The 141,992-nt window shown below is 49.3% G+C and overlaps 4 protein-coding genes across 11 annotated transcripts; 1 reads left to right on the top strand and 3 right to left on the bottom strand.

Moving 5' to 3' along the window:
• Nucleotides 1-68,410: 68,410 nt before the first annotated feature.
• On the bottom strand, nt 68,411-80,189 carry CRYGS (crystallin gamma S). Of its 2 annotated transcripts, XM_007052621.4 has the most exons (4): nt 80,054-80,189; nt 76,200-76,921; nt 73,097-73,339; nt 68,411-68,774 (listed from the first exon to the last, which is right to left on the bottom strand). In XM_007052621.4, the coding sequence occupies exons 2-4, from the start codon at nt 76,218-76,220 to the stop codon at nt 68,502-68,504; spliced, it is 537 nt and encodes a 178-aa protein (XP_007052683.2). In that variant the 5' UTR covers nt 76,221-76,921; nt 80,054-80,189; the 3' UTR covers nt 68,411-68,501. The 2 variants fall into 2 exon arrangements, with proteins under 2 accessions (XP_007052683.2, XP_043377889.1); XM_043521954.1 differs by lacking the exons at nt 68,411-68,774; nt 76,200-76,921 and adding an exon at nt 69,822-72,022 and having other exon boundaries at nt 80,054-80,186.
• TBCCD1 (TBCC domain containing 1) lies at nt 69,822-101,625 on the bottom strand. 7 transcript variants are annotated; one of them, XR_006283595.1, is made up of 9 exons: nt 100,121-100,530; nt 97,684-97,839; nt 95,572-95,938; nt 94,149-94,335; nt 93,494-93,991; nt 89,755-89,915; nt 80,054-80,294; nt 73,097-73,339; nt 69,822-72,022 (listed from the first exon to the last, which is right to left on the bottom strand). XR_006283595.1 is itself a non-coding variant. In XM_027822600.3 (8 exons), exons 1-7 carry the CDS (start codon nt 101,220-101,222, stop codon nt 89,786-89,788), a joined length of 1,776 nt encoding a protein of 591 aa, XP_027678401.1. In that variant the 5' UTR covers nt 101,223-101,625; the 3' UTR covers nt 79,679-80,294; nt 89,755-89,785. The 7 variants fall into 7 exon arrangements, 6 of the variants coding, with proteins under 6 accessions (XP_027678401.1, XP_027678358.1, XP_027678308.1 ...); XM_027822600.3 differs by lacking the exons at nt 69,822-72,022; nt 73,097-73,339 and adding an exon at nt 101,175-101,625 and having other exon boundaries at nt 79,679-80,294; nt 100,121-100,510; XM_027822557.3 differs by lacking the exons at nt 69,822-72,022; nt 73,097-73,339 and adding an exon at nt 101,149-101,537 and having other exon boundaries at nt 79,679-80,294; nt 100,121-100,510.
• Nucleotides 101,626-101,791: 166 nt separating this feature from the next.
• On the top strand, nt 101,792-121,177 carry DNAJB11 (DnaJ heat shock protein family (Hsp40) member B11). Its single transcript, XM_037909003.2, has 10 exons — nt 101,792-102,095; nt 103,254-103,410; nt 108,842-108,939; nt 110,283-110,415; nt 112,144-112,286; nt 112,854-112,936; nt 114,795-114,852; nt 116,417-116,528; nt 116,926-117,085; nt 120,801-121,177. Exons 1-10 carry the CDS (start codon nt 102,028-102,030, stop codon nt 120,863-120,865), a joined length of 1,077 nt encoding a protein of 358 aa, XP_037764931.1. The 5' UTR covers nt 101,792-102,027; the 3' UTR covers nt 120,866-121,177.
• Nucleotides 121,178-133,051: 11,874 nt separating this feature from the next.
• On the bottom strand, nt 133,052-138,162 carry PROCR (protein C receptor). Its single transcript, XM_027822376.3, has 4 exons — nt 137,929-138,162; nt 137,010-137,249; nt 134,812-135,093; nt 133,052-134,525 (listed from the first exon to the last, which is right to left on the bottom strand). The coding sequence occupies exons 1-4, from the start codon at nt 137,981-137,983 to the stop codon at nt 134,413-134,415; spliced, it is 690 nt and encodes a 229-aa protein (XP_027678177.1). The 5' UTR covers nt 137,984-138,162; the 3' UTR covers nt 133,052-134,412.
• Nucleotides 138,163-141,992: the final 3,830 nt, after the last annotated feature.

Genomic DNA, 141,992 nt, shown 5'->3' with positions numbered 1-141,992 from the left:
GGAGCACAGGGATATAGGCAGCTGCTGGCCACTCTGCAAATGCAGCAGCAGCCCCTAGCGGGCAGCAGGGAGATTGTAGTAACTCTGGATCCGTTTCCAGCTGCTTATGCTTTGGCAAAGCAGCATGTGGAAATAGGGTTGCTTGCACCCATCCCAGTGGAGTTCTTATTGGGGATTGCATTCCACGAACAGGATAAATGGAGGGTACAAATGCAAAAACATGGATGCCTGGGCTTCACTGGGTGTTTTCAGTTTACTCCTGGTGGTAGCGCAAGATCGTTGCTGTTTATATTATGGGGAGCTGAGACAAAAGTTTACTCCTTATTATTCTGTACCAGTGAAATCGCTCATCTAGTGGCTGCAAGTTGAAGCTTGACAACTTCAAACTGGAAATAAGGTGCAAATTTTAAACACTGAGGATGGAACAACTTTTCCAAAAATGTGATGGATTTCCCAGTGCCTGAAGTCTTTAAATCCAGACTAGATTTTGTTACAGCTCAAGGCCACTGCACCTATATTCTCCCATCCATGGTCCAGACAGGCCACCCATTCTAGGCTCCCGGCTCCCCAGCTGTCACCTCTTTGGAGCAGAGACCTGCGTCTCCCTCCCTCCTGACCAGGGTTTTTCCAGACTGTACAGTTCCCTGCCAACTCTGAGTTCCCCAGCACATCAGACTGCCTAAGCTGGCCTGCTTTGCTTCCTCCTCAGAGGTGATACACAGCCTAACTGCCCACGCTGAGAAGTCATGGCACAACTCTTTCTAGGCAAGCCCATTGGTTCTTAAGGTGAGAGCTTTACAGAGAAAACATATTAAAAATAATAAAAGATCCTACATGCGTGCTAAGATGCTTCCCACGGATCACCTGTCCCAACCCATCTCCACGAGGACTCTGGTTGGTGTCAGTCCTTCCAACCCTTCCCAGGAAGGATTGGGCCGCCCTTGGACAGAACAGTCTGTCTGTTTACTGGGTCAGAAAGCCAGCCCTGAGTCAGTTTAAACTCAGGCTGTTTATCCAAAAGTCCTTGCTGTGTTTGATGATGGCTAGAGAATCCAGCTTGAACCAGTATATGTGAGCCTTCCCAGGAGATGGTGCCTCTTTGGAGGGGATACAACTTGAATGAATTTGCCCCACTGTTCTTAGCTCCTGGCCTGGGTGTGTGGCGGTAACCCTCCCCCATGGAATTACATACAATCCCTGGCCCACATCCCCAATACATAAATTTAATACAGTAAGAGCTTCCAAAGACATTGCAGGAAATTGCCATATCTATCACAGATGTCTTTGTACAAGAAACGCTGCTGCGATGGAGGAGGTCAGACTTGATGATCCTAGTGGTCCCGACTGGCTTAAATCTATGAATCAGAGACTGGGAATCCATGAAAACTGGGGTTTGTCTGATACAGCCTTGCTGGAAATGATTCAGAATTCCTTTCTGAGGATAATTTTGGGAGTGTGGTGTGTAATGGCATCCTCTCTGATTAGCTCAAAGTGTGGGGAATTAGAGGGTGAAAGAGCAATTAGGGTTGTTAATTATCTGAAGACATTGAACAGCATGTCCAGTGCCCGCTTACCTTTTAAATGGCTGTGAAAGGCAGCTCATAGCAGGGTAAACACTAACACTGTGGATCTTAAACCTGGGCTGGACTGTTCTCAATCAGAGCCCGGATCCTTCCCTTGATCAGACATCGCTGGGAGCAGAAGCAAGCCCTGCCAGGCCTGTCTATCCTGGGCTGCTCTCTGCGTATCCTCCGTGTTGTTACGTCCAAACGTTCTTCCTCTAGGAGTACGGTTCAATGAAGAATTCTTTCAGTCAGCCCCAGTTGTGGGTTCCTCCAGCTGCCCAATAGCATGCCTGCCATGGCGGATGCTCTGGCTTCAGTCTCAGCCCATGTCCCAGATATTTCCATCTTCTTTTCTGGATCACATCGAAGAGAAGGGGCTGTGGCACTCTCTGGTGAATCTCAGCACTTATTGTCTGTTCGTTCTATTTGATACCTAGCAGTTTCCAGAGGGGGTTGCTTTGGATGGCATTGAGATGCCCATCTGCACCTGTGCTGGGTTTCCAGCTTTCACATCCAGATGTGGAAGTTGACTTTGTTTGAACCTGTTGTAATGAATCATGGGATTATTAACGCATGCTTAAGATCGCTTAACCTGGGCCTCTGCCCTCCTCAGAATCTAGAGGGTTTCTCTCTGGTGCTTTATTTAACTGTAAAATGGGACTTAGGCCCCTATCTCACTGGTATCTCCAGCTGTACGTTAAGGCTGGCATCAGTTAGAATGCCATGTCAGTCTCAACAGGCTGCAGTGGGCACCGGGTCAAGGCTAGAGGGACTCCTTAATGGACCTGATGCTTCAAGAGGTTTAAGGGCCTGATCTGGTCTGTAGCATCCTCAACCCCCCACCTTGTGCTGTTGGGTTTGAAAGCTGCTCAGCAGGGCCATCCAGGTGGCCTCCCATGATAAATAGGAAGCCCTGCTCTTCACATGCAAGTTCAGGGGCTGGCCCTGCATCACTCACTCTTGCCCAGTGAGTTTCCAGGATTACTTACATGACCGACTGCTACCGCGGGTGGCCAGATCAGGCCCCCAGTAGACATACTGGAAAATGTTTATCAGAACTCACAGCCTCAGCCCTCGGCCTTTGCACGCAGCCAACAACCCCTACCCAGCTGTTTGGTCCAGGCAGGGATGGGGTAGCGTATCCAATACCCCACCAGCTCTGTGACCAAGGGCTAAGGAGTAGAAGGAGCACACCATGAGTTGCAAGGCGGGAGTATGGTGACATGTAACAGGTTGGCGCAGCATATTCCCCTCCCCACCACTCTCCACACACAAACAGGAGCTCCAAGAAATTGTGCCTTACAGGAGGGGGTTTTCTGAGGCACCGTGCCTTCCTGGGATGGTGCAGTTATGTGATTCATCAAGGGTGACAAGATAGCAAGTGTGAAAAATCGGGATGGGGATTGGGGTGGGGGGTAACAGGCACCTATATAAGAAAAAGCCCCAAATACTGGGACTGTCCCGATCGAATCGGGACATCTGGTCACCCTAGACTCATCATACTGAGGGCCAAGCCACTAGCCCTGGAGCAGCTCTTCTAATTGCAGCAGCTGATCTAGTAGCCCTCAGGAGTCCAGTGCTGCCTGGCCCTTGGCTGTGTGTGTGCGTGCCTTCACCCCTTGCGGGTACGCTCCAGTGAGCAGGCAAAGCTACACGGGGCTGCGCTCTCCCTACCAGCAGCCCCATGGGGAGGCAAGAGTACTGGCCCCACAGCAAATCCCTCGGGATGCTGGGGAAGCTGTGAGGGACATTCTGGGGCTCTGGCGCTGCTCCGGGCAGTGTGAAGCTGCCATGCCCTCTACGCTGAGCTCTGAGCTACTCTTCTTCCTGGGACTCCCTGCTTCTATCGGGGGAGGGGAGCAGTTTGCACAGTCCTTTATGGGATGCCGCATGCCTGAGCAGCCAGCTGTGGGGAAGCCACAGCGCAACCCACCCCTGCCCAGCTGCTCCCAGGGCACAACCCCTGCTCTCCCTCGAGTACCCAGCGCCAAGCAGCTGGCCCGTTTTCTCTCCTACCATGTGTTTTGCTTCATACACCAACTTGCTCACAGTGCAAGCTGGTGCTCCGTGGGGAGAATTTCTGTCATAACGGACACGCCTGGGCAGCCAGTACACAAGACTCACCATGCCACACCTTAGCGCTTGCTATCAGTGAATATTCCAGCACACAGCGAATTATCTAACTGCAGTAGCTGAAAGAACAATCTGAACCCCATAGCAATCTGAACCCTGTATGGTCCCCTGGGCAGGCTATTCCCACACATTGGAGCGGAGACTTCTCTTTGTATTATGCGGGGTGGGTCAGCAAACCCCCTCCCCCGCCAGCCCACCATGCATTGCTTGGCCCCCAGAATGCCCTGATCCATGGAGGTTTGTGCATGAATCAGAGGCCAGCTCAGAAGCCTTGAGCAATTTGCATGGACCTTGGGTGACCTGTTTCTGAATTGCTTCCCAGGCCTGTCCAGCCCTCCCCAACATCCACGGCTCCCGGCGATTCCACCATCAGCTGTCACCCTTAGTAGCACACATAGGGAAACAGCTAGCAGATCAAGTTACCCTGGGTTTTGTTCTCTAGTTGCTTTATTTTTATGGTTCCCTTGAAATCGTGACAAACAGTAGCAATTATTCCAAAAATAAATAGCAAGGATTATAAAATCCTCACATACAAAGCTAGTCATCAATTAAATCAATCAATCCCTGCTATAAAAAGTCCCCAGAGAGACACCACAGAGACAGACAGATAAAAACCAGCCAAACAGCTTAGTTGGAGGGAGGAGATGTTATCCGCTAGCAGCTTGGGTTGGGATGCTTGGCATGGAAGGCGAAGGAAGCAGGGAAGTAGTGGGCCAACATGGTCAGTATTGTCAAAAGTGATTGCGCATCACTTTTGGGGGGCCCAACCTGCAAAATCCAATAAATTAAACAACATCACAACACTAGCCTGCTGTTTGCTACCATCCCATTGTTCGCTCTGCTGGTAAGTTCCACCCCTTCCCCCTCTTGCATCTATCTGATCTATCTAGCTCTTCATGGCAGGGACCATGTGCTACTCTGTGTCTGTACAGCGCCTAGCACTGCGGATCCCCGTTCCTGGCTAGCCCACAGACATTACCTTAAGAAACATGATTAATAATAATTAATAATAATAATTAAATCACGCTTGTCCCTAATGACCCCAATCAGGGAACATGGCCCCATTGTGCTAGGCACTGTACACACCCAGTGAAAGTCCCCGGCCCAAACAGTTTGCTATTTATACACTTCTAAGCTCTTCTTTAACAATTCCCATTACCTTGGCCTGTGGCCTGAATTTGAGAAGCACTGAGCAACCACAGCTCCAGTGGAAATCAATGGAGGCTGGAAGTTGCTGGAAGGGCCCATTGACTTCAATGGGAATTGGATGGAGTCCTTATTTCTCACTGCTCTTGCCGATCACCCCCTTCCATCCTACTCCCTTGGGATCAGATCCTGTCCCAGTGAACCCAATTAGAATTTCACCATTGAACTCAAAGGCTGGACCCTCAGGCCTGCCCCACCCTATTGGGTAGCTGGGGGCATGCCACGTTCTGTACGTTTCAGTCCCTGGGTGCCGTGCGGTTTGTCGCTGTGCCTGAGACACATGATCAGAGAAGTGAATCATGCACTAGGCAGAGGAGCACAGAACCTCTCAGCACAGGAATTCTCGCCCCAGCCATGTGCTTTGGATGGCAGAGGACCATTAATTGTTGAGAGAAGAACTGCGACAAGGAAACCCCTGGTGGTGTGCAGCTCTCCGCAAGAGCGAAGGTGGCTTTAGACCTTGACTTCCCCTGGTCTCAGGAGACAGGCCGTCCCCTCGGGACTCAAGCCCCAGGCAGCTGGTTCCAGCCGGCAGTGTTCCACCTCCTGACTAGACCCAGGAAAGTGAGGCACAGGCCATCCCAGAAACAAGAAATAAAGGGCCTGATTCTGCTCTGACGCTGGTGTAAATCGTCATCGTCAGCCGCTGAGACTCATTTTCTAAAACAGGGCGGGACAAACTCAGTGACCGAGGCTCTCACAGACTGGTTCTGTCATTAGGTCAGCCATTATCAGCTGCTTCCAGTGTCTCATCCTGGCTGTTAAGACAGCCGAGGAGAGTCCAGTCTCCTGTTATAACTGCTAGAAGGTAAATAACACAGGATAATAATGGCCTGGTTTGAGTACAAGTGTGGATTCTCCTTATGGCCTTAGTGCTCAGGCAAGGGCTCCTACGGGAAATCCCTATTGTGTCTCTCTAAACTCACTGAAGACTCCTGTTTTCTCCTCTACCCCATCCAAGTGTTTTCTTCCTGGGCCACTGAATCCAAACCTGCTCCATGTAACAGTGGCTTATGTTTTTCTAGGCCAAACTAACTCCTTGATCGGAACTCAGTCAGGGGCTGAGCTGTTCTCCTGGTACCACACAGACCCATTGTAATGCACCACGTTTGCACGCCAGAAAGGGACGTTTCTCTCCTGTAACCAGATGAGCAGAGAGCTTGCCCAGCTGTCTAACACCTACACATCTCTAAAGCGCCACACCAAACACTGCCAAGATTTTCAAAAGTGACTCGTGGGTCAGGTGGGAGGGGCACCACTTTTGGGTGCCCAATCAGAGACAACGTAAAGGGGCCTGATTAACAGACAGTGCTGACACCCGCTCTCTGAGAATCAGGACCCGTTAGGGTGTCTCAGTTTGAGCACCCAAAAATAGAGGCACTCACCTCCAGGAACATGTGCTGTTAAAAAGAGAGAGGGAAATATCCAGCTACTAGAATGTAAGTACATTTTAATTCTACTTTTTCTGTCAGAAGATTTTGTCAGGTGTGAGCTTGAAATAGACTCTGTTATATCCACTCCCTTACCAACATCATATCATCTCATTTACATAGCCACTCCCATACTGGTATCATAGAATACCGGGATTGGAAGGAACCTCAGGAGGTCATCTAGTCCAACCCCCTGCTCAAAGCAGGACCAATCCCCAATTTTTGCCCCAGATCCCAAATGGCCCCCTCAAGGATTGAACTCACAACCCTGGGTTTAGCAGGCCAATGCTCAAACCACTGAGCTATCCCTCGCCCCATATCAATAGATCTCATTTACATAGCCTCACCCATAGCAACATTACATCAGCTCATTTACATAAATATGCCCATCCAGCATCATCTCATTACATGGCCACATGCACACCTTTACCCAAACTCATTTACATACCTACTCCCATGCTAACTTTACACCAACTCATTTACATAGTCACACCCATGCTGGTAACTTGACACCTGATTGTACAAGGAACACTCCAACGGCAAATGAAGATCTAATTAGCTGGACAATGCATAGATACTCTAGCCTTGTCTCTGCTGAGGATTTGCCCTGGGTACAGCCATCAGTTCCCAGCTGTTTTGCAGCAGTGGAGTTCACCCCTGGTTGAAACCAGGGCAGGCTGCATTGGCGTAAATTGTATTTATAGAGGTTTAGCCTGTCTACATTGGACATTTGCACCATGTAGCTACATTGATGGTCAAAATCTGGGCAAACGAGGCCATGCTGTCTCTGACTCAGTTTCCCATGGGTGAAATGGGGCTAATATGCCTTTTTTCCACTCACCCAGTTGTCTGTGTGGTCTTTTCAGACTGTAAGCAATTTGGGGCAGGGACTGTCTCTTGCCATGTGTCTGTACAGTGCCTATCACAATGGGCCCTGGGCTCAGTTGGGGCCTCTAGGCGCTAGTGCAGTACATAATATACTCATAGACTCATAGATATTAAGGTCAGAAGGGACCATTATGATCATCTAGTCTGACCTCCTGTACAATGCAGGCCACCGAATCTCACTCACCCACTCCTGCAATAAACCTCTCACCTATGTCTGAGCTATTGAAGTCTCAAATCATGAAGTCCTACTAATCTATAAAACCCTAAGCTAGACAGACAGATAGATACATATTCCAAGACTTTCTTCCTTTTGTTTAGTCTTGATTTCCTCACCTTCCTTTTGAATGTAAAAGTAGAAGTGGGCTTGGTGTGCTAACTTTGAGCCTCTACAGTGCATCTTATCATGTCGTGCAATGGGGCCCTAAAAATGTTAATAAAAAGTTTAAAAACACCAAATCTTAAATGAGAACCCAGACTTGAAACATGGGCCTGTTTGTTTCCCTTTGCTGCTCTGCATGAATATCCCTGCTAATTTTTTTTAATGCTGCTGTAGAGTATAGAAGAATTGCTGATGACACATTTTCTTAACACACACATTACACCAAAGGAGATTATATTTTAGCCTCTTTTAGAGACTATAAAATCAGATTCAACCTAATGAAACAACAAATAAAAAGGGGTTTTCCTTTTCTTTTTCAATCTCTTGGTATTTTCCCTCTTGTGGTTTTATTATTTTTCCTCCATCTCTTTCTTATATTATCTGTGGTTCCTGCTCATTTCAACTCAACGCCTGCCCCTTGGAAAGATATTAGAAATGGAGAAGTGGGGAGGGGAATCTTCTATTCTATAAATGTATGCTATTCAAATCATCTTCTTTATTTCCTTGAAACCCATCGTTTGTATGCTGTAGGTCGCCACTTTAAAAACCCAGTTGTCTGTTCTTGAAAGGACGGCTCTACATAATGATGTCATCCATATTCAGCTGGATTCACTGCAGAGGAATGCTTACGTGTATATGGGAGAACGTGAGTTGGAGGCTCAGATGCCATTTATGACTTGCAATTTTCCCAAAAAATGTCCCTAATAAAAGAAAAATGGACTACCCTCCCCAATATCTTCTAGGGTTACAAGAATTACTGAGCTACGTTTACCTACAGAGAGCACAAACATTTCCTATAGATTCACGCCATGCTAAGTTAAAATTGTACTTTAAATATATTTAAAATATTATAAAATTATCTGGTTTTTGTGACATTTCACATTTATGCTTTGGTGAAATATAGGGCCAGATCCTCAGCTGGTATAACGTAGTGGAGCTCCATAAGAGTATAGAAATTACCATATTAGATCAGACCAAGCTCCCATTTAGCCCAGTCTCCTGTCTCTAAGAATTCCAGTCTCAGCTGACTCAGATAAAGAAGGTTCAGGAATCCCAGAGGAAGGCGGCTATGGGACCACTGGGAAAAATTTTTAAGGTCAATGGAACTATGCTGATTTACACCTGCTGATGTCATTCATTTCAAATATATTTCAAATTAGGGCCATCACATATATTTGATATATAGTGAAAGGTATATATAGGTCAAGTTTTATCATTACAAACATTTTAAGTTCTGTCGCACATATTTGCCACAACTTCACCAAAATATGTCTGCGAGATCTATTGCTTTCCAGGTGGGAAGACTTGAATCCACCTCAGAAATGTGAAGTGTTATGTGGACATGTTGTAAGAGACATCACAGCTTTCCTACACTCTCGAGTTAATGTCAGTGAAATGTGTCAGCTTCATTCCAGTTTTACTGTATTAAAAGCCTAATTGTACATGTGTTGTTCATGCAATCTCCAGTTACTTCAATGTCAATTTGATGTCTCCCTGATGTATTTATTGTACCTGGATCAATGCTCTTTCAACAACTAATTGATCTTTTATTAACATATTATAACTCACTTATTAAATCCAAATTAAAGACTTAATTGAGACACTTAATCTAGAGTGTCTCTGTATTTCATCCTCATAAGCATAATGTATCATTTAATTAATTGACAGAGCTGATAATAGCATGTCATCTGTCACCATGTTCACTGACCTGGGAGCTGGTTTTCAGCTTGAGGGTTGATATCAATATGGGGCTCACATACAAATAAATGCTACCCTGTGTGGGTGTGTTATAATACATAACATACCATGCACATTTATTAAGTTGATTTCCCACACCCTCAGCAATAAATTAACAAGCTGTTTAAATCTCAAATCAATAACAGAGCCTATTTAACGACTTCAAAGTACAAAATAGCTGAAAAACATGCCATGATAAAGAATCACAGAAAGAGATGCTTTCTACTAACACTGAATAAGGTACTTCATTAGAATAAGGAAACAGCTTCATCACTAAAGTAACTCTGTCTCTCCCTCTCTGTCACTGAAGAATTTTGTAGAGCCTTGCTTGGATCCACTCTTCTCTGACTTCCCACTGCTGATTTAAAGAAACAGCATATGAATCCTCATTATATGTTCCTCCTTTATTTGCCTATCAGGACCTGAGGCCAGACTTCTGTTTCTGTTGCTGTAACTGATGGCATATTCTTAACCATCGAGATAAGTGAATTCATGGTACTGCAGTATGTGTGAAGGATGCCAAACTGTTGCAGGAGAGAAACAAAACAATGAAGCTAGGTCTCGGAAAGTGAAAAAAGTAGTGATAGGTAAACATCAAAGGTTCTTGGCTTAGCGGAAGCTCACCTAGCCCCAGAAGTCAGAGTGAAAAACTCAGAAAATCACTCACAAAATGGACAAGGTTTTCTGACTTGATCAGTTTCATAAACATTTGGAACATAGTGTGACGTTGCACTTCATATGCTTTATGAAAATGTGCTTGGAATGTGAATATAATGTAACTGGAATATACTTTATGCAAAAGGTCTCTTGTAAGGTATCATTACAAAGCTTATAAGCTGCTGAGTGTGGTCATCATATTTGTATGTATGTATCATTCTTGTATCTAAAACTAGAAATATGAAGTTAACTCTGAGGTCCTATTGTAATTATGCAAAGTGTGGGTCATTAATGGTGGTTTAGAATCTTGATGGCACCCATTGACTAGGACAATTGGCTGTAGATGGTTTATTTACCTGCAAGCCTTTTTGTGGACATGGGGGCCAGCCTGTGGGTAATGAAGAATGTCACCTGATACTGGAATCCATCTTAAACCCGATGCTTTTCCATTTAGAAGCAGGGGTGGGAACCCAGAGAGACAAAGGATCCCTGCCTTGGGGCAAAGCTATAAAAGGGGGTAGAACAGAACAAAGGGGGCTGTGGTCATGAGAAAGCTCCTAGTTACCATCTGAGCTGGAACTAACAAGAACTGTACCAGGAGAAAGGATTGGGCCGAGACTAGGAAGCAGTCTAGTCAGTGAAAGAAGCTTATTGGAACATCTCTGAGGGTGAGATTTACCCGTATTCAGTTTCTTAATGTATTAGGCTTAGAATAGAATTGCGTGTTTTGTTTTATTTTGCTTGGTAACTTACTTTGTTCTATCTGTTATTACTTGAAACCACTGTGACAAAGTTCCTGCTCTACCTTGGTGGGTCTTGCACTTATGGGCGGATTTGCTCGCCTTGGAGCTTCACAGCAGCCCTCAGCTTGGCCGTTTTTCTGAACCCACAGTGCAGGTTGACTCCTCCTGTGTCTGACCAGGAGTTGGGAGGATTTGGGGGGAACCCGGGCCCGCCCTCTATTCCGGGTACCAGCCCAGGGCCCTGTGGAATGCAGCTGTCTAGAGTACCTGCTGGAACAGCTGTGCGACAGCTACAACTCCCTGGGCTACTTCCCCATGGCCTCCTCCCCACACCTTCTTTATCCTCACCACAGGACCTTCCTCCTGGTGTCTGATAATGCTTATACATCTCAGTCCTCCAACAGTCCGCGTTCTCACTCTCAGCTCCTAGTGCCTCTTGCTCCCAGCTCCTCACACGCACACCACAAACGGAAGTGAGCTCCTTTTTAAAACCCAGGTGCCCTGATTAGCCTTCCTTAATTGATTCTAGCAGCTTCTTGATTGGCTGCAGGTGTTCTAATCAGCCTGTCTTAATTGTCTCCAGAAGGTTCCTGATTGTTCTGGAACCTTCCCTGCTCTCTTACTCCTTCGCTTGCTACTCATCTATTTGCTTTCTATTCTCTCCTAAAGCCTCCTGGCCTGGGCTTTTCTTACTTTTTGACCCTGCTTCAGTTCCCCCCCGCGACCGGGCCAGACGCTTTTTCTTCGTTTTGGTTTTTTTTTTGCTGTTTTTCTTTGCTGCCGTTCGAGTGCTGGTCGGCTGCCAGCTCGCCTGCCAGCCCCCACCCACGCCTGTCCTTGGACGCTGCTACTGCTCCAGCTGAAACCCCTGGGGGTGGGGGGGACTGCCAACCCGCTCCCCGGAGGAGGGGAGTGGAAGCCCCCAGACTCAGCTGTTTGCTGGTTGTTTGTGGACCTGTAATTAACCGACAAGTTATTTTTTTTCTTCTTATCTACTTGGCATTTTTGGAATGCTTCACAAAGCCCGGGACAGAAGACAGCAGACAGAGGAATTGCCCAGGGAAGCTACAAATCATTGTGGAGGGGGCCGTAAGACTGAGTAACTTTTGAACTGTACTCTCGTGTGGGGGGAGTTTGACTGTGTCTTAACTGCGTTTGTAGGGGCACAGGGGATGTGGCACGGAGCTGCCCCCCGATCCATCGGTGCCCCCCCCAACACTACTACAACCGTCACGGCCCCCCCCCCCCCCCCGCCGTCCGCCCTGCTGGCAACTTGCCATCTGCCTTTGGATTCAGCTGCTTGCTCTGAATTTCGCCGTCCGGACCAGTCACAACAGCCGACCAAACGAGACTCTTTGGACAAATGCGCGTGGGTCCACGTTCCACCCCCCCGCCCCGGACTGCCCACCCCACAGTTTGCTCCTACTACCTGACCCCAACTCCTGTTTCCTCCCTGTCCAGTCCGACCCATTTGCCCCCCCCCTGCAGCCCAGCAGGAGAAGTGGTTAATCTGCTTCCCCCTCCCCCCTCCTCCTTCTGGTGCCTCCCCGTCTCTCCCTGCTCACAATGGCGGGGAATGAGAGGGGTGAGGCCCCTCTAACAACCTCAGCTGCCCCTCCCGCACCTACCCCCCTGCCCAACCCCCAAGCCTCCCCCCCCACTGCTGCCAAAACACCTGCCACCGCCCCTGCTGGGGCATCGGCAGCAGGAGGCACCGGGGTGACTACTGCCGCTGCTACGCCTACCACCACCCCCAGATTCTAGGAGAGCCTCCCCAGTTGGCCAGAAAGGCCAGGGTGTGAAGAAGGGAAAGGGCCCCGCTACAACCACCAGGCCCTCCATGGCAGGGGCTACCCCCACCACTGTGGCCTCGTCATCGACCATGGCATCTCTCCCTGCTGTTGCCTCCACCAGCTCTGCGAGCGTCCCTCCCCCGGCCCCTAGGGCGTATGCCCGGGTGGTAGCAGCCCCCCCACCGCCTGCCGCCTCATCATCTCGCCCACCCACCGCCTCCGCTACCATCAATAGCGGCCAGGGCCCTTTCCCCACCATGACAAGGAAGCACGGCGTCCGTTGCCTCCTCGTGCCCGCCTCGCCCCACGTGGAGACATATGTGCAGGCTTTGGCGAGGGTGGTAGGACCCACGGCTATTGTGGCGGCCTCCAAAATGTACGGGAAGGTCGTCTTTTTCTTAGCATCAGAGGCTGCCGCCCAGGAGGCAGTGGAGAAGGGCCTGGCGGTGGGAGGGGTGTTCGTTCCCCTGGAACCGCTAGAGGACCTGGGCGTCCGCCTAGTCCTGACCGCCGTCCCTCCTTTTCTACCCAATGCCGCCCTGTTACCTGCTCTCTCCACCCTGGGGAAACCCGTTTCTGTCATCAGCCCTCTCCCGTTGGGCTGCAAGGACCCCACCCTCCGTCAGGTCCTTTCGTTCCGCCGGCAAGTGCAGCTTCTACCGCCGCCGGCAGCGCGTGACGGAGAGGCGCTCAAGGGGTCCTTCCTAGTGCCCTACCAGGGAGCCCGCTATTGGGTCTTTTACTCCACGGGAGAGGCCCGGTGCTACCTCTGCCGATCAGCGGGGCATGTCCGAAGAGACTGCCCCTTGGCCCGGTGGGGAGGGGCACCCGAGACCCCCGAGACCCGGCAGGACATCGGCTCCGTCATTGCCGACGCCCCTGGCCGCCCGGTACCTGAAACCACCTCTCCTCCTGCTCGCGACCAAGAGACACCTCCCCTACAACGCCCAGACGAGCAAGGGAGCCCCACCCTTGCTGTTAACAATCCAGCAGAGCTGGATGCAGCAAAGATATTACTGGGCATAGGAGAGGGCCCACCCCAAGGAGAACCGCCCCCCCTCATGCTGCCTCACCGTTCCCCCCCCGAGCCCCTGAACCATCGCCTCTGCCCCCCAACATGACCCCTGCTAACCAGCCCCCAGACGATGCTATGGAGGGCTGGACCCTAGTCCAGGGAAAGCGAGGCAAGCGGAAGGCTCGAGCTCCGCTGCACCCATCCGATGCGGAGGCCCCCCAGAAGACCAGGAAGGGAGGTACTGACACTGAGCCTTCTGCTATGCCCACGAGTGAGATCCATCCACCGGTGTCGGGAGGGGAAGACAAAATAGCACTGGAAGGTAGAATCTCCCCTCCACGGGAGACCCTCCCCTCCGAGACCCCTGAGGAAGCCCCTTCTGCCCGAATATCACCCAAACCCCCCGCGAACCCCGAAGCGACCGTCGTAGCGGGCGCCAGAGGGGAGACCCCCGGGGTGGCAGAAGACGACCTCTCCTCCATGTATGAGGAGATCGAGGCCCTAGGCTTGACCCTGGTCACCCAGGGAGAGAATGATCTACTGCCGGCTGGCCTCGATCTGGGCAACCTTACTCCAGTCCCCCTTTCCCCATGCTCCCTCCCCCTAACTGCCTTCCCGGGCGGGCACCCTACAGAAGGTGGTCCACCACCTGATGCCATGGCTGCCAAATCCACCACAGAGCCTGTGCCTAGCATCACTGGGAGCCCCCTCCCTACCCCCTTAACCCTCGAATCTGTTCGGGAGGCACAACCTTTCAGCTGCTTTCCTCCCGAAGCCCAGAGCCTCGCCTCTGCCCCCGCCCCCCGCCCCCACCCCTGTCCCTGCCCAATCCACCTCCTCCTGCAATGCTATTGCCGCCCCTGGGGTTATTTCTTTCCCGTTTTTTGCGGATTCCCCCCAAGGAGCAGCCTTTGCATTTTCCTGCCGCGACCCATTAGGAGCTGCAATTTTCCCTCCGCCATCCCCTTCTACCCCAAGGCTTGAAATGGACCTAATAACTTTAGCCTGTCAGACGCCCCGTCGGTGGTCCGCACCCTGCCTGCCCGCCTCAGTGGACCACGAGGCTGCACCAAGAGCCCCACTAGGGAATAACCAGGAAATCGCAACCCCACCCCCCCATGAGCTGCGAAAAGCATTGCGGGAGTTTTTAGAAGACATCTGTGGCTCCCGCAACAGGGTACAGCTGGCTCTCCAGCTATGGGGGGACTTTGATCAACTCCTCCAGGCCACAAGGGCCCTTATAAAGGAGGGCAGAGGGAAAGGAAGGCACGGTGCTGCGGCCTACGTGTGGGCCCGCAGCTTCCGTGATGATTTACTCACTTACGGGATGGGTCACGGATTGTTGCGCGACCCGCCGGGGGCCACAAACACCCCGGCCAACAAGGAACCCCCACCCCCCCAGCCCTGCGCATGACGCCTCTCATTATCACAACTTTGAACACCAGGGGCTGCAGGATGGCTCTCCGCAGGTCCCAGGTGCTCTCTTACCTTCGGGAAGGGGGGTATTCTGTGGTTTTCCTGCAGGAGACCCATATGGATCCGACTGCCGAGGACAGCTGGCGGCTGGAGTGGAGGGACGGGGTCTACTTTAGCCACTTCATGATTCGACAAGCTGGAGTGGCGACCCTGTTCTCCCCCAATCTACGGCCCGAGGTGCTAGGGGTCACTGAGGCCATGCCGGGCCACCTGCTGCATCTCCGAGTCCGTATAGAGGGGCTTGTGGTCAATCTCGTTAACATCTATGCCCCGACAACGAGTCCGAAGCGGCCGCAATTCTATCAGCGGGTGTCCGACTTCCTCGGCACCCAAGATTCTCACGAGTGCCTAGTCCTGGGAGGGGACTTTAACACCACCCTCGAGGAACAGGACCGCTCAGGGGCCGAGCTGAGCCCGGCCGCCGCGAACATTCTCCGAGGAATAGTCGAACATCACTCCCTAGTGGACGTCTGGCGTGACCACCACCCAGATGACACTTCCACGTTCACCTTTGTCCGGGTGGAGGCCCATCGGTCACACCACTCTCAGTTGGACCGTATTTATTTATCCCGTTTCCATCTTTCACAAGCCCACTCCTCCAACGTTCGGCCAGCCCCATTTTCCGACCATCATCTAGCCACCATAACAGCCTCCCTCCGCGCAGGGAGGCTGGGGCCGGCCTATTGGCATTTTAACAACAGCCTGTTGGAGGATGAGGGCTTCGTGACATCCTTCCGGGAGTTTTGGCTGGCCTGGCGAAAGCAGCGGCGTGCCTTTCCCTCGGCACGACGATGGTGGGATCTAGGGAAGGTGCGCGCCAAGCTCTTCTGCATGACTACACTCGGGGCACGAGCTGACGGAGAAAAGCAGCGATAGAGCAGTTGGAACAGGAGGTCTTAGAGATGGAGAGGCATCTGGCCGCCAGCCCCGAGGACCCGTTCCTCTGCGGAGCGTGCCGGGAGAAGCGGGAGGAGCTCCGGGCCCTCGAGAACCATCGGGCCCGAGGTACCTTTGTTCGATCCCGCATCCGCCTCCTTCGGGAGATGGATCGCAGCTCCCATTTCTTCTACGCCCTGGAGAAAATGAGGGGGGCCAAGAAACACATCACCTGCCTTCTAGCAGAAGATGGCGCCCCCCTCACGGATCCGGTGATGTGTGGGAGGGCCCGTGACTTCTACACAAGTCTTTTCTCCCCGGATCCAACCGATCCTGGCGCTTGCGGGGTGCTCTGGGAGGAACTCCCCACGGTCAGCGTGGGCGACCGAGACTGGCTAGAGCTGCCTCTCACCCTGGCCGAGTTCTCGGAAGCCCTCCGTCGCATGCCCACCAATAAATCTCCGGGCATGGACGGGCTGACCGTGGAGTTTTACCGCGCGTTCTGGGATATCCTTGGCCCAGACCTAGTCACTGTCTGGGCTGAGTCCTTGCAGGGCGGGGTCCTCCCTTTCTCGTGCAGACGAGCGGTGCTCGCCTTGCTGCCAAAGAAGGGGGACCTCCGCGATCTACGAAACTGGCGTCCCGTCTCACTCCTTGGCACGGATTATAAAATCGTAGCGAAAGCAATCTCGCTGCGGCTAGGGTCCGTGATGGGGGACGTGATCCACCCAGACCAGACTTATACTGTCCCGGGTCGCAGCATTTTTGACAACCTCTTTCTAGTCCGAGACCTTTTGGAACTCGGGCGGAGAGACGGTCTGTCGTTCGCCCTCCTGTCTCTCGATCAGGAGAAGGCGTTCGATAGAGTAGATCATGGGTACCTCCTGGGCACTCTGCAGGCGTTTGGATTCGGACCTCAGTTTGTGAGTTTTCTCCAGGTGCTGTACGCTTCCGCGGACTGACTGGTTAGGCTCAACTGGACCCGGACCGAACCGGTCAGCTTCGGGCGAGGAGTACAGCAGAGGTGCCCCCTCTCGGGCCAGCTGTACGCTCTGGCGATCGAGCCCTTCCTCTGTCTCCTCCGCAGGAGGTTGACAGGGTTGGTGCTGCAGGAGCCGGAGCTGCGGCTGGTCCTGTCGGCATATGCCGATGACGTGCTCCTCGTGGTCCAGGATCCGGGGGACTTGGCGCGGGTGGAGGCTTGCCAGGCCATCTACTTGGCAGCCTCCTCCGCCCGAGTCAACTGGGTCAAGAGCTCTGGCTTGGCGATGGGGGACTAGCGGCAGGTGAGCTCCCTCCCACCCGCACTTCAGACCATCCGGTGGAGCGCGGGTCCACTGCTCTACCTAGGCGTTTACCTTTCTGCCACGCACCCTTCTCCGCCGGAGACCTGGCAAAATTTAGAAGGCGGGGTGACAGAGCGGCTCTGGAAATGGACGAGGCTACTCCGATGTCTCTCCCTCCGAGGGAGAGCACTGGTGCTTGACCACTAGTCCTGTCCACGCTCTGGTACCGGCTCAACACCCTGGTCCCAGCCCGTTCCTGACCAACCTCCGGACATCAATTCTAGAGTTCTTTTGATCAGGAATGCACTGGGCCCCTGTAGGGGTTCTTCATCTACCCCTGAAGGAAGGAGGGCAGGGCCTGAAGTGTCTGCACACTCAGGTCCGTGTCTTCCGCCTCCAGGCCCTGCAGAGGCTCCTTTATAGCGCAGGTAGTTTGACGTGGAGCATACTGGCGCACGCCTTCCTGCGCCGCTTCCAAGGGCTCCGATATGACTGGCAGCTCTTTTATCTCTGTCTGAGAGGTTTTCCGCGAGACCTCTTCGGGCTGCTGGTCTTCTACCAGGACCTCCTCCGGACCTGGAAACTGTTTTCAACAACCAGGTCCGTGGCGGTCACCGTGGGAGCAGATCTCCTCGCGGAGCCCCTGCTACACAACCCCCAGCTCCATGTGCAGGTGGCGGAGTCCCGCTCGGTGCGCCAGAGTTTGGTCCTGGCGGAAGTCACGAGAGTCGGAGACCTCCTGGACTACGACCGGGGAGACTGGCTGGATCCCCTGATGCTTGCTCGGCGCATGGGGCTCTCCAGACCTCATACTCCCCAGCGCGTACTTCAGGAGGTGAAGGCCGCCTTGACGCCCGCTGCTCGGACTTATCTCAACCGAGCCCTGCGCGAGGGTGCACCCCGCTCACCCTCTACCCCAGGCCCGCCGGACCTTTCAGTTGGGCCCCTACCCTGTAGATGCCAACAAACCCCTCACCCTTTCACTGCGAGACGGCTGCACGAACTGCAGCCGGTCAGCTTCCAAACCGTACCAAGGAAACATCTATATACATTCACGCTTCACACCCTTCACGCCCACACCCTGGTGTCCCACCCCGATACAAAGTGGCGGGACCTCCTGCCATCTTTGGAGGGTGAGCAGCCCCGGTGGGCCAGCCTGAATTCCACCTTGGTCCCGAGGCCGGCTGGGGACATTAGTTGGCGGCTCTTTCACGGAGCTGTGAGCACGGGCATGTTTTTGACGCGGTTCACCCCCATCCCGGATACTTGCCCTTTTTGCAACGTGAGGGAAACCCTGGCACATGTATATTTAGAGTGTGCCAGGCTGCAGCCCCTTTTCCGGCTCCTCACGAATATTTTATTACGCTTTTGGCTACACTTTTCCCCTCACCTTTTTATTTACACACTCCCCATCCATGGCCCCACGAAGTCACGGGATCTCCTGGTTAACCTTCTCCTAGCCCTAGCTAAAACAGCCATTTATAAAACCAGAGAGGGGAGGCTGGCCAATGAAGCGTCCTGCGACTGTAGGCCCGTTTTCCGATCCTCAGTGCATTCACGTATCCGGGCGGAGTTCCTCTGGGCAGCGTACACCGACTCCCTTGACACCTTCGAGGCGCGGTGGGCGCTGTCCGGGGTTCTCTGCTCGGTGACCCCGTCCGGTTCCCTCCGTCTGACCCTTTGATTGAGGGGAAGAGCGAGAGACCCCAGCCTCAGCCGTTGCCGCTGTGGATACCATCATCACTGTCACCTAGGAGGGGTCCTATCACATGTGGGTGTACGTCCCCCCCACCCCCAAACCGCCCACCCCACAGCCATGCCCATCTTGTCGGGCACTCTCAGGAGAGGAATAATCGGTGACACTGGGCGTAGCACTAGGTAACTCGAGGGGGTGGAAGACCATGAGTGTCGAGGAAGCCCCCCCGCTCTAGGCCACCAGGTAACTCAGGAGCGTGGAAGACCACGAGTGTCGAGGAAGCCCCCCAGCTCTGGGCCCAGGCTAGCCTGAATACTTCTCCCTCCTGAAGGCTGCTGTGTTATACCCTGTGTTTGTCTTTGTTTTGTTGCATAGTTTTGCTTGATCCTTTTTGGTGATTCCTTGTAAGTGTTACACAAATAAAATTCTTTTCTGCTTCAAAAAAAAATAATTACTCTCCTGTAGCCATCTGGCCCGACCCTGTCACACCACTTAAATCCTACTTTTTATTCTTAATAAAATCACTTTTGTTTATTATTAAACCCAGAGTAAGTGATTAATACCTGGGGGACCAATTCATGAGTTTACCCTGTATAAGCTTTATACAGAGTAAAACTGATTTATTTGGGGTTTGGATCCCATTGGGAGCTGGGTGTCTGGGTGCTGTAGACAGGAATACCTGCTGAGTGGTTTTCAGTTAAAGTCTGCAGCTTTGGGGGCGTGGCCCAGACCCTGGGTCTGTGTTGCAGTGGAGTAGCGTGTCTGGCTCAACAAGGCAGGGTTCTGGAGTCCCAAGCTGGCAGGGAAAATGGGCTCAGAGGTAATTTCAGCATGTCAGGTGACAGTTCCAAGGGGGTCTCTGTGATCGAACCCGTCACATATAGCATCTCTCAGCTCCAATCAGGCAACCCTAGGGCTCCCACAGAAAGCTTGGGAACCTATTTCCCGTGGCTAATACCAGCCGCAAGGACTATAGATCGATCCTCCGGTATTGGCTCACCCAGCTGGCCTGCCATCCCATCCCCTCCCACATCCTGACCTGTGTGAGGGGCATCAATGCCTCAGGAGTGTAGCCAACTCTGGGCTTTGTCAACAATCACAGTCACATCCACATCTGTTACGCCTGTAGCTTATACAGGGAAAAGTCTGTCCTGTGGCCCTGAAAAGTGGGGTTCAAACCCTGCTGCTAGCCCCTGTGGAAGTCAATAAAAAGTATACACCTAGGTATAAAGTCTACAGGGAGGACCCTGTTGGCAGTGTGCACTATATTGCAACCCAGTGTATTTAGAAGAGTATTTGGATGTTGTGCTAATATTTGTTGCATTGTTGCATTTTTATTATTTGTATCTGGTTAATGGGATCTGTCCTTTTAAGAACTAGGTGGGAGACTTTGGAAAGGAATTAAACTAAATCAAATTAAGGCCACTTTAAATCTGAATCAGTGTGTCCACACAGGGGTTTAGAGTAGCAGCTGTGTCAGTCTGTATCCGCAAAAAAAAAAGGCGTACCTGTGGCACCTTAGAGACTAACAAATTTATTTGAGCATAAGCTTTCGTGAGCTACAGCTCACTTCATCGGATGCGTTCAGTGGAAAATACAGTGTGGAGATTTATATGCACAGAGAACATGAAACAATGGGTGTTACCATACACACTGTAAAGAGAGTGATCAGGTAAGGTGAGCTATTACCAGCAGGAGAGCGGGGGAGGGGGAGATGGGGGAAGAACCTTTTGTAGTGATAATCAAGGTGGGCCATTTCCAGCAGTTGACAAGAATGTTTGAGGAACAGTGGGGGGCGGGGGGAATAAACATGGGGAAATAGTTTTACTTTGTGTAATGACCCATCCACTCCCAGTCTCTATTCAAGCCAAAGTTAATTGTATCCAGTTTGCAAATTAATTCCAATTCAGCAGTCTCTCGTTGGAGTCTGGTTTTGAAGTTTTTTTGTTGAAGAATTGCCACTTTTAGGTCTGTAATCGAGTGACCAAAGAGATTGAAGCGTTCTCCAACTGGTTTTTGAATGTTATAATTCTTGATGTCTGATTTGTGTCCATTTATTCTTTTACGTAGAGACTATCCAGTTTGGCCAATGTACATGGCAGAGGGGCATTGCTGGCACATGATGGCATATATCACATTGGTAGATGTACAGGTGAATGAGCCTCTGATAGTGTGGCTGATGTGATTAGGCCCTATGATGGTGTTCCCTGAATAGATATGTGGACACAGTTGGCAACAGGCTTTGTTGCAAGGATAGGTTCCTGGGTTAGTGGTTCTGTTGTGTGGTGTGTGGCTGCTGGTGAGTATTTGCTTCAGGTTGGGGGGCTGTCTGTAAGCAAGGACTGGCCTGTCTCCCAAGATCTGTGAGAGTGATGGGTCATCCTTCAGGATAGGTTGTAGATCCTTGATGATGCATTGGAGAGGTTTTAGTTGGGGGCTGAAGGTGACGGCTAGTGGTGTTCTGTTATTTTCTTTGTTGGGCCTGTCCTGTAGTAGGTAACTCCTGGGTACTCTTCTGGCTCTGTCAATCTGTTTCTTCACTTCAGCAGGTGGGTACTGTAGTTGTAAGAACGCTTGATAGAGATCTTGTAGGTGTTTGTCTCTGTCTGAGGGGTTGGAGCAAATGCGGTTGTATCGTAGAGCTTGACTGTAGACAATGGATCGTGTGGTGTGGTCTGGATGAAAGCTGGAGGCATGTAGGTAAATATAGCGGTCAGTAGGTTTCCGGTATAGGGTGGTGTTTATGTGATCATCGCTTATTAGTACTGTAGTGTTCAGGAAGTGGATTTCTTGTATGGACTGGTCCAGGCTGAGGTTGATGGTGGGATGAAAATTGTTGAAATCATGGTGGAATTCCTCAAGAGCTTCTTTTCCATGGGTCCAGATGATGAAGATGTCATCAATGTAGCGCAAGTAGAGTAGGGGCATTAGGGGACGAGAGCTGAGGAAGCGTTGTTCTAAGTCAGCCATAAAAATGTTGGCATACTGTGGGGCCATGCGGGTATCCATAGCAGTGCCGCTGATTTGAAAGTATACATTGTCCCCAAATGTGAAATAGTTATGGGTGAGGACAAAGTCACAAAGTTCAGCCACCAGGTTTGCCATGACATTATCGGGGATACTGTTCCTGACGGCTTGTAGTCCATCTTTGTGTGGAATGTTGGTGTAGAGGGCTTCTACATCCATAGTGGCTAGGATGGTGTTTTCAGGAAGATCACCGATTGTTAGGATATAGATATTCAGGCCTGTCTGTAAAGGCCTGTACTTTAAGAATTTAGGGGTATTCTTATTACTTGGCTAGTTCTAGAGGTATAAAAGAAAGAATCAAAATCACTGTCTGCTGGTGTAAGGGCCTTCTCTTACTGTGACAGTTTGAGGCCCTGTTCTTAGGCTAAGGCCTTTGGCTAAGCAGCAGAGGCAGCCATAAGCCAGGAAGCGAACAGTCACATCCTCACATTCCAAACTAGCCACATTGAAAGAAGGTGCTATTGGGCTGTTAGGAATACAATCCTGTCCTGAATACAATCCTGTCCTGATAATTCCTATCACCTCCAAAGAAAGGGAAGTGCCTAGAAAATGTAAAAGGAAACTTAGTTTGATAGCATCCTGTCTGGCAAGAACTCACTTATCAATAGCTGGGATGTGAAATCCTCACTTCTGTATTGTTTTCCCACTTTGCTATTGTTTGTCTGTATAATCTCTGTCTGGTCCTGTGATTGTTTCTGTCTGCTGTATAATTAATTTTGCTGGGTGTAATCTAATTAAGGTGGTGGGATATAATTGGTTAGCTAATCATGTTACAATATGTTAGGATTGGTTAGTTAAATTTCAGTAGAATGATTGGTTAAGGTATAGCTAAGAATATTACTATATAAATTAGGGGCAAACAGGAAGTAAGTTGGGATTCGAAAATAAGGAAAAAGGAACTTGTATTTAAGCTTGCTGGAAGTTCACCCCAATAAACATCGAATTGTTTGCACCTTCGGACTTCGGGTATTGTTGCTCTCTGTTCATGCGAGAAGGACCAGGGAAGTGGGAGAGTGAAGGAATAAACTCTCTAACACCGATGGATTGTCGTTTCCTCAGGAAGTCAGTGGTGTCTCGAAGATAGCTGGGAGTGCTGGTAGCGCAGGGCCTGAAGAGGGAGTCTACATAGCCAGACAATCCTGCTGTCAGGGTGCCAATGCCTGAGATGATGGGGCATCCAGGATTTCCAGGTTTATGGATCTTGGGTAGCAAATAGAATACCCCTGGTCGGGGTTCCAGGGGTGTGTCTGTACGGATTTGTTCTTGTGCTTTTTCACGGAGTTTCTTGAGCAAATGGTGTAGTTTCTTTTGGTAACTCTCAATGGGATCAGAGGGTAATGGCTTGTAGAAAGTGGTGTTGGAGAGCTGTCTAGCAGCCTCTTGTTCATATTCCGACCTATTCATGATGACAACAGCACCTCCTTTGTCAGCCTTTTTGATTATGATGTCAGAGTTGTTTCTGAGGCAGTGGATGGCATTGTGTTCTGATTATCACTACAAAAGGTTCCCCCCCCCCCCCCCCCCGCTCTCCTGCTGGTAATAGCTCACCTTACCTGATCACTCTCGTTACAGTGTGTATGGTAACACCAATTGTTTCCTGTTCTCTATGTATATAAATCTCCCCACTGTATTTTCCACTGAATGCATCCAATGAAGTGAGCTGTAGCTCATGAAAGCTTATGCTCAAATAAATTTGTTAGTCTCTAAGGTGCCACAAGTACTCCTGTTCTTTTTATAGGGGTTTAGTGGCTTCACCCCTTCCAACCTATGTCAAAATCTGAGCATCAGGCCAGCAGCCAGGGCTGTCCACCATCCAGAGCCACAAGCAAAGGTCTAATGTGGTCAGGCAGGGCATGCCTTTGTTCCCTCAGCCCCTGCGTAGCCCCCAGCCACAGTTGAGCACTGGGGCATGCCACTGTCAACCTGGCCTCACAGCTGAGTTTCACGGCTCAAGGCTCACCTCTGACTGCACCCATAAAGCCACATGCTGCGTGGACATGGCACTAAAAGGAGACTACAACCTGGGCCCGAGGCCGCTGGGCCTGGCAAAGTGAGAGGGACGACCCAGAAAAATGCCCTCCTTGGAAATATGAATGGGGCCCACCCAGCTGCAAGCACCAGCAGCCAATACAAACATGCTGTACCTCAAACTGCACCCATGGCAACCTCACCATGGGATACCCCAGCCCAGCTGCCTTGCAAGGACTCTGAGGGCCAGCTATTTTCCCGCAAGCCAGACAAGCATGGCTGAAGCAGCCTGGCTACACACCAGCCAATCAGGATCTGGGGGGCCTGACCCAAGCCAGCCAGAACCTCTGCAGAGAGCCTCAGGGAATGGATGGATGCATGGACCCAGGGGAAATCACACTGTTGCTACCGCCATCTCCAGACGACACTCAAGGAGGGGTCTGCTTATTCCAGACGGACAGGAATCTGAGAGAGGGTACAAAGCCCCAGATCCCACATAGGTGCACGAACATGCCAGAGGATTGCTCCTGCAGTGGGATAGAGCAATTGCTCCTGCCCAGCCAGCCTCTACCCTAGCTTGGGCACAGGGCTGGGCAAAAGGTGGATGAATGCATGCATCAGAGTCTGAATGCTGCTTCTGGAGCACTGTCAGCATAAGAATAAATCGTTCAGGTGCAGTAGGTTCAGGATCAGCCAGCGCTGGTCTCATCGCGGATTCTGGGAAACAGAATTAAAGGTATGTGGCTTACGGGTTTTGTCTGCTACAATGACCAATAACTGAGTGGAGAACAGTAAGAATGTGTCCATGCCAGAAGGGGAAGGAGCTTCTATTAAACCCACCATCTTTGTTCCCCTGTTTGCACACCAAGGTAACCCATTTGCAAAGGAGAGGAACCTTTCTGGTTAACTTCCAAAGCAGAGTGCAAAATGTTCCTTTTTTGGGTCGGGGGGTGCAATTACTCTCAGGCTCCCAAATTCCAGAATGCCACATTTGCTCTGTGTACTCCTGTACCCCCTCTATCTGGCAGCATTACCTGATGGAGTTGTCATAGCTTGCAACCAAAACATTTCTGTTCTTCTTGCACTACCACACAAATACTGTCTCAATAATTTCCCCAACCACCCCTAACTGAGGGGTTTGCATATTTACAGCCCCCTGATTTATACCCAGTTTGGCCGTTATACGGGGCGTTTCCTTGGATTTTGTCACACTGTCGCGAAGTGTGATTACAGACTGGCTTTGCTCAGTGCGGGTCTGTTCCCAGGCACTGGCCCTGCCAGCCAGCATGAGTTACAGGCTCAGCAGGTCCACATAGGATGTGACTGTTACAGCTCCCAGCTAGAACACCTGGCTTTGTAGCGACTCCTGCTCTCAGCTCTGGAGGTCCCTGTTTCAGTCACTGCTGTTGGATAAGGCCCCGCTGTTGAATTCCCATCTTCACCGGCCAGGGCTAGTCTAGGTTTTTTTGGACCTGCTGCTGCGCAGGGGGCTGGACTGGATGACCTCTTGAAGTCCCTTCCAGCCTGATGTGTCTACAACTCTATAAGACGGAGACAGTTCCACTTCCAAGCCCTGTTGTTCCCTATTTTGGCTGTTTGTCACCCAGTGGAGAGGTAGCCGATGAATCATAGAATCATAGAATATCAGAGTTGGAAGGGACCTCTGGAGATCATCTAGTCCAACCCCCTGCCCAGAGCAGGACCAATCCCCAACTAAATCATCCCAGCCAGGGCTTTGTCAAGCCTGACCTTAAAAACTTCTAAGGAAGGGGATTCCACCACCTCCCTAGGTAACGCATTCCAGTGTTTCACCACCCTCCTAGTGAAAAAGCTTTTCCTAATATCCAACCTAAATTTCCCCCACTGCAACTTGAGACCATTACTCCTTGTCCTGTCATCTGCTATCACTGAGAATAGTCTGGATCCATCCTCTTTGGATCCACCTTTCAGGTAGTTAAAAGCAGCTATCAAATCCCCCCTCATTCTTCTCTTCTGTAGACTAAACAATCCCAGTTCCCTCAGCCTCTCCTCATAAGTCATGTGTTCCAGACCCCTAATCATTTTTGTTGCCCTTCACTGGACTCTCTCCAATTTTTCCACATCCTTCTTGTAGTGTGGGGCCCAAAACTGGACACAGTACTCCAGATGAGGCCTCACCAATGTAGAATAGAGGAGAACGATCACGTCCCTCGATCTGCTGGCAATGCCCCTACTTATACATCCCAAAATGCCATTGGCCTTCTTGGCAACAAGGGCACACTGTTGACTCATATCCAGCTTCTCGTCCACTGTCACCCCTAGGTCCTTCTCTGCAGAACTGCTGCCTAGCCATTCGGTCCCTCGTCTGTAGCGGTGCATTGGATTCTTCCGTCCAAAGTGCAGGACTCTGCACTTGTCGTTGTTGAACCTCATCAGATTTCTTTTGGCTCAATCCTCCAATTTGTCTAGGTCCCTCTGTATCCTATCCCTACCCTCCAGCGTATCTACCACTCCTCCCAGTTTAGTGTCATCTGCAAACTTGCTGAGGGTGCAATCCACACCATCCTCCAAATCATTAATGAAGATATTGAAGAAAACCGGCCCCAGGACTGACCCTTGGGGCACTCCACTTGACACCGGCTGCCAACTAGACATGGAGCCATTGATCACTACCCGTTGAGCCCGACAATCTAGCCAACTTTCTACCCACCTTGTAGTGCATCCATCCAGCCCATATTTCTTTAACTTGCTGACAAGAATACTGTGGGAGACCGTGTCAAAAGCTTTGCTAAAGTCAAGGAATAACACATCCACTGCTTTCCCTTCATCCACAGAACCAGTTATCTCATCATAGAAGGCAATTAGATTAGTCAGGCATGACCTTCCCTTGGGTGAATCCATGCTGACTGTTCCTCATCACTTTCCTGTCGTCTAAGTGCTTCAGAATTGATTCCTTGAGGACCTGCTCCATGATTTTTCCGGGGACTGAGGTAAGGCTGACTGGCCTGTAGTTCCCAGGATCCTCCTTCTTCCCTTTTTTAAAGATTGGCACTACATTAGCCTTTTTCCAGTTTTCCGGGACTTCCCCGGATTGCCATGAGTTTTCAAAGATAATGGCCAATGGCTCTGCAATCACATCCACCAATTCCTTTAGCACTCTCAGTTGCAACGCATCCAGCCCTATGGACTTGTACACGTCCAGCTTTTCTAAATAGTCCCGAACCATTTCTCCCTTCACAGAGGGCTGGCCACCTCCTCCCCATGCTGTGCTGCCCAGTGCAGCAGTCTGGGAGCTGACCTTGTTTGTGAAGACAGAGGCAAAAAAAGCATTGAGCACATTAGCTTTTTCCACATCCTCTGTCACTAGGTTGCCTCCCTCATTCAGTAAGGGGCCCACACTTTCCTTGGCTTTCTTCTTGTTGCCAACATACCTGAAGAAACCCTTCTTGTTACTCTTAACATCACTCGCTAGCTGCAACTCCAGGTGTGATATAGCCTTCCTGATTTCACTCCTACATGCCCGAGCAATATTTTTATACTCAGCCCTGGTCATTTGTCCAATCTTCCACTTCTTGTAAGCCTCTTTTTTGTGTTTAAGATCAGCAAGGATTTCACTGTTAAGCCAAGCTGGTCGCCTGCCATATTTACTATTCTTTCTACACATGGGGATGGTTTGTCCCTGTAACCCCAATAAGGATTCTTTAAATGAAGATAAGAGCTGGACACCAAGGAGGGCGCCTCTGGGAGTACTCCCCAGCAGTCTGTCCCATGGGAGGGCAGGCGCAGTGGGGGGGTTGTTGCTTTGGCTGCAGGGGAACAGCCTGGAGGCTCTGCAGCCAGCAGGGGAACCCCTGACACTGAAGGGTCTCCAGCAGTCTTTGCTTCTGTGACCAGCACCATGGTCTGCTTCCCTCTCCCATGCCCCAGTGGGAGGGAGCCAGCCTGTTGGCTCCAGTTTCAGTCGCCCACCTTTTCTCTCCTCCTTCCACAACCTGCTGTTGTGATCCAGGTGCTTGCTCCACCCAAAGTGGCCTGACCTGGCAGCTCCTGAACCCCACTGGCCTCTTCAGCATGGCATGTGGGACGTAACATCCATCCTATGCTCACCCACCCCACAATTCACAGTCACAGGGCTCTGTCCTATGTAGCCAGGTGGTGGAGCAATGTGAGCTATTCCCAGGGTGTTTAACCGCTCCGGGTCCCAGGAGCTGGGGTAAATCTAAGCCCCCTTGCTTGGCTGCTGCCCTTCTCTTTATGGTGGTGCTGTTAAAGTGGTAGGAGATTTCACTCAGTGGCTCTGTGCATGCCACTCGCGGGCTAATTGAGGGTGTCAGTAAGCAGCTCCAGCAGCTCAGGTGTCCACAGGGCTACTGGCAGCCTGACTCTGATCTGAAAGGATGATCAGAAGGAAAGAAAAATGCAATGTACGGGCCCATCGGTGAACAGTGTGCTGTGTCCTCCATCTTGGTAACTGGGGGTGGTGATGCCGGAGACTGGACTGAGGTGGCACGTTTTAGTGGCTTTGGGTCAAAGCCGGCCAGTCAGGTCCTGACAGACAGCTTAGTGAGGCTGGTTCCTGGAACAGATTGGGTGGCCCTTGCTATCTCCAGCTTGCCATTTGCATCCCTGTTGGCCTATGCTCAGAAGACAGGCTGGGGCAGCCCCTGGCAGCAGCAATTATTCTTTGTTTCCCCAGTGCTGCCTATTACTTCTGTGCTAGCTAAAGTTCTGACCTGGGTGCCGTTCTCCCCACCCCCAGCGCCTGCATCCCCTCCCTCTCCCCCCTTGCAGTCCCACAGCAATAAAGAATTTCGTTTTAAAAATGGAAAGATTTAATTTAAAAATATAAAATGGCAAAGGGAGGGTTTTTGAAATAAAAAAAAGTAATGGCAAAAAGATGTTGGGAACAAAATGTTCGAGAGGAAAGCTGTTCCCTTGGGGTTTCTTTTCTGTAAGCTTTGCATATTACAATTTGAAATTTTTGTAAAGAGTTCCCCATTTGATATTCTCACTGGTTGCCTGAATTTAAATATCTCTCTCACCTGAGATTAATACAGGCTTCACCCTGAATTACTTCCTACCTCTGAAGTACAGCTCAACGCTCTACAAATTCACTTCTCTTTTAGAGGCATAAAAGCTTCTGAAATATATAAAATATTAAAATCGCATGTGTGCCCGCGTGGAGAGTGGGGAGAGGGGAGATTGGGTTTGGGGGATTTTTCTTTGAGATGAAAACATACTTTTCCTTAAATGCAATCACACATCTGTTAGCACAGGACAAGGAGACCCATTAAAGTCCATAGGCAGATTTCAGCCTGAAAAACTAGAATCTCATTTAAATTGTCCAGTCCAGAGGACAGAGCAGAATGCAATCCAAGGAAATTACTCTTTCTCTGGATAACAGAAAATATCAAATTTCTCAGGAGCAAAACAAAGTATCCACAGCAAATTAGGTTATAAACAAAGATAAGAATGCTAGCTCCTTATTATGCTAAATCAGCATTAGCCAAATCCACCTGCTGGGGGAAAAGCACCTTGTTTTGCATCTTAAGGACCCATTAGTTAATTGCTATTTAAACCCAGTCCTTTTTATGTAAGTCCCGTTTAACCCTTTAAAAGCCATCACATTTTTTAAAAACAAGTAATTAAGTCCACAATGACTGCTCTCCCCTTGCTCATACAGAGAGTTGAAATTGAGGCAATAGGGTTTCTTGGCATTCGGTGCAGAAGGACAGGAATAGCTGACCTCTTTCAGGATGAATGGCTTCCTTTTTTGTTTATTCTTGGGTCTGCTTTTAGCTAGAAGGAGCCACATTGCCATGAGGACTACTCTGGGCTCACTGTCAATGTTTGTTTTAATTCCATCTTGCTTACAAAGAGAATTAAGCCTCCATGAAATGTAAGTTGTTTACTTTAGACTGATAGTGCCTAAAAGACCCTGGGAGAAGCTCACAGTTATGGTGGCCATTGCACTAACACTTATAGCCCCACTCCCAGTCCTGCTTCACTTCCTGCTCCTTTCTTCTGTCTCGGGCCCCCTAGCTTTTCTTTTTCCATTTCCCCCACTTTGATCTCTGTTTACTCCTCCTATACGCACATTCTATCACTGTTCTAAGGGCTGGAGAAACAGGCCAGACCTCGAATAGACAAGATAAACAAAGGGAGGAAGCAACTTGCACAAAATCTCACATCAAGCAGGAAGAGCTAGGACTAGAACCAATGTCCTTTGGGTCCTGGGCCCTTTGTCACTAGATCACACCTTGTGTTCTTTGGAATTTGCACCAGTTCTAACCAGGGTCAGATTGAAGGAATATGGGAAATGGCATCTGTGTGTGCATATGCAGGAAAACTACATGAAATCTATGATGAAGAGGATTTCTGAATACAGTAGGCCAAAATGAGACAAACGGAGGAGGGGGTGTTAGCTGCTTGGTCTTCCATAGCAAATTCAAAAAAAGATTGCCTGATTTCAAGGTAACTCTGCAAATGGGCTCTTTTAATATCAACTTTTCCTGTATGAGAATGCTCCATCTTTTCTGGAACCAACTGCTTTTTTTCGCCTTGGTGTGTAGACTACCAGTGAGTTATTAGTACTAGCCTAAGAACTGAGTTTGAAGGAGCTCAGATCCTTCTTTGATCAAGCAATTACATTGGTTTCACGACTCAATGAAATTTCGTTCAAGTAGAGTTTATAGAAAGGTTAGGTCATCCAATCAGGGAATAGACACAATACCATGTGAATGAGCTGACCAATCACACCACTCGAACTGCAAATTCTGAAATATCAAATACTTGAATTAATACTTGTGACAGTTTGTGAAAAACTCAAAATGCTGGCATAGGTTTGTACAAACTAGTCAAGCAAATTCTGAATAAAATAGCTGTAGTGGTCACAGTCCTCTAAGGACGACTCAATTATGAAGGCTCCCAAATGGTGTTGCTCTTTAAGATGTATAGAGATTTGAAATTACAGTAGTCCTTGGATTTTACACTCATTTTACATTTAGAATGTAAGCTCCAATTTTAGCACATTTGGGCTGACTGAATTTTCTATAAGATTCTACTGATTAAAACCATAATAATTTTTGCAAAAGAAACATTTTTGAATAACTCCCTTTTTTCAGTGGATTCAGCCTGAGATTATAACCGTTCAGGGGACCTTCTAGCTACCTATCCAAAATTCCTAGAGCCAAAAATTCTCTCTCACATACATTTTCATTGCTACTTGTAGCATTGTAGTGTCTTAGTGACATTAATGGTAATTCAACCAATCATCTCTGTTCTTCTTCCGTTGAATGGTGTGCTGCAATTCTAAAGATTGAAATGTGTGAGTGGAGCAAAGGAGACCATCTACGGCTCAAGACTTTCTCATTGTTAGAGGACTTGTACCCAAACAGAACAGTGGGAATAGCAGCTTGCGCAGGGGGCTGTCAGCAGGCTTCACCCTCCTCTCGGCTTCAGCCATGTTCCAGTGATGTCCTCCTCTCAGAGACTGCAGAACGTGGAGGCTGTAGTAGTACTTCAAAGGCAGAGGCTTCCATCAACCTCACCTCCGTAAGCCCCACTGCAATGTGCCACCATGCGTACAGGGGAACTGTGAGGAGCTGGCACAGGCAGCTGGACTGTCATCCCCGAGCCCCAGGGATCCATGTCACCTTCCAGTTATCCTGTGTTCCCAGGATTCCCCTCTGCTCAGAGCGCCTACACTCTGCACTTTCCCCTGGTCCTACCAGGTCCTGCAGTCCTTCTGGGGCCATAGTACACTGCCCCCTAGCTCCTCCAGTTCCAGACCTTCATTCCAGCTCCCTCTCCTCCCAGCAGACTTTTTAAATACTTAAACTATAAAAACATCTTCATTATGAAAAGAAAGTCAATACAATTTATACTGAGAATTTGGCCTAGACAAACTAAGGTCACGCTTTAGATTAAGTTCCATTTATATATAGTTTATACAGGTTAATAGATGTTATAAGCATGTTACAGAGATGGATAGCATGTGTTATAGTTATATGCACATCAGTCAAAAGGTGTTTCAGATGGTTGTAAACCTTAACTACCAACTACCTGTTGGACTCTAGGACAACCTAGAACAATTGACTAATCATTTATGAAAACATCTATTAATAAAAGAACCCTTTTAAACCATTTAAAAATGGAACCTTAATATAAATTGTGACCCATTCAAAGATGAAAAGAACAGGCACGTAACGGTCACTTTCCCACCAGCATAGCAGAAGGCTTTTATTGACCAAGAAGGCCCAGTTCCTCAAAAGGTATTTAGGCACATTTGAGGAGCTGGGCCATAGTTCTCAGTGGTGGTGGGGAAATCAGAAATGTTGCTTTTGGGAATGGGGGGGTTTGATATGCCTAGTTTAAAAGAATTCATATAATGTACCACTTGATCTTCCATAGGATGCTACACTATACAGTAGGTAGAACCTCCACAGTGCATACAAGGGGTTAATGAAATATGCCATTCCCCTAGAGATGAATCTGTTAGGTTGAATTCATCCTTCATGTCAGTCTAATGAAATCAGTGGAGTCACATCCAGGATAATTTCTCGATTGCCTCCTAGTCTTCCAGCCTGTCCCAGCCTAGTTAGTTGGTCTAGGTTCTGGATCTCCCTGTTGCAGTGCTATTTCAGACTCACCAGGCAAGCGGAGTCATATCTCATTGTGGTTTTTATTTTTCACATGCTTTGTTGGACTCATGTGGTTGGTGGAATTAACTGGACAGTCATGTCTTGTAATATTTAGTTTATGATCAATGCAGGACTTGGTCACGGTCCTTTTCTTTTTGCAATTGTATTTTATGTGCAAAATTTTGTATATATATTTTGTTTAAAAATTATCCACTGCTGGAAAAGAAGGACTTCTGTTTAGCTTCTCAATTCTGCTAGCTGCAATAAATTTCTCTGCTAGCAATGCTTGTCTGAATCGAATATAGTTTATTTCGTTTTAAGAAGTCTCTTTTTTTTTTTTCATTTCAGGAAAATGAATGTTAGCGCCAGATAAGAAACTATAGTCTGCTTTCAAGAAGGTTACAAGAAAACTGCATCTTGCATTACTAATCCTTTATCTTTCATGTTAACAAAAAGATTACTGCCATATTTTTGAATGAAAGAAAATAAAATAGCAAATGCATCTAAAGAACTGTGTAACTTTCATGCAACACACAAATCAGTTGTTAAACGTGGAGAAAAAAAGGAGAGGAATGAAGGGAAAATTCATAATACATTTCCTTTGTAAAGTGAGCAAACCAACTTTCTGCAATAAAAGAAACTACTGCAGGACTAGAAAATGCACCCTTCATAGACTAAGAACAATTATATTTTTAACTAAAAACCCAATTCTGACTGCTTGTGAGTTCAGGATAAGACCTGACAGCAATATAGTCTTTTCTTGGGGCAAGATTTTGCACAAATCTGTATGAATATTCCAGTGGGAGATGTCAGAAGAAGCCAGGCACAATGCTGGCTACATAAAGCTAAAGCAAGTGGGCCTGATTCTCCATTGCCCTTAACCTCTGGGATCACTGATTTCAGAGAGGCTATTCCTGTACTTAAGTGCTTTGCTGGATCCTGGCCAGACTGCTTAGCACCTTGAAGGAGCAATTAGAGCAAAGGTAACAACATAAAAAGGTCTGTGTCAGATAGTGGAGTGTCATGAGCATTAAAATTAGTGCAAGACAGGAGTGTAAAATATTACAAGATGGGCTAAGGTAGGTAGAAGACGATGGTATGATGTAAACTGTACTATTTGAGAAATATATGTGATCATGTAATTAGAGTAAACCATAATCCAGACCTTAACTTGGGCATTTCCTGACTTTTATACACAATCTTAATAGTCTGTTAATGTAGTTTTTTTAATAATGAATATGTATCACCTCCAGGAACAAATGGGAATGCAACAGAAATTCCACCTCCGAAGGTCACGCAATTCAAATTCTTGCACCATAACAACATTACCCAGGGCCACATTGCGCATCCTCCATTTTGTGTATACCAGCACAGAGTGAATGGTGATGTGGTGTGTTAACATATAAATAGGGCTAGTACAGGTGTGCAACAGGGCAGAGTTACCTGATGGGTCTGAACTACTAGGTTTCTTAAAGCCACCTTTTACTCCCTGTGTTCTGAGGCAGGCAAGGACCTGGCCAGCCCCCAGCGTAAGAAGAGCTAATATACTGTGTCTCCACATCCTGTCAGCTCTGGGACTGTCCTAGCAGCATGGCAGAGCTGCAAGTGGGGGGAATTACAAGGGAAGGGAGGTATTTTCGTTCAAGACTTTCCTCCCCACATAACAAAAGGCGAAGATGTGGAGGCAGAAGGTCTGTTCCTGGTTCTGCCTCAGTCCGGCTGTTGGACCTTGAACAAGTCATAGAATCATAGAAGATTAGGGTTGGAAGAGACCACTAGAAAGTCATCTAGTCCAACCCCCTGCTCAAAGCAGGACCAACATCAACTAAATCATCCCAGCCAGGGCTTTGTCTAGCCGGGTCTTAAAAAACTCTAAGGATGGAGATTCCACCACCTCCCTAGGTAACCCATTCCAGTGCTTCACCACCCTCCTAGTGAAATACTGTTTCCTAATATCCAACCTAGACCTCCCCAACTGCAACTTGAGACCATTGCTTCTTGTTCTGTCATCTGCTACCACTGAGAACAGCTGAGCTCCATCCTCTTTGGAATCTCCCTTCAGGTAGGGGAAGGCTGCTATCAAATCTCCCCTCACTCTTCTTTTCTGCAGACTAAACAAGCCCAGTTCCCTCAGCCTCTCCTCGTAAGTCATGTGCCCCAGCCCCCTGATCATTTTTGTTGCCCTCCGCTTGATTCGCTCCAATTTGTCCACATCCTTTCTGTAGTGGGGGGCCCAAAACTAGACGCAATACTCCAGATGTGGCCTCACCAGTGCCAAATAAAGGGGAAAAATCCCTTCCCTAGATCTGCTCCTACTAATGCAGCCTAAAATGCCGTTAGCCTTCTTGACAACAAGGGCACACGGCTGACTCATATCCAGCTTCCCATCCACTGTAATCCCCAGGTCCTTTTCTGCAGAACTGCTGCTTAGCCAGTCGGTCCCCAGCCTGTAGCAGTGCATGGGATTCTTCAGTCCTAAGTGCAGGATTCTGCATTTGTCCTTGTTGAACCTCATCAGATTTCTTTTGGCCCAATCCTCCAATTCACCTCCCAGTCACCTCACCTCTGTGCCTGCATCCCCTCCTGCCCCACATACCTATAGACTGTGAGCTCTTTACAGTAGTGTAGACTGGCTCTGGTGGCTTCTGCTGTTAATTAAACCTACTGTATTCAGGAGGGAACAATTCAAGCCTTTTCCCCCTCAGGGACTCTGTGATCTCAGCCCACATGCTCTCTTTGACTGTTTGTATTATGATTGTGCCTGGGTGTCCCAGCTGAATGCAGGCCTCATTGCACTGGGAACTGTACCAGCGCCTCAAGAGACAGCTGCTTGGTGGAGGATTTGACACACAGGTAATCAAGACTGACATGGTACAGGACGCTACCACTACTTTTCCAACAACTTTCGCCGCACACAACTGAACACCTCTGAGAACAGGTGTATGTAAGCAGAAATCACCTGCCATGGCCCTGTCTCTACCTTAGGCTGACACTTGTGAGGTAGCTCTAACCAGAAATATAGATAAGGCTACATGTCTCACCAAGATCAGGCCCTCTCTCTCCCAAACAGCATGTGGCTCCGTGCTTCTTGAGGGCCACATTCTGTTTGGGATGCTCTCTCCCTGGGCTTAGCTCTTTACACATCCCTAGAAACTACAGGCATGATCCGCTGCTCTGTTTTTTCCATAAGAAAATATGCCCAACAGCTCGGGCATACACCAGTTCGTTAGGAAATCCACAACTGAATTCCCTAACCATTCCGTTCTTAAACCCCTTTGATCAAGAATTAGTTAATTACACTGAACCCCGTCTATTCCTCGTTACGAATTTTGCCATGTCCCCCAGATATACAATTGCAGGCTCTATGCATATTGTGTCCTTTGAAATGCATTTATGAGTCTTTGAAGCTCTCCCCCCTTAATGACGCATTGTTCGTTAATAAGTTGCCTGTAACGGTTCCCCATTAGGAACTAGCTGGCCGTGCCGCTCCATGGGTTGGATAAGTAATAATAATCCAAATGTAATTGATAATGTTATAGAATAAATGGGAATGTGGGCTGCATTAAGAGCACATTTCCCTTTGCTCCCTTTCGTTCCATTATTCCCCTTCCCTCCAGAGCACCCTTAATGATCTGTCTGCTTCCTTGGCGCTCACCCCCGCCCCCGTGCCCAGCAGACCGCTATCATGTGGCCGGCACTCAGTGGTTAACCAGGCCAAAGATATTTTTGTTCTTTTCCTTTTCCCCCTCAATGAGTCCCACCAGCCCCTTCATCTTCTCTGAACTGCTCCCTCCAATTTCCTGGCGTGGAGGGACCTGAAACAGAATGCAATCCCAAAGGGTACTTTGAAAGGGTCCTGTCCCCTGGTGTGGGGTCTCCATACAGAGTCCAGAACTGCATTGGCCATTTTTACTGTCCCCCGCCCTGTACACTATTGAACACTCATATTAATGTGATCCTTGGATGCATAAACAAGGGAGTCTTGAGTAGGACTAGAGAGGTTATTTTACCTCCATGTTTGGCCCTGATGCTACAATTGCTGGAGTCCTGTGTCCAGTTCTGGTGCCCACAGCTCAGGCAGGATGCTGATAGATGGGAGCGGGTCCCGAGGAGAGCTAGGAGAATGGCTACAGGATGAGAATACATGCCTTCTAGTGATAAGGCTCAAAGAGAGCAATCCATTCAGCTGAATAAAGAGCAGGTCAAGGAGTGATGTTATTATAGTCTATCAGTAGCTACATGGGGAACAAATGTTTGATAATGGGCCCTTCAAGCTAGCAGAAAAGGGTGTAAGATCCAATGGCTGAAAGGTGAAGTTAGACAGATTTGACTGGAGAAAAGGTGTACATTTTTAACGGTGACAGTAATTAACCATTGGAATAATTTACCTAGGGTCACAAGGGGCGGGGGAGGAAGATTCTCCGTCACTGGCAATTTGTAAATCCTGATCAGGTGTTTTTCTAAGAGAGCTGCTCTAGTTCAAAAGAGAAGAAAGGGGACTCACGAGGGGTCTCCGCTCACCCAGCATCCCTGGGGTGACGCTGGAGACAGCCTGCTGTGCTAGATTCGGGGTAAGAGCAGACATAGGGCCGTCTGTCACAGACATCAGGCTGTCGGGGCACACTTACAAGGCCTAAGCCAGCTTCTGGATAGAACGATCCAGCTCATGACCAGCCCGTCGGTGCGCCCCTCTTAACTCTTCTAAGGCCTGCCCAGCCTGTAGCAGGTCATGGTCCTTTTCCTGGTCATGCCCCTCCATGCGCTCCTCTAGTCCTCCCCTCCCCTGCAACCTCCTTGCCTCTGTCTGTCGTACTCCCTCCGTGCCCTCCTGCTCACTTGCACCCCATCCCATGTCCCCCTCAGGGCTTAGCCTCCACCACTCTCCAGTGGTCACCCTGCCATCACTGGATTTGCTCCTACCTGCCAGGAAGGATTTGCACTGCCTGGGAAGGGGGTGGCAATGTGTTCTCCAAGAAGGATGATGGCACACAGGCAGGAGGGCAGCCAACAGCTCCATTCCCAGGGCAGGGACTCCTGCAGATTCAGCAAGGTGGGACAGTAGCCCCAGTGTTACTGCCACTGTCCTGATGCTCTCCCTGGGCAAGGTGATTTTGGCCCTGACTCCATGGCTGGCTGAAAGACTCTGTGAGGGGGCAGGATGGTGGCTGGGGCTGGGTTCTGAGAATCCATGGCTAGGAAAGGTGCAGTGAAAGACACACAGACAGCCAGAAATTAACTGCCAGCTGCATGCACTGGGAATCCTGCACACTGGCCCCTGGCATTTGCAGTAAGCATGGCTGGGTGGGGACAGCTAAGGGGGCATTCCAGCCTCTGCGTACACATTGGGGGTGCACTGCTAGCTGTGTGCTTTGCAAAACAGGCAGATTGGTGTGTCAGTTTGTTAGTGTGTTTTGACTTACTTCCCCATCCGGCTGCTCAGCTGCACTGTGTCCAGCCCTCCTTCTGCTTGCAACGGATGGGTCTGGACACACTACTTATCTCCACGAGTATGTTCCTAAGCTACGGGTCACCGCACAGCATACCCTGCCAGTACCAGTGTACACCAACCCACCCGCCACCCAGCCTCCACGGCGACCTGGCCAAACTCCCAGTTCTTGGAAATCCATCTGACTTTAAGACATGTTGTTTTTAAGCTACAGCTAGCAGAGAGGAGCAAGAGAGAACTCCTAGGAAGTCTCCAACAGGAAGCAGCCAGTAATCGCTGTTTCCAGTAGAAAAGAAAGATGCAGTTTGTCTCTAGGTAAAGTGCACAGAGAAAAGGAGCGTCTGGAGCTGGCTGTAGGAAAGAGTAAAGAAGAGGACAAGAACCCAGAGATGGGGAGAGAGCAGGGTGGTAATGTCGACAGGGGTGGCTCTTACAGGGATGCCCTCTGGACCCAGATCCCCAGCTGCTGGAAATCTGGAGATCCATGGATTTCAGCAGAGATGGTCTCTGTGGTTTCAGTGCAGAAGTGCTGATCTCCGACTACTGGAAGTGGGCCCAGGGCTGGAGGGCCAAGTCTGACTCTGAGAACTGGATGTGGAGACGGTGGATGGGACTTTCCCTGATGTTAGTTGGCATTAAATGGGAGCAACTGTCCCCTGTACTCCCATGTCTTCATCCCTGCTCTTCCTCTGCAGTCTGTCTACACCTCCCTCATACTCCCCATGTGCCACCCCTGAGCCTCCTGCACACATGCCCTTCCACACTCTGAACTCCATCCTGGTCACATCTACCTTGTCCCCCTCAGTGCTTACCTTCTGCACCACATTCACTCCTCTCCATCCCTTCGTTGTCGTTTCTAAGGAGGTAGCAGTCTTTGATAGGAGAGCAACAGGGCAGGGGACTGTGGAATAAGGGAGCCAGTGCGGGCAACAGGGCTGAGGAGTGCAAGGGTCGAGACACCACAGAGATCTGGTCTCTAGAGAACCTGCTGCACCCATGAGGCAGGATGTCAAAGGCCCAGGACGCAGGTGGACTCATTGTAGGTCCTTAAATGTCCCACTAGCCCTTTGACTCCGCCCCCCGCTTCCCTCCCTCCCATTCAACATGTAAAGTCAGATCCATCCTCAGCCGGTGTAAGTTGATGTATCTCCTTTGACTTCAGTGGGGTCAGGCTCATCTATCTCTATGCATACTTATTAGATACAATCACTTTTACACATATTCAGTGGATGGATTCTACAACTTAATGGATTCTAAAACTACAGCATCAACTCAGGAAAGAGATCTGAGCATCTCAATGAAAACTTCTGTGTAATGCAACAAACAAAGAGAGGAGGCTGCATAAAGTATGGGCTAGACAATAGCCCTGACATTATAGAAATAATTGCTACTCCCTCGCCTGAAATACTGTCTTCAATTCTAGTTGCCTCCATCTCCAAATGGGTCTAGCAGAAAGAGCAGAGGTCCTGAAAAAGTCCAATAAAATGATCCAAGGCATGGGAAGACCCCCTTCCAGAAGAAAAGATGAAGATTAGGACCCTTCAGCTTATACAGGAGATGTATAAAATAAAGAATGGTGTAGAGAACATAACTGTTTACGCTTTCTCAGAAAACCAAAGGGAGACAATCAATTAAACTGGAAGGTGATGCCGTTGAAACTGATAAAAGGAAATAGTTCTTCCACAATGCATAGCTAACCAGAGGAACTCATTGCCACATGACATTACTGTGGCCAAGAGCTCGTTTGGATCTGACATCTATATAAATCACTGACCATTACATTAGATGAGATAAAACATTTATAAAGGATGTAAACCTTCATGCTTCAGGGCATAAATCAACTAACAACTGCCTGGACTTAGGAGAAACCTTCCCCACTGGGTCGGTTATTCTAGCATTGTCCAGTACTGGGTTTCTTTCATCTCCTTCTGAAGCATCCGGTATTAGCCACTGTCTGAGCTACGCTACTGCACTAGAGGGACCTCAGGTCTGACCCTGTCTGCAATCCCTGTGCATTTTCTGATGGAGAGTCATACAAATTGCTGTAATGAAGAACTCTGTTAGTGAAATGATGTTCCAAAAGAAAGAATGGAAAAATAAAAATTAAAAGGATATTTTGGTATAGATTCCATAGGAAATAGTGTTCTTAAAAAACAACAGACATGACTGTAATGATATAAAGTCCCCCCACCAAAAAAGGGGAAAAAATATACACACATTTAATTGCATAAAAAGCTGTATTAACTTGCACCTCTGCTGCTTGGACTTGGAGAAGGATCTGTGGGAATATCTAAGGCCTTGTCTTCTCTGGGGCTTTCAGCCACTGATTCTCTGCCATTGGTGTGGCTAAACCGGTGCTACCACCTAGTGTAGACAGGAATAGGTACCAGTAGCACTTAGCCTTGCTTGACACCAAGCCATATTGCATAAGTGCTAATCACAGCTCATGTCAGATTTACTTGTCTACTCTGGGGGTGTCTCCAGGTACAGCGAGTCCAAAGGCTGGCTGCCAGCGGCTGCAACCAGAGCATCTCCCCAGTGTGAAGCTGCTAGGCATGAGTCAGCTGTGGAGAACCTGGCAAGTGGAGAGGGTGACGCAGGCGACCGAATGCTCTGTGGAGATCTGCCACATGAGACAGGAATTCAGTTGCCAGATGTCAATGCAGCATCTCATTACCACCTACCTGCCAAACTTCACTGGAAACCCGCACTACAGTTGGTCCTCATGCCCACCCTGGCACTATCTCCACCAGCGCGCCCAAGCTTTGCCAATCCAGGCAAGAAGAGGGTTTTAAATCTAAGTGATTCAATATTATTCAAACTAATGTTTGCACAGATTTAATTATTGCCCATAAGTTAGCTTTACTGTTCTCCTAACATATGACCTGTTCTGGCTGCATCTTTGCCGGGGGAGAAGAAGGGCAGCAGTGCCACCAAGTGGAGCCCTGCTGAATAACACCCCGACATACAACTACAGCCCAGCAGGACGCAACTCGAGCAGCCAAAAAATGGTTCTTCTGTAGAGCTGCAACAAAACCAAAGTGCCTGGCTGGTCCTTCCTTCTGACTTTCCCTCACTGCTTCCTGGTTCACCCCCAACTGATTTATTACAGGATAGTTTCCCCAAGTTGCTCCATTACCTCTTCTTTTGGTAATTGCCTGATAACACCTCAGTTTTACTCCCTGTAAGGGTTAACTCTGGAGAAATATATCTCCATCATCTTCTGGGCTGGTGAGCCATTCGATGGCCCAGAGCTCGCCATGGAAAAGCAGGCAGGCAGGGGACCTGAGGAGATGAATTTAAAAGACAAATGGTGATTCACGGATCGTGCCGTGGAAATCTTCAAAAGCCAAAGGCCTTTTCGATTATTTTAAGCCATTTGAAATTCTATGCAAAGACAGAGTAAGAGCCTGCCTGGAATTTATTTGGATTCCTTGCCTGAAATTCAAACACTGATCAGTATTGAATTATGTTTGATTAAGATCCCATCAAACTCACCCCTCTCCATCTCTCCCCGCTGCAGCCCTTAGCCCCTGCATGGGGCTTAATAGGCAGCTTTATGGCCATGTGGCCACACAGCTTACAGGGAACCTGTGTGGGGACTCAGATCCGTAGCCATTGCTCACAGCCTCACACTGGGCTACAGGGAAACCCCAGAAACTGCTAGTCTCAAAAAACCCCAAGACTCATCCAACCAATTGCAGATTAACCACAGATCACACAGAAATCTTCATCTGAGTCCTGCCAGGAGATGGCCACGTGTCCATAAGAACCTGGACCCACAGATTCAGTGGCAGATAGAACAGCAATTGAAGAAGGAGGAGGACCAGGAGAGGCAGGAATGGCAATTGAAATAGGAGTTGGTGCCCAACCAACCTAGCTCCCCACTGAGTCTCATCTCTGAATGGAGCATACTACTGTGCTAGACTTTATGAAGTGGGATCTGAGCCAGTGTGACATAGGGCTACTCACAAACCCTAGTCGAATGTGGTGGCAAACGTGATAAAAGGTAGCAGGACATGTGAAATGCAGTCGCCAGGAGCAATTTCAACCTCTCGTGAGGGGTCTTCCTTTGCAAGCTTCGCTTTAAAAAACAGTAGTGAAAGAATGAATGGAACAGAAGAGGAGAGAGACTCTTCTTTCACTGCCGCACAAAAGGACAGCAAGCAAAGAGTAACTACCTGTGGAACTGCCCACTTTGTGCTACAGAAGGTGGAAAGGTTTGCTGTGGTGTATTGAAAACTGTGTTGTCACTTTAAACTTCAGGGAGGCTTCCTGGTTCTGTCTGCAGGCTGAGCGCTTTGTAGGCAATTGTGCCATAACTAGGGTTGCCAAGTCTCCAGGATTGTCCTGGAGTCTCCAGGAATGAAAGATTAATAATTAATTAAAGATTATATCATGTAATGAAACCTCCAGGAATACATCCAAGGAAAATGGGCAAGCCTTGTAATAAGGGCCTACCAGCAGTCTTCAGAGAGCCAGCCTACAGTCAGGTGGAGTGAGTGCTGCCTCTGCCTTAGGGAGCAGCCTGCTTTGTCTCCCTCTGTTTTGGGGTTCTTGTGTGTTATCATTCTGTATTCTAGAAATGAAAGTAGCATTACAGTGCAAACTTTTAGCTAGAGTATTTATGTTTTTATCTAACTCCCATGTGTACTCCAGGAAACATAACATTTACCAAAGCACAATCTTAAACCCTCTTCACCCTAATGCTCCCCCTAATTTAGCTACCTCAGCAATTCTGGGCAAGCGGCAACATTCTTGAAGGGAAAGTTGGGTTTTGCCTGCTTTTCTCTGCTTGCATGAGTCACTTCTACACCCTATTCCTGTCTTAGGTCTTTCTCTGAGTCAAAACAGTTCAAGCAAGATATGTGTTTTAATACAGTTAAATATACGTGTGTATATCTAGGAACAAAAGTATTTACAGGCTGGGGGACTATCTCGGGAAGCAGTGACTCTGGCAAAGATTTGGAGGTTGTGGTGGATTGTGACAGGGTGGCACTTACTTTAAGTGCCTCCTAGCAGCTGGGTGTGTTATTGCAATCTTTTTCCTGCTCCTGGCACCTTCTCTAGGTTGCCAGCCTGACTAGGCAAGTCTTCTGTAGCTCAGCCCTCCGGATAGGTCACTCAGTCAATATGGACCCCTGCCAGAGTAGCAAAGAGATCACCAAATTGTCTGCCCTCACTAGGGTCTTCAGCCCCAGCTCTGGGTCCTTTAAATCCAGCCCTTCTCTTGGGCTTCTAAAGGAGCCTTGTTGTCTTCTCAGGGCTAAGGCAAAGCTTTTGATATAATCTCCCACAGTATTCTTGCCAGTAAGTTAAAGAAGTATGGATTGAATGAATGAACTATAAGGCATAGGCATCAACTTCCCCTCTTTCTCGTGGTTGCTCGACCCCACATCTGCTCCTGGCCCTGCCCCCACTCCACCCCTTCCATGAGGCCCCGCTCCTGCCCCACCTCTTCCTACTCCTTCCCCGCCCCCATTCCAACCCCTTCCCCAAAGTTCCCACCCCAACTCCACCCCCTCCCTGCCAATATTACAACCCCTTCCCCAAATCCCTGCCCTGGCCCCGCCTCTTCCCCGCCTCCTCCCCTGAGCATGCCATGTTCCCGCTCCTCCCCCGCACCCCGGAGCATGCTAATGCTGCCAAACAGCTGTTTGGTGGCGGCTGGGCGGGAAACGCTGGGAGGTAGGTGGAGGAGCGGGGATGCGGTGCGCTCAGGGGAGAAGGAGATGGGGTAGGAGGGGAGGGGAGCTTGGCTGCCGGCGGGTGCAGAACACCCATTAATTTTTCCCTATGGGTGCTCCAGCCCCAGAGGACCCACGGAGTAGGTGCCTATGCTATAAGGTGGATAGAAAGCTGGCTAGGTCATTGGGCTCAACAGGTAGTGATCAACAGCTCGATGTCTAGTTGGCAGCTGGTATCAAGCGGAGTGCCCCAGGGGTCGGTCCTGGGGCCACCTTTGTTCAACATCTTCATTTATGATCTGGATGATGAGACGGATTGCACCCTCAGCAAATTTGTGGATGACATTAAGCTGGGGGGAACAGGTAGATAAGCTGGAGGGTAGGGATAGGATCCAGAGTGACCAAGACAAATTGGAGGATTGGACCAAAAGAAATCTGATGAGGTTCAACATGGACAACTGCAGAGTCCTGCACTTAGGAAGGAAGAATCCCATGCACTGCTACAGGCTGGGGACCGACTGGCTAAACGGCAGTCTGCAGAAATGAACCTGGGGATTACAGTGGATGAGAAGCTGGATGAGAGTCAACAGTGTGCCCTTGTTGCCAAGAAGGCTAACGTTAGATTGGGCTGCATTAATAGGATCATTGCCAACAGATTGAGGGAAGTGATTATTCCCCTCTATTCAGCACTGGTGAGGCCACACCTAGAGTATTGTGTCCAGTTTTGGTCCCCCCACTACAGAAATGATGTCGACTAATTGGAGAGAGTCCAGGGGAGGGCAACAAAAATGATTAGGGGGCTGGGGCACGTGACTTATGAGGAGAGGCTGAGAGAACTGGGATTATTTAGTCTGCAGAAGAGAAGGATGAGGGGAGATTTGATAGCAGCCTTCAACTACCTGAAGGAGGGTTCCAAAGAGGATGGAAGCTGTTCTCAGTGGTGGCAGATGACAGAACAAGAAGCAATGGTCTCAAGTTGCAGTGGGGGAGGTCTAGGTTGGATATTAGGAAACAGTATTTCACTAGGAGGGTGGTGAAGCACTGGAATGGGTTACCTAGGGAGGTGGTGGAATCTCCATCCTTAGAGGTTTTTAAGGCCCAGTTTGACAAAGCCCTGGCTGGGGTGATTTAGTTTGGGTTGGTCCTGCTGTGAGCAGGAGGTTGGACTAGTTGACCTCCTGAGGTCTCTTCCAACCCTAATCTTCTATGATTCTATGAAGAGGCAGAGAAGGGGCAGGGCCTTGGGGGAAGAGGCAGAGCAGGGGGAGCTTCCAGCGCTCCTGCTATAGTGTCCGGGTCTCAGAAATTAGAAAGTTGGCAACCCTCTTTTAGCATAATGCTCCAGCTTGCTCTGTCAGAGGTATCCAGGCAGCCATTGTGAATGTTTCAGTCCTTTAATATTTACTTTAACTGCAGTACCCCAAGGGTTCCTTAGGATCTGCATTGTGATCCAGGCAGGATCCTGCATTGATCCAGGCAGCCATTGTGAATGTTTCAGTCCTTTAATGTTTACTTTAACTGCAGTACCCCAAGGGTTCCTTAGGATCTGCCCTGGCTGTAGGAAAGAGATTCCGATTTCAGGCCATCACATTGTGAGATGTGAAGCATCTCCCTCTCTCTCTCCTTGCTAGGACTTTGTCACTTCTTAGACATAAAGCACTGGCTCAGCAATGATATGGCCCTTTTTAGCTCTTGTATACATCTAAACACATACATGGTGTAAATCTCAAGGTAATGCCGGGCACTCACAACAGCAGCTTCCCCCAGATGCCTCACCCCCAAACTGGTGCCTAACTGACTGGTTACCAGGGAAGCCAGAGTCCCCCCCAATAACTGCCACTGTCTGTGCCAGCTGAGTGGCCTGGTGCTGCAGTGGCAGGGTGAGGTCCCTGCAGAGGTACAGAAGCATCTCCTTCCTGGTTCTGGACTAAACAATCTACGCCGAACTCTCACCAAGCATGGTTCATCAGTGGATCTCACCATGCTTCGCAAAGGAGGGCAGCACCATTAGCCTCGGTTCACACGTGCACAGAAAGAGATGTGACTTGCCCAAGGTGACCCAGCAGCCTGGAGAATGATTTGGTCCCACCACCGTGGGATCCGCAGGTCTGGGCCCAACACAGTTCTCCACCTAGTGAGCCAGGTGCCGAAGTACAGCATGGATCTGGCACTCCTGGGGCTGCAAAGGCGTTCGACCATTGCAACAAGAAACCTCTCTGCTCTCAGTCTCTGGCTCCTCACTGACTATGCCAAAATACCCTCCTCTGCCCCCTGCATTAGCATCAGATGCAGCTGCTTTTCCAAAGCACCAGCAGTAACCGTGCCAACAGGGAACAAGAGTTGAACAGTCCTCCTGGCCTCCATGTTGAGCGAAGGACTGGAAAATGATGCCCATCCCATCCAGGGTTTTATGGGAATTTTGACCTCTTCTCCCAAAAGCCCCCCGGGCTCCCAGAAGGCCTTTTGAAATGTCCCCAAGACATGGCTTCAGGGAGAAGTGCCACATACCGTGGGCTAGTTACTCAGAGGGTAGTGAAATGGCAGCTGTGGCGTAAAGCACAAGTGTGGGCCTGGGACAAAAGTGCCTGGCTAGTAGTGACACACTGCACTTTTGGCACTCCCACAAGGTCCACTACCAGCATCTCAGAGCCCTCATGTAGATGAGGCAGAGCATTATCGTATAGGTTATAGAGAGCACTGCTCCTGTATGGTGTAGACAGTATTGATGGTTGGAGGTTTGCGGGTAAGGTTATTAGTTTGGGTTGGTTGGTTGTCGTTAAGTAATGTATCCGCCTCCTTTGGACTTTCAAAACATCAGGAATATCAAATCTAGTCTCCTTAGATTTTGCTGGAAGACTTGTTGGGGGCCTCAGATAAGATCTAGACAGGCCCGTCACCGCTGCATTGAAAGTACTGAATGTTTACCAAAGACTTTCTTTCTCCCATGTATTTATTAAGCACTCGAGTTAAATAGTGTAGCATTGGCGAATCTGAGTGGGGGAGGGGAGACAATACCACATTGTCTTCAATCCAAACAGCTTTTAATCCAATCCGCAAAGCTGCCAAGTTTTGCATCATTTCTGGTACTGTCTGCTTAACAACATAGGCCACAGTTCCCCAGGCCTCTGCACTGGCTCCCACTGAAAAGGGAGGCATAGTTAAGGTCCCATTCTCCATGGGACTGGCCCAAGCTGCTGGAGAGATCATCCCCTCCCTACCCCCCACCCAGTGGCCAGGACCTTCCACACCAATTGAGGCTACACAGGAACAATTAACCTGTTGACCAGTAGGGGGAGACTCTTACACATTGGAGAAAGAACTTTATCAGCCGCTTTGCATTCCCACCAAAGTGTAGGTGGATTTCATAGCAAAGCACTGAACTTCCCCTGACAAAGGCAGGGGGCAGAGAGAGAGAGAGACTCTGCCAGTTTGTCCATCCTAATACATTTTAAATGCTCAAAGAAAAGGAGTACTTGTGGCACCTTAGAGACTAACCAATTTATTTGAGCATAAGCTTTCGTGAGCTACAGCTACTACTAAATAAATTGGTTAGTCTCTAAGGTGCCACAAGTCCTCCTTTTCTTTTTGCGAATACAGACTAACACGGCTGTTACTCTGAAACCTGTTTAAATGCTCAGATTGCCTGGTGATGGATAGACAGATAGACAGATGCAAACAGCTCGATCTGGCCACATGCACTCATCATAACTGTGCCACGTGCTAAAAGAGCAGGGACACGAAGCTTGGGTCAGCGAACTGCTTGCTGCACTTGCAGTCCTGTATGCGTAAGTAGATAGTCTTTGCTCCTGTGTCTTGGGGACCCATGCAAGGAAAGGTGGGTTTCAAGAAGAAGCCCACCTGCTCACCCACCCCAGCACATTTCCACTGGGAGTCGGACATTCAAATGCCATGTTATGTGGCACCACTTAACAGCACACCACACAAAAGAAAGAGACCAAAGGGTCCATTACAGACAATGCCCCTACTTCACAACATGCATTTCCAGGTTTCAGAAGGCCAACACCTGAAAACATACCCCAGAAAAATGGGCTTTGGAGTCAATGCCTACCAAGATAGCTCTTTATTCAGTATCTGTGCTAGCAGCAAATTAGAGCTCACCCACACACACAGAGGTGCATCTGCCAGGGGAAGAATAATAAAGATATGTTTGCCTTCAGTGCCCTCTGCTTATAACTTGAAAAGTATGGGCTGATTATTCTAGAGCTCTTCCAGAGGACAAGCAGGGGGACTTTTTGCCTGGGCTTTGGAGGATAGGATTAAAATTCAATATGATCTGGACAAACTGGAGAAATGGTCTGAAGTAAATAGGATGAAATTCAATCAGGACAAATGCAAAGTACTCCATTTAGGATGGAACTGTCAGTTGCACACACACAAAATGGGAAATGACTGCCTAGGAAGGAGTACTGCGGAAAGGAATCTGGGGGGCACAGTAGATCACAAGCTAAATATGAGTCAACAATGTAACTGCTGGGAAAAAACAAACATCATTCTGGGATGTATTAGCCCAGTGTTGTAAGCAAGAGAAGAATGAGGGGGGATTTGATAGCTGCTTTCAACTACCTGAAAGGGGGGTTCCAAAGAGGATGGATCTAGACTATTCTCAGTGGTAGCAGATGACAGAACAAGCAGTAATGGTCTCAAGTTGCAGTGGGGGAGATTTAGGTTGGATATTAGGAAAAACTTTTTCATTAGGAGGGTGGTGAAACACTGGAATGCGTTACCTAGGGAGGTGGTGGAATCTCCTTCCTTAGAAGTTTTTAAGGTCAGGCTTGACAAAGCCCTGGCTGGGATGATTTAATTGGGGATCGGTCCTGCTTTGAGCAGTGGGTTGGACTGGATGACCTCCTGAGGTCCTTTCCAACTCTGATATTCTATGATTCTATGATTCTATGATATGAGAAGTAATTCTTCTGCTCTACTCCGTGCTGATTAGGTCTCAACTGTGTCCAGTTCTGGTGCCACATTTCAGGAAAGATGTGGACAGCCCAGCACCAACCAGACTTTTAATGGCCCAATCAGCAGTGCTGACCAGAGACACCAGGGTCCTTTTTCGACCAGGCATTCCAGTCGAAAATCAGACACCAGCAAACCTAATGGTCGCATCAGTAACGGGGATGAGAAACAGCTTTTTTTTAACTGTGCTGTCAGTGTGCTATAGAAGAAAGTATAACCCTGAAAATTACGAATTCTCCAGGCACCTGTTAGCCCTAATTCTTAATTTCTTGAATACTTCCAGGTCTTGAGCTTGTGCATGGCCCTGCCACCCTCCTTGCACTGAGGCCATGGGACAAATACTTGGATTTTCTCACCCACCCAATGGTGATCTGAGGAGCCCTGCTGGAGCTGGGGGCTCCCTTCACACTAGAAGATGGCGGGGAGGGGGGCGGGGGTATGGAATCCTGAAATTCTCAGCACTAGCAAAGCCCAGGAAATATGCACACTACTATCCGAAATCCTTAGCCACTGCCTCCCTAATCTACCTCTCTGCCTGACCTCTCCACATCTGTGCAGACTCGCATCTGGCAAGCATCTGCTTTCTAGGACATTTTCTCTGGCTTTTCAGTCACCTGCCTCACAACCTTCCAGTCTGTCCAAAATGCACCCCACAAGGCAAACTTACCTTCCTTCCCTGCTGCTCTGACCACATCACAACCTTTTCCAAGTCCCTTCACTAACTCTGCATCCGAATCTGCATTGACTAGCGGTATGTCTACACAGCAGAGAAAAAAAAACCCACAACAGGCCTGTGCCAACAGACTTGGGCTCGCAGGGCTCGGGCTCCAGGGCTGTTTCAGTGCTGTGTAGACTTCTGGGCTCGGGGTGGAGCCTGGGCTCTGGAATCCTAGGGGGAGCTGTGGCAAGCAACCAGAGAGCTTGCTATCTGTCTTAATCTCTTCTTAGAGTCAGTTCTCAAGGCAGTGTCTGAGTGGAGTGTCAGTGACAGGGGCATGCTGCTTGTGACCACCTCTGTTCAAGGACTGGTGGGTACAGTGACAAATATACAAGTTGCACAAAGTAAATATCCAGATTCCACATCAATGATTTCTTCTCCAACAAGACACCGACCAGCAAGGCCCCGACATCTGCAACTGCCCGGTGGAGGGAGACAATAGAACAGCAAATCTAACTATGCTATTGCTAACAGCATGCACCCTGAAAGGGTAAGGAGAAGGGAAAACGGGTTGAGAAAGGCCTCTGCTTGCTGGTGCCATGAGGGAACTGAGCGGTCCTGTCCAGCCAGGAGAAGGTTGGGGACAGACCCCTAAAAGGGAGAGTTCTGTACCTCATCGCCCTAAATAGCTGAAGTCTCAAGGAGCCTAAACAAGCCTTAGCTGTGGAAAGATTCCCCCTCCCCGGAGATTTCAGAGGAATCTAATTAATAGGGCGACCAACTCCAGGGGTCAGAGAGCTGTCCAGGGAGCAGACAATCCAACCACTCACCCCCTGGAGAGTGCCCATGTTCTGGCACTATTGGCCATGTGCTTACCTGTACCACACGGTGTAGGCCAGGCGTTCAAATCATTCTCACGAGCACTACGCTACTGACCGGTGCCATCTGGTAGCTGCCCCATTGTGCAAGCAGGCAGCTAGGACCTGATAGCCGTTTAACGGTTCTAAAGGAAAAAGAAATTGTGAATGTCCCACTGGGGCCACGAAGCAATATCTAAGAGTCCAGGCAGAAACCCAGAGCTATGATGCTCTGGCTCAGAGATAACCATGCCCCTTGCTGAGCTGCCACCAGCCATGAGAAGTAACAAATTGACAACATTCATAAGAATATTCTTCATTTCCAACCGTATCACTCATACCCTCTGGCATAAAGCGTCTGCTGTCTTATTAACGTCTTTTACAGTTTTTTAGTGCTGAATCCAAGGTGAGACGGGGAGGGGGAAGAGGAGTGAGTGGAGACCAGTTTATTTTAGGAACTGGGAGAACACAATGGCAACGATTTATTGTAGTCTCAGAAACAGGATTTCTTTGCTTCATTATTGCTGTTTGACAGCGGTAATCACAAGGGCTGATCATACCTCTATACACCAGCCCGTTTCCTCCTGCCTGGGCCCCACATGTTGCAGGGAAACCCATTCACAAGGGTTCTAACGAAAAGAGGTTGGGGAAATGTTTGGGATCAGCTGGCATTAGAATGACAGGAGCTTTTGGCCCCGAATCCCACAAGCTGCTCTGCACAGGGAGAACCCTGTGGTGACATGGAGGCCCCTGGATGTCAGTGAGGCTCTGCATGGTATAGAGTTCTGCCCACAGGGAGTAGCTTGTAGGATCGGGGTCTTCCTTACCATGAGTCCCACCACACAGGGCTTAGAGGGAGCCATAAAAACCACTACAGCTGACGTCCAAGAGTGCTTACATGCATAATAAGGTCACAGTATAAATGGGAATAGCAGGACGAACTGTGGGTCCCATGAGGAAGCTGGGACTCTCCCCAGCCCAGCTGACATTTCTAAATCTGGCAGGTCACCACTGAGATTCACAGTTGTACAGGCTAGAACCACTCCAGTGGCCTAGTTTGACTTCCTGCCGACCACAAAACTGTCCCTGGTCCAGAACTGAATACCACCCATGCTGGGACTGAGATCAATGTGTGGTTTATAGAGAAATTCCAGATTTGGGAGCAAAAAGGAACTGTTTTGTGAGACTACTTTGTTTAAACGGCAGCTCTTTGTGGCTGTTGAGATATTCAGAAGGTGATCCGTAGTCCCGGTGGAGGCAGATTAGCAGGCAGGGCAGATGAGGTGGCCAGAAGTCCAAATGCTCATTTATCCCACGGCGCTGCAGTTTGACACATAAATGCCACTTCTGTATATAACCACGAGAAGGGGAGGTGCGGGACAAGTGCTTTGTCCTGAGCCTGGGATTAGCCATCTTCTCAGTTATGCTAATTGTCCCAAATGAGAATCCATCACACTTCTACTCCACGCTCCCAACACCCTACTGTATGTACTGCCTGTGGTCCACCAAAAAAATCCACAGGGGGTTTGGAGTTTTTAAACGCATTATGATGACTATTTTTGGTATCTCACCACCTGTATATTCAGGCTCCTTTTGATACAATGAGTCCAACTGCACAGGGCTAAGCCGGAGCCATAACCATGTCTGAGAGTGATGTAAAATAGCTTTTCTCTGTTCTGAAAATGTCACAATTCTAAGGGCTGCTGTCTCCAACCTTTCAGAGCTAGAAGTAATGTTATGTGTTCCAGGGGGAGATGGGAATCTGCTCTTTATGGCAGTATAAATTTCACACACACACACACACACACATTACATTGGCCTAAGATTTAGGACAGGCAATAGTCAGTCCTGGAGCAGTGACAGGTTTCAAGGCTGGGATCTGACAATCAGGACTAGAAACGGGACCTGGGAAGGCAGGAGCCCCCAGCATCCCTTTTAATGGTAAAAACATGTTTGTAGCCCTGCTTGATTAAAAGACATCACAGTGTTCTTAGGACCATAGGAGTTGCCATAATGGACCGGACCTGAGGTTTATCTAACCCAGTCTCTCATTTCTGAGAGTGGTCAGGACCAGATTCGTCCAAGGAAGGTGTAGGAACCCTGCGATGGCAGAAATGGGACAGTCTTCCTCTCATATTAGGTCCCATCCTGATCTCGAATAGCCAGAGAGATTGACTTAAGCCATGAAGCCGAGGGTTAGGCATAGAACAGCTTGTGTACACAACAGCTATGTCAGGCCATCTGCAATGTAATTATAGTTGGTCCTTTTGGAGAACAGAGCAGTTAGGTATTAAGGTAATCTGACCTTACAGATGGAGAAATGAGAAGTACCAGTATGCTATCCCATGTGAAGGTCATAAGGGCCCATTATGACCATCCAGCCTGACTTCCTGCATAGCACACGGCAGAGAACTTCACCCAGTGGTGGCTGCAATGGCGGGAATTATTCTTCTCTGCCATGTAAATGAAGCAGTTTTAGAAAGAGGGCCAGTCTCAATTTAAGAATCCCCATCACGTCAAATGTACTGTAAAATGCCCGGCCTGGACAGAATGGCAGGATGATGGGGCAGGGCGGAATGGTTTTATTGACACTTATTTTACAAGATTTGATTGCGTGACTTTTGTCACTCATACATAGGTAATGCAATTAATCCTGATCATGCCATGAAAACCTTCCCCGCCGCCAAGCGTATGGCATATTACCGGCAAACAGACATGTACTTGACAAGTCTGTTATTGTTCTCCTAAATATCAGAGGGCCAGGTTCAGGTTGTGCTTTGGTGTGTGCTGCTGAGAAACCGGAGGTGTACAGTGTGCTGAATTGTCCAGTGGACTGACTACCTTTGCTTTCACAAAGGTTAGGCAGCTTTCAAAATAACCAATTTAGTCACTGACCAGGGCACACCTACACTGCAATGTAAGCCCAGCATTTGAACACAGGTTCAAGCCTAACCTACTTTCCATCTACACACAAATCACTCTAACCCAGGGCTTGGACCCAGTGTCCCAGGACCCCATAAGGGTCCAAGCCTGGGTCAAGCCAGGACCCAGGGTTCAAGCCCTATTGCTTTGCAGTGTAGACGCAGCCCCACTGGATTCATGCTCTGGGAGTCCACTAAAAGTATCCCACAATCCCTCAGGCCGACTTTCTTTCTCCGCTGGTTAGTCCAGTTTGGTGGTTAGTCAAGCTTTCCCATACTGCACCATGAACAAAGGGCTAGAGTGGCCACTTTTTGGGAGGGCAGTAGGAAGTCTGGGATATGTGTAGTTGGACTCAATCCCACATAATGCAGTGTAGACGCTGGAGCCCAGGGCTCAACAATTCCTATTTAGCTGAGCGATGGAAACAAAGTCTACTCTCACTTCTCAAAGTTCTCTGCCCTCCAAGGGGATACTGAGTGACAACTCACTCAGCTAATGGCACGCAAGATCAAACCATCGGAACAAGTTTCACTGGCTGATCAGTGATCCCGAAGACAAGATGTTGTTTCCTAGCAACTCCTGAGATCAACTTAACCCTTTAAGGATGTGATGGTGTAGCTGGAGATCATCAGCATCCTCGTGTGAATTTTAGCTGTGGTAATGTGCACACTGCACACACACACGCGCACGCACTGCATGGAGACTCCATGAAATGTCTCGGTTTGTTCTCGTATCAGGCTATTGCACATATGTATAGCCCGGGGGGGGGGAGGGGGCATTCCAAGGGGAAAAGAGTTGATGCCTATGACTGACATATACATGACCTAAGCCAATGAGAATTATCATTTAAGAACACACAGGAATAATAACAATTTAGACCAAACAGAGGCAGCAAAGATGTGTTATGATTTCTGCCAGGCTATCAGAACGTCTCGCATGCCCAGTGGATTAAGGATGATGGAAGAGAGAAGTGCCTCATGCCAATTAATTCCGGAAGTGTAATTAACATGTGGGCCAGTTCTGGATGATCCCAAGCTGTTAATGAACCATGGCACCACTTTAAATTTCTGCAACGCCCCACCATCTTATTATTAAAGCCAAGAGTGGGTGCTGTCAAAAATATCCCTTAAAGGGAAAAAAGGGAAAGAGAGAGAGAAACGGGGAAGGAGTCATCTCAATGAAATATGCTAGATTAGAGTTTGCAGGATAAAGATAGTAGGAGAGGGGGGAGGGTATGAAATGTGAAATGTGTGTGTGTGTGTGTGTGTGTATGCACACACATATATATATATTCTCTCTTGAAATGACCTCCTTATGCCCCATCCATCAGCCTGGGGTTGGCTTATTCTAACTAGCAGATTCCTTTCTTCTGTATAACAGGCCCGTCAGACACAATCTGCATGCCAATTATTGGAACAGACCCCCTGATACTGAAAAATGGAAATTAGCTGTCAAGCGAAGGCATCAGCAGCCCGGGTTTGGATTGCCTGCTCACTTTCTTTCCCTCAGTCTGTGGCTCATATACATATGCACTCCGTTCTGTGGGCAGCCTTGACAAGGGAGCCCCCAGTGGAAAAAGTAATCTAAAATAAAATAATAACAAAAAAAAACCTGAGCACGTTTTATTGTTCTTGGTATGAGTTGCCAACATTTGGGGCACAATGCAAAATTCAGCAGAGGGCAAGAGCTGTTCAGGGGAGGGGAAAAAAAGGCGTTCTGATAATTGCATTTTGGTGGTGGGCAGACCAAGTGCTCCAATAAAAGAAAATGTTAACGTAAGGGCAAATGGATCAGGCAAGCTAATGGTTTGCACACTGGAATCAGACTCACCACATTCCCACTCAGCCATGCGAGAATCTCAGATGGTTTGGCGTGTGGGCAGGGAGCAGCTCTTGGGTGTTACAGGGGTGGCTTGTTACAGGCTGCCACTAGCCTGTTGGAACAGATTGCCACAGACCTAGCTGCTCTGCCCCGATCAGCAGAACCATGGAGTGGCTCAAGCTGACTTGTTTGCAGTGTGGAGCAACGCCCTTGGAACGTTCTCTCTCCTGAGTGTGGGGTTCCATCTAGGGGCATTTAACATCCACATCTCTGCTCCCAGCCTCTGGGAAGGGCTCCCAAACATGGAGAAAAGACGAGACATCCCACTAGATTTGTATAAAGCCCTTCCCCCTCTCCCGCCTCCAGTTGCAGCAATCCTCCAGCACAAGAAGGCTGCCAACAGCTACCGCATTGATTCCTATCTTGGCCAGAAGGGGGTGCTCCTTCAAGTGATGGGGCATCCACCCCCCACTGGCAGAGAAGAGGTTAATAGAGCCCTAGGGAGACTGTGCAGAAAGCAGCCAATAGGAGAGGGGCTGTAAGGAGCAACCAATCAGGACCCAGCAGGCCCGTATAAAAAGAGCTGCAGGGCCAGACTCAAGTCAGTTACTGCCTGGAGCTCAAGAAGTGAGGACTGTGTCTCTAGCAGGTTAAGAGACCTGTGGCAGCTTGGACAGAGCTACTGCAGGTAGAGACCAGGGGAGCAAGAGGAGAACCTGGCTGGCTGCTGGGAATGGGTAGTTACAGGCCCTGAGGAAGGGTGAAGAAGGTGCTGGAGCCATGGGGAAGTGGCCCAGGGAGACACAGCAATGGTCAGATGAATTTTAGGTGCAGCAGGAGGCTGCTATCCACAGGGTCCCTGCGCTGGGACCTGGAGTAGTGGATGGGCCTGGATCCTCTTACACTCACCACTGGGCAAGTAGCAGGATAATTGACTACAGTCACCACTGGGGAAGTGGCAGGACTAGGAGCTAAACTCCCCTGGAAGGGGGGATACGGACAGTTACATGGTTCCTGAGGCTGTGAGAGGGGCTGCAGGTGGATGGCAGAGATGCAGTGCTGGTGTGCAAGCTGCAGACGGGGGATGTCAGTCTCTAGCTAATCCCCAGAATGAGCAGGAAGAGGCGCCACTCTGGCGGTGAGAGTGCCCGACCACTAAGCTACTGGCTCCGCTGAGGGGAAGGACACCCTCAATCTCTCCTGTTGGTGCTCATCCACTTTGCAAAGATAACTACATATTGGAGCAAGGAGTTGACACCGGTTCTCTCCCATCCCAGCTGAGTGCCCTGAAAGTTGCTCTCTCTCGTGGGCCCAGTCTCCCTCTGGCCCAACGTATAGCAGTTGTGCAGGATGTGTGCTGGGTGAGGGGAGTGGTCATCCTGAGCTTACAAGAAACTGACTTTGGCTGGCTAACAAAGTTTGGGCTCAGTGAAGGAAAAGGCCTTTGACTTGGGGTCAAGGAGCTGGTTCTTGCTCCCCCAGGTGAAAACCCTGTACTATGCATGATATGAAGATCTCTATGGCGAAGTTCGACTTGATGAGTGGCCATCATACAGGCCTAGTGGGGCTGGCAGGACGGAGCAGACCTGGCTGTTGCGATACTGAGCCAGCTTTCCAGCGCTTTGGACTGCTGAAATCCCAGCCGGCTGCACCTCGGAGTAGGCCCTGGAGGAGCCATTCTGTCAGGACCAGGGCAGACCAGAGATGCCCCTTGCCTACCTGGGCAGACTGACTGGGTCAGTGGTTAGGGCTTTTGATTGGGCGGGGGGGAGTTTGTGGTGAGACAGCATTCTGGACAGTTAGCACTTGAAACCGGTGGCAATGACCAAACCTCTCCTAGAGTAGGGTGACCAGATGTCCTGTTTTTATAGGGACAGTCCTGGTTTTGGGGACTTTTTCTTATATAGGCACCTATTAGCCCCTGTCCCATTTTTTCAGTTTTTTTTAACTTCAAGGTCTCTCTCTCAAGCTTTATTAAATTGTGACATTTAGGTTGATCAATTTCGTACCTATATAAAAAGGGTTTCCCCCACATTTCTTTTGAGTGTTCACCTTTTTCCCTAAACATAAAGAATATTCCTGTGTGCCATGTGCTCAAAAGACTTTGATGCTTGCAAGGTGTGGGGGGAAGGAACCACCGGCAGAGGTGACCAGGAAAGTTGTATTTTTATTCCCCAAAGCCAGTGAGACAGCATGAGATTAGGGCTGTCAAGTGATTTTTAAAAAAATGAATCGTGATTAATCACACTGTTAAACAATAGAATACCATTTATCTAAATGGTTTTGGATGTTTTCTACATTTCAGATATAGTTATTTCAATTACAACATAGAATACAAAGTGTACAGTGCTCACTTTATATTTTTTATTACAAGTATATGCACTGTAAAAATAGCATTTTTCAATTCATCTCATACACGTATTGTAGTGTAATCTCTTTATCATGACAATTCTTCATTTGTAAGTTCAACTATGTATTAAAAAAAACTGAATTCAAAAATAAAACAATGTTAAATTTTACAGCCTACAAGTCCACTCAGTCCTACTTCTTGTTTACCCAATTGCTCAGACAAACAAGTTTGGTTACAATTTGCAGGAGATAATGCTGCCCGCTTCTTGTTTACAATATCACAAGATATTTATGTGCCAGATGCACTAGAGATTCACGTATCCCTGCATGCTTCAACCACCACTCGAGAGGACGTGCGTCCATGCTGATAACGGGTTCTGGTCGATAACCATCCAAAATAGTATGGACCAATGCATGTTCATTCTCATCATCTGAGTCAGTCAGATGCCACAAGCAGAAGGTTGATTTTTCTTTTTTGGTGGTTTGGTAGTTTCTGCATCAGAGTGTTGCTCTAAGACTTCTGAAAGCATGCTCCATACCTTGTCCCTCTCAGATTTTGGACGGCACTTCAGACTCTTAAACCTTGGCTCGAGTGCTGTAGCTATCTCACATTGGTACCTTCTTTGCATTTTGTCAAATCTGCAGTGAAAGTGTTCTTAAAACAAACATGTGCTGGGTCATCATCCGAGACTGCTAGAACATAAACTATATGGCAGAATGCAGGTAAAACAGAGCAGGAGACATACAGTTCTCCCCCAAGGAATTTAGTCACAAATTTACTTAATGCATTATTTAACTAGCATCATCAGCATGGAAATATGTCCTCTGGAATGGTGGCCGAAGCATGAAGGGGCATACGAATGTTTAGCATATTCAGCATGTAAAGACCTTGCAATGTTGGCTACAAAAGTGCTGTGCAAATGCCTGTTCTCATTTTCAGGCACCATTGTAAACAAGAAGCGGGTAGCATTATCTCCCGTAAATATAAACAAACTTGTTTGTCTTAGCGATTGGTTGAACAAGAAGTAGGACTGAGTGGACTTGTAGGCTTTAAAGTTTTACACTGTTTTGTTTTTGAGTGCAGTTATGTAACACAACAAAAATCTACATTTGTAAGTTGCACTTTCACGATAAAGAGATTGCACTACAGTACTTGTATGAGATGAACTGAAAAATGCTATTTCTTTCGTTTGCCATTTCTACAATGCAAATATTTAATCAAAAATAATCAAAGGAAAAGCTCAGACTTGCAGATGGAAGCAGGACTGAGGAATTCTGAGGGGAGACTGGGTGAGGAAAGTGGTCAGTGGAAACCTGTGACTAAAAGAACCAGGCAAAGGAAAAGACGGGCTAGTGAAGGAGAAATAGAGCTCAAGAACAGGTTTGCAGAGTTTGAAAATGAAGAAGGGGCTCAGCAGGTAGTCACTGAAGGTGGAAGGGCAAGGAAGAAGAGCGGCTAGTCCTACAGGAAAAGGGGAAGAGTCAATGGAGACTACACCAAATATGAGCCACAGGAGGATACAGGATGGGTTGAAGATGATTACAAGGGAGAATAGGAATGGAAAGAACTTGCAGCCAAAGGGAACAGGGGATAGACTGGAGAATAGCACCGTCACCAGAAAAAGGCAGGTCTATGTGATTGGGGACTCCTTTACTGAGAAGAATAGACAGGCCTGTAACCGGAGCTGATCCAGAGAATAGAAGGGTATGCTGTCTTCCAGGTGCTAAGATACGGGATGTAGACCTGAGGTTGAAAAGGATCCTAAAGGGAGCAGGAAAGAATCCCCTAATTATCCTTCATGTGGGAACAAATGATACGGCTAGATTCTCGCTGGAAAGTATTAAGGGAGACTATGCTAGGCTGGGGAAGATGCCTAAGAAAATCGAGGCTCAGGTGATCTTTAGTGGGATTCTGCCTCTTCCTAGAGAAGGGCATAAAGGTGTGACAAGATTATGACTATCAACAGATGGCTTAGGCAGTGGTGCTATAAGGAGGGCTTTGGGATTCATGGACAGAGGACAGTTCTCTCGGGATGGACTTCATCTGAGTAGGGAAGGAAATGGACTTCTAGGATGGAGGCTAGCACAACTGATTAAGAGAGCTTTAAACTAGGAATCTGGGGGAGATGGTTGGGAGATGTCCAGGTAATCTCCACGCCGGATTTTAGCATTGAGAGGGAAGAAAACGAAGTAAGAAAGGATACTGCCGTGGATAGGAGAATGTATATAAGGAGGAAGGGCAGTGTGGATACCAGTCTATAGGTTATACTGGCTGTAGAATGACCGTGCCTAATAGGGTACAGAATGTGAGTGAGGCCAAACAGCAAAAATTAAGATGTTTGTTCACCAATGCGAGGAGCCTAGGTAACAAAATGGAGGAACTAGAGCTACTGGTGCAGGAAGTGAAACCAGATATTATAGGGATAACAGAAACATGGAGGAATAGTAGTCATGACTAGACTACAGGTATTGAAGGGTATATGCTGTTTAGGAAAGACCGAAATAAAAGTAAAGGTGGTGGAGTAGCATTGTATATCAATGATGAGGTAGAATGTAAAGAAATGAGAAGCGATGGAATGGATAAGACAGAGTCCGTCTGGGCAAAAATTACATTGGGGAAGAAAACTATTAGAGCCTCCCCTGGGATAGTGCTTGGGGTGTGCTATAGACCTCCGGGATCTAATTTGGATATGGATAGAGCCCTTTTTAATGAAGTAAATACTAATGGAAACTGCGTGATCATGGGAGACTTTAACTTCCCAGATATAGACTGGAGGACGAGTGCTAGTAATAATAATAGGGCTCAGATCTTCCTAGATGCAATAGCTGATGGATTCCTTCAGCAAGTAGTTGCTGAACCGACTAGAGGGGATGCCATTTTAGATTTGGTTTTGGTGAGTAGTGAGGACCTCATAGAAGAAATGGTTGTAGGGGATAATCTTGGTTCAAGTGATCATGAGCTAATTCAGTTCAAACTAAACGGAAGGATTAACAAAAATAAATCTGCAACTAGGGTTTTTGATTTCAAAAGCGCTGACTTTCAAAAATTAAGGAAATTAGATAGGGAAGGGGATTGGACTGAAGAACTTATGGATCTAAAGGCAGAGGAGGCCTGGGATTACTTTAAATCAAAGCTGCAGAAGCTATCGGAAGCCTGCATCCCAAGAAAGGGGAAAAAATTCATAAGCAGGAGTTGTAGACCAAGCTGGATGAGCAAGCATCTCAGAGAGGTGATTAAGAAAAAGCAGAAAGCATACAGGGAGTGGAAGATGGGAGGGATCAGCAAGGAAAGCTACCTTATTGAGGTCAGAACATGTAGGGATAAAGTGAGACAGGCTAAAAGTCAAGTAGAGTTGGACCTTGCAAAGGGAATTAAAACCAATAGTAAAAGGTTCTATAGCCATATAAATAAGAAGAAAACAAAGAAAGAAGTGGGATCGCTAAACACTGAGGATGGAGTGGAGGTCAAGGATAATCTAGGCATGACCCAATATCTAAACAAATACTTTGCCTCAGTCTTTAATAAGGCTAAAGAGGATCTTGGGGATAATGGTAGCATGACAAATGGGAATGAGGATATGGAGGTAGAAGCGAAACTCAAACAGCTTAATCGGACTAAATTGGGGGGCCCAGATAATCTTCATCCAAGAATATTAAAGGAATTGGCACAAGAAATTGTAAGCCCATTAGCAAGAATTTTTTTAATGAATCTGTAAACTATAGGGTTGTACCGTATGATTGGAGAATTGCTAACATAGTTCCTATTTTTAAGAAAGGAAAAAAAGTGATCCGGGTAATTATAGGCCTGTTAGTTTGACATCTGGAGTATGCAAGGTCTTGGAAAAAATTTTGAAGGAGAAAGTAGTTAAGGACACTGAAGTCAATGGCAAATGGGACAAAATACAACATGGTTTTACAAAAGGTAGATCGTGCCAAACCAACCTGATCTCCTTCTTTGAGAAAGTAACAGATTTTTTTAGACAAAGGAAACACAGTGGATGTAATTTACCTAGATTTCAGTAAGGCGTTTGATACCATGCCACATGGGGAATTATTAGTTAAATTGGAAAAGATGGGGATCAATATGAAAATTGAAAGGTGGATAAGGAATTGGTTAACAGGGAGACTACAGCAGGTCCTACTGAAAGGTGAACTGTCAGGCTGGAGGGAGGTTACCAGTGGAGTTCCTCAGGGATCAGTTTTGGGACCAATCTTATTTAATCTTTTTATTACTGACCTCAGCACAAAAAGTGGGAGTGTGCTAACAAAGTTTGTGGATGATACAAAGCTGGGAGGTGTTGCCAATTTAGAGAAGGACCGGGATATCATTCAGGAGGATCTGGATGACCTTGTAAACTGAAGTAATAGTAATAGGATGAAATTTAATAGTGAGAAGTGTAAGGTTATGCATTTAGGGATTAATAACAAGAATTTTAGTTATAAACTGGGGATGCATCAATTAGAAGTAACGGAGGAGGAGAAGGACCTTGAAGTATTGGTTGATCATAGGATGACTATGAGCCACCAATGTGATATTGCCGTGAAAAAAGCTAATGCGGTCTTGGGATGCATCAGGCGAGGTATTTCCAGTAGAGATAAGGAGGTTTTGGTACCGTTATACAAGGCACTGGTGAGACCTCACCTGGAATACTGTGTGCAGTTCTGGTCTCCCATGTTTAAGAAGGATGAATTCAAACTGGAACAGGTACAGAGAAGGGCTACTGGGATGATCCGAGAAATGGAAAACTTGTCATGAAAGGAGACTCAAGGAGCTTGGCTTGTTTAGCCTAACTAAAAGAAGGTTGAGGGGAGATATGATTGCTCTCTATAAATATATCAGAGGAATTATTTAAGCTCAGTACCAACGTGGACACAAGGACAAATGAATATAAACTGGTCATTGGGAAGTTTAGACTTGAAATTAGATGAAGGTTTCTAACCATCAGAGGAGTGACGTTTCGGAATAGCCTTCCAGGGGAAGCAGTGGGGGCAAAAGATCTATCTGGTTTTAAGATTAAACTCAATAAGTTTATGGAGGAGATGGTATGATAGGATAACATGATTTTGGTAATTAATTGATCTTTAAATATTCATGGTAAATAGGTGCAATGGCCTGTGATGGGATGTTAGATGGGGTGGGATCTGAGTTACTACAGAAAATTCTTTCCTTGGTATCTGGCTGGTGAATCTTGCCCATATGCTCAGGGTTTAGCTGATCACCATATTTGGGGTCAGGAAGGAATTTTCCTCCAGGGCAGATTGGAAGAGGCCCTGGAGGTTTTTCGCCTTCCTCCGTAGCATGGGGCACAAGTCACTTGCTGGAGGATTCTCTGCTCCTTGAAGTCTTTAAACCACGATTTGAGGACTTCAATAGCTCAGACATAGGTGGGAGGTTTTTCGCAGGAGTGGGTGGGTGAGATTCTGGGGACTGCATTGTGCAGGAGGTTGGACTAGATGATCATAATGGTCCCTTCTGATCTTAGTATCAATAAATATAAAGTGAGCAGTCTACTTTGTATACTGTGTTGTAATTGAAATCAATATACTTAAATGCAGAAAAACATCCAAAAATATTTAATAAATTTCAATTGGTATTCTATTGTTTAACAGTGCTATTAAAACTGTGATTAACAGCAATTATATTTTTAAATCCAATTATTATTTTTTTTAGTTAATTGCGTGAGTTAACTGCAATTAATTGACAGCCCTATGTGAGATGTTTTATTTATTTTTCAGGAAGGACCCCTACACATTTCAAACCAGCCCTTGTGACTGGCCTTAGCACCTGGCAGAAGGGTTACACTCAAATCCACCCAGCCACCTCTCAGCTCTCCTGGTTCCCAGTTCTCTTTCTGTGAAATGGGCTTAAGCGTGCTACTTTGCACTTGTTCATTTGTACATGCTCCAATGCTCTATGGAGGCGAGAATGGCTGGCTGGCCTCTTTTCAGACACAGAGTGACCGAGGCCCAGGAAGAATAAGCCACTTGCACAGAGCTAAGTGTGCCACTCCCACGTGTAGGGCTGCCAACCCGCAGGATTGTCCTGGAGTCTCCAGGAATTAAGATGAGGTCATGTGATAAAGCCTCCAGGAATATGTCCAAACAAAACTGGCAACCCTATCGATGTGCCCTGCACAGCGTTCAGCACCATCACTATGAACACTGGTCAGAGATGCTAAAAAAACAAACAAAACTACACCAAATAAGAGCCAGATCTGAGAGCTGACTGCAGGTCTGTGGGTTAGACAGCCAGTGCTTAACCTACTAGACAACACTACCTCTCAGCCAGTTCATTGAACTTTTCTTTAGTTGCTTCATATGAAAAATGTGCCTAATAATGCTCTGTTATTGATTATGGTCATTGGATTAGGCCTGCTGTTTGAAACAGGGAGGAGGATTGCCATTTTTTTTCCCCTTTTCAATTTTGAAATGGAAAATCAAAATTTTGACCAGCTCAACAACTGGTGGAAATATGAAAGGAGAGGGGGAAATCTGTGCAAACTTTGCCAAGTATTTTCTTTTTTTTCCAATTTCAAAATTTCAGTACAGATTTCTGATTCCATAATCTTTTGCCCAGCTCTATTCGAATTGTGCCCCCCAAGCATGGTAGGTGATTGACAAATCTAAAAAGATAGGTCTTTCCCTCAGTAATCTCACACTCTCATTAAGACAAAGGGGGAAAAAAGAGAGGACACACCACTTTTAAAAATATATATTTCTGTTGATTTGCAAACTCAAAAGCTCTTTGCCTGCGGTGCACACTTTAGTCTCCTGAGGTCTGAAATGCTTTAGTCAAAGTAGGTGTGTGTGCCCATCCCGCCCTGTCAATCTCCAAGGGAGGCCATGCCTCCTCATGGTCACACACTCAGAACAGTAATCTGTAAAAGGGGGAAAGTAGCTGTCTCTAGAACTCAGGCTCTCTCGGCAGGGCCAAGCATTAATCTGTCATCAGGGCCCAGGCCCTCAGGAAGGGCAGAGCCGTAAATGGTCTAGCATCCTAGCTCTGGTAGAGGGTAGACTAACGCATGCCTCCTGGCCTATGGTGAGGAAGCTGCCACCTCAGGGGTGGGGTGGGAGAGGTTAGGGGGACCCAGGCCCACCCGACTCCACCGGGTCCCAGCCCAGGGCAGAGAATTCCACCACTGAGTCAGCAGGGAATCCAGCCACAACATGCTGACCTGCATTCAGGCAGCAACACAGCCAGACTAGAGTCAGCCATCGCTGACCTACTTCCTCCCCTCCCCTGGGGGTGTACCTGAGTCCCAGGGTCATTCTCCATCTCCCTGGGGTACACTGTCAGCGGCAATCCCAGTAGCTCCTCAGCATCAGGCATGTCTGGCAGCTCTGGTGAGTCCTCACAACAGCAGAGGTCTTCTGCAGGCTCCTGCTCTAGCAGCAGGTTGGAAGCATCTGTCTCCCTCAGCAGCTCCACCTCAACTGAGCTGAAGGGCCCACCTTTTGTATTTCCGGTTCCTGTCCTGCCCTTCTGCTTTCAGCAGGGTGGACAAGGCCTTCCAGGTTCCACCCACCAGGGGGCGTCCGGCTGTTCCTACTGTCAATCTCCAAGGGAGGCCACACTCGTTGCTACAGTCAAACTCAATCATTGGGCTCAACCCAGAGTTGTTTGGGGTGGAATGCAATGGCCTCTGATGTGCAGGAGGTCAGACTAGATGATCTAATCATCCCTAAAATATCCTCAAATCTGCCTCAGTGGTCACTGTTGTGCAAGGGTGAGGGACATCAGGTTGTGGGAACGCACTGTGGGGGGGGAGCCCCAATAAAGGTATTGAAAGGTGCGATCTGTGTGCACAGGAAGCGAGCTGCACTGTGATGTGTGTGTTGAGGAGACAGCGTGTGTACAGGCCGGACCCTGCTGAATGCATGGCAATGGGATCGCACTGTGTGCATGGCAGGGCATCCTGTACCTAGAGGGTGAGCGTGCATGCAGGGGGCAGCACAGTGCTCCACTGCAGGGCCACGCTGCCTGTCTGGGCCTGCAAGCCCCGCTTGTCCTGGGGTGTTAGTGAAGAGGAAGGTGTGCCCCACACAATGCTCCCCCTCTCTGCACAAGGCAGTGCTCCACCACCACCTGCAAAGAGCCATGAGAGTGGCTGGGCAGAGAAGCCAAGGGTCCGGGGCTGCTCTAGCTGTGTTTCTTGCCCTGTGAGAGAGATTGCTGGCCCCAAGGGAAGTATGCGCACTGCCTATGCCATGGCAGTGACCCATGGAGGCCTGAGGGCAGGCAGTAGCGATGGAGGAGGGTGAAAGCAGAGTACAGGACAGGGGAGAGAATGAAAGGGGAGAAAGAGGGAGGGTTGATGGGGAAGAGTGGACTGAAGGGCTGATGGCGTGGAAGGAGAGACAACACAGGGAGAAGGGGACAGAGAAATGGAGAGAGGAGGAGAATTGAGAGTGAATAGGAACACACTGGAAAAGCTGAGTGCAAAGGAGGAAAGCAGCAAAGGACCGTGCCAGAGGGACGGGCAATGTGCCACGCTTCCCTGGGAGCGACCAGCAGGAATTGTTCAGACAGCTGGCAAGGATCAGCCCACAGAGCTCAGCAGCCACTGGGCCCTCTCTGCGTCCAGCACTCTGGGTTAAGACTAAGGGCAGTGATTGCGCGGCTTGGGCCTAGCTGGGCGGGACATGTGAGCCAGAGGAAGCCCTGTGCACTCCTGCTCCAGGATGGGGAGGAGGGGTTTTTTCCACTCCCTTGCTGTCCAGGTGGGGGAAGAGGCTGTTGCTGCTTTGGGCAGCTAATTGCTTTTCCAGCTGCAGAAGCTTCTCCTCACAGCCACCTCTCTAAACACATTGTGCCCATGACCGGGGCTGTGCCACAGGCCCCCTTCCCCAGTTGAACTTGCCCACCAGGCCCTTCCCTTACAGCAGCCCGGAAAGCAATCAGATGCTACTGCCTGCCAATAACCAGGGCATGCAGGCCCACCCCCTGCCTCCCTCTCTGTGCTGTAGCAGACCCCCTCTCCTCTGGAGCAGGACTCTTCCCCACGTGCTCCACCCCCAATTACTAATGTACTCACAGGGGGCCGTATCCTTGCAACGCCTGACAAGCATCACTTAACCTGCCTCACTGCCACGTAATAACCTCATCTATCAACCTGGACGAGACTGCAGGGCCATTGCTGGGAGGGGCTCTCTTTAAGCAGCAAATGTCATTATCCAAAGTCCCCGATCCCCTTGCTTGATATGCAAAAAACTCGCTGGCTCCCCAGAGTCCCATGTGAAGAAAATGCCCCGCAAAATGGACATTTGTCATGTTCTGCATGCCGATGCATCGCCCAGGAAATGTGAATGATTATACCAGTGGCGGTGGGCCCAGCAGAGCCAGCCTGACACCTCGTGGCACAGTGAGGAAACACACCTCTTCAGGAGAGTCCCAGACCAGGAACCAGGGCAGCTGGACCCTCTGGCTGGGGAAAACCTGCTGCATCTGAGAATGGTCCCTTGTGGGTTAGGGGGTTTATTTACCTTCCAAGAAACAGTTCACTCTTTCCCCCGTGGAGGCATTCACCGGGGTCGGCCTTACCTGCATGCCTGCTCTAGGCCAAGAATATTTCTGTGCCACCCCAAAGGGTAGAAAGACAAAATGCTGATAAGCGAATGCGAGTGGCTCCGGCCGCACAGGCTGCAATGTAAGTACATGGCCCCAGGCCTCCAGAGATGGACAGCATGCGGTCAGCTTTAACGACACGAGCAGGCCCATTTGGTCCGGGGCACCCCTGGAGATCAGAGGTAGGCGCTCCGGCAGTCGGCAGAGGCAGGGCCTTTTCTGTACGCTTACTGGGGGCGAGACTCTCTCAGTGTGCATACGTGCAGCACCCAGCAGGATGGGGCACTGATTTCCTTTAGGGCCTCTCTACGCCGTTGGAACACGAACAGTTAACCATGACCCATATGAATAATTTCCCACCACAGGCTCTGCATGGGCAGGCCCCTGCTTCCACCTGAGCTATATCCTTTTCTGCTGTCCCCCCATTTCTTCCTTCCTTCCTCTTCCCACGTCGTTCGTTTCTCTCGCCTGTTTGCTCTCTCACCTTCATCTCCCTTTTCTTCCTCTTTCCCCAACCCCACCTCTGTCTGGCTCTCCCTGGAGCCTGTCTCTCAGCTGAGTCTCCCTTCCTCCCGCCACGCAGGCACAAGGTGTCTTGGTCACAAAGAGGCTGAGCTACCAAAACTCCCTGGCTGCCCCCGCAGAAAATGGGGCGGCAGCTCTCTATCCCTTATTGGGATCCTTCCCCTCTTGCTCTCGCTTTCTCGGGTTCGTCTCGACTTCCCCCTCCTAGTTCCTCCGCACGTCTGTCCCCTGTGGGCAGCTCTCTGCTTTAGCATGGCTGGTGTTGTGATGAGGGCCCAATCCTGCTGGTGGGACGAGTGCGCAGCGCTGGAGGAGGCTGGCACGACAGGCACAAGGCCCACATGCTATCACCTTTGGTAGGTGGCCAGTCACCATTCATTCACGCAGCTAGTGCCAGTCCCCCAGTTCCATATCCCTGTGGCCAGCTGCTCCTGCCACTCACAGCCCGATCCTTGGGCTGCATGTGCCTGCCTCCAGGTGAGGGACCAACTGTAGCTGCAGCCATTGGAGCGAGTGACAGGGGCCCTCTTTGGAAGCAGGGCAGGTGACTGAGGCCAGGAACTGAATACACAGGCCCCCAAAGGCCACCCCAAGTTGCATGGCCATGGAGAATCAGGCCTGGGGCACTGGGAGCCAGGGCTCCCAGCAGGACTAGCCAGGCAGGGGCTAGCACAGGGCAGGGAGGGGAGCACTGGTGCCACAAGGAGGGGAGAGGCTGGCACAGGGTGTAGGGTTGCCAACTTTCTAACTGCACAAAACCGAACACCCTTGCGCTGCCCCGAAGCCCCTGCCCTGCCCCTTCTCTGAGGCCCCACCCTCCAGCCCCCCTCCCTCCATCGCTTGCTCTCCCCCATCCTCAATCACTTTCACTGGGCTGGGGCAGGGGGTTGGGGTGTGGGCTCTGTCTGGGGGTGTAGGCTCTGGGGTGGGGCCAAGGATGAGGGATTTGGGGTGCAGGAGGGAAAAGGCTGACACAGGTCAGGGAGGGGAGAATGGTAGCAAAGGTCTAGCCCCTAGCATGAGTGAGGGGTGGCTGCAGGGTGCAGCCAACCAGGGCCTGACCACCAGAGCCACACTGATTGGAAATAAGCAGGACAGGGAGCATTGCATCAGCCACTAGCTTTATTCACAGACTCCACTCAGTTTCCCTGGCAAAGCAGGGGTGTCAGCCCCCACCGGGGAGCTGCCCCACCCCTCACTCTACAATGCAGCGGAAGGACTGGACAGTGGGGGACACAGCCCCCCAATCAACAGGCTTGCGGTACTCCCCCTTCTCCAAGAGGTACTGCCTGCCCCAGAAGTTGGGGTGCTCATAGAATACCCAGGCCCCCTCCAGCACTTTGCAGGCATTGATTTCCCGGATGCGGAACTCGTCCAAGACCGAAGGGCAGTCCTCTGTGGATTCGTACATCTGGCCACCAAAGTCCCCTTTCTCAAAGATCTGAATACGATGCTGGCCTCCACTGGACTGAAACAGGAGACAGAGAGTCACACGTTGCTAGGCACAGCAGCACAGTTCAAGCTCATTCTCCTCTCGCTATACGCAGGGAGCATAGAAATTGCCAGGCTGAATCGGACCAGAGTCCAGCATCCTGCCTCTGGCAATTGCCAGATGCTCCAGAGAAGGGTAAAGGACTCCACAAAAGGCGGATGTAGGGTAATCTACCTCCCAGGGTTTTGTCCTAATCCCTGGTAGCTAGGGATTGATTTACACAGTAGAGCAGGAGGTTCTGTTTCCCTCCCAGAACTCCGAGTACCATCAGCTGTTATACCACAACCCCCTTGCTCATTGCGCTCCTGTGCAAGCTCCTTCTTCATGTCCCAGTGGCTTTGGATGGAGGCTGCATGATGCTGCTGGCCATGGAGACCCTGGGTTTGCATGGGACTGTGCTGTTTTATGAGCATCAAAGGTGGACAATTAAAGGGGCCTCATTATGCTTGAGAGGCAAGAAACCTCCCTTCTCCCCCTCTCCCCCCAACTTTGGGGAATGCACTGATGGGAACGTAGTGACTAGGAGAGGATAGGGGGAGGGGGAAGAGGTCGCTCCCAGGCGTATAAAAGACAGGCCCAACCAAAACAATCAACTGGCTTTCCAGTTCACCTGAGTTAGTTTATTGCTCCTCAAGGTGCCCTTGGGCTCCCCCAACCCATCTGGATTTTATTGCTGTGCCAGTACCAGCTCCTCCACTGCCCAGAGGCGTTAACACTTAAGCATGGCCCTGCAGGCTCAGAGGGTCTGATTCTCCCCTGCTTTACACCTCATGTAGTCACTGGCCCATCTGCAGACAGTGCCAGATGCTGCCATCCTGCTATGCCAGCGTTAGGATCCCTGGGTGGAAAAGACTGGATGAGGGGCCGGGCAGGGCAGACCCAGGCTCAAGGGGGCAGAGCCAGGGCACTGCTGGTAATGGATAAGAGATGCACTTTGGCTGGCACCAGCTGCACTTCAGCGTTTTAAACTGATTCCCTCTGTGGGGAGGTTGACTGATTTAACCCTTCGGGTGCTGCAGGGTGGCCCAGGGCAGTAAGGAGTCAATGAGATGGTGACAACCTGTACTCGCATTTCACGTGTACAAGGCATTATATTTGCTGAGATTTCAAGCACTGAATAGCCTTAAGCGCTACAAGAGTGTTAATTCCCAGCTTCCTGTGCAACCTGGCCCACCTCATCCCTCCCTCCCTGGTCTGTTACCAGCACCAGCCTGAATGCCACCATTTCCCATAGGGGTGATGAATTGCCTCTCCTCAGGGCAGCCTGTTCCTCTTGCCCTCCCCACCGGAAAGGAACGCTTCACTGCTGCCTTGGATGCACTGGAGTCCCATGCCCATGTGGGGAAGTTTCCCATAGCTCACACTCATCTAATGACCCCCTAGCTGAGTGCCCCCATCAGCTGGCTCTTTCAAGCACTGATCACAGTTGAAGGCAGTCACATACCGCTACGAGGCCTTGGCATTGATGAAGGCAGCACGGGAGGCCAAAGACTCTAAACCAGGTCGCAGCCGACTGGGTTAATAGTCAGAATTACAAGTTAAATACTTCCACCCAGTGTTTAATTATAGAATATCAGCAGGTCTCCACCACTGTTAAAGCAAGCGGGAAGGGGCAGCTCTTTGAGACCAGTGGTAGGGGAGGTGCTGTCCTCGGGGCCTACCCAGCTGTTCCAGAGCCCCCTAGAAGAAGGTATGCTCTGGCTAGAGAATGCTGGAGCAGCTGCTCATGCCCCAGTCCTGCCTCTGGAAGATGGAGGCATGCAGTATTTAATGGGTTAGATTTCCCTCCTCTGGCAGGGGCAATGCTCTAGGCACTAGCTGGCTGGACACTGGTTTATCATCTCTTAGTTTACAGTTATTGGTTGCTACAGGGCATCACTGTTAAGCACACTGATTGCCATGGCCCCCGCACCTGCTCCGTGACCTGCGTTTTTAGGGATGTTCTTTATTCCATACTTAATAGTTTATAGGGCAGCTGAACTACAGAGCTACAAAGCAGCATTTGATCAGATAAAAACATTTCCAACCAACACATGCAGGACGCTGCAAAGGGGTCCTCTATACCATCAGTGAAACACTGCTGAGCTGCATCCCTTTCAAAATCAGCTTTGGCCTGTACTTTTGATGCTCCTGGCTTTTATTCCCTGCCAGTGGAGAGGGTAACATGAATGCCAGCGGCAGATGAAAGCTTCCCTGCTCTTCACAGCCTAGTCATGGCAATGGGTTCCTCGTGCCAGAAGGGCAAAAAAGCCAGCCAAGCTCTGTGCTCTCCTTTGATAGCCATGGGAGCTTTCAGCATAGACTGAGGAACGGGGATGCCCTGGGAAAACTGCCTGCACTTCACTTAGGGTCCCATTTGCCTGTACTCCGGGGTAGACACCTTAATTACCCTGTCACACCCTGCCAGCCTAAGTGCCAGGCTACCCCACATTCCCTTCCTCTAAACTTCTGGAAGGGAACCAGCCTTCCCATCCACCTTGTGTCAGCTGTTTCTTTCACACCACTATTGAGCGTTCTCTGCCCCTTGCTGACTCAGCAGGTTGCCCACAAGGTGAGCTGGTGCCAGCACAAGCTGCAGGATAGAGCTCACTTCCACTCCTGTGTAAGAGTGGGTAAGCATGGATTCCTCAGTGAAGCAGGGGCACCGCCAGTATTCCAAAGGCCAGGCCCTGTGCTCTGCGAGTGCTAGCAGGAGCTACTTAAATGCTTGGATGGAGCAATTTGCAACCATGGTAGAATGAGAAATCTTAGATCCAATGTTCCTGCATTTAGTGCAGGTGCCTGAGGTGAGACTGTGCTTAAAATTCCCCTTTTGTACTCTCTAGTCTTGGGCAGTTGAGGGACTGCTCCCCATGCTCTGCTAAAGTTCCTGAGAAGCAAGAACAGCGCTCCGTGAGCTGGGGCTGTTCTTAGGAGCCATTTCCACCCATTTCATGCTCCTTTCTGCCTCCAGCATGGGGAAAAGGGGACTCTGCCCTCTACGAGTAGGGGACTCTGGCCTCTACTAAAAGTCTTGTATCAAAACGCAATTGGCTTTATTTAACATCCTCACTGTCCTTCCCAGCCCCTGCTACAGACAGCGAGCTCTATCCATGCAGGCCACACACACGTCATGAGGCAGCTGGAAGTTTGACTGAGTGAAAGGGATGGAGCCTGTGTCCAGCTGAGTCAATGGGGAAAGCAGGCAGCATGCTGTCTCGTATCTCCAAACATACTTTGAATCTCTAGGAAGAGGGGGCAAGTGGTTTTGTTTTCAATCAACTTTAACTAGGACTTTCAATCAACTTTAACTAGATGGGGTGGGGGATTTGTGCACAGGCAGGCACCTGCAAGCCCTCACCAGCAGAATGCTCCTCGGGGAACCATCCCCTTACCTACACCCCACCTGTGGGGGTGGGGGGCTGAGCTACTCCCTGCCAGCCAACTCCTCTCTCTCGTGCCAGTCGCGCTGAAACTGAACGACCAGGAGATCGGTTCTAGCAGGGAGCAGAGTGGGAAACAAGCTACAGAGGTTCAGACAAACGCAGGCTGGCACAGGCCGTACAGCGGAGATTCTCTAAAGCAACTGAGTGGGGAGCACAAATCCCAGGGATGGAAATTCCCAGGGGGCTTGTGCCCCTAACTGACATAGGTGCTTAGGGAAATGTCACCCTGTGTACACACCAGCTGCTGCAAGCTGCGTCTGCAGGGAAAAGGAGCAAGGAGAGTAGAGGAGCAAACTCAAGAAAGCAGGGTACAGAGTAACCACCTCCCCTGTATAAATTCCAAACCCCAGCTGCCTAGAAGCAAACTGCAGCAATGTTATTTCCAAACAAAATTACACCGACACCTCAATTGTTAGAGGTATCCACTGAAACTTACCTACAACCTGCCCAAAGCAAACTGCTTTTCTCACTGAAATCAGTGGGGGAGTTTCTCTTTATCTGTTGACATCAAATTTCTTTGCCCCACTTCACAGGGCCATGGGGAAGCTCAGAGCATTTCCCTCTGTTATGGATTAGACTGAGCTGCAGCAGCGTTTCGATAGAACTTCAGCTACGTACTACATGAAAACACTGCAGCTTTCCTGGGAAGGTTTTCTTACTCTCCCGGCCTTCCCAGGGTTATGGTTTGTTCACTTGCCCCTAAGATTGCAACCTTCCGATGATGCAGAAATTGTCCCATGTAACTGTTGGGATTCTGTTACCTCGTTCTCAAGTATATCTAGGAATATCCCACCCGTGTGTTATGGAGGAGGAGCAGCAGCAACACGTGTGCTTTGGGGGAGACTGGGGAGAGGAAGGGAAGGTCAGACTTACTAAGTGAATGGCTTTGCATGAGCTGAGGCGGTCATTAAGGCCCATCCAGCGCTGGTACTCGGGGTACTCGCCATGGGTCAGAACGAACATGTTCCCTGCAAAGTTAGGCCGCTCATAGACAACCCAGGCACCCCCCTCCACTCGGATGGAGTTGCAGCGGCTTAGGTAGGTGTGAAAATCAGGGCAGTCACTGTCACACTCATAGCGACGGCCCTGGAAATGCTTTTCTTCGTAGAAAGTGATCTGAAACACAAGCAAAGCAGAGAGAGGGGAGGTTCCTTCTCCCAAACAGATGGTGACGGCTCAGTCGATGGCTCTTGGGCAAAAGAAGCGAAGAGTCAGGCTGAGGGGGTGAGAACTGCAAGTGCTGTCACTGAAGCAAGCATGTGTTAGTTGAAACCGCACCATTTGAACAAGGCTGACTCCTTAGCTACTGCCTTTAACATAAAGGCGCATCATTAACCATGAGCAGTTAAAAGGGACTGCCCTGGGTAGAAATGACAAAGCTTAATATTATTAGAATGGTTTGAATGACATTCAAAGAAAAAAAGATGCAATTAAAAAAATTGGGGTGGGTGGAGAGGGAAGTATTGCTTTGGTTAAAACCGCTTGCTGTGGGCCCAATCCTGTGACGCCTCATGCCCACCAATAGTCCCTAGAAGAGCAAGTAGCCCGAGGGAAGGCTAGCTTTTGTAACAAGAACTGCAGGGTTGGCACCGCTGTTTGCAACCCAAACACCACAGTCCTGTTCTAATTTTGAAGAATGAAACAGTCTGTTTTCATTGGCCACGCTAAGGAAAATGCAAAAAGTAAACAAACCATCGAGAGGGAAAAAGCTAGTTTGGTTCACATCTCTTGTCATTTTAATTATTTCAGGGATGGTTAGTAACAGAGGTAAAGACATTTAGGCTCCAGTCCTCCAAATACTGTGCGAAAGGGCTACTCGTGTGCTTTAAAGCTAAGCACGTGCATGTTTGCATGATCGGGCCTTATCTATTAACTGCATGATTTTCCCTTTCATAGTTCTCAGAGTCTCTATGTGTAACACACAGCAGCCTGTTTCCACATCCTATGCTATAGTGCCATAACCTGGCCATTTTTTTTTTTGCCACTGAAACAAAGTTTCAAAAGTGAAATTTGTAAGATACATTTGACTTCCCTAATCAAAGTTTTGTAGTCAGAGAGAACAATTCACTGCTCCTGTTTGCAGGCTGTTTCCCATCCCTGATCACAAAGAGAACTGAGAACCCCTGAAGTTTATGTCCACAGGGCAAAGAATGGACTAACAATACAGATCAGTATGTTTAGCCTTAGTGAAAAGAGCTCATAGGAATGTGTAAGGAACACGCTCCTCCCCACGAGCCCTCTACTAAGCTCCTTCACTGCAGGTGGGCACAGATCCTTAGTTCAAGTGAGATGTCTCAGCTCTAACCAGCAGGGAAGTGGCACAGCAGGGAACTGAACTCAGGTCTCCTGAGTCCTAGGCAAGTGCCCTAACCACTGGGCCATCCTGCCTCTCAAAGGACACTATAGTCTCCTGCTCCACACAGTTTAAGTTACATTAGCAAAGCAGCGAGTGAACCTTTGTCCTTGATCTTGATCAGTTACTGTCCGCCAGCAGGCTCAGCCCCAACACCACCAGCTGTCAGACAAAGCACCTTTCCCCCTGCTTAGAAGATAGGTTCCAAAGGTGAAGTAAGTTCTACATGAGCAAATTCTTTTGCCCACCTGATACTCGGGCAGATCTCTGCCTGCCTGCAGTGCCCCATTCTTCTCATGCTGCGATGGGACTCAGAGACAGGAGCAGATGACAAGAATATTATTGCACAGCATGCCTGTGCAGTGTCATTGTGCCCGTTTTACATACGGGCACACAGAGCAATGAAGGGTCACTCCAGCGTGTCCCCCAGTGGGAGCAAGAAGTTCAGAATTTGGCTGTATGCCCAGGGTCACTCAGCGAGACAGCACCCAACTGCGAACCAGCACCCAGGCTCTCAGTCTCATGCACTTTGATCCCTAGGCAGAACGTAGGGTTGTGAGCTACATCCCTGTCTGGTTTAAACCTGCTAGGAGTCCGAAGTGTAGGGCCTGCTCCCACCCACACTGAAGTCAGTGGGAAAGCTGCTCTCAACATCCCTGGGCACAGTACTGTAGTCTGACGGTAGGTCTACCCAGCATTTTGGAGCATCAGACTTGGGCTTGCCGGGCTCACGCTAGCGCTCTAGAAATAATGGTGTAGACAGCACTTTGAAGCCGCAGCTCGGCTAGGGAAGGGTGTGGGCTTCAGAGCCCTAGTGGCTCCTTCAAAGCACTGTCTGCACAGGTATTTTTAGAGTGCTGGCACAAGCCCTGCTAGCCCAAGTCTGTCACCCTGGGCTGGGAGGCTCACTCTAAAACGCTGGGGTAAACATACCCTGAAGAAGCTCAAGTGTCTGGGCAGTGCCCTCTTTGGCAGTATTACACATTTCACACAACTGGTCTCCCCCCGCCTGTGATCAGAGTCAGGCATCAGCATCCCAGCAGCCATGCTGTACTTCCTTCTCGACAGCCTGACTATGGAGCATACACTGGTGCTGGCTGCTAGCTTTGGAACTCAGATGCTTTGCAGACACTCTGGACATCTTCCCGCAAGCTTGCCACTCTCTTCACGGCACAGCAGCCCTCCCCAGTAAGACACCGAGGAGAGCATGAGGCACTGGGGCACATTTGAAAGTCTCCCCAACAGCCACAGCATTCGCCTCCCACCTCCGCTCTCCTGATGTACTGTAGTAGAAAGAGAAATATCCAGTGTGAAGAAAAAGGGAGGAAAGACCATCTTTGTCACTCAAAATACAGCCCTGTATTTTAAATAGTCATTTTATCTCTCTGAGCGAGCTTTCGGTTTGAAAAGCTCCTGTCCCCAGTGGAAAAGCCACGTACATTTTTGAATCACTTGCTTTTTATTCATTGATCTTCTTTCAGAGAATTAACAGACTCTTCTACCACTGCGCTAAATTCTGCTCTATTACCCTAAGCTCCTGCTACATTTCTGCCATGTTTGTAAACAAGAGCAACTTCCTAAGTTGCATCTTTTCCCCTCAGAAGGATACACGAACAAACTTACCCTGGTTCCTGTTTTGGACATTTTCCGTTCTAGGCACTACACCCCAGTTGCTGCAGGAATTCCAGAAGCAACTGCAAAGGGCCAGAATCTGGGAGGCCCTTTTTATAAGGCTCCTTTTGTACCAGACATTTGCTTTGTCATGAGAATGGGATCCAAGAATTAAGTCAGTGATGCTAGGGCTAGGGATTGTTTCTAGAAAAGCAAACAGGATTAGGGAATAAAGGGAGGCTTCACTATACGCTTTATTTTTTTGCTATTGCATCATCAGGGCAGAATGGTCTGCTGAGTCAGAACACCAAAACAGTCCAAATAAGAAGCCTAGGGGGATGACACAGTTTGGCTGCTCTCTCTGCTTTGAACATTCCAATAAAAGATCACCACCGACTAGGATCCAAGGTTCCGAGGTCCTACGCCCCTCTGTAAAAAGGAACCAAGCCTTGTGAGAGGACATTTTCTAACTGTCGCAAGGTGCAGTGGGGAGATCATAAACACATGCTCAGCTGAAAGGTGGGAAGAGAGCTGGAGAGAATGGCCTCTGCTTAGAGGACACTATCTGAAAGCAAGTAACAGGATCGTCTGTGCAGCAGTGATAACACTGAACTGGGGCAGTGTGGCCTAGTGGATAGCGCATTGGACTGGGACTCATTCTATACCTGGCTCTGCCAGCAGTCTGCTGGGTGACCTTGGGCCAGTCACGTCTCTCTGTGCCTCAGTTTCTCCATCTATAAAATAGGGAAAGAAATACTGACCTGTGTAGAGTGCTTTGAGATCTAGGGATCTCTAGATAAGACCTAGGCATTATTTCCTATAGCACCCTCCATCTGAGGGGCTCAAACTGCTGCTAAGAACATTAACAGACATACCCGAAGGAGGGATTTTTATCGCCATTTTATGATGGGGAATGTGAAGCACAGAGGGATTAAGTGAGGTGTCCACAGTCCTACAGGAAGTCCATGTCAGAGTCAGGCACATCCTCCTTAGGGACACCCTTACACTGACGTGATGCACTGGGCTAGGTAAATACTTACCACAATCAGAGCGGGGCACAAAGCATGGAACACAGGGGTGCAGATGTCTGTGCCCCCAGAAGTCACTCTGTTATAACTATAAACACCTCTCCAGCTATTGCTGGCACCACTCCAAAGGCTTAGAGAGACAAAGACAGCAGATGAATTTGGCAAGCAGCGCCTGAACCATTCAGCTGTTATTTCAAGTCTGTCAGAACGGATCCATTTCATCCCTTTGATTCCACATGCTGCCGTCTAAACCAGCACACCTTTAAACCCTGCCAACTCCAGAGGCACCCTGGGGCCAATAGGTTGAACTAGATATCTGCCCAATGGCATTCCATTCTCCTTCCTGCCTAATCCTTTAAGTATCAGGGTCTGTGGCTTACACACACTGGTTTTCTGCTAGCACGTGAGGCCACTCACCACCATTAATCCAAGAGCTGTTTATGAAGATTCCAGCATCCAGCCTAGGACCCAGCTCCCACTGAAGGGAGCTACAGTGGCTCGGTATATTAATCCCAGAACTGGATTCCCTTTTGCTATCCCACGTCCCCCATTTAAATGCTGAGTAGGTGCACATCAGAGCCAACACCTCCATTTCTTCCCTGGGCCTAGGACAGACTTCCACTTGGGGAGGGGGTGGGGGGAAGGCAAGGGATGGGGGAAAGGGAGTTTGCTTGAGTAAGTTGTCCTGTGGGGGGCAAAATTGTGACATTACAAAGCTATGAAGGTCTGTTGCCAAATTAGATTTTAATCATCATCCTGCAAACGTGTAAGACAGAATCATCATCACCACTTTGGATTGGGTAGTAACCTGAGGGTGTAGCTGGGTTTGTCCCACACCTCTAAGAGCCACATCCAAGTCTTACCTTCACTTGTTACTCAGGCAAAACAAATGCCCACTGATGGCTAGGAGAGTTTTGGCTGAACACCAGAAGGCTAGATCACCAGCTGCTGTCAATCAGACATCACTCCTACACTGAAGTCAACGGAGCTATACCAATTTGCACCAGCTGAACATGTGGCCCCATTGTCTCTCCTCAGACCATACCTCAACCCCCTTCTCCCTCCCACTTACTGGCTCCAGGAGCCTTCTGGAAATGCTGACTCATGCATGCATAGTTCCAGATGTCATCGAGGCTAGCACATCAGATCCTTTTATCTTCCTTGTGCTCCACACATTTGGTTTCTCTGTTTCACATTTGCCAGTTGGTTGGTTCAGATAAACATCTCACTATGTTGCATGCAATCAATCACGCAGCAGCTTACCTTGTTTGCCTCACTAAGTGTGAGCTGCTCACTCAGACGTACCCCACAAGCCCCTGGGTCAGCTGACTCGAACGTGAGGGGCATTCGCTGAGGGGCTAAAAATTGCAGCGTAGACGTCAAGCTCAGGCTGGAGCCCAAGCCCAAATGCCAGGCTGACTCAGGCCAGCCGTGGGTTAGTTTTTATCCCCATGTGGACATACACTTGGAGACTGGTTGTCTTGAGAGCAGGAAATGAGGGTGAGACCCACTCCTGCTGATTTTCAACTGTGGGAAGCTGAAATATTGATGACAAGAAACGCTGCTCAGATCAAACTACTGTCGTGTCAGGGATGCCATGGCTGATACTATACTCACTGACCTCCAGGATTGAGATGTCTCACCCACTGTTGCTAAGGGAATTAACGTTCCCCCCCACATGAAATATGACCACGTTTATATGTCATTAGAGCACCACAGGAGCTAGAACCGTAGGTGGCTGGTGAAAATATTCTTGGTGGTGGGAAGAAATGAGTCAAAACAGTCAGATGCTGCTCTCCAGTGCATGTGTGCAGGTTGCTCTCTCCATCCCAGCCTGTGTGCAGGGGAGGGCTGGAGAGCAATAGGAGAATGAGCCCCCCTCACACGCACAGGGCTGAGCCTAGCTCTCCACTCTGGCCTGTTGACTCTCAGGATTCACAGATTTGCTGTGGCAGGCTCTTCTAAATGGGAGGGGGATGAGTGGGGGGGCTGTAACAGGAGGAGGTTTTGTGAGGCTTGAGTTTATTTGGGGCAGGAGGACAACATTGGGTGGGGGGTTATTTGGGAGCTGGATGGCTGTGTCTGGCTCCTTTCTCTGCAGCCCCTTCCCTCTTGCTCACTCCTGCCCTGCCTGGCACCAACTCCAGAGCCAGTTCTGCACCCAGGCAACAGCAGAGAGGGCCTTGCCCCCACCACACCAGCACTGGGCATGGCTGCACTCAGGAGGGACTCTGCACCACGCGGGGACCTGGCACACCCTTCTTGCTGCTGCCTCTAGCGACTCTCCTGCTTGTCCTGCTACTTGGCAGGCAGGCAGTTCCGTGCCAAGCCAGCTTGGAACTGCCAGAGGCAGAGCTTCACCCACTGAGCTGGGCTAGGGTTGCTCAGATCTAGAGGGCTGAGCCCCCTCAATCCTTGGCCACCTCATTACTGAGAAATCTTTTCGTAGGAAACATGCCTGACTTGGCTTAATATTCCATTTATTGACATTTCACAGAAGCAAGGAGGAGGCAAAGAAAAAGAACTAGGCAATTTCATGAAACTTCATCCTTTAAGTGCTAACGCCATCTCCACATAGAAAAATACCTCGAGTTCATTTTACACACTGGAGACAGGGGAAAAAAATAAATCAAACATTTGATTCTCATTTATGAAAGGGAGTAACAAGCTCTTCCCCAGACAGGTGCACACAACAGCCTCATGTCCCTGCGGCCAGTGTCATACCAAGGTGAGTGCTTTCGCAAGATACGTACATGCCCAGAATTTTAACTAGGCACCCACCCTGCCTAAGAGGCCCACAGTAAACCGCAGGCTTGTCTTTGCATCACCTTTCCTTACCACGCAATCCTTCATCTGGTTTCCTCCTGAAGCCAGCTGGAGTTGATGTATCCCAGGTCCTGGAAAGGAGCAAGGTGATGCAGTGATGTCTTGAACAGGACAAAAAAGTGTCCAGCTCATGCTGATGCGGAGGTCCAGATATCCTCATTAATTTGCAACACCATGGGAATGTCTAACCAGCATGGCCTCAAAGTATTCACTGGAAACCACCGTCAGCTTGTCACCATCCATCTTCACAACTCTGTAACAAAACACGAGTTCACTCCAACCATGCAATCACCAACAATTCAGTGACTTCCCCTCCCCAGGCCAACAGCTTGCTGGAGAAAAACCCAGAGCATGATCAGTTTCATTTAGCAAACTATTCATCACCCTTTCAAATGCGTGGTGATTGTACCCATACCATGGGCAAGTGTCTGGCTCCTTGTGCATCACCACTAAGAAATTCAAGAGATTATAAGGGAAAGAATTCTTTGAAGCATCATGGAAGTGGCCGCTAAGGGCTTGTCTACAGAGGGATTAATCTGCAGAATTAATGCACAATATGCAAGCTGCACTAATAGTGTGCACATGGGCTGGCTGCGCCTTCTTTCAGTTTGCATCTGTGTGTCCACATGGCAGGGGCTTCCTGTGCATTAAGCGCTTGGCATTCTCGGAGGGTATCCCACGGTCCTTTGCTTCAACACTAAGCAGTGTGCATGCTGGGGATGTTCTCACTGCATGCGGTGGGATGCATAGAAGGCAGCAGTGGAATTCCAGGACTTGGAGTAAATTCAAAAACATCCCATGCTTCAGCTCTCTCCAGCCCATCATTCCCCTCTTTCTGGAGAGGCGAGTGCCATTTGCAAATTGCTGTCAGCCAGCATGGACCCAGCAATGCTCCACACCACTATGCTGGCAACTGCATACAGGTACAGGCTGTTTGGAATGTAGTTCAGCTCTCGAGCTGAGTGACTTGGCTTTGTCTTTGGACTTCACCCACTGCACTACTGAGCGGATGTGGCGGCTCCAGCAGCAGCTCCTTTGGCAGCAAGTTGGGCAGTGGTGGAGGAACAATGACGAAGACAAGGATGACACAGAGCAACTGCTACTACTGGAGCTGTTCCTGGAGCAGGAACACTGTGCAACACCTTTTCAGGGCTTGGGAAACCAGTGGGGATTGGTAGGAAAGGATCATTCCATAGACCTGGGACGACCAGCAGTGATGAGAGAATTTCAGGATGGCAAGGACTATCTTTTTTGATATCTGCACTGAGCTAGCCCCAGAGCTGCAGCGGCAGCATACCAACATGTGATGCCCAAACCCATAGACATGCTGGTCGCCAATGCCATGTGCAAGCTGGTCACCTCCAAATGCTACTGGTCCATAACCAGCCAATTTTGTAGTATTCAGGAGAAAGTTGATGGCTTTTCAAAGTGTGGGGTTCCCAAATAGCACTGGGGCAACTGATGGGATCTACATGCCAACTGCTTGTCCCCCACACCATGGCTCAGAGTGTATAACCAGAGGGATATTTCTTTATGGTGTTCCAAGGGCTGGTTGATCACTGTGTCAGGTTCACAAACATAGGGTGGTCTGGAAAGTCCCACAATGCTAGGCTCTTTCAACACTCAGCTCTAATTATCTGAGTGAATAAAGGAGAATTTGCCCCCAGCATCGTTCTGGATATTAATGGTGTGGGAATTGCTCCAGTTATCATGGGAGACACTGCTGCTGCTGCCCTGGTTCATGACCTATCACCTCAGTAGCTGCAGAATGACAGCAGAGTGTGCATTTGGCCACCTGCAAGGAAGGTGGCACTGTTTGTGGAAGAGGTTAGAAGCTGGAGAGAGAAAAACCCCATGCTGCAGGTTATATTTTGCGCAATATTTGAGATAGTAAGTGAGAAAACCTTTCCAATGGGTGGGAGGCTGAGGTGCAGACACTTGCTCAGGAGTTTGAGCAGCCAGCAAAATGCCCAATGGAAAATGGAAACAGTCAGTGCAGGCTATGGCTCCTGGAGTTTCAGGCCTGAAAATGTGCAGCTATACATCCAGCTGTTATCCCAAAGGGAATGGATTGTGAGCTGTGCAGTCTCTTTGATAGGTGGTAGATGTGGCAATCCTTATTTTATCTTGTCTGTGCCTTTACCCTTTTGTAAAAACCTCTGACTTAGTCAAAATGAATGGACTGCCTGTATAAAGTGCATTGCTGACTCTTTCTGAATGGATTTTTAAACCAGCAGAAATGAAGCTTTAATTAAACAATGAAACAAAGCTTTAAAGTGACAGTGCAGTGGACGGCAGACTACAACAAGGGGTGAGTACACGCCTCGTTGTTGCCTCTTGTTCTTGGGGAGTCTGGTGTTAAGTGGCAGGGCTCGAAGTTATCAGGGGCACTGGATGGCTCAAAAGAGCTACGTTCCCAGGTGCAATTGCTCTCGCTGCCCTGAGCTTGGGTCAGGGAGGAGAGGTACCGTGACCGGTTCGTCCACTGACCTCTCCAGTAGAGTACTGTACCAGTGTTGTCGAGGCCACGCTGGAGCTATCAGAATTACCTTTGCCCCTCCCTGTGGACCTTGAGTAGGACCTTGAGCATGAGAGGGAATGGGGGAAAAGGCATAGAGCAGGCGACCTCTCCAGGATAGCAAGAATGTGTCCGTGAGGGAGCCTGGGCTGTGACCCTGGAAGAAGCAGAACAATGGGCATTTCCTGTTGCGTTGGGTGGCAAACAAGTTGACCTGGGGAAACCCCCACCTTTGGAAAATGAGGTGTATGACATCCAGCCAGATGGACCACTCATGTGTGCAGAAGGACCTGCTGAGGCAGTCCGCCAGCGTGTTCTGAATTCCAAGAGAAAGGACGCTTCCAGGTGAATGGAGTGGGTTATGCAGAACTCCCACAGCTGGAAGGCCTCCTGGCATAGGGGAGAGGAACGGGCTTCCCCTTGCTTGTTGATGTAAAACATGGTGGTAATTGCTACGCACTGGCCTTGTACTCAGGCCTGAAAGGCCTGGCAGGCTAGGTGCACCACCCTCAGCTCCTTGATGTTGCTATGTAGGGAGAGCTCGTCCTGGGACCACAGGCCCTGGGTCTGGAGGTCTCCCAGATGCACCCCCATCCCAGAGCCGACGTGTCCATGTCAAGGGACAAGGAAGGTTGAGGGTTGTGGAAGGGGATTCCTTCGCACACTGCCCAAGGGTGGAGCCACCAATGGAGGGATGTAAGGACCTGCCCTGGCACCGTGACCACTGAATTCAAGCCGTTGCGCCCCAGTTAGTAGGCCGAAGCAAGCCATGCCTGCAAAAGTCTGAGCCACAGCCTGGCGTGCTGGGTCACGTAAGTGCAGGCAGCCACGTGGCCGAGGCGACTCGGGCAACCCTTTGCTATTGTGGCTGGGAATTGCTGGAGGCTTTGAATTATGTCTGTGATGGCTCAGAATCGGGACTCCAGCAGAAGGGCCTGCGCCTGATACAAGTCTAACACTGCCCAAATGAATTCTACTCTTTGGGTCGATTCCACGGTCGACTTCCCCAAGTTGAGGAGGAGACCCTGTCGAACAAATGTGCATCTGACCAAACAGATCTGGGATTGCACCTATCCCTTGGTGCGGCCCCTGAGCAGCCAGTCATCGAGGTAGGGGTATACCTGCATCTGCTGTCGACGGAGGAAAGCAGCCACGACCAGCATGCACTTGGTGAACACTTGGGAGGCTGTTGAAAAGCCTAATGGTAGGACAGCGAATTGGTAATGTTTGCGGTTGACCACAAAGAATAGGAAGTGCCGATGTGCGGGACGAATCGCTATATGGAACTACGTGTTCTTCATGTCGACGGCTGGAGAGCGGTGCTGCGACCTGGAGCGATGCCGCAACCTGGAGCTGCGCGGGGTCGCTAAGCGGCATTGGGACCGGAACCTGTTGCATGATGGGGATCGACGTGTGGATCGGCGTCGCGAGCGGGAGCACTGACGCAACCTAGAGTGGCGCCGAGACTTTATCAGCAGTGCCAACGGCTGGAGCATCACTGGTTTGCCTTGAGACGGTGCCATACGATGTGGTACCGGAAGCTTGGAGCAAAGAGTGGGTGACCTGGGCGCTGTCATGGCAATGAGGTCCCTTGCAGCCTCAAAGGTGTCCGGGGTGGATGGCCAGCTCCACTTCCTCGATGACCTGGACCGGGGAGTCCAATGGCACTAGACTCAATGGTCCCCCTTGCGGGGCCAAAGTCGACGGTGCTGTCTCTGCAGACTTCAGCACTGGGTGCTCCTAACAAGGACGTGCCCCACTGACCGGCTCCAGAGGGGTGGACCTCTGGGACGGAGAGCTGCTCCTCCCTTGCTTCCGGTGCCGCTTCTGCACCAGAGAGTGGAAGCGATGCTGGGTCCTGCCAGTTTCAGTGCTGGGGAGCGGCAGTGCCACAGGTCTCTGCCAGAGTCCGTCCGTGGTGCTGCTTCCACCACTGCCGCCGGGCACTCCGCACCATATGAACTCAGCACCAGGTCCTGCCGCACCGGCAGAGGCTGAGGTCTAAGTGCCGCCTCCATAAGGCAAAAGTCTCACTGCTTTTTGGTTCTGGGGCGAAACCCCTTACAAATCCTGCACCAATTGGCTTGGTGAGCCTCCCCCGGACACTTTAAACAAGCGTCACGGGGGTCGCCCATTGGCATGGGCTTGCTGCAGGACTTGAACCCCTGGGACTTGGGCATGGCAGCCCTCCCAAAAAAAAGCGGTCGGGACAGAGGATAAACCCCCCAGCCCAACTGCTAACTACTAATACTAACAAACAATTAAACTAACTAATATGTATAGAGAACAAAAACAAAGCTAGGGAAATGTGGTAGAACTTGCCAGGCAAGATGCCACATTTCGAAAGACCATCACTGGCTGTAAGAAGGAACAGAGGAGGTGCCAGGTCGGCAGGGTCATATATTGAGCTCCATGAAGGCGCCGCGCCAAGGGGCTCCACAGCCAACCTGATGGGTGCTGCTAAGGGAAAAACTTTCCAACAACTGCACACACCTAATTGGAATCAATATGAGCAATCACTCAAAGAATAACATGGCTGGGTCCTGGCTGAGGGCACTGGATTGTCTGTGTGCCCACTCACAGCATGCACTGCAGCAGAGCATTCTGAGCTTGTACAACCTCCCCGAGTTGCCTCCGCATTTCTCTTTCTTCCTCCACAGTGCCTTTTGCCATAGCAATGCTGTCCCTAGCCACAGTGACACTGTTTCCAGCCACTTCAACCCTCTTGTTCAATAGCTCCCGGTCTTCTTCCCTCTCTGACATCAAATACAAATCACCAGCTCTTCACCAGTTTCTTTTTATTTGTGGGGAGGGGGTCTACAATGAAAGCTGGATATTTCATCCCAAGTTCTCTGTTTCTTCCCCACCAGCCATGGATAAAGGCCCTGTCCTTGAAGGTCTGGCCAGTGCAGGTGCCATTGCTGAGGGAGTAGTGAAAAAACCTAGCCAAGCAGATGTTAGTGGGATTCTGGACAGGCTAGGATAGCCTCTTTAATACGTCTCTCTCATTCCCACCCCACCACCCCCAAGATTCTTCTGGTCATGGTGGGCCCTCATAGCCAGCAGGCCATGTGTGCATAGGAGGGCTAGATTGGCTTGAGTTGCAGCTGTGCCTCGGAAGCTGAGGGTGGGATTGGGAATTACGTTCCCACTCTGGTTTTGCAATTTGGCTGCGCCCTGGAGTCGTTTCTATGGTGTCCAAGGAGTTAGTGGGGAGCATATGGAACGAGCGGGAGAGTAATCCGTGGCCTGACTCTCAGTGATGTTACACTGAGGCAGGTGACTAGGCGACAGAGAACGGCCTTATTCACAATGGCAAAGGCACACTAGTGACATACACTGTGAAGTTCTTCACCAAGCTGGTCCCCCAGAAGTGTGGCCAGAGTGGAGCGAATGCCAGGGCAATGACTGTGCATCTATCCCAGATAAAGTGCAGATAGGGGGTGGGGGTGGAAGTCAAGCAATTTCTCTGGTTCTACTTTATCACCCCTGCAGACATGCTGAAAGTGTAGAGAAAAACCATCAGGTTCTGTACTGACTGTCCGAAGCACGAACTGCTCCAATCCTCTCTCTACATAAGCCTGTGGAAAGACATTAAAAGCTGTATGCTATCCGTAAGGTGGACCTCTTTCCGTGTACAAATGCGTGTTTAATCATAGAATCACAGAATATCAGGGTTGGAAGGGACCTCAGGAGGTCATCTAGTCCAACCCCCTGCTCAAAGCAGGACCAATCCCCAATCAAATCATCCCAGCCAAGGCTTTGTCAAGCCTGACCTTAAAAACTTCCAAGGAAGGAGATTCTACCACCTCCCTAGGTAACGCATTCCAGTGTTTCACCACCCTCTTAGTGAAAAAGTTTTTCCTAATATCCAACCTAAACCTCCCCCACTGCAACTTGAGACCATTACTCCTTGTCCTGTCCTCTTCTACCACTGAGAATAGTCTAGAACCATCCCCTCTGGAACCACCTCTCAGGTAGTTGAAAGCAGCTATCAAATCCCCCCTCAGTCTTCTCTTCTGCAGACTAAACAATCCCAGTTTCCCTCAACCTCTCCTCATCAGTCATGTGTTCCAGACCCCTAATCATTTTTGTTGCCCTTCGCTGGACTCTCTCCAATTTATCCACATCCTTCTTGTAGTGTGGGGCCCAAAACTGGACACAGTACTCCAGATGAGGCCTCACCAATGTCGAATAGAGGGGAACGATCATGTCCCTCGATCTGCTCGCTATGCCCCTACTTATACATCCCAAAATGCCATCGGCCTTCTTGGCAACAAGGGCACACTGCTGACTCATATCCAGCTTCTCGTCCACTGTAACCCCTAGGTCCTTTTCCGCAGAACTGCTGCCTAGCCATTCGGTCCCTAGTCTGTAGCTGTGCATTGGGTTCTTCCGTCCTAAGTGCAGGACCCTGCACTTATCCTTATTGAACCGCATCAGGTTTCTTTTGGCCCAATCCTCCAATTTGTCTAGGTCCCTCTGTATCCTATCCCTGCCCTCCAGCGTATCTATCACTCCTCCCAGTTTAGTATCATCCGCAAATTTGCTGAGAGTGCAATCCACACCATCCTCCAGATCATTTATGAAGATATTGAACAAAACCGGCCCCAGGACCGACCCCTGGGGCACTCCACTTGACACCGGCTACCAACTAGACATGGAGCCATTGATCACTACCCGTTGAGCCCGACAATCTAGCCAACTTTCTACCCACCTTATAGTGCATTCATCCAGCCCATACTTCTTTAACTTGCTGACAAGAATACTGTGGGAGACCGTGTCAAAAGCTTTGCTAAAGTCAAGAAACAATACATCCACTGCTTTCCCTTCATCCACAGAATCAGTAATCTCATCACAGAAGGCTATTAGATTAGTCAGGCATGACCTACCCTTGGTGAATCCATGCTGACTGTTCCTGATCACTTTCCTCTCGTGTAAGTGCTTCAGGATTGATTCCTTGAGGACCTGCTCCATGATTTTTCCGGGGACTGAGGTGAGGCTGACTGGCCTGTGGTTCCCAGGATCCTCCTTCTTCCCTTTTTTAAAGATCGGCACTACATTAGCCTTTTTCCAGTCATCTGGGACTTCCCCCGTTCGCCACGAGTTTTCAAAGATAATGGCCAATGGCTCTGCAATCACATCCGCCAATTCCTTTAGCACTCTCGGATGCAACTCGTCCGGCCCCATGGACTTGTGCACGTCCAGCTTTTCTAAATAGTCCCTAACCACCTCTTTCTCCACAGAGGGCTGGCCATCTGCTCCCCATGTTGTGATGCCCAGCGCAGCTGTTAATACCTCAGCAGGGAGCTGTAGGAGTAGTGCTTTACAGGCATGCAATGCCCATGTCATCTGAGAATACTAACCAAACCCCTTTGCCCAGAGCCACTGTCCCAAATGGTTCACAGTTGTACAACTGAGTTTTTTCATTATTCCAATATGCTGCAGGAGGGGAACGAGGGAGTGAGAGATGGAGTAAAGACTGCAGCTGTGCCATGCTGCCAGCCACTATTTTGAGCAGATGGACAGGGGTTTTGGGGGTGAGGGGGGAGCTCGTATTTGCCAGACAGGACAGATAGGAGAAAAGAAAGAAAAGAAAAAAAAAGTTTTCACCTGAGACAGAAGCCAATTGCTCAGCTGGAGTAGACACCATTTTGAAAACGTGGGATAAGAAAGGGAGGCAGGTGCTGGAGATTTGGAAAGGCTCCCAGCTCCCACCCGCCAAAAAAGACTGTAGCCATGGGACACTTGGATCAGAAGCTAGCACAGTGGTGTCATATAACAATAATACATTGTAAAGATAGATCCTATGGAGGGCATGTAATCTGCCTCTCAGTCTCAACCTGGTTTCTGGCTCACCCACATAGCCAGAATTACGGTCCTGATTCCTGACGAGATCCTGACTTTCTGGGGAGAGCCCCTCACTGCCCTCCTCATGTTCCTCCTCCGATGACTTTTGCCACTTGTCTGTAGTCTACAGGGAGAGCATCAGGGTCCACAAGTTCCTTGGGCTTGGTAATGATGTAATTGATCAAAAGCCCATCCAGTTCCCCAAGAAATAGGCAGAATACAATTCCGCTGCTGGATCTTTCCCTGGCACCCCTGGCTTTAAGCTCAGGAAGACTTATATGTTTGCTCTTTATCCCACACTGGTCAGCATCCTGGTTATGGCCCCTCATGGACCTCTACTTAGCAATGTCCACAAAGAGATCCTTCATCTGGTGGCTGGCCACAAAAACTTGCTGCACTGATCCCCAGGTAGCGATGAGATCTGGGGCACAGCAAGGCTCCAAGTGGGTGCTCAAGGCATGTTGTAAAGGCTGCTGGTGCGTGAAGGAATGCCGATATATCTGAATCCAGGAGCAAATGGGAAAACTCTTTTCCCATGGCAATTTTTAAACAGGGAAAGGAACATCCAGTCAACTTCACCCCAGAGCAGTGGAGGGCGCACAGGTAAACAGACAGATCAATAATGGACACACGCACAGCAATGTGGGATACCAGCTGAATAACTGCCAAAGTAGCGCATGACAGCACTGCGTGCATACAACCAACTGCACTAACTCAATCGAACATAATACACTTTGAAAGAGGATTCCAGAGTTTGTGGTATAACTGCGCTCTAAGGAATTGCATCGTGAGTGCACAGGCATTTTCACACCAGTCTGACTTGAGCTACTGTGGATGAAACCCCCATGTAGACAAGCCCTCAGGTACCTGGTGAGCAGCAGGAGATGAGGGCAAGTAAGGGCATCAGAACAATTAGGCTGTTCTAACTGATTTGGTTTCAGACTATACCTGAAGCACACATCTTGTCTATGCAGACACATGCAGGCTGGTCTGTCAGAGACAGATACTATACACAGACCAGAGGCATAAGTGAAGTACTTCAACCGCATTTCAAGATTATGCTGTCAGAAACTGAAATCAGAGACCCATAAAGAGCTCTTCAGCCAGAAGGGCCATGGGGACGGAAGGAAGAATTGGAGTAAACAAGGGAGCAGATAGAAGCTCAGAGGAGGTTTTGGCTCCTAACTGAAAACCAAAGCCAGATCTCAGACTGTTGGGAGGAGGCTCACGGACACAATTTCACACTCATTGTTCCCATCTGGATACCATGTGCACACAAATGTATGTAAAGTAGTATGACAATTTCTCTATCATGTAGCAGGAGAGAAACTGTCCCAGTACTCACCCTTCCTTTCCTTCTGTTAAAGAAGAGCATCCTATCCTGCTGCTTGCTTGGAGCCTGCTGCAGGAGGCACGAGGCTGTCCAGCTGCTGACGATGTCCTGTGTGAATTAGCCATTCATAGAATTTGTTCTCCACCAGCACCTGGAACTGCTTCCTCTGATCCCTGAAACCCACCAGAACATCAGCAACATAGCAAGTGAAGTACAGTCTTGTAAGCATTCACACCACACTTCCAAACATCTCTCCTTGGGTACTCAAATGAGTAGCCTTTTCCACCCTCACTGAAAATAAGCAACAGATCTACACTTACCACGCCTAACAAAGCCATTGGATTTGTTTCCCATACTGCCCACCTGGGGAAGACTGAATTCACCTAATAAAAACTATTAGTTAGAATACCTCTGAAAGAGAGACTGCTGGCGTTGAAATAAGCCACGAAGACTTCCCCACACTGCTGTTACTGTACCTCTGACCTGTAGGACTTCTGCCCTAGGATTCTCAGAGCACAAACAGGAAATTATACCTAAGGCCATGAGTCTGTCACGAAGGTTAGGGATTCGGTGATTTTGTGTGACCTCTGCGATTTCAGCCCCACGTGGTGGAGCTCCGGTTTCCGTGATTTATTGTTCATTGCCCACATCCTGTGACTTTTACTAAAAATACCTACATCACATAAAACTTAAGTCTATACATGTCTGCCATTTGTAACCCAGGCAAAATGTAAATAGTAATCGCCAGAGAAGTGAGTGACACATTAACCCCTATGCTACTTACCCAACCCCTAACGTCAATGATATTAAATCACTCACATCTGAAGTTCTGCCTTTACTCAACAAGACACACACACACACAGGCACTGGAGGAGTCAGGATTCAAGAACAGACAGATGTAATGTAGCGCAATATAAACTCTGAACCAAAGACTGTCAGATACCAACGCTATTCTCCAATCTATGCAAGTCTTGAAATCTGCACCGAGCGCAAAGAGCACCTTGATCAAATGTAGTATTCATAACAAGGGACTCTTCATGCACTAAACAAAAGAAGAACTTGACAAATCACAGACCAATGATACCACTCAGTTTCATTGGAACCCTGGCTTCATCTAACTAAATTGAGGATTGAGACCATCCAAAATTAAACAATTCAGAGAAGCTATGGACTCTCTCCATGACTTGGCTTACTGACTCCAAATCTAGAAGCCACAGGCTGAGCCCAGAACAGGGAAACAAAAACCAGCTGAAACACAAGCTATTGTTGCTTCCTTCTTTTCTAGCCTTTAAAATTGAAGATCCAGAGTTCTACTCGCACTGTGGGTTTGTGAAGGAGGTAATAAGAACATAAGAACGGCCATACTGGGTCAGACCAAAGGTCCATCTAGCCCAATATCCTGTCTTCTGACAGTGGCCTATGCCAGGTGCCCCAGAGGGAATGAACAGAACAGGTAATCATCAAGTGATCCATCCCTTGTTGTTCATTCCCAGCTTCTTGCAAACAGAGGCTAGGGACACTTCAGAGTATGGTTTTGCATCCCTCCCCATCCTCGCTAATGGCCAGTGCTGGACCTATCCTCCTTGAACTTACCTAGTTCTTTTTTAAACCCTTTTATAGTCTTGGCCTTCACAACATCCTCTGGCAAAAAGAGTTCCACAGGTTGACTGCATGTTCTGTGAAGAAATACTTCCTTTTGTTTGTTTTAAACCTGCTGCCTACTAATTTCATTTGGTGGCCCCTAGTTCTTGCATTACGAGGAGTAAATAACACTTCCTTATTTACTTTCTCCACACCAGTCATGATTTTATAGACTTCTATCATATCCTCCCCTAGTCATCTCTTTCCCAAGCTGAAAAGTCCCAGTCTCATAATTAATCTCTCCTCATATGGAAGCTGTTCTATACCCTTAATCATTTTTGTTGTCCTTTTCTGAACCTTTTCCAAGTCCAATACATCTTTTTTGAGATGGGGCGACCACATCTGCATGCAGCATTCAAGCTGTGAGCATACCATAGATTTATATAGAGGCAATATGATATTTTTGTCTTATTATCTATCCCTTTCTTAATGATTCCCAACGTTCTGTTTGCTTTTTTGACTGCCGCTGCACATTGAGTGGATGTTTTCAGAGAACTATCCAAAATGACTCCAAGATCTTTTTCTTGAGTGGAAACAGCTAATTTAGACCTCATTTTATATGTATGGTTGAGATTATGTTTTCCAATGTGCTTTACTTTGCATTTATCAACATTGGGAGACAGTTTGTTTGCATCAAAATGATACCAAGAGTAAAATCCTGAAGACAGGACCAGCTAAATTCAGAACTGTCAATATCTGGTGTCCTGCACTCCTATCCAGCCAATTTGGCATCAAAAGAACATGTTTTAACTTATTTAAAACTTCTTAACAGCCTAGGCGCTGAAAAAGCAGTAAATTGCTAAAAGGGTAGATTACTATGCAAGATAAGCTACAAAAGCAAAGTAAGGCCTAATTAGTAGACTGGAGACTTGAGTGTGTTAATATGTTTTACCTACAGAACTACAAGCTTCTCATTTTGTGTTTGAGGAGTTAACACACACAGTACACATGTGCTTTCATTTCATAAGATCTTTGCACAATTTTTCCTGTGTTTTATGAGCTTGTAACTCCCACACACATACACACACACCAGATTTCCTTCAAACAGAATAAGGTGGCTAGAGTTTTCAATACAAAAGCAGGATACCAAATGCTGCCAACTCCTCACATCCCCAGTGCACTTATGAATAAAACACAGACTAGATCAGTGGTCACCACCCAGTCGATTGCAATTGACTAGTTGATCCTGGAGACTCTCCCAGTAGATCACGATGGCTAGAAGTCTGGTGTTGTAGTGGGGCTGCCACTGAGGCAGGCTCCCTGCCTGCCCCGGCCCCACACCACTCTAGGAAGAGGTCAGCACACCCAGGAGTCTCCGCATGCTGCTCCCACAAGCACTGCCCCCACAGCTCCCATTGGCCGGTAATGGGGCACTGTAGCCAATGGGATCTGCGGAGGAGGTGCCGGCAGAGAGGGGCAGCGTGCAGAGCCACGTGACCCTCCCTTCCCCCACATCCCGGGCCGCAGGGGCGCGTTGGCCCCTTCCGGGAGCGGCATGGGACCGTGGCAGGCAGGGAGCCTGCCTTAGCCCACTGCACCACAGACCGGGAGCTGCCCGAGGTGAGTGCCGCCTGGTGGGAGCCCACATCCCAACCCCCCTCCCAGAGCCAGCACCCCACACCCACTCCTGCCCCCCAACACTCTGCCCCAGGCCGGAGCACCCTCCTGCACCCAAACTCCCTCCCATAGCTTGAACCCCTCATCCCCTCCTGCACCCCAACCCCCTGCCCCAGGCTCAGCCTGGAGCCCCCTCCAACACTGCAAACCCCTCGGCTCCAGCCCGCACCCCCTCTCAAACCCCAACCACCCAGCTTGGTGAAAGTGAGTGAGGGTGGGAGAGAGCGAGCAATGGGTGGAGTGAGCAGGGCAAGGCTTCGGAAAAGGGGCAGGGACTCAGGGAATGGGCACGGTAGATCCTGGGTTGCCCTCACATTCAAAAAGTCATCTTGGGTATAAAAAGGTTGGAGACTGGACTAGATAAACAGACCTCATGCAAGGGCATTTTTGTTTAGTGATGTCAGGTCAAAGAGATTTGTACTTTTATGGACAAGTTGAGTTTCAGAGCATTAAATACACATTCCTCCCCTCCTGGAGGAAGCCAATTACTCACTTCGTCAGCCCTGCCTCTTTCACAGTTTTTTGCCAAACCTGTATCTTCTGCTCTCGTTGACTCAGTGCCTTCTGGTATGCATGTGGCAGCCCCCCAGGCGTTTCTGTCGTGTCTCCTTCCATCTCAAAAGGAATAACAAATGTATAAAACTCATTGGGGGGTAAGAGTCGGAAGACACTGGCATCACTGTTCTCTTTGCACACCAGCATTGGACTGTCCCAGTAGTTAGGCACTGTAGCCAGGCCCATCCGGGCCATGTGGTCCTCAAGCATTGGGTAATGGGTGTGATAAGGGGCAAAAGTTACTGCTTGGTTACCCAAAAGAATGAGAGGGTGTGTAGGCGTGAGAATGTTGAAGGTGCAGCCTGTCGTAGAAGAGATAGACAAACGGTGGCAGATGCCAATGACTTTGACATTATCACAGCTGTGGAGGTGAATGGCTGTCTGCACAGGGCCCAGGACAAAAGTGCTATTCCTGCACTTCTCAATGGTCACAGATCTGAAAGAGAGAAAGGTCACAGTAAGCCAGGATCCCCAAGAACAGGACAAGGCCATACACTGTTCAGGTGGGGTTGCCATGTCTAATGGGAACCAGGAAATACCTATGCAACCCACACAAAGAGGTTTCACTGCATTCCAGGAGAACGTAAACTCACCGTAAAGGAGAGAGCAGATATATGAAGGACTCATTGCAGCGATGGATCTTCACATGAGCACCCACCAGGGTATCCGAGCTCTTGGCCAGCGTCTGTTTGTAGACTTGGCTCATCACCACCATGCGGTGAACCTCAGGGACCATATGGGCATTGCACGCAATCTTTGCTCTCTTGGTTGTTCCTTCAACTGCAAGGCAAAAGTTACACACATTAGCACAAAAAAAGTCTGAACATATTTCCTAAGCAGGAGGACCATGACATCACATATTACCAGGCAGCCACAGAGTAAATATCCCATCAAAAAAACAAAGTCATCCTGATGCTTGGGATTTAGATTTTAACTCTCTTTGTAAAATTCCTCCTGAACATCAGGGCTCTTTCTGCCAAACTGAGATTTACAGCAGTCTGCAGATTTTCACCACTGTGCTGATGAAATAGGAGCATGTCTGTTCCAATGTATTCTTACCAAGTGGTGTGCTCCCTGTAGGTATACAGCCCTCAGGGCACTTGTTACCACAGGATGTTCTTCCATTCTTACTGATGGAATGGATTAAGACTAGTTTTCTCTCCCTCTGAAAACCTATAATTGCATGTTAAATGAGATCAGGAGTCTTCATTCTGACTCCCACAGACAGAAGTCCATAGATAGTTTAGGTACATCAACATATGCTGCGGTCACACCTCACAGCTGCAGTGCAAATACTTCCACAGACTGCCTTCTGCGACCTTGGGCAAGTCACTTAATCTACACTGTGCCTCAATTCTCATCTGTCAAATGGGAGTAATAATACTGACCCACCTCAGAGGGGTGTTTAAAGGTAAATCCATTAATGTTTGTGAGGCACTCAGATACAACAGTGACTGAGGCCATGGAAGTACCTGAACAGCTAGAGAGCCACCCCATTTATCTGTTAATCCCCACTTAGGAACAGAAAAGTAGTAACACTAGTCAGGTCTGAATTACATTGACAGAGCTATATGGAGCAGCCAATACAGCAATTCCACCTAACCCTGGGTTTAGCCTGTGCAATCAATCGTTTGCTTTCTTGGGCATTAACATTCACTATGCAGGAGAATGCACCGTCCAAACAAATGAGTCTTTAAGAATAAGAAAGCCTGCTAGCAACAGCCAATATACACCACACAGGATCTGAATATCAACTTGAAGTGGGGAAGGGGGACACATGCAAGCTAGAGAACACAGAGGGAGTAATGAGTGTTAAATAGGAGAGTTTGGAAACAGGAGGATAAGGCATTTTGCATGACCAGCTCTTTCAGCTTTGAACTCCCCCTTCTCTCCTGTAAAGAAGAGGACAGGCAAGAGAGCACCAATGCCCACAAACCAGACTCCTGATCCACCGGAACAGAGGAGAGTGGAAAGTTGATCCTAAAACTAAAGAGCAAAGCCAAGGCTTTCAAATACCTTGCTGCGCCCACGCAAGTTTCTTCCCAGACTTGAGGCAGGCAGACGTCCCAAACGGGCTCCCAGTCAGGCAGGCCCTCAGCCAGGCCTCTAGCTTGGGGAAAGAGAAGGCTTTGGAAATCTTCGAGTAGCCGTTCTTTGCATGCAAGGGCTGCCAGAGAGCAAGCTCATGAAGAGGATGGACAGTCCTGGTTTTGTTCACGGTCCCCTCAATGAGAAAGCTGAGAGCTCGAACAGCTTCAGGGGAGACCAAGCTACTGTGAGTGGAATGGGAAGAGGCCGTGAGCTGGTCCGGGTCCAGTAGCAGTTCCAGCAGATCCAACAGGTGGTTCTGCACAAACACTTGGTGGGTGTAATCATTCCAGTTCTTAGAAATCAAAACAAAAACAAACAGAGGAGCTCTTACCAGGCTGAGACACTTTCCTAATGCACTATCCATTGCATCCTGCTCAGATCCCACCCACAGCAGCTCTAAAAGGAGAAAGCAGTAGAAGCAGAATACACTCCTTCCCCCGAACCCCATTGATTCTGCGGGCCTTCTCTTACCCCCACAACAGACTCCCCCAGCAAATAAAGGACATTGGATCCACTAGCCATCTTCAGAGTGGAAGAGGTTCAGTAGTTCTACTTGCTGTGGCCATGACCAACCTCTCACTGTATTAGTTAGAGTGAGAGAAGGAAATGGATTCCCACTCCACTCTTCATGAAAAGGTTCAGCACATAGGTGCTTGGAAACGAGGGCTGGAATGAACTGTAACAAACACCTGACAGTCTAAGCCTCCATGAAGGCAATTATGGTTCCTATTGAACCTGGATGCTCAGAATAGATGCAATCAAGTACTAACTCAGGAGTTGTTGTGGGAAAAACCTCAGATAGTCCATTCTGAGGAAAAATCCCATTAAACATTCATCTCAAAGGATCATTATAGTTCAAGTGCTGACGGTCTCCATAGCAAGGGAAGACCAGAATATGAGACAGCCAATGACGAAAACTCTAACAGACATCAGCTTATGCTGGACGGGCCTCACTGGACCACACCAAAGAGGTACAGTCACCTGGAGTGCCCATTCCAGATACCTAGAAAGTTAGCGGCAAGTAGGTGCATTTCCTCAATGGTTCACAAAAGGATAACCCCAAGGAATATAATCCCCCACCCTGCAGGGGAATGAAGCTTCTGAAATAGATATGGCAGATCCATTATCTACTCATGAAGTTTCACAAGATGGGCCAGTCTAGTTTTGAACTTGAACTGCAGTTAACAAAAATCATCCACTATAGAATGATGCTGAATGCCCTGAACAGTACGTGTAAAGAGGAGCATTCAGCACAAAGCCCTGGATAAGCACTTCCCCCTCTTGTCTATTATAAGTCTTTGTGTTTAAAGTCCAATAACCCCTATTTTTAGTATCAGATGCTCTTGAGTTGCAGTTCAACAGTTCTTGTTCCATGTGACACAACAACATGCATGGTATTGAGGTCACACCCCTGACAAAATCCTGCTGACCCTGGCAACTGGCCTTTTTTCAAGGTGTGGGTCAGCTCAGTGTCTCTATTGTGCTGCTGTCAGTTTGTAATTCACTTTTGAACATGGTAGTGCAGCAGGCCTGGCTTACACTGGCTAACTTCAGATACTTAGTCAAATATAATCAAATGTAGGTGGTTAACTAATCTATTTCTCTGACTCCCAGCTTTGTGTAACTTATTCAGAAATTGCTCTAAGAATGGTTACCCTAGAAGCCTGAACATGTAATTATAGAGGAGCAGCCTCTGAAATAAATGAACATTTTCTGCTTTGTTACACTCCTCTAGTTTAAAGGGCTAAGATTTTGGGGGGAAATTTTAAAAAATATCACAGATTGAGACTGGATGTGAAAGTTCAGTTTGCTGCAAGTTTTTATGGGCAAGTTAGATTTTTCAAAATTAATGTTACAGCGACCATCTAATTCATTACTTAGCTCAATTGACTAAATGCACCGTAGGTGCATACATAAGTCGTGGGCAGGAGTTCACTTCCCCACAAAGCAGATCTGCTCCCCACCCCACTTTAAGGTGAAGGTTTTGCAGCCCCTCCCTCACAGTAACCTCTGTGGGGACAGGGTTACAAACAATACCTTATTTTGACAGGTGGATTTTCCAGTCAGGTTGGCAGACTGAGATTTGTCCCTGGGACTTGGCCACTCTTCTCCAATCAGAGATGTCCGCAAGGAAACCTTGTTTAGCTGCTGAATGTACAAGAACAGCAGGAACTGCAGAGAGTCTACTGACAGCTGGCCAAGAGGGGAACACAATATTAACACATACCAGAACATGACCAATGCATGCAATAATTCAACCAAAGAGCCTATTCTTTTAGAACGTAGACAACAGGGTATCTACAATATCATAACTGATTGTGGCTCCCTTTCACAAATAGGTATGTGGTGTTACTCTCAGCTATTAACAATCCTCAAGAAAGCTGTAGTTTACAGACACGCCCAGAAACTAGGTTTATGGGCTTGACAAGTGCTTGCTTGGTTTCTACACGGTTTCTGTTTCCTTGTTTTTAATTATACACCCCTCCTTAACCACATTACAGGAATGCAAAAAGCTCAGCCTCTCTCACTGTCTACATCACAATATTTGCCACAGCATATGCCATTGGTAACCTTGGGAAGACCTCATTCTCAAACCTTTTTTCCACTTGCCCACAATTTCCTAAAAACACTTCTCCTTGGGCTCAATATGCAGAGTTTGGGATACCATCAAACAAAAGCACTAGGCCCTCCAATGAAAAATGGCCATTATCAAGTGTCAAATTAAAAAAAAAAAAAACACAATTAAGTGTAGTCTTTAATGAGTGTTAGAATGGTTTTCAAATGGATATAGTTTTTCACCCTGTAGCTCAAATGGCTGATCTGTGTTCAAATCGTGCCCCCTAAATGCTGTACATTTCAAAGATCAGTGTGCAAAAACGTGGTTATAACAAACCTGTTTTGCAATCTTGACTACAGCAAGTGCTACCAAAGGTCCACTAGATAATAGCACATAGACTTTGTGAATGAACACAAGACCCAGAGGGCCAGTGCAAATAACGAATGGACAGCTACTCATGGGCTAGGGAGCTTGCTGTTTAAGCTCAATTGATTTCAGGACTATCACATGGATCTTTTATATGTGCACTCCTTAGCATGCCTCTTTGCACCACACACGTAATGCTGTTCTCTGACAAACTCAATTTCAGAAGACCACTGGCTTTTCCAGTACAGACCAGAGGAAGTGAGGTCAGGTTCCTCCCACAAGAACGAGCCCTGATCCAGACCCTTCCACCAGGGCCACAATCAATAAATGCTGAAAGTGTTTAAAGTTTATCAAAAAGTGTGGAAAGAGTTCTTTAACAGTGACATGCAAAGGAAAAATATTGGACTTGTGCCTCGGGGGATGGGGGGAGAGAGGGGATGGGACCTTCTTTAAAAAAGAAAAAACAGCCCAAACTTTTTGTATCCAAAGGAGGACAAAAGCTTTCTTCTGCTTTCCGCCATGCCCCATTACAAATTCAGGTCCTGTCTAGTATTACAATGATTAGAGAATAAGCAAAATGACGTTGCAAGAGGCAAGAAAAAGAGGAGTGGATTTTTAATCAGACTGTTTAAATCTCGTTTCTGGTAAGACCAACTAACACGTTAAAGGATGACTTTTCTGAATGGTCCCAGCCTTTGTGGGGGAACATACATTCTGAGACCTTTCTTTTTTTCCCCCTTTTCCCTACAAGTCAGCCAGCAAAACCAGGGGAAAAATAGCTGACAATCCTGATAAAGTGAAACAGAGAAAAAAAATGTAGATGTTCAAATCTATTTTATACATCATAAACCAGCAAAAAAGGACTAGTCTAATTTAAATTGTTTGCAGGTAACCTTTACAGAAGTCTCCTTTGTGCACATCTTCCCATGTTGTGTAGAAAAATAGTCGGGTATTAGGAACAAACCAGACTTGGGATTTCTCTGCTTTTGAGGGTTTAAGCAAGACCCTGTTATTTATTATGTCGAATGGTTTACTCTAGAAAAGTGTCTATTGGTTATACCAACCATATGCAATCTTGCTGAGCAGCATTTGTTCTGTAATCATAGAATCATAGAATATCAGGGTTGGAAGGGACCTCAGGAGGTCATCTAGTCCAACCACCTGCTCAAAGCAGGTCCTAATGCTACCTGTAATGCTACCTTGTCTTTTAAAGTGGAAAAGTAGCAATGTGGCTCTGAAGGGCAGATCTGATTACTGGTATTTACCCCAGTCAAACAGAAAACAAACAACTAACAACTTGAATGGTAGGGTGATCTGCATTCACATGCACAGTTAGCAGAATGATTAGGGCTTCACTGCCATGAAGAGTGTGAGAAAAAGGCTGCTGGAAATGTGGTTGTACAACACTTCAGATCAAAAGGCTGGACGTGATCCCAAATGACTGGGCATGAGTAGCAAAAGGACCTAATCATACAACCTTGACTGGCACAGCCCATGCTCCAATGCCTAAAACTGTTCACCAGAGAAAGATTACAACATTATATTTCATGCCTTATTCCTCTGCTTCTCTAATTCCTCTTCTGACTTGCAGCTGGATACCACCTCTGCCCATTCCAGATGTTCCTCTGGAGTCCGTTCCACTAGACTGTCAAATATCTCAAAGTAGAGCCAGGCCAAATCCTTGGCTAACTGCAGCTTCCCACAGGCAATGTGCCGCCACATAGGCCAGAAAAGGCGTGGATAACAGCCCTCGCTGGCCCGCGTCCGGACATACGTGGACATCTTCCGGAGATAGTGCATGCTGAACTTGGATGGAGGGGGGATCTGCAAAGCCCCCACAATGAAGGGTTCTGTTTTCACCCAGAGGTGCACCATAGACTGATCCATTTTAACCAGCTCTCGGAACTCCACATCTAGGGTTGAACTGCCTTCCCTGCAGATCTGACAAACAAAACAAAACACCAGACATTGATCCGAAAACACTCAGCTTCATTTGCGCCAAGGCCAGAGTGACCTCTTTGGGGCAAGGGCCAGCATTTTGCCCCTGGTTTGTACAGCACCTAGTGCAGGGGGCCTGGGCCAGGCTTGGGAGTCACAAGCCCAACCAGACCACAAACGACCAACAGCGGAACCATGCTTGGGAAAGCCTCTGCTACAAGGGGCAACCCGACATAGCACGTGTTTCATAACCCACTCCTACAGACCCAGGAGCTCCGGCCTGCTGGGGGGAGCCATGAGCGCTACAAAGGAAGGCCAGGCCGCCCCCGGCGCCCAGAGGCGGGTCTGAGGCGAGAATGAGTCCCCCGCCCCCCCGGGAAGCCGGCCCGGGTGAGAAGGCTCCCCGCGGGCAGGAAGCCCGGGCGCGGCCGGCCTGCGAGCCCCAGGAGGGGCTGCACTGGGGGCGGCAGCTGGCCGGGCGAGCTCCAGGGCCGCCTGCCCCAGGGCCGACACCAACCCCGGCCACGGCGCCCCGAGCCTGCGTTCACCTGCGCGGTCTCCTCTCCCGCCCCAGCGGCACGTAGCAACCACGCATGCGCACTGAGCTGGCGCGGCCGACACACCAGTGAGACGTTACCTACACCATCGAGCCATTGGCTAGACGTACCCCGCCCAGGCCCCTTCCGGAGCACCGGCAGGACAGGCTCCATCCCATAGACCCCTAAGCCGCACGTGCCTTCTATTCTTCCTCATGCGCTGGCCGCTGCTGCAGGCAAAGTAACGGCTCAGAGGCCCCGTACGATAAACGTCGGACCGAGCTGCAGCCGGCCTAGCCTCTCGCGCTGCTCCGCCCCCTGATTTACATATGACCGTTATCAGTGATTGGCATGACCCTAGGACCAGAGCACTGCGGGGGGAGGAAGAGAGGGCGGTTTACACAAGCTCCCCAGGACATAGCCTGCAGCATAGACTAGTCTTTTGCTAGAACTTAAGCGCCTGCGCTAGCCCTCACAGTAGCGAGGTTCTGATTGGTGCGTTTGAGGAGCGTGGAGGCGGGAGTATTGTTCGCTCCGTGATTGGCCGGGAGGCACGGGCAGCCTGTGATTGGCTATCACCCGGACAGGCACTCTCTGAGCAGTCACTTTTAGTTGGTTTCTGATAGTGATGTCACTGTCCTTCCTGGCGTTCTGATTGCACACTGGGGTAGGTGACGCAAATAGTCACGATTGGTCAGGAGGCTCACTGCTGACGTAGACTGATGTTATTGGCCAGTACGGCCGGGCGATTGTTGAAGTGTGCGACTGTGATTGGTGAGGTGTGACCAGGGCCGCGTGCTGTGCCACGGTCTGATTGGACCGCTCTCGTCGCCGGGTTCTGGTTCATATCTATGGTTACCGGTGACTGAGTCGTCGCCGCTGCGGGACCCGGCCGAAGTCCCCTGCCTCGCGCCACCCCCAGACGAAGTGAGCCGTGTCTCAGCCGCGTGCAGCCTCGGTGGGGAGCGAGGCCTCGCCGTCGTCATGACCCTCCGCTGCCTCGGCCTTCTCTGCCTGCTGCTGCTCTGCCTCCTCGGGGAGGCCAGTGCCGGGTGAGTGCGGCCGCGGGCGGGCATTCCGGGGGAGCGGGGCCTGTGGGGGCCTAGGTCCGCTCCTCGTAAGGGGGCGCGATCCCTTAGGCCGATTCCGAGCCCTCGCCTCCGGCCCTTCAGGCACCGACTAGCCCCCACCCTTTGCGGGCCTCCCCGGTCTCCGCCCACACCATCCCCCTCCTCCTCCCACTCTCGCCCCGCCCACCCCAAGCAGCGACGAACCTCCGCTAATCCCCCCTCCCCCCCCCCCCCCCCCCCCCCCGACAGCCCTTGACTATCTCGGGCCCCCATTCCTTACACCTGGCCTCTGCCCATCTCCCCCCTCCCCCAACACCGCCCCGACTATCCTGACCCCCGTTCCCTCCCCAGCCCCCACACCTGGCCCCTCCCCAGCCCCCAACTATTCTGGCCCCCTGCTCCCACACCTGTTCCCCATCCATCCCCTACACACATCCCCTGACAATCCCAGCCCCCCCGCTCCCACACCTGGCCCCTGCCTAGCCCTCCCCCCGGGTCCCTGACAATCCCGACCCCTCACCTGGCCCCTGCCCATTTCTCATACACAGCTTCCGACTATCCTGGTCCTCCCATCTTCCAAACTTGGGCCCTGCCCATCCCCCACACACAGCCCCTGAAAATCCCAGCACACCATCCATCCCCCACACACAGCCTCCAACTATCCCATTACACACGCACACCTACGCCCAGAGTCAGTGTCACCACCACACGCACACATGCTCTGTCTTTAGCCAGGTTTCAGAGTAACAGCCGTGTTAGTCTGTATTCCTAAAAAGAAAAGGAGTACTTGTGGCACCTTAGAGACTAACCAGTTTATTTGAGCATGAGCTTTCGTGAGCTACAGCTCACTTCATCGGATGCATACCATATCGTGGAAACTGCAGAAGACCTTTAGCCTTTAGCCAGTCACTGAATGTCTCTGTGCTTCAATTCCTCCTCTGTAAAAGGGTCTAATAGCACTGATTCAAACTCCCAGGTGTGCCAGGAGGATGCATTCATTATTGGTTGAGTTGTTTGGATGCTACAGCGGTGGTGGTGTTATATGAGTGACAGATGTGCTGCACATATGGAATAGTTCCATGTGGTAGAGGCCACAACTAGATGCTTATTTTGCTCTGTATTTTGCTCTGTATTTCTCAGGAGGGATTTCTATAAGATTCTGGGAGTGTCCCGCAGTGCATCAGTAAAAGACATTAAAAAGGCCTATCGGAAACTGGCTTTGCAGCTTCATCCGGACCGAAACCCTGATGATCCACGAGCACAAGAAAAGTTCCAGGATCTGGGTGCTGCCTATGAGGTCAGTGAGTTAATCAGGTATCTGCTCCCAGTACTAACACAAACATGGTTTTTCTGTATTGTTGGCATCTCTGCCCATCTCATCGTTTGCGGGAGAGTGGAACAAGTGCTCTTTCCCAGTGACATCCTTGGAGCTGGCATTCATAGAATCATAGAATATCAGGGTTGGAAGGGATCTCAGGAGGTCATCTAGTCCAACCCCCTGCTCAAAGCAGGGCCAATCCCCAATTTTTGCCCCACATCCCTAAATGGCCCCCTCAAGAATTGAACTCGCAACCCTGGGTTTAGCAGGCCAATACTCAAACCACTGAGCTATCCCTCCCCTAAATCAGGAGGAGTCAGCAATGATTACATTGCAGTATTGGTAACGAATTGTTGCAACAAAAGTGAAAAGAGAGGTTTATTGACCAGAAACTGCAGTGGAGATGATAGTGAAAAATCATAAAGAGCCTGGTGTGTGTTAACCTGATAGCTGTCGCTGAGATTTCTAGCAGTGGTCAGAGGCCAACTTTTGGATTCTAATTTTCAGAGTTAAGTTATCCTCTCTTGCATGTTGTGGGAGAGAGGGAATGTTTTCTTTGATGGAGTTTGCAAATTCCCATATGGGGATCTGGACATCTTGTTTCATTTTGCAGGAGATGCTGCAGTAGTTGACTTTCTGGGACCAAAGGCAGCTTGATTGCTGTGGATGCTCAGGATGTACGAGGACAGAGGTGGCTAAATTTTCTTTTCTAGAAAACAATAGCTTATTCTTTCAGAGCACCAAAACTTTGGTGTAAAGTTAGTTCTCTCACTGAGGAAGGGAAACTAGTGCATGAGTAATAAAATGGACATCTCGATCCATTCTTTTGGAATATTCAGACAGGATATGCTATTCTGGGATTTCATAGTTGTACCTGAAATAGATCATTTAAAATTATTTGTAGTTCCTCTGCCCTATTCCATCCCTAGCATTTGTCTCTAGGCTACTAGGATACAAGTTTGAAATTTGATTCCTGGTTGTCCTTAAGTTTGGAGCTGAAGCATGCTTCTAAGTCTTCAAACCTGCTAGTGTGTAACGGAAATTGTCAGAATATGTGACAAATGATCAAACTCTGTGATACCTGGCTTTTATCATCTGTTGCTTATGGCACAATTAATGTTTTCAGTCTTAAGCTGGTTTAAGGGCGTTCTCACTATGTGGGTTAATGTTCTCTTTAGACTTCTTAAATCAATTAAGAGATTATTTGATTGTGGTGTATATAAGTACCTAGTTAAAAACATCTTCTCTCCCTAATCTGGGAGACAAAGGTATTGACAAAATCCCCTGGCTGAAATTTAAAATTAGATTAACTCAGGTTAGACATAGAATCAAACTAATAGTGAAGGCAAGATGTTTCAATGGTTAATTATCAACAAATATGGTGCTTTCTCACTTAAAGCCTTTACATTAACTGAATGTCCTTCTAAAAATATGTTTCACTTCAGCCACAAGATATGGGCTTGATTCAGGCTTAATTACTGGCTGAAATTCTGTGGCCTGTGCTACGCAGGAGGTCAGACTAGATGACTGTAATAGTCCCTTCTGGCTTTCACATCTATTAAACCCATTTTGCAATCTGTATTTAATTCACGGAGTGAGAGAACATCCTTAAAAACTATTGTCTGTTACTTATGGTGCAACAACACAGGTATTCCTCTTTTCGGCTGTTTGTGGCCCAGGAAAAGGAATTGAAGTCAGGGGGCCCCTGCCCAGTCAACTGAAGAATTTAGTGAGCGGCTAGCTGCCTGGGCTTTTTGTGGAATGCCAGGCAGAAGGAGAGGTGAGCCCTGCCATCCCAAATGCACTTTATGCAACCCTCATATTCGTACTACCCCCCATGTTTAATATTGGACACACCTCAAATTATTGCAGGCTGGATCCTCATATCTTAGGTGACTAACCAGCTGCTCTCCTTCCTCTTCCTCCTGTGCTTTTGTGGTTGGGGCTGTTTCTCTGTCCCTTTCCATTCAAGCCTCAAGGGAGCAGAGAGAGGTCCCTGAGGAGGAACTGACAGTAATTTTCAGATAGAGGAGGAGTGAGCAGCTGTCCTGGGCCAGCACATTATTTAGGTGTAAGAATCTATTTGGTGTATGTATGTCTGTAAAACTTCTGGAGTAGATACTGTGCTGGAGAACAGATACGGATCACACTTATGCTTCTGCAGTGGTTTAATGGTGGCCCTAATGCTGTACAACTGACTAAGATCCGCCACTGTAGCCATTGCACATCTGGTGCTTTCCTCACTGTAGAAGCACTGTTGCACAGGTACATAGTCATGAGTGCATAAAAGGAGAAGATCTAACTTTCAGTTAGATAATACAGGGAAGTTTTCTACTGGTCTTGCGGAGTTTGGACCTCTTTTTAAAGCAAACTATTTGGTCACTTTGAATGGAAATTCTTAAATTATCCTGGGAAGTGGGTTTTTTCTGTGTCTCTTGCAAACAGAAAATCATGAAATTCACCACATCTTCAATGTGAAAAATATTTACCTATTTTCTTTCAAACTTAAAGTTCCAGATCTCTGAAGAATTACACACATGCTTAGCTTTACATTGATGACTAGTCCCATTTAAAATCAATGGGGCTACTAGCATGTGTAAGTCTTTGCAGGATGTGGGTCCTGACACTTTTGACGCCATTTTGTACGGTTAATTTTACTGTTTTCCCTGTATAATCAGGTTTCCATCTTTCTGTGCGTCTCAGACACAATAATAGCTTTAGAAAAATGGGAAAAGTATGATTGTAAATTCACAAAAATCAGCAGGGAGACTCAGGGGCACGTGTAGTCTTTGAAACATTAAACTCATTAATTTCTTTTTTAAGTTGACATGGTCAACTTGAAATTTAATCTCTTTAAGGCACCATGGTGGCACAACTAAATCCCATTAAGGAAACATAAAAATTCAGGTAACATCACCAATATTGACTCTTACATGTCCATTGTGATCTTAAATATTTTGCAGAACTAAAATTAGAAAATATGATATGTGCAATGCAGCAGATTTAATGTTGCTGTTGGGCTCTTTAGTTCTTGCACTTCCTGACTGTGCAGTCTTAGTATTGCATCAATGCAGTGTTTCTTGTGTGTGTTTACAAAAGGTGATGTGGGAACGTTTGAGTGGCATACAGAATTTACAAACTCACTCACATCGGACCTTGTTGTAAGTGCCTTCAACCAAGCAGTGTATACTTGTTAGCTGTGCATGTATGCACAGCCCATCTTCCCTCACTGTACATGTAGAATAAGGACCATCTGAAAATCTCCTGTTTAATTAAAACAAAATCACACAAAGCGGTAGCCCTCATTGAAAAGTATGGCCTTGCCATGTTTCATGTACCAGCCATTTTTACTATAGCGAGGTCTTAAAAAAAATAAAATTGTAGGAAAGGTGTGGTTCTTGCCTCCTCCCCCTAATTTAAAACCGTTTAACCAGTAGTATTCCAACTTTACAAAGCACTTCAGCTTTGGGAAGACCAAGCATGGAACACTCCAGTCTGGAAGGTTTCTATTTTGGAAAGTATCAGAAGGGTAGCCATGTTTGTCTGTATCCACAGAAACGATCCATCACTCTCACAGACCTTGGGAGGGAGGCCAGTCCTCACTTACAGACATCCCCCCCAACCTGAAGCAAATATTCACCAGCAACTATGCACCACAGAAACACTAACCCAGGAACCAATCCCTGTAACAAACCCCATTGTCTACTCTGTCCCCATATCTACTCTAGCGACACCATCAGAGGACCCAACCACATCAGCCACACCATTGGGCTCGTTCACCTGCTTATCAACTAATGTGATTTATGCCATCAAGTGCCAGCAATGCCCCTCTGCCATGTACATTGGCCAAACTGGACAGTCTCTATGTAAAAGAATAAATGGACACAAATCAGATATCAGGAATGGTAACATACAAAAGCCAATAGGAGAACGCTTCAATTTCCGTGGACATTCAATAACAGATTTAAAAGTAGCCATCCTTCAACAAAAAAACTTCAAAAACAGACTTCAAAGAGAAACTGCAGAGCTACAATTCATTTGCAAACTTAACACTGTTAATTTGGGCTTGAATAGGGAGTGGGAGTGGCTGGCTCACTACAAAAACAATTTTCCCTCTTTTGGTATTGACACCTCTTCATCAATTATTGGGAGTGGACCACATCCACCCTGACTGAATTGGCCTTGTCAACAATGGATCTCCACTTGTAAAGTAACTTCCTTCTCTTCACGTGCCAGTATATTTATGCCTGGATCTATAATTTTCATTCTATGCATCTGAAGAATTGGGGTTTTTTACCCACGAAAGCTTATGCCCAAATAAATCTTAGTCTTTAAGGTGCCACCAGACTCCTCGTTATTTTGGAAAGTTATGAACGTGCCCAATAGATGTAGTAAATATTTATCTGTTTAAGAGCCTAGCTATAGCTATTGCTGCTTGTAATTTTTCTAATACCAAGACAAATTAGCAAACAAAAGCTATATTTAGTGGCAGTTAAGGTTGCATCAGGATGTATGCTACCCCCTTGAAACCTGAAAAGCATGGAAATATGAAGTTAAAGGGAAATACTTGTGCCTTCCTTTTCACCTTAATATTGATTATAACACTGTCAATAACACACTCCAGTACTCCGTAAGGCTTTTGCTCCCATCTCCAACAGGTACGCAAAAGCTGTATGTATCCCAGCTTCATCAAACTCCCACTCTGATGCAAAACTTTTAACAGCCACCTCATATGCTTTTGGATCAATGGATCAGTACATCTGATTGTCACACATTCCATGCATTTGGAAAGTTATTCCACCTTAATGCGGCTGAGGTCACTGCTTTCATGTTCTCTCTTGCTCTCTTCCCTCCCCTCCCTCACCCCATGTTGTCCCGGAAGTGAGTGCCAATGTTTGTGCCATGGCAGATTTATCGTCATATTTAGTGGCTTCACATCAGTGCTCAGACTTGAGATTTTGTCTAAAGATTATAAAATGTTCTCGAGACAAATGCTCCTTCGGTATCACTGATATTGGAGCGAGGAGCAGCAGCAATGTGGTTTACAAAGAAGGGTGACACACTTCTGTGAAAGACTGCCAAAAGGGCTGTATTTTTGGACTCTTACTGTTCTACCAATTCGTTTTCCATTGGACCACCATGAAAAATTGATATAGTGTTGAATTATATTGTGTCTTGGTTTTTGCTGTTTCAATTAGATGAATGCAAAATAAAGGTTTATAGCTCTTGCTATACTGAAAACTTCTGACTTAATGGTAATTATGGAGTCATGACAATCTGTCTTGGTGCCTCCATTGTCTCTTGTTCCTCATTTCGGAATAACGGCAGGGTTCATTTCAAAAGCCTTGTCTAAATAAACTAGTTCACTTACGCACTAATGTTTACTGTCCCACATCCTCTGCCCTTCCAGGTGCTCTCAGACGAGGAGAAGAGAAAGCAGTACGACACATATGGCGAGGAGGGACTGAAGGATGGTCACCAGGGTTCCCATGGAGACATCTTCTCACAGTAAGCTTTCATCCTGGCAATCTGCTCTGCAGGCAGGGAAGAGTAATTTTGTCCATAATATAAGGACACCAATACTACTTCACAGACTCCAGCACCGACCAGATGCTTTGTTATTAGTAGCCTGGATCTTCTCATTTTTCCCTGGTCAAAAGATAAATGAATCAGCACTGACAGCTAATGACAGATGGGTAATCTGAGAGGTGTATTCAACACTCATATCCTAGCTGCTGCTTTCACACACATGCCACCCCTTCTTCCACTGAGTAATGAGCATGAAGACCATGTTTGTTCTCTCTCCCCCCACAAACCAGCATTACTCACTTGGCAGATTTGCGAGTGTGAGTGATGTATAATAGATTTGTAATTGTATTAAATATGCAGAATCTTTCTTGTATCCTCTGGCAGTTAATTACACTGGCACAGATAATGGGTGGGTTGTTTTTAAGGAAAACTGTACAGCGTCTTTTCCTGGTTTTTACTGGTTTAAATACAGCCAAATCTGACCTTCATTCACTAGCACTTCAAACAGCACCTCTGGCTTCAGGGTAAACCTGTGGATTATTCATTTCTAATAGAGATATCTTTGCTATAGTTGTCCTTTAGGGTGCCAGTATCTGCTGGTGTGGTCTGCTTGAAGGATGAGAGCAGCCCCTATTGACTAGTTTGACTGAATAAAAAGAAAGGCCATGCTTGGTTTCTGTCTCTTCCTCCACTAAACACTCTGCCTGCTAGGGCTGGATTCCCCTAAAGGCAGTTAATGCACTCTTGAAGACCCCTCAGTGTACACGCTCAAATATTGTCCTTGTCTGAACTTTGGTACTGCATAGAAGGATGTCCCAGTGGTTAGGGCTCTAGCCTAGGATTTCGTAGACCTGGGTTCAATTTCCTACTTCACCACAGGCTTCCTTTGTGAGGATGCAAGTCACTTAGCCTCTCAGTGCTTCAGTCCCTATCTGTATATGAGGTTTATAGCACTTCCTGCTTTACAGGAGATAAATATGTTAGACTGTGAAGCACTCCGATACTAGGGTTATTGGGGCCATATAAGTACCTTAGATGTGGTGCCAAAAATTTATTCCCAGCTGTGATGACTTTAAGGCAATCTCTTCTGAAATAACTGATTTCTGTTCGTTTTTGAAAGCACGCGACTTGTATTTGAGGGAATATCAGCCAATGGTCAATTTGCTTAACAGTGCATCTTATGTGGTGGTGAGAAAAGTCTTCAAGGGAGCCTATTGCTGCATTCGATCTCTGTGTTCTAACAGAGATCCTGATTGTGAAGCCACATAGCTGGAGTGAACTTAAACTTCTTCCTGAATTAATGAATGTCCATTACTCTGTAGCTTCTTTGGGGACTTTGGTTTCATGTTTGGAGGAAGTCCTCGTCAGCAAGACAGGAATATTCCACGAGGAAGTGACATCATTGTGGACCTGGAAGTTACACTGGAGGAAGTGTATTCAGGAAACTTTGTGGAAGTAAGTGTAACAGTCTATTTCTGGGGCCTCCCCGTTGAACCCTTGAGCTTGCTGGTGACTGCTGGCTTAACTGTTGGTGGAAATAGTGCATTCTTAGAAAGAAATGGAAGTGGGTTACTTCCTAACAGTGTGTCTGAGGAGGGGTGAGGTACAACACAGACATGGGTGAGAGGCAATGCTGGGATTTCTTATGCTCTGCATCCTCCTGTTGCTGCCAAGTAACCTGGTACTGTTCTTGGAACCAAAAGCACTGTGGGGAAAGGGAAGTTCCCAGGTAAGTCACTTTGAAACCCAATGGAAAACTGCAGCAAAGAGATGAAACATTAAACGAGATGTAAGCTTATTTAGTCTCTTGAAGTCAGGTCCTCTCATATCAAATCTTGCCTCTTTCAGCAAAGTAGTTGCCACAATATTAATCTAACTTAATTTTTACATGGCCAAGCATCTCTGTCACAACAGACATCTAACATTCTGTGTTTAGCAAATATACGATGCTTTCATTTAAATTTGTTCATCTCTAAGGTGCCACAAGTACTCCTTTTCTTTCATTTAACTAGTTATGTCTCTGATGCTGGCAATCCCCTGTACAGAATTAAATGCAAAAAAGCTATATTAATCGAGCATTATAGTTGAGGGTTCAAGTGTGTAAATCAGGCAACTCAAAATTATGGTTCCCAAGGTAATTAACCATTAACTTAAGGGGTTTGTGTGCCTACACTGCAGTCAGGTGTGCTTGCATCACATGTTGCAACAAGCTAGCCATTGAAGTATGCCCTGGGTGGACATGGCTATCTTCACTGCTAATGTTACTGGAGCTACCTTTGATCTACCTCGATTACACGTGCTGTGATCACACCTCCCAGCTGCAGTGCAGATATACCCAGTGTGTGTAAACAGCAATATACAATATTGTATATGAACTGTATACCTTAATATATAAAGTATGACCAAATCGTGGTAGATTTAGGAATTATAACTTAATTTCCTGAATCTCAACATTGATTAACACAGTTTTCACGTTTCATTTCCTTGGGTTCTTCAGTGTAAAAAATTATTTGTTTTCCCATCCAAATAATATGGAAATGGACACACATGCACATCAGAAGTACTTGCATCTGGACATAGAAATCCTGTTAGACCTCAAACCCAGTAAAAAACAGGTATAAGGTATGTTTTGAAATAAAGCCAGGAGCTTAGCACTGTGGCATACTGTTAAAAAGAAGAATCATCATGTACTGCACTTGCACAGCTTGCAGTCTTCAGGTGTTGTCTTCAGTGACAAGTGCCTCAGCCAGATTTAAATCAAGCTTGTTCAGAGATGTGAATATGGAAGAAAAAAAAATTCTAAATATCTTTAAAGAAAAAACTTTCTTAGTCACTGTAAAATGAATGGAATTTTAGCCAGCTTCCCAAAATAATTCATCGAAGGCATCAGATGTTTCAGTCTAATGTTACCATTTTTATTTAGAAAGGTGGATAAGCATTGGGAAGCAGGCTTAAAAGGAACATGACTATAACAGGGACACAGTGGGTTCTCAGGTAGTGAACTGAAGACTGTATTCAGGAAGGCATTTCCAAGATCAAAGGCAATTGTTTTGGGTACAGCACAGATATCATGGGGCTTGTTGTCTAGAATGTTGCTTGAAGGAACTCAGCTATTTGCAAAGCCTCGAGATCATTATACAGTGTGACTGGTTGATATGAAACTGCTGTATGTGTTTCTTGCAGGTTGTTAGGAACAAGCCAGTGGCCAGGCAGGCTCCTGGCAAACGGAAATGCAACTGCCGGCAGGAGATGAGGACCACCCAGCTAGGCCCTGGGCGTTTCCAGATGACTCAAGAAGTTGTCTGTGATGAGTGTCCCAATGTCAAGTGAGTGTTGTGTTTCTGCCCTATACTGTGATATGGATAGCTAATCACAACTGGCCACTAGATGGGGGAAGGACATGCATGTGTGACCAGTATGACCCATGTGGCGGGGTGGCTTATTGGGAAACAGCAGCTGGTTTTATCGTATACTTTGCAGTTGTGGCAGGAATGAGAAACTGGATTAGGGAGAAGGTTTTTTTAATTTGCGGTTTTTAGCTCCACTCTCCTTGACTTTACACCCATCTAAAGAGGCCATTCTGCACTGCTGTGAAAGGGGATAAAGTTGGACAGGAGTACTATTGGGATATGTGGAGGTGGGGACTGCTGAAGTAGTAGTGTACATGGGATGGTTTCAGTAGCTTAGCTCTTTGCTGTCTATGATGGTTGACCAGTGGAGAAAGAGTAAGAGACACCTTTTGCCCTCCACTCTGGGGAGTGTGTAGTAAATGATGGAAGCAGCAGGCCACTGTGGGAGTAGCCTGTGCTAGTCCAATAAAATGAATAAAACCTGTCTTCTTGCTGAGCACAGCATCCACTCTTCTTCTATTTTGTTTCTCTTTATCTCCCCAGGCTTGTGAATGAAGAGCGAACACTAGAGGTAGAGATAGAGCCAGGCGTGAGGGATGACATGGAATACCCCTTCATCGGGGAAGGTATGGCACTAGCTGCCGCCATAAAGATCAGCTTTGGTAACACTAGGATGATTATGATGAGGGCAGCATTCAGGAATCTCAGTGCTTGCTGTGGGGTATTGTTTCGAACTTGCCCCTTTTTAAGCCGTTGGTTTGTCCTATGCATTCTCTCAATCTAGAAACTGCACCCTGCAGTCAGTTTTAGTAATGCTCTGCTCAAAGAGTTCAGGCCCCTTGCTTTTTATATTAGACATCTGGAAACAGGAAGGGAAAGCATTCCTATCAGAAAGAGGACCTGTGACATATGTCTGCCATAACGCTCAGCTCTATTTGAAGTGTGTATGCAAGTCCCCTGGCCCAAGCATGCGGAGTCTTTCGCCATTATCACTTGTTCAGATCTGACAGAGTCAAAGCAGGAAGCCGAAAGGGAAAACATAGCAGAATGCTAAATCCTACATCACTGCACCCTATGCCTGAGCTCGCCCTTAACGTTCCAAGGGGGCTGAAAGGTACGTGCTTCAGAAACAGACCCAGTTTCTGCCTAGAACCTGCTTTGTCAGCAAGTCTCCATTATGCAAAAATTCTTCTTCTAGCCATTTTACAGAATTAACTAATATCATGACTTCACATCCCAATAAACCCTTGGTTGCCTTTAGGCATCAATGTGAGCTGCAGTGCTACACAGTATCTCAACTATAGCTGTATAGGTTTTGGATAATCCACGTTGTCACAGTTCATGGCAACGGCTCCTGTGCTCCTTCACTTTGGTCCCTCAACAGCACCCATTTAGAGGTTTCAAGCATCTAAAAAGTCATCTCTCTAGGGCAGAGGCCCACATCTCACTCCGTCCTGACTGAGGGATCTTCAAGGCTGCGCAGTTCCCGGTCTACACTGTGATGTCCACAGCAAGCCAGACTGCCCAAAAGACCAGCATCTGTGCTTTGCTTTCTCTCCAGAGGTTATGACTAGTCTATTCCCCACGGTTATAAGTTACCACACAGCTCTTTCTTAGCAAGCATATTTATTGTTAAGGTGAAAGTATTACAGAGAAAACATATTAAAACAATAAAAGAACCTACCCAGATGGTAAAAAGCTTACCAGGAGTCTCAATACCCACAACTAGGTTTTCTCTGTGGTTACAAGTTCATAACTCTCAGATTCAGAACCAGAACCCAGGCTGAGCAGTTCAGCTGGTTTTGTACAGTTCAGGCCTTTGATCTCATCTCTGGGAACAGGTAATCGGCAGACAATGACCTGCTCCTCAGGGCGTAGCTTCAGAAGGCTGGGTTTTCACATAGCCAGAGGGGAAGAATTTGCATCAACCTCTCCCTAGGTATTCCCCACGAAATCCACTTAATATTAATTGTCCCTCCAAATCCATTCATCTGGCACATTTTTAATATAGTCCTTTGAACTTCAAAGTCTCACATCTGTCCGCTCTCTTCTCCCATCCCCTCCATCCAGAGAGGTTACATATAATTGCAACTGACAACCACAATAATACATAAACCATTCATTTAACACAATGGACCTCAAAGATACTTAAACTTTATTCAATAAAGTATCCCAAGGATGTGGCAGGACACTGCCATATCTGTCACGCACACAGTCTGTAGGTGAGTCTTCTGCACTAATTTTATGCTCCAATGTTCATTGAGACATGACTCCAAAAGCCTGGGGTCTTCCATCTAAGAATGCTGCATGTAGGTAGGGAGTCTTTCATAAAAATGGTGTGGGTTTTTTCAGGTTAGAAGAAGAATACGAGACCAAGCCATCTAGTGAGCCGAGTCTTTCTGATGTCAGACAAGCTGGCTAATTGCTGGTGAAGGCCCAGTTTATGACTTAGTGTAACACACCATTTTGAACTTACTTCCACAGGTGAACCCCATGTAGATGGGGAGCCGGGTGACTTACGCTTCCGAATAAAAGTTCTCAAGTAAGTAACGTGCCTGGCTAACCCACTTCTCTCCTGGATACGAGACAGAAAACTTACCAGTGTCTTTTGTATCAATTTTGCAGTTCAAATGGCACCTCTGTTACCCAGCAGCAGCATCAGTGAGGCGAGAAAGCCAATCCTCTGATGGTTTTAATGGAGGGCTGGAGGCAGGACTCTGCAGAGAGTGTCATATGTTAAGGGTGTTAGAATACTTTGAGATTATTGCCAGCTGTTCAGAGGATTTTTGCTTTGTTTGGCCCAAAATCTAAGATTAGATGGTAGCTGCTGGATGAATCACATGGTATTTTGACTCTCCTCTCCACCTCTTGCCCTGTGAATGGAACAGGAAATGGAACACGTCGCTAGAACAGGAAAAAGGAAGCTCCTGGATGAGTCATGTGGGACTGCTTGACAAAGCTCTCGTGTCCCAGGTCCTTCTTTGTGCCAGCTGTCAAAGGGTACAGGGGTGCATAAGGGTTACAGGGATCCTCTCATCTGTGATCTACATAGTAGTTCACTAGAGAATGTAATGGAAGGTCTCTAATGAAAGCCTGTGTCACACTGGTCATTATAACCATTGTGAGATGTATGTATGGAAAATATGTGAGAAGTGAGGTCTGTATGTGATGGTGTGCAGTGCAGTCCAGACCAGTGAGGAGTTGTGTCACCACTTGCCCTGCAACCCTGGTTGCCTTACAATGCTTTACCACTGTAGCTTCTAGCCTGGGATGCTCACAAGCAGCTATCTGCATGCAGGTCGCATCCTGAGTTTCTATGTGCTGGACAGCCCTGGGTCAGCAGCTCTGACCCCAGCAGCCCGTCTACAGCCCCACTGTGACTTCCACCAGCCTTGGTTACACTTGCTTTCTCTGTTTTATGTTACACAGAACTGTGTTCTAAGGTGCAACACAGAACTGTTCCTTTGGGAACAGCAGGCCTGGTAAATCTGTGAGTGTCCAATGGATATGGGGCTGGAAACTGCAGGGGGACATTTGGAGGATGCAGGGGCTGGAGTGTGCCTATCACACCTCTCCACTCCTTTCAGTTCACAGGGCAAGATTCTTAGTAATGCACATCCCCTAGCACAGGAAAAGGAAGCTGAATCAGACTTATGAATGTCTTCTCCATTCTTCTGAGATTTATGTGAACTCTTCAAGCCTTTTCATAAATGGAGGGAAGCAAGTAACCTAGAGGTCCTGAATAGTTGACTTTTCAGTTCTGTGCCTGAATGGAAATATTAAAAAAAACAGTCAGTTCCTTTTGAACCGATTCTGAATTTTTCTCGCCAAAATGAAAAATTGAAAAGCTTTGTTCAGGTTGAAATGAAACATTTCAAATGTCAAATTGAAACAACATCTTTGACATTTTTATTCTCCGTTCTTTTTCAGCCAAAACTGTTCGTTGAATTCAACCTGAACTCATTCATTGGTTCAGTGCCATGAAAAATGCATATTTCTGTGACTTTACTATTTCCCAAAACAATTTCACTCAGCTCTAGTCCTGACTTTTGCAGAAGAGGTGAGGTGAGAGGTCAACGGTTCAAGTTCCTATGCTCTGTTCACAGGCACCCTGTCTTTGAAAGAAGAGGGGATGATTTGTATACAAACGTCACTATCTCGCTGGTCGAGGCACTGATAGGCTTTGAAATGGATATTGCCCATTTAGATGGGCACAAGGTGAGGCAAGAGTTTACTTTCATGTTCTCTACAAGCAAAATTATTTCAGTAATGAATTCCCTGTTCCCCACAGGGACTTGTCCACTTCTGGTTGCAGCTGTTGACCCTAGACAATCTTGTCTCATCCAGAGATTTTAAAAAGACCCATTTTGACTATCTGGAGTCTGCTCCAGAAGCTACAAGTGAGGGCACAGTCATTGGTTAGCCTCCAGGCTAGAGGGCATGTGCTGGCATATGTTGTCCTAAGCTCTGTGTCAGTGCTCTTACATGTCCTGGTACTGAATATTCCTGGCTTTGTGGCATATTCAGTATTGAGCATGCCTGTCTAATATTGCCATAAAGGAAGTTTAGGATAACCGGATACTAACACTGTTCTCAATTTTCCCTTGCTTTGTAGGTTCATGTTGCCCGGGATAAAATCACAAAACCTGGGGCCAAACTGTGGAAAAAAGGAGAAGGTCTTCCAAACTTTGATAACAATAACATCAAAGGCTCACTGATAATTACTTTTGATGTGGACTTCCCCAAAGAGCAGCTGACAGATGAACAGCGGGAAGGTTTGTGCTTTAAAAACCTACCACGTCATCTCAGAATTTTCTGAACAATGATAGAGCTTTGTCATGCGATTTAAGATAACCGCCTGTAGGGATCAGGAAGGAATTCTCTCCCCCCACCCCTGCATACAGCATAATACAGGGATGGCCAACCTGTGACTCCGGAGCCACATGCAGCTCTTCAGAGTTAATATGCAGCTCCTTGTATAGGCACCAACTCCGGGGCTGGAGCTACAGGTGCCAACTTTCCAATGGGCCAGGGGATGTTCACTGCTCAACCCCCTGGCTTTGCCCCCGCTTCCTCCCCTTCCCACTCCCCTCCCCTGAGCTTGCCATGCCCTCGCTCCTCCCCCTACCCCCCAGAGTTTCCTGCATGCCACGTAACAGCTAATCAGGAGGTGCGGGAAGGGAGGGGGAGGTGCTGATCGGTGGGGCTGCCAGTGTGTGGGAGGCACTGGGACGGGGGGAGCTGATGCGGGGGCTGCTGAAGTATTACTGTGGCTCTTTGGCAATGTACATTGGTAAATTCTGGCTCCTTTTCAGGCTCAGGTTGGCCACCCCTGGCACAATATAATTGGCTAGGTGCACTATGGGCAATTTCTTCTTTCCTCTGAAGCATCTGGTTTCAGTTGCTGTACTTGGATGCCTACCAGATTAGATTAGATTAGATTAGATTAGATTCTGATATTTGTATAGCATTGACAAATCTGAAGCTGCTTCAAAGCTCCCATCCAAAGGACAGATTGCACCCTTGTTGGAGATGGGTTAGAACTGGACCTAGCCCTGCACTGGCTTCACCCTTGTTAGAATGGTATCTCAGACTTAACAGCACAGTTTCCCAGCATCTCCCTCCACTTCTCTTTGGCGTTGGGTATTGCTCTGACGTTAAGGTGGAAGCTGCTCTGCTGCATCAGGAAATAAATGCTTTTTCCCCACCTCTTTTTACCCTAAGCACATAGGCCAAGTCTACTCAGGAATGCTGAGGAAAATCAGCTAACGCTATGAAATCGACATGCATAAATTATAACCTGTTAACCCCCACCCCTCTGATGCTCTCACACAGGAGTAAAGTGGACTTAGTTTGCTGCAACTTAATCCTCTTTAGAGGATGAATGTCTGAGCTAAATTGAGGGTGAAGATTGGCAGGCCAGGTAGCTCTCATAAAGTTGGGAGCAGGACAGAGAAGGATCATCTTTAGCCCCCACTTCTTCACAGCTTCTGAAACACTGCTAGAAGAAAGAAAAGGAGTACTTGTGGCACTTTAGAGACTAACAAATTTATTTGAGCATAAGCTTAGACTAACATGGCTGCTACTCTGAAACCTGTCATACTGCTAGAAGAATCTTCTTCTCCCCCCACCCCATCCCTGCACCTGCAGTAGGCGTTGCTCCTGTACTCCAGGCAGTAGCAGAGAGGAGTTCCTCTTCCACATATCCCTCCAGTGGGGATGATGGAAACCACATTCTGCCACTAATAGGGGAAGGAATTGGATCCTGGCATAGTTAAGTATGGATGCTCCAGGAGAGACTCTCTCTTCTCCCACTTCGAAACAGCATAGAGGGAAGCATCTGGACTACCTTTGGGCTTGCTCAGGGCCACCACACGCATTTTTCTGAAGATACTGTCTGCCAGGAGTCTCCCTCCTGGGCATCTGCCTCCTAGTGTGAGAATGGCAGAACTGCATCTCCCAGAGTTTGTAGAGTGGAAGCCAGCCCCTTAGTGGTGTCGTGTGCTACCATCAGAGTGTAGAAATGCTGCCTTGAGAACATTCCAGTCGCTTCCTTCTTGACTAGTCAGCGAGGGAGCTCCTGACAGCTGCAGCACCAGCATCCTTTCCGTCCTTTCCCTGCTCCTGTTGATTCTGTGGCTGATTTTAAAAGTGTGAGGTCTCTGCCTCATGCTCTCCATCACTTTTTTGGATGGGTGCTGCAGCTTTGGCTCTCTTCCCAGGTGTTTTTCTGTTTTCCCCAGGAGCCTTGTCTCCAGTGCATTGTTGCTTGCTCTGATCTGTGCTGGGCTTTCAGAGCCCCTCTTTCTCTTTGGCATATATGTCCTATGGAAGGCTGCCACAGAGCACTCAGTGGCACTCCTCCTGTCCTTCAGGGAGGGTGAGTGACTGTGCAGGCTGGATCTCTCTGTTCATAGGAACTCTAGGATACTTTGTTGCAGGGAACAGCGCTACCAATGTTCTGTCTCTTGGGCTGGTGTCAGTGCTTCAGGGTTGAGCAAGATACGTGGAGGTAGCTGTAGCGTAACTGCACTGGCTGGGGCTTCATGTGTTCTCAGCTGACTGAGGATGAACACCACTCTGGAGGATGTCAGAAGATCAACCCACATCTCCCCTGGGCTACTGGAGTCATTAGGGGATCGACGACATAAATTGACTGTCTGAATGGCAGCTGTGCTGCCTAAATATTCAAGAAATACTTAGTCCTGTACTTTTCTGTTTATCTAGCGAGGGGAAAAATTCCTTCCTTTTCTCATTCTTGGCCACTAGCCCTTCTGTTTGTAATGTTAAGTGCACCTTCTTTTGAGGCGTCTCATGAGCTGCTTTTGCTCCAGCAGTGAGAATCCTGCCAGAGGGCGTCCCCTAAAGATGGGAAAACTATCTCCTTATTCTGCTTCTCTGATGTCCCTTTGACCAGATTCTCTGCCACCTGCTGGCCAGAGATTACTCCCTAGAGGGTTCCTATGCTTACACCTGAGCTCTATACTTACATTGCTTCTCTTTGAATTGGCTTTATTACTCTTTTGGAGCTTTAACTCCTGTGCAGCTGAAGGAGCAGGCTGGACTGTTCAGAGGGGAGCAAGCAACGTGCAGCACTCCACAGGGTTAAAAGTCTAAGTGAAGTAGGATTTCTGCTGCTTTCATGTCAGGAAGCTGAGATGCAGGAGAGAGAGCGTCAGAGCAGCAGAACTGTACGCACTCTTTCCTATCGCCCCCGCTCCCACCCATATCTTGCAGCCTAGGTGGAGGAGATACAGGTCTGTCTGTCTTTCCCTTAATACAGTGACCCACGTAGGTGGGTTATTGTGTTGCAAGTGCTAACCAGTGTGTCTGACACCCCATGCCAGCCAATCAGCTCCCAGCCCTCACTTTCAGACAAGACGTGGATATAGATAGGACATCAGAATACAACTTCAAAATAATCCATTGAAATAGTCTTAAACATGACTTAATTAAGTGTGGTATCCATATTAATATGTAAAGAAAACAGTCTAGCATTTCACTGGGTAAGTGGATTGTTCTAGAAACACAGGAGGCCAGAGAATGTATCCTGGGCTCGACTTTTCTCCCATGCCACTGGGATCTCGGGGTGGTGTGTTAGTATGTGTGTGAGAATCTTGAGCATCTCCTCCAGCCTCTTTTGTCTCCACCCCACCCCCATCTGCTGCCTTGCTTAGTTTGTAGCAGAGGTGACTGTCTCATTGGGTCCCAGCCCTTTTGTGTTTCAGCCTATTCTGTGTTGTGGGAGGACGTGTAAGAAGGCTTTAATATAACAGCATTATCCACTTAGCGCCACCTCTCCTTGTGAGAATGGACTTGTACTGCCCTTCTGTTTAACTGTCCAGTGAGATAGTTGGACTGCCAGATGTTTGTATTCCATTGCTCAGATGTGCCAGCTGGGGTGCCCAAGTGGCTTCTGTGTCAAGTCAGATGTGTAAATATTGTCGGGGGTTTTCATGCTGTGTGGTAACTGTTCCTTTTCTATGGCAGGTCTCAAACAGCTGTTGAAACAAGGATCTGTGCAGAAGGTGTACAATGGACTGCAGGGGTACTAACACAACAAATTGGACTTGATTGCAAATGAAAAGTGAAATCAGTGATATTTATCTGCAGTCTTCTGCCCATTGTAGAACAAAAAGGAGGGAAGGTGGAGTGATGGTTCAAGCAGATTTTTGCAAATGGTGAAGGTTGTCAGATGGCTTAAGGAAAATATTTCCTTTTTCAGGGCATAACTGGTGCTGCCTATAGAGTTCCCGGTATTGGAGCAGTGAGCAAAGCCCCTAAGCAAAGAAAATGGGGGCAGGGGGGTGTTAAACTCAGTGCAAATTGGAAATTCTGGTTTTTAAATATATTTTGATGTTACTTTTCTTGACCCTCTCAATGTATTTTCCTCATTTCTCTTTGTCTCTCATGTTGATTTTCCCCTAACATTTCCTCTCATACTCAGCCATCTCAGTCCCTCCCCACAGAGCCTAATGGGCTGTATTCTTTCAGAACACACAACTCCACTGAAAGAGGTCAGTTTCTATTAGAAGTGAACTGAGTGAGGGCCTTGGGAGCAGCTACAGAGGCATCGGATGGAGTTCTGGAGGCAGTGGTGAAGATGGCCTCTTCAGTCCTCTTCTGACTCTGTTAATGCCAGAAATAGTCTCTTGCCCGCAAAATTCACACGAAGTTTCAAGCCAGAACTGAGTCTGGTCTTTGAAAATATCAGCAATCACCTTGCCCTTTCTTTGCTTTATAGAGCTCTAAAAAGATAACCCGTCTCTTCCTGTGCCCAGACTAGAACTCTGTGTTAGGAATTCTTCCCACTCCCCCATCTCCTTGCACACAAAGGCTTGGTTGGAATAGTTTGGTATCCCCTGCACTTAGTCCTCCAAGAGAACGGGTGCAACAGGGAGCACTGTAATAAAACTGCTCAAAGTTTAATGGCAATTGACTGGCTATGCATCTAAGTAGAACTGGCTCTATTGTAGCAGCAGGCACTTGGTCTCTGAAGAAGGCTCTGCCCTAATGAAAATAGGTGTGTGACCTACAAGCTGTGCTACGTCTGATCGATAATAAATGCAACAGCTCTGCAGCCTCTTAGCTGGAGAGGAGGGCTGTGCTGCTGGGCTGGGAGAGGTTTCTCAGGCCCTTTCTGGTGTCCTTTGTGAGGGAGAGTAGGCTCTGCTCACTTAGTTTGGCTGCCCATGGCGGTGTGCCATTGTGTGTTCCAGCATGCTGGGAAGCCATAGCTGAAAAAGCCTTGAAGCACATACAGATGGAGAAACTGGCTGTGTGGCACTTCATTCCATGCGGGTAAAGGGTGAGAAATGGCAGCCAGCTAATCCCACCTGTGGACAAGTGCCACCTCCTTTCCTCTGCTCTGCTGGGGGCTAGTGCTGACCCTCACAGAGCAGAATGTACATGCTCCTTTCTGCAGTGCTGCTTTCCTCTCCCCTGAAAAGCCAACACTCTCCACCCCTCTCTGCACTGTAGCCCTGTAAGAGAGACTTTGGGGCCTTTTTACTCGAGGCAGAAGAGCTGGGAGGATTCAAGTTTAGTTTTCTTAAATATATCCTGAGTAGCACAAATATAAAGCGCTTGGGAAGAGCTCAGTGCCTCTCTCACCTGGCCTACTGCTCCCCAGTCCCCTGTGGTGTTAGACAATGGCAGAGGGAAATGCTGTTTCTCCCATCTGCTGCTCTGGGATCTGTTGCAACTAGGTTTTTCCTCACCATCTTCCAATCATAGAGGCGCCTCTGTTTTTGCTCTATCTAGTGCAGCATTTCTCAAATGCGGCCATGAGAGGCTTTTTGTTTGGCCACAACTGCCTCCTGGGCGGCGATGGGGGGGAAACGGGGACAACGTATCTGCCTCTCCTCCTCCCTCCCTATCGCTCCTGGATGCGCTGCCCTGTAGTGACTCTAGAGACTGGTGCAGCACAATGTTGCAGGAGCAAGGTGAGCCCTCAGTCTACCTTAGGGTGACCAGACGTCCCGATTTTAGGGGACTTGTCCGACGTCCCGACCTTAATCAGTCGGGACACCCTTTGTCCCGATATCGGGACCGTCCGGACCGCAGCTGCGGCACTGCTCACCACTTCCTGGGGCAGCTCCTGGCACCCGCCCACCGGCAGGATTGCCGCATGCTGCAGGGCCACGGCTTGCAGGCGCCGGGAGCAGGCAGAGTGCCCTACACACACACACACACACACACACACACACACACACACACACACACACACACACACACACACACACACACACACACACACACACACACACACACACACACACACACACACACACACACACACACACACACACACACACACACACACACACACACACACACACACACACACACACACACACCCCCCGACCCTAGGAGCCAGAGGGACCTGCCAGCCAGATGCTTCCCGGGACAGGAGCTGCCCCAGGTAAGCACCGCCGGGACTCGCCCCCTGGCAGGTCCCTCTGGCTCTTGGGGGGGGCTCTCCATGATGCCAGCACCTGCAAGCCCCACTCCGTGGCTCCGGCAGCTCCCATTGGTGCTTTTCCCGGCCAATGGGAGCCTCAGAGCTCATGGTTGAGGCGGGCGCAGCACATGGAGAGTCTGGAGACTCCCCTAGCTGCTCTGACACTAGGAGCCAGAGACCTCCCAGGAGGGCTGGTGAGTGCAGCCAGGGAAGGGGCAGGGTGTGATGATGAGTGTCTGGGAGGTGTGTGGAGGGAGTTGGGCAGTGGGGGAGGTTTGTGTGTTTTGGGGTGCTGGAAAGTGGGGGAGATGTGTGTGTCTGGGCAGTGGCGGTCTGTGTGGGGCATTGTTTAGTTGTGGTGGGGCTGTGGGGAAGGGCACTGGGAGGGAGGGGAAATCTGTATTGGGAAACTAGCGAGTGGGGGGGTTCTGTGTGGGGTGCTGGGCAGCTATGGTGGGGCTGTGGGCAGGGGGGCGCTGGGCGGGGTGTGTGTGTGTGTGTGCACGGCACTGTGCATTTGTGGTGGAAGGGTTGTCGGGGGGGCCCTGGGCATACTGGATCCAGGGGGTGCTTGGCAGGGGAGCTGTGTGGCGCAGCATGGGCCCACCTGCAACAGGAAGGGGCATGCTGGTAGCACAGGGCCAGGCGGACCAATGTGCCTCTGGCTCTGGTCGGGGCTGTGCACCTGTGTCTGTCTCTTCCCGCCCCTCCCCCCCCCCCCCCCCGGCGCCACTCCCCCAATGTGTCCTGATATTTCACTCGTGCAATCTGGTCGCCCTAATCTACCTTGGAGGTGGGGGGCTTGGGCTTCAGCACTGGGGTGTTTGGGTGGCAAGCTCCACCGGCAGGACTTTGGGAGCCAGACTGTGGGACTTCGGGCACCCTCTGGCCCCTTGATCTGTCCACCGGTCCCAGGCTCCTGCCACTATGTGATGGGAGCCAGCCCTGGGTGCCGACCCCTGGTGCTGGCTGTGCAGCAGCGGGCTCCCAACACCTAACTTCTGCTACACAGCCCCTGGCTCTGACCACACAGTAGCATGCGCTGACCCCCAGCTCTGGCTGTGCAGGCTCTCCACCCCACCTCACATCGCTCTGGGCTCCCACTGCCTTCTCCCCTTCCTCCTCTCCCCCCACCCCCCTTTCAGGGCTTAAGTTGTCCTGGGGCTTGCTGAGAAAAGTAATATTAACAAACATACAAGTATCACATTTTCCAGCAGACTTACAAGCTGGCTGGGAAGCTGTAATAAGTGATATGTGTATGTTTGTTAGTATCACTTATCACAGCCTCCCAGCTAGCTACTAAGGGTATGTCTACAATACGAAATTAGGTCGAATTTATAGAAGTCAGTTTTTTAGAAATCCTTTTTAAATAGTCGATTGTGTGTGTCCCCACACAAAATGCTCTAAGTGCATTAACTCGGTGGAGTGCTTCCACAGTACCGAGGCTAGCGTCGACTTCCAGAGTGTTGCACTGTGGGTAGCTATCCCACAGTTCCCGCAGTCTCTGCTGCCCATTGGAATTCTGGGTTGAGATCCCAATGCCTGATGGGGCAAAAAACATTGTCGCGGGTGGTTCTGGGTACATGTCATCAGGCCCTCCTTCCCTCCCTCCCTCTGTGAAAGCAATGGCAGACAATTGTTTCGCGCCTTTTTTCCTGAGTTACCTGTGCAGACGCCATACCACGGCAAGCATGGAGCCCGCTCAGCTCACTGTCACCGTATGTCTCCTGGGTGCTGGTAGACACGGTACTGCATTGCTGCACAGCAGTAGCAACCCATTGCCTTGTAGCAGCAGACAGTACAATAGGACTGGTAGCCGTCATCGTCATGTCCGAGGTGCTCCTGGCTGCGTTGACCAGGAGCGCCTGGGCAGACGTGTGCAGGGGACTATATTAGGAGTGACTCGACTAGGTCACTCTCTTTAGTCCTGCAGGCAGTCCTATTGTACCATCTTTTGCGGGGCAAGCAGGAGATAAGGATGGCTAGCAGTCCTGTTGTACCATCTTCTGCTGAGCAGCCAAGAGATGTGGATGGCTTGCAGTCCTTCTGCACTGTCTGCTGCCAGCCAAAAATGTAAAAGATAGATGGAGTGGATCAAAACAAGAAATAGACCAGATTTGTTTTGTACTCATTTGCTCCCCCCTCCCTCTGTTCCTCCGTGAAGTCCTGCCTGAAATACTCCTTGATGTAAAGCCACCCCCTTTGTTGATTTTAATTCCCTGTAAGCCAACCCTGTAAGCCATGTCATCAGTTGCCCCTCCCTCCATCAGAGCAATGGCAGACAATCGTTCCGCACCTTTTTTCTGTGAGGATGCCATACCATGGCAAGCATGGAGCCTGCTCAGCTCACTTTGGCAATTAAGAGCACATTAAACACCACATGCATTATCCAGCAGTATATACAGCACCAGAACCTGGCAAAGCGATACCGGGTGAGTAGGCAACGTCCGCGCGGTGACGTGAGTGATGAGGACATGGACACAGACTTCTCTCAAAGCATGGGCCCTGCCATTGTGGGCATCATGTTGCTAATGGGGCAGGTTCATGCCGTGGAACGCCGATTCTGGGCCCGGGAAACAAGCACAGACTGGTGGGACCGCATAGTGTTGCAGGTCTGGGACGATTCCCAGTGGCTGCGAAACTTTCGCATGCATAAGGGCGCTTTCATGGAACTTTGTGACTTGCTTTTCCCTGCCCTGAAGCGCATGAATACCAAAATGAGAGCAGCCCTCACAGTTGAGAAGCGAGTGGCAATAGCCCTGTGGAAGCTTGCAATGCCAGACAGCTACAGGTCAGTCAGGAATCAATTTGGAGTGGGCAAATCTACTGTGGGGGCTCCTGTGATGCAAGTAGCCAAAGCAATCAAAGATCTGCTGATATCAAGGGTAGTGACCCTGGGAAATGTGCAGGTCATAGTGGATGGCTTTGCTGCAATGGGATTCCCTAACTGTGGTGGGGCCATAGACGGAACGCGTATCCCTATCTTGGCACCGGAGCACCAAGCCGGCGAGTACCTAAACCGCAAGGGGTACTTTTCAATGGTGCTGCAAGCACTGGTGGATCACAAGGGACGTTTCACCAACATCAACGTGGGATGGCCGGGAAAGGTACATGACGCTCGCATCTTCAGGAACTCTGGTCTGTTTCAAAAGCTGCAGGAAGGAACTTTATTCCCAGACCAGAAAATAACCGTTGGGGATGTTGAAATGCCTATCGTTATCCTTGGGGACCCAGCCTACCCCTTAATGCCATGGCTCATGAAGCTGTACACAGGCAGCCTGGACAGTAGTCAGGAGCTGTTCAACTACAGGCTGAGCAAGTGCAGATTGGTGGTAGAATGTGCATTTGGATGTTTAAAAGCGCGCTGGTGCAGTTTACTGGCTCGGTTAGACCTCAGCAAAACCAATATTCCCACTGTTATTACTGCTTGCTGTGCGCTCCACAATATCTGTGAGTAAGGGGGAGACGTTTATGGCGGGGTGGGAGGTTAAGGCAAATCGCCTGGCTGCTGGTTTCGCACAGCCAGACACCAGGGCGGTTAGAAGAGCACAGGAGGGCGCGGTGCGCATCAGAGAAGCTTTGAAAACCAGTTTCATGACTGGACAGGCACAGTGTGAAAGTTCTGTTTGTTTCTCCTTGATGAAACCCCCCGCCCTTTGGTTCACTCTACTTCCCTGTAAGCTAACCACCCTCCCCACCTCCCTTCAATCACCACTTGCAGAGGCAATAAAGTCATTGTTGCTTCACATTCATGCATTATTTATTCATTCATCACACAAATAGGGGGATAACTACTAGGGTAGCCCAGGAGGGGTGGTGGTGGAGGAGGGAAGGACAAGGCCACACAGCATTTTAAAAGTTTACAATTTTAAAACTTATTGAATGCCAGCCTTCTGTTGCTTGGGCAATCCTCTGGGGTGGAGTGGCTGGGTGGCCGGAGGCCCCCCCACTGCGTTCTTGGGTGTCTGAGTGAGGAGGCTATGGAACTTGGGGAGGAGGTTGGTTGGTTACACAGGGGCTGTAGCGGCAGTCTGTGCTTCAGCTGCCTTTCCTGCAGCTCAACCATATGCTGGAACATATTGGTTTGATCCTCCAGCAGCCTCAGCATTGAGTCCTGCCTCCTCTCATCATGCTGCCGCCACCTTTCAGCTTCAGCCCTCTCTTCAGCCCGCCACCTCTCCTCCTGGTCATTTTGTGCTTTCCTGCACTCTGACATTGTCTGCCGCCACACATTCATCTGTGCTCTGTCAGTGTGGGAGGACAGCATGAGCTCAGAGAACATTTCATCACAAGTGTGGTTTTTTTGCGTTCTAATCTTCACTAGCCTCTGGGAAGGAGAAGATCCTGTGATCCTTGAAACACATGCAGCTGGTGGAGAAAAAAAAAGGGACAGTGGTATTTAAAAAGACACATTTTCTAGAACAATGGCTACACTTTTTCACGGTAAACCTTGCTGTTAACATTACATACACAGCACATGTGCTTTCATTCCAATGTCGCATTTTGCCTCCCCCACCACGTGGCTAGCGCCTCACCCCTCCCCGTGGCTAACAGCGGGGAACATTTCTGTTCAGCTATAGGTAAACAGCCCAGCAGGAACAGGCAACTCTGAATGTCCCCTTAAGAAAAGCACCCTATTTCAACCAGGTGACCATGAATGATATCACTCTCCTGAGGATAACACAGAGAGATAAAGAATGGATGTTGTTTGAATGCCAGCAAACATACACTGCAATGCTTTGTTCTACAAAGATTCTCGAGTACGTGCTACTGGCCTGGTGTGGTAAAGTGTCCTACCATGGTGGACGGAATAAGGCTGCCCTCCCCAGAAACCTTTTGCAAAGGCTTTGGGAGTACATCCAGGAGAGCCGCAAATGCCAGGGCAAATTAATCCTTTCACATGATTGCTTTTAAACCATGTATAGTATTTTAAAAGGTACACTCACCAGAGGTCCCTTTTCTGCCTGGCGGGTCTGGGAGGCAGCCTTGGGTGGGTTCGGGGGGTACTGGCTCCAGGTCCGGGGTGAGAAACAGTTCCTGGCTGTAGGGAAAACCGGTTTCTCCGCTTGCTTGCTGTGAGCTATCTACAACTTCATCATCATCATCTTCCTCGTCCCCAAAACCTGCTTCTGTGTTGCCTCCATCTCCACTGAAGGAGTCAAACAACACGGCTGGGGTAGTGGTGGCTGAACCCCCTAAAATGGCATGCAGCTCATCATAGAAGTGGCATGTTTGGGGCTCTGACCCGGAGCGGCCGTTTGCCTCTCTGGTTTTCTGGTAAGCTTGCCTCAGCTCCTTAAGTTTCACGTGGCATTGCTTCGGGTCCCTGTTATGGCCTCTGTCCTTCATGCCCTGGGAGATTTTGACAAATGTTTTGGCATTTCGAAAACTGGAACGAGTTCTGATAGCACGGATTCCTCTCCCCATACAGCGATCAGATCCCGTACCTCCCATTTGGTCCATGCTGGAGCTCTTTTGCGATTCTGGGACTCCATCATGGTCACCTCTGCTGATGAGCTCTGGCCAGCGTGGCAAGCTGCAGGTGACCATGCAAACAGGAAATTGAAATTCAAAAGTTTGCGGGCCTTTTCCTGTCTACATGGCCAGTGCATCTGAGTTGAGAGTGCTGTCCAGAGCGGTCACAATGGAGCACTCTGGGATAGCTCCTGGAGGCCAATACCATCTAATTGCATCCACAGTACCCCAAATTCGACCCGGCAAGGCCAATTTAAGCGCTAATCCCCTTGTCGGGGGTGGAGTACGGATATCGATTTTAAGAGCCCTTTAAGTCGAAAAAAAGGGCTTCATCGTATGGACGGGTGCAGGGTTAAATCGATTTAACACTGCTAAATTCGACCTCAGCTCCTAGTGTAGACCAAGGCTAAGTGTGCTGTGAAAAGTGATATTAATGAACATACACCTATCACTTTTCGCAGCATTATTTTTTATTATTGAGTCTGCAAAAAAAAAAAAAACTACATAAATAATTACAATGCTGTGGATGTGTATAAGAGCATATTTATTTGGTTTTCCTAAAGTTAATTAAGTATTTTAGGAAAAAGGGTCAGTGCGGCCACCAGCAAGAGTTGCTGGCCACACTCTGTGGTCTAGTGTACAATATAGTGACAGATGGTGGAGCTATGCAGAGACCTGTCAACCTCACTAATTCCCCTGTGTGACCCCTCCACTGGAAGCGGCAAACCATATTAAAAAAAAACCATATTAAAAAAAAAATCCACATCAGACAATGGGCTCGCAACATGATCTGAGTTAATCTTCCCACAATTTTAAGTCCCCCTCTTTCATCTATCCTGGTGCCCCTCCTTCCACTGGACTCAGGTAGTGCAAACCTCATTTCGTCAGAAACGGTTATCCCTCTTCCTGGAGGATGGCGAGGGTTGCTCATTCAAGACAGACAGGTTTTGCCCAGGGTCAGGGACAGTACGTAAGACCCATTTCTGACAGAGATTTCACCTCAGGATTTTTCACTGTCCTACAGGGAAGCCTGTTTCCATGTGCAATTTATCTCTGCCACCCAGGGGTGAAAGTAAGTTGGGTGACTTACCGGTATGCTGGGGCCAGCTCTGGCCCCCGGAAGGGGTGGGGCCTAAGGCAGAAGGGGCAGGGTTGAGGGGGTCAGAGCCAGCCCCAGCCCACCCTGAAATGTAAGTGCCCCCCCAAGCCCCCACCTGGGTAGCAGCAGCAGCAGCCCGGGGCTCCAGGGGCTATTTAAAGGGCCTGGGGCTCCCCTCTTCTACCACCCCGGCCCTTTAAATAGCCCCTGGGGTAGGGGGGCTCCAGCTGCCTCTGCAGCTCCGGTCCTTTAAATAGCCGCTGGAGCCCCGCCGCTTCCCCAGGTAGAAGCAGGGGAGCCGCGGGCTGTTTAAATAGCCCCCGGAGCCCTGGGGAAGCAGCGGGACTCCAGCGGCTATTTAAAGGACCAGGGCAGCACAGGCAGCTGGAGCCCCAGCCCTTTAACTAGACCCTGGAGCCCCGCACCCTACCCTAGGGTTCTGGGGGCTGTTTAAAGGGCCCGGGGCTCCCCTGCTTCTACTGCCCCAGTCCTTTAAATAGCCACTGGAGCCCTGCAGCCGCTACTCCAGGGCTCCAGCAGCAGGGCTCTGGAGGCAATTTAAAGAGCCTGGGGCTCCAGCCACTGCTGGGAGCCCCAGGCCCTTTGAATTGCCCCCTGGGGAAGCCGGGCTGCCCCAGTACGGTGCACCAGCTCTTGCCAGTGCTGGGGTGTACCGGCTTACTTTCACCTCTGCTGCCACCAGTGCTACCCACCCAGTGCAACATTGTGTTCCAGGGTACTCAATGCTGTATTGCTGAAATGTTTTGCCTATGACATACTGCGATGCACCCACGATATTCCATGCTGCTAGGAGGAATATATTGCGGAAAAGGAGGGTTGTTGCAAAGGGGAAAGATAGTTCAGTAGGTGGATGATATCTTGGTAGTAAGTGAAACAGAAAAAGAGCATGAAGGGTTAGTGCACCAGTTACTGGGTTGCTGCCAAGCACATGCCTTGAAACGTAACCCTTCTAAATCCCAGATCAAACAGAGAGAAGTGCAGTACCTGGGAATTAGACTCTGCGCACAGGGGGAAGATCAGTAGATAAGGACAGAGTGAAGTGTAACCTTCTGATGCTAGTGGATACTATATCCTTGCAGTCTTTTTTGGGGCTCACTAACTTTTGCTGAGAATTTATGGTGAGATATGCAGAAAAGGCAGGACCCTTGTATGAGGTGCTTAAAAGGCTGCAATGGATCTGGACAGAAGAAGCAACTAGTGCATGGGAAAGCTTGAAAAGGGGGTTAATGGAAGCATCTGCTTTGGCTGCCCCCAACAAAGACCGGTTGCGTTCTATAGCAGAGCACTAACGGTTCCAGAAAGCAAACTGGGAATATGTGAGCAAACTGCTCTTGCTGCTTACTGGACACTACAGAAAGCCCAGGGAATTATCGGAGCAAGTAAAGTAATTGTTAAAAGCCATCATGCTCTGGGAAAACTACTAAGTCAGGAAAATGTATCCATTTGAGAGTGGATAAGGCTATATAATGAGTCTTTGCTCTCATGACAGAAAATGTCCAGTTGCTCACCCTGAAAGAACCTGATCTGTATGGAGTCTGACCCTAACTGGTCAGAAACATGTTTGTGAGCCCCGGGAGGAATCTAAAGCACATCCTGTCTTTATGACAACTCCGGTTGAATAGGTAATTGGGAAAACAATCTGGCTTGTGGATGGTAGCTTATATTATAAAGAAGGAAAGTGAATTACAGGATTCAGTGACAGGAGATAGGCAAATCCTTTCAATACAAGCTAGAGACAGGAGGAACACAGTCTGCAGATGTGTCAGCAGTTGTAGAAGTGTTGGAGAGAATGAAAAACAAACTGAAATAATTATTGGAACTGATTTGGGTTATGTTTATAAAGATACCACCATTTATCTTCCATGGTGGAAAACTATGACTTTTACAGGAACCGATGCATCTGAAATTAATCACAGGATCCTTTGACACCGAATGGAAGACTTGGCAGCCAATTTTAATAAGTTCAGACTGATTAAAATAAGATCACACAAAGGAAAAGGTCCATTACAATGGGGAAATGAACAGGCAGATAAGCTTGTAAAGGAAGTGGCAATCACTGGTACAATATTGGAAGCTGTGCTCATGGCAGTAACCACCCGGGCACAAGCAAAACCAGAACAAAAAAATGATGAAAACAACCAGGAAGGGTTGCTATTATTACAGGACCTTCACGCAAAAGTTGTGTTGGTACAGCAATGGATTGTAGAATGCCCATCAAAGTGGCAGGGCATTCCACTGAAAAAAGAACGAAGCTTAATTATGGCAAAACCAGATAATGAATGGGTTATAGCCGTCTTAGCAAATGCAACACCTCCCTTTGGGGTGGATACATGGTTCTGTTGTGGGGGGACACCCGAAATTAGAAGAGGCATTGGAAAAACTTAAAAAGATGGGCTGGTGGCCTGGAATGAAAGATGATTTAGATGTGCATATTGATAGTTGTTTAACATGTGCAAAACAAGACCCTGCTAGAAGGAAAAGGTGTCGGAGAATTAATGCATCAGGCTTTAAAGGGTCCCTTACAGCGCTTGCAGATGGATTTTGTGGGACCCTTGCCCACCACGCCTAGGAAGAATAGATTTATGTTTGTAATTGTGATAGCTTCAGCAAATGGGTGGAAAGAGAGTAGTCTGGCAGCTGCAAAAGTGTTAATAATAGAAATCTTTCCTAAATGGGGTTTATCACACACTATTGACTCTGATAATGGACCAGCTTTCATCGGACAAGTGTACCAAAGAGGGTACATGGGCCAGTGTTCCCCTACCGTTACACATCCCCTTCCACCCTCAAGCAGGTGGAAAGAATGAACAAGTCCCATGAAACTGAATTATCCAAACGGCAATGAATTGGGAACAAACTGGGACATGGTGCTCCTATTGTATTTTAAATCTTGGCCGGCATATTTACATTTCCCAAAGGAGTCACTCCTCTCTCCTTTAGAATCACAGTTAAAGTAACTGCAGTGTAATAAACATACAACCCCTGTGTTGCCAAGTTTTATGATTTTATCGGTAGCCTCACAAGACCTGGTGTTTTTCCTAACCACCCTCTTCACTCCTGGAATCCGGAGATTGTGGGAGAGCCCAGTTTTCATTTGAAAAACGGAAGTTTCAAGATCACATGCTTGCAGGGACCCACTTGAAAACATGACCCCGCATGCACCCCTTAGAGAAACGAGACAAGTCAAACGAACCCAGCATTTATTAGAGTTTTAAATCCCGTGCCTTTTTTGCAGCCTGACTCATGCTTTTTAGGGTTGCCAATTTTGGTTGGATGTATTCTTGGAGGTTTCTTCACATGACGTAATCTTTAATTAGATTAATTTTTCACTCCTGGAGAGTCCAGGCCAATCCTGAAGGGTTGGCAACACTTTTTTTTTGACCCCTGGGGTGTGGGATCCTGCATGTCTTCATCCAGCAGGTTCACTGAGCTGCATGGCCTCAACCTCGTTCCTCCAAACGATTGAATCCTCTCTTTGTACTGCAGAGCCCCTCTCTGGTTGGCAAGGAGGCAGGTGGCTCCTGAGCTGATTCAGGGCCACCCCGAGGCAGTGCCAAGAAATTGTTGGCTGTTCACACAGTCCACTCGGGATGCTCAACACCGGATTTAGGCTAATAGAGCACAGATTGAACCTTCCCTGACCCGGCTGAGCGTAAACGGTGCCAGGCACCCAGATGGCCACGCCCGGTGCCACTGGTTACAGCCACCCGTGCCCTCGCTCAGTCAAAGGAGAAGCACTGGGAGCATCTGTGAGGCCTTGCCTATGAGTCGGGCATGGCTCTCCCCTGCCACCAAAGGGGAGGAGCTGGCTGGTGGTCCAGCTGCCCCCTCCTCGCCCAGCGCTAGTGCCTGAGCTTGCCCCTCCTGGCTGGGTGATGCCAGGTTTGCCCCTGGGGGTGTGTTGGCTTCCTCTCTGGCGTGGTCAGACGTGCTTCTTCGAAACTCAGTGTCAGCTAGCCTGGCTGCTGACATGCCCCCACGCCACGCCACCCTCCCAGTTTCTGGCCCAGAATGGGCAGCCCCGTCCCACACAGAAATCTATGTCAATGTAACAACCCTCACCCCGGACCATGCAAAGGTCCTGGCCGCATCTCCAACCACATCACCCACCCCGAGGCCCTCGCTGGGAGTATTCCAAACCAGGGCTGGGCAAAGCCCCCCAAGGATGGACAAAGGGCCCAATCCTGCCGTGGCTCCAGGAGGGCTACTTGGTGTCTGAGTCACTGCTTGAGACCCTGGGCTCCCCATAGGGACAGGCGAGGAATGGGAGAGGGCAGCCAGATTGCTACTGGCAGGGGGCCGGGGGTGGCTACAAGAACAGGGTGCGGTGGGAGCAGTGGACGGGTACTGCCCCATATCTGGTCCGGTGCCAGCCAGGTGCATAGCTGGGGAGCTGGTACTTTAGGGGCGGTGATCCACACGCAGAGCTGATCAGCGGTGGGGACTGAGCAGCGTTCCCTTCCCCTCGCTGGGGGCGGCAGCTGCTGAGTCCCCCCCACGCTGTACCGCGAGGGCTGGGTGGGGGGTGGCCTCTTCTGGCGCTGCTATCTTCGCCCTCCCGTGCAGAGGAAGACTCCTACGGCTAAGGCTGCCAGGGCAAAGGCTCCCAAGGTGATGCCCAGCGCCAGAGGGGTGTGCGAACGCCTCTGCTGTCCTTCTGTAAGACACAAGAGGAATGGGCTCAGAACTGGGCTTCGCTCCCAAGGGCTGCGCGCAGTGGGGGCCGGGCCTGGTGAGAGGGACTGATCCAGGTTCCATTCCCATGTTTCCTCTACTTCCCCTGGGCTGGGGGCTCGAAGGGAGCCACTGCCAGTGTGATAGGGGGTTCGTATTCCTGCTGGTGGGCAGAGGGCATGGGCTGGCGCAGGGATTGCTGGGCTGCAATGCCCTCCCTATGCAGAACCCCTGGGAAACCATGCCCGGCAGTCCCACCCCTCACATACCAGTCCTGGCATCATCCATCTTGCTGTGCTGCCTCACGAACTCCACACACGTCGTCTCCAGGAAGGACTGCAGCTCGGAGGTGGTCTGTGGGTACCGGCTCACCTGGGCATGGGCGAATGTGGCCAGCTTGTCCCCCTCCTTGTGCCCCAATAGTGCCCAGCTGGCATTGGCTGCCCGGAAGCTCAGGAAGTCGTCTCCGTTGAGTGCCACCTCGTAGAAGCTGTGGGAGGCGCCATCAGGGGAGAGCTGGCAGCCCAGCTTGCAGCGCAAGTGCAGGGGGTCTGTGAGGGGGCAGAGCCAGAGGGGTCAGGCTGGCATAGCCCAGATGCAGAGGTCAGGAGGGCACATGGAAGGAAGGGACATGGGGGAGCACCCCAACACCTCCTTGTTTTGCCAGAGCAACCCTCAGGCAGATTGGGGGCATTCAGCAGCATCCTCCCCACTGCTATCTGCTTCCTGGGCTCAGCCCCATCTCCCTGTCCCCTCACTTCTTTCCCCCGATCCCACCCCCACTCCCTTTGCGCTCCCCAGATCTATCCCCCACTTGCTTTCCTTTACCCCTTTTCTCTCCCTTGGCCTGATCCCTCTACCCTCCTCCTTCCCTTGCCATCCCCCACTCCCCCACACCTTCTTTCTCTGCTTCCCCATCTCCAGCATGCTGCCCACCCCACCGGGTGCCACACGCTGCCAGGTAACTGATGTGTCTCTGTTCCCCTTTCGTGGCATGCTCAGAGTTCCCGGGAAAGCTGGGTGGCAACTGCCATTTTGTTCGCCGGGTGGGCGCAGCCTGGAGCCAGGAGACACGCACACAGTGCTCGCTCACAGAGACGTGACTCTGGCCCACCTGGCTGTTTCCTTTTGGCCAAGATCTAAGTCACTGCTGTTGATAGGCTATGGCAGCTCTTGGGGCTGAGCAGGGAATGGGGCCAAACTGAAAAATGTGACAAAAAATCCGGTTGGATCTGAACCAAAACCAATTTGCTCCTGGAATCAAACAACGCAGGGGAAAAGGTTGTTTCAAAGGGATCGAGTTGGCTCAAAACCCATTTTCCCCCTAAATGTTTTGTTTTGAGCCGGCCGGTTCAAGTGTTTCTCACCCTTGTTTTGGGGTTGGTTTTTTTGAACGGGCCACATTTAAACTCGAAACGGTGTTGGGAGTGGAAAAGTGATGATGTAACATTTCAGTCTGAACGAAACACAAAATTTCAAGCCGAAATTATTTGAGGTTTTGGCAGGGGCGGCTCTAGGCACCAGCAAAACAAGCAGGTGCTTAGGGCTGCACATTTCTAGGGGCAGCATTCCGGCGCCGGCCATGCCGCCCCTAGAAATGTGCCCCCGCTGCCCCAGCTCGCCTCCGCTCTGCCTCTGCCTACTCCCCTGAGTGCCCCGCCACCGCCGCTCCTCCCCCGTCCCGTCCTCCCTCCCAGGCTTGCCCCGCGCCAAACCACTGTTTGGCGCGGCAAGTGTGGGAGGGAGGGAGGGAAAAGAAGCCGTGCGGCAGGGGTGATGGAGCGGAGGCGAGCTGGGGCGGGAAGCGGTTCCTCTACCCCCTTCCCCCGTTACTTCCCGTGCTCCCCTCCGCTCCGCCTGCTCCCCTGAACACGCTGCCTCTCCCTCGCCTGAGTGGGAGGCGGGAGAAGCGGAGCAGCGGCGTGTTTGGGGAGCAGGCGGAGCGGAGGGGAGCTGTTGCAGGAGCAGGGAGCCACAGGAAGCAATGGAGGGGGAATGCGGCACGCTCGGGGGAGGAGGCAGGCCGGGATTTGGGGAAGGGGTGGAGCCGGGGGCAGGGGGCACGAAAAAAAGCGAGGGCGGCCAAAATGTTTTTTTGCTTGGGGCGGCAAAAATCCTGGAGCTGGCCCTGGGTTTTGGACACAAAAATGCATTTTTCAACCAAAACCAATTACTTGAAAAACATTCACCTGGGAATCCTGGGAAAGAATAACACCCGTGCCCCCACTGTGCCTCCCTGCCCCCACGATACACACAGTGCCGGGGGGGGGGGGGGAGACACAGCAGCGCAGCACCCTGCCTTCCTGACCGATGAAAGGGTGACAAACTCCACACATGCCCCCCTGTGCCGTCTGGCTGATGCAAACTCTGTTTCATCCACTTTGCTGCGCCCCCCCGGGCCATATCACCAGCTCCAGGTGTCACAGGGGCCCATGGCCCCCAGCGCCACTCCCGCTCTGGTACTTACACTGCACCTCCCTCTCCTTGGTGATCACCTGCACGAAGGCATGGAAGGAGTGTAAGTAAGTCTGCAGGCTGCTCTCCCTCTCCTGCCACCGCGGCGGGGGCTCCAGCGGGAGCAGCTGGCTGGCATTGAAGCCCTGCAGGCTGTGGGTCAGTACCCCGTTCAGAGTGGCATTCCCCCAAAATTCAATGGCGCTGCTGTCTGGGAGGTGGGTGAGCTGAATCATGGTGAAGGTGTGCAGGGCTGGGAGGAACAGACACCCAGAGAATCAGAGAGCCAGAAGGCGCTGGGCCACGCATATCCCCCCCAACAGCTGACTTTGGGCTTCCTGCCATACAAAGCCCTCCCTCCCAGGGGGCCTTCCTCCATCACTGCAACAAGCCCCCAGCCTCCCCTGCTGGCGCACTGGTCAGCTGCTCGGGCTCACCCGCACTCAGCCATGCATGGGAAAAGAAGCCCGCACGGAATTCCTGAAGGAGGGCTCAGCAGATGCTGGGATTTCCCTGCCTTGCTTCAGTCATTGTGGGGCCTCCTGCCCACCTCCCCTCTCAGGGATCCTGTTCCCTCCCCGGCCCAGCACTGCCAGTCTCTCAGTCATGCTAGCACCGCTGGTATCTCATTGCGGGAGCCGTTTCAGACTGGCTGGCACCAGCCTTTCCTGTGGTGCGTTGAGTGCAGGAAAAGCATTTAAGGTGGGACATGCCCTGCCACTTCCTCTTGTCACAGGGGCTGGAGGGGGATGGGGGCTGTTACCGTGTCTGCAGGGGAACCCTGGCCTGAGACTCCCATCCCATCCCTCGGCCACATCATTGGGAATCTCACTCTCTCTCAGCTAGGCTGATCAGAGCGATGGGTTGTCTCCATGGCCAAGCCATCAGAGCCGCATGGGGCCCTGCCTAGGGGTACTGGGGACCCCTCTTACCTGCCCCATCTCCCTGGTGGCAGAGAGCACCGACAAGGAGCAGAAGTAGCAGCATTCCCACAGGCTGGCTGGGGGGCCCAGTCACTGCTCGGTTCTAGCCTGGTGCCCTTGGTGGAGGAGGTGGGAGGTCCCGGAGCCCAGCAGAGCAATGGCAGGGACTCCGTGCCCCATGCCTCTGTGCCGAGCTGTGCAGAGGATATGAATGCAGGGGCAGTGCTGTGGAGCAATCAGGGCTGTGGGAGGGAGCTGGGTCTGGCAGGGATGAAGAGGGCGGGAATGTTAGTCCAGCTCTGTTATTGCAGCTCTGTTCCATTTCCGCAGCTGCTGACACCCCTTCTCTGCCAGCCCAGGGCCTGGCTCCCCTCTGCTGTCCCCACAATGCAGCTGGGCTGGGCCCTGGATCTCACACACCCAGGGCTGATGGCAGGAGGGGAGGAAGTATTCTGGGGCCCTGAGCTCTGGAGACCCCCCTGAATATATGTAATGCGTGAAATGGGGCCCCAGCAAACATGATGTACCAGGGCCCGCACCCAGCACTTCCCCCCCAGGGGGGAGTGTTTGTTAACCCCAGCTGCCAGGCCGAGCTCTGATGGGCCGAACAGTGGGGTGGGAGTCAGGACTCCTGGATTCCACTCCCAGGCTCACATGAGGAGTGTTGGAGTGATGGACAGAGGCAGGACTCCTGGGTTCTGCTCCAAGCTGTGGTGGGGAGTGTGGACTAATGGGTTAGAGCAGGGGGATTGGCAGGCAGGACTCCTGTGTTCTATGCCCACCACTGCTGTGGACTCCTTGTGTGATCTTGGGCAAGTCACTCACCTCTGTGCCTCAGTTTTCCCCTTTGTAGAATGGCTATGGACCCTCCAAGGGGACGTGAGGCACAGGGGTGGACGCGCAGGCTGGCTATGAACTGCACAGTGATCCCTGGATGGCCTTCTCCAGAGAGGACAGAGAAGCCTGCTCCGTGCTTGAATCCTGGCCATGCTCTGGCTCTGTGCGATGCACCACGGAGCTGGCTGGCTCGGGAGTCACCCCCTGGAGCAGCCCAGCCCCTCCCTGCCTGTGTCAGGCAATGGCTGGCCCTCAGCACAGCTGCTCAGCTCCCTGCAGGCCCCCATCTCCTCTCTGGCCTGGGCTGGGCATTACACTGCTCGCCCCTCTGGCACCGAAGGGACAACACAGCCCCTCCTGCGGGGGCAGAGCACACAGATGTGGTCCTGTTCCCAAGGGGCGGGGCTGGGGCTACTGACTCCCGCCCTGGGCACGTACAGTTAGCCACACGTGGGGGGTGACCAGACAAACTGAGGCACAGCAAGCCGGGTCATTTAAGCTGAGCCCTGGGCGTGGACACCGGCTCCCCCTGGCCTGCCTGGCCTGGGACAATTGGGATCTTGCCCACATGATCACTCTGCCCCCCAATACAGGGGGAGCTGAGGGTGTAGTGCAGGATGCTGTGGAAACCGCTCTCAGCTGCTGGCCACAGGTCTTTAACCCCTACTGCTCCACAGCCCAGGCCTGCTCCTCTCCGAGGGGCCCCGTCACTCCCAGTGGGCTTCAAGAAGGGGAGCGATCTGTGAGGACTGGGCTCTGCCCTGGGCTCGCCTCTCTCCCTGGTGACCCTGCTGCTGGCTGGCCCATTGCCCTCTGCCGTGCATTGGCAGCACCTGCTCACAGCTCTGCCGAGATGTGTCATTGCAGCTGGGCCTGCAGCATGACTGGTTTTCTGGCCTCGCTCTCCCTGGCTCCCGCTCAGCTGTGACCTCCATGGGGATCCCCCCACCTGCCCCACCACTCCAGCAGCCCCTGCCTTGCCTGGGGCTAGACCTCCCAGCACTGGCAGGTCAGGGGGAGCCAGCCTCAGCTTTCCGTTACAAAAGTTAAGTTTCTAGCCCTCATAGTAGGGAGAAGAGCCTGACCATGTGACCTGCGCACCCCTCGACAGCAGCCAGAAGGCGAAGGGAAAGGACACAACGTGTATTATTTTGAAGCCAGTCTCATGATTTTTGAAGCCTGACTCATGCTTTGGGAATGTCTGGGATTAGCAATAGAGCTGTCTCCACTGCTGGGGAATGGGGGAGTCTGGGACAGGTTCTACTACCTCTGCGAGGGGGCTTCAAACTCTCTGGGCTCCCAGGGGACACAGACCCTGCAAATAACGACTCCAGCCAGCTGAGGGGCCACATTTCAACCCTCTGAGTGGCTGCTTTCCCCACTCCCCCCCAACCTGGAAGGGGGAGGAAACCCTGCCACAGACCCACCCCCCCAGGCCTGCAAGGTGGGGGGTGAAGAATGCCAGGAGTGGCAGGAGGAGTAGAGGTGATGCCAGGGGGGTGCAGAATTGATGGGGAGCTTGGGGCAGGACAGATATGGGAGCAGAACTGATGGGGAGCTGGGCGGCAGAATGGATGTGGGTGTAGAACTGATGGAGCTGGGAGGCAGGACAGATGTGGGAGCAGAACTGATGGGGAACTGGGGGCAGGACAGATGTGAGTGTAGAACTGACAGGGAGCTAGGGGCAGGACATATGTGGGTGTAGTACTGACAGGGAGCTGGAGGTAGGACAGATGTGGATGCAGAATTGATGGGGAGCTGGGGGGCACAGATGTGGGTGAAGAACTGACAGGGAGTTGGGGGCAGAATAGATGTGGGTGCAAAACTGCTGGGGGGGGCAGAACAGATGTGGGTGCAGAACTGACAGGCAGCTGGGGGTGGGGGCAGGACAGATGTGCTGTCTCTTTCATATCTCAAGTATCAGAGGGGTCGCCGTGTTAGTCTGGATCTGTAAAAGCGGCAAAGAGTCCTGTGGCACCTTATAGACTAACAGATGGAGCATAAGCTTATGTAGGTGAATACCCACTTCGTCGGATGCATCTGAGGAAGTGGGTATTCACCCACATAAGCTTACGCTCCAATACGTCTGTTAGTCTATAAGGTGCCACAGGACTCTTTGCCTCTTTCATATCTGTAGAAAATGGCAGTTGCCTCCACTTTTTTCAGACCAGGTCCAGCCCCATGTAGCAGTGCTGAGCCCCAGCAGGAAGAGCTGTATGAAGGAATCCTGGCAAAACAAAGCAACCAAAGGGAACCCCTAACAGACAGACATGTAGGTGCAGTATGACCAACCCCAAACATTCAAAAACCAGGAGACCCCAGGCTGTTCCAGCCACTAAAGCAGAGGTGAGCAAACTAGGGGCTGCGGGCCACATCCAGGCCATCAGACCTTTTAATCCAGCCCTGGAGCTCCCACCAGACAGCGGGGTCGGGGGCTTTCCACGTGGCTCCCGGAAGAACTGGCATGCCCCCCCTCTGGCTCCTACATGTAGGGGCAGCCAGGAGGCTCCTCACACTTCCCCAGCCCCAAATGCCACCCCCACAGCTCCCATTGGCCGGGAACCATGGCCAATGGGAGCTGCAGGGGCGGCACCTGTGGACGGGGCAGCACGCAAAGTCACCTGGCGGCGCCTCCGCATAGGAGCCGGAGGGGGGACATGCTCCTGCTTCCAGGAGCTGCTTGAGGTAAGTGCCACCTGGAGCCTGTACCCCTGAGTCCCACACCATGCCCCAACCCCCTGCCCCAGCTTGGAGCAGCCTCCTGCACCCTAAACCCCTCATTCCCAGCCCCAGCACAGAGCCTGCACCCCCAGCCAGAGCCCTCAACCCCTCCTGAACCCCAGTCCCCTGCCCCATCCCTGATCCCCCTCCCACCCTCCGAACCCCTCGGTCCCAGTCCAGAGCACCTTCTTGCACCCCAAACCCCTCATCCCCAGCCCACACCCCAGAGCCCACACCCCCTCACACACACCCCAACCCCTTACCCCAGCCCAGAACCCCTCCCACATCCTGAACTCCTTATTTCTGGTCCCACCCGAGAGCCTGCACCCCCAGCCAGACCCCTCAGCCCCCGCACTCCAACCCCCAATTTTGTGAGCATTCATGGCCCGCCATACAATTTCCATACCCAGATGTGGCCCTTGGGCCAAAAAATTTGCCCACCCCTGCACTAAAGGGTGAACATCCTGCCTTCTCAGCTGGGGCTGAGTGGTGGCCCTGCAGCAGCTGGGGAGATA

Source organism: Chelonia mydas, chromosome 9 (assembly GCF_015237465.2).
Source record: "Chelonia mydas isolate rCheMyd1 chromosome 9, rCheMyd1.pri.v2, whole genome shotgun sequence".
Lineage (NCBI taxonomy): Eukaryota > Metazoa > Chordata > Testudines > Cheloniidae > Chelonia > Chelonia mydas.
Note: the sequence above shows the minus strand (reverse complement) of the source record. Positions and strands in the feature narration are given on the sequence as shown.

Excerpts from the sequence above, each read along its gene's own strand:
- DNAJB11 (XM_037909003.2), top strand. The coding sequence starts at position 102,028 with ATGACCCTCCGCTGCCTCGGCCTTCTCTGCCTGCTGCTGCTCTGCCTC. Across the intron at positions 103,411-108,841 it reads ATCTGGGTGCTGCCTATGAG|GTGCTCTCAGACGAGGAGAA; the intron begins GTCAGTGAGTTA and ends CTGCCCTTCCAG. Across the intron at positions 116,529-116,925 it reads CCCATTTAGATGGGCACAAG|GTTCATGTTGCCCGGGATAA; the intron begins GTGAGGCAAGAG and ends CTTGCTTTGTAG.
- PROCR (XM_027822376.3), bottom strand. The coding sequence starts at position 137,983 with ATGCTGCTACTTCTGCTCCTTGTCGGTGCTCTCTGCCACCAGGGAGAT. Across the intron at positions 137,250-137,928 it reads CCACCAGGGAGATGGGGCAG|CCCTGCACACCTTCACCATG; the intron begins GTAAGAGGGGTC and ends TGTTCCTCCCAG. Across the intron at positions 135,094-137,009 it reads CAAGGAGAGGGAGGTGCAGT|ACCCCCTGCACTTGCGCTGC; the intron begins GTAAGTACCAGA and ends GCCCCCTCACAG.
- CRYGS (XM_007052621.4), bottom strand. The coding sequence starts at position 76,220 with ATGTCCAAAACAGGAACCAGG. Across the intron at positions 73,340-76,199 it reads TGTCCAAAACAGGAACCAGG|ATCACTTTCTACGAAGAAAA; the intron begins GTAAGTTTGTTC and ends CTTGTGTTTCAG. Across the intron at positions 68,775-73,096 it reads CATGCAAAGCCATTCACTTA|TCCAGTGGAGGCCAGCATCG; the intron begins GTAAGTCTGACC and ends CTCCTGTTTCAG.
- TBCCD1 (XM_027822507.3), bottom strand. The coding sequence starts at position 101,217 with ATGGAGCCTGTCCTGCCGGTGCTCCGGAAGGGGCCTGGGCGGGGTACG. Across the intron at positions 100,511-101,055 it reads CGGGAGAGGAGACCGCGCAG|ATCTGCAGGGAAGGCAGTTC; the intron begins GTGAACGCAGGC and ends TTTGTTTGTCAG. Across the intron at positions 95,939-97,683 it reads AATCCACCTGTCAAAATAAG|AACTGGAATGATTACACCCA; the intron begins GTATTGTTTGTA and ends TTGATTTCTAAG.